At 40.8% G+C, this 135,232-nt stretch overlaps 4 protein-coding genes and 1 long non-coding RNA gene across 10 annotated transcripts; 3 read left to right on the top strand and 2 right to left on the bottom strand.

The window, feature by feature from the left end:
* The first annotated feature begins 14,785 nt into the window (after positions 1 to 14,785).
* Positions 14,786 to 18,742, top strand: IAPP (islet amyloid polypeptide). Its single transcript, XM_078851492.1, has 5 exons — positions 14,786 to 14,995; positions 15,395 to 15,491; positions 15,627 to 15,761; positions 16,214 to 16,216; positions 18,491 to 18,742. Exons 2-5 carry the CDS (start codon positions 15,412 to 15,414, stop codon positions 18,666 to 18,668), a joined length of 396 nt encoding a protein of 131 aa, XP_078707618.1. The 5' UTR covers positions 14,786 to 14,995; positions 15,395 to 15,411; the 3' UTR covers positions 18,669 to 18,742.
* Positions 18,743 to 46,685: 27,943 nt separating this feature from the next.
* LOC140900747 (uncharacterized) lies at positions 46,686 to 52,417 on the bottom strand. The gene is made up of 3 exons (XR_012155714.1): positions 52,209 to 52,417; positions 50,767 to 50,899; positions 46,686 to 47,240 (listed from the first exon to the last, which is right to left on the bottom strand). It is a non-coding gene; the product is annotated as an uncharacterized LOC140900747 (long non-coding RNA).
* On the top strand, positions 52,140 to 89,272 carry PYROXD1 (pyridine nucleotide-disulphide oxidoreductase domain 1). Of its 5 annotated transcripts, XM_073318446.2 has the most exons (13): positions 52,228 to 52,312; positions 55,863 to 59,463; positions 61,679 to 61,759; positions 63,805 to 63,924; positions 66,512 to 66,640; positions 67,838 to 67,911; positions 69,618 to 69,778; positions 70,724 to 70,824; positions 75,354 to 75,492; positions 79,043 to 79,155; positions 83,064 to 83,186; positions 83,454 to 83,591; positions 84,567 to 89,272. In XM_073318446.2, the coding sequence occupies exons 2-13, from the start codon at positions 59,392 to 59,394 to the stop codon at positions 84,813 to 84,815; spliced, it is 1,500 nt and encodes a 499-aa protein (XP_073174547.1). In that variant the 5' UTR covers positions 52,228 to 52,312; positions 55,863 to 59,391; the 3' UTR covers positions 84,816 to 89,272. The 5 variants fall into 5 exon arrangements, with proteins under 5 accessions (XP_073174538.1, XP_073174561.1, XP_073174556.1 ...); XM_073318437.2 differs by lacking the exon at positions 55,863 to 59,463 and having other exon boundaries at positions 52,140 to 52,312; XM_073318470.2 differs by lacking the exon at positions 55,863 to 59,463 and having other exon boundaries at positions 52,144 to 52,312; positions 61,689 to 61,759.
* Positions 83,988 to 120,684, bottom strand: RECQL (RecQ like helicase). 2 transcript variants are annotated; one of them, XM_073318422.2, is made up of 15 exons: positions 120,522 to 120,684; positions 116,074 to 116,152; positions 114,426 to 114,623; positions 113,164 to 113,343; positions 112,280 to 112,386; positions 111,110 to 111,308; positions 109,937 to 110,103; positions 108,485 to 108,566; positions 105,312 to 105,460; positions 105,101 to 105,218; positions 100,146 to 100,284; positions 99,274 to 99,368; positions 95,370 to 95,589; positions 93,763 to 93,892; positions 83,988 to 92,384 (listed from the first exon to the last, which is right to left on the bottom strand). In XM_073318422.2, the coding sequence occupies exons 2-15, from the start codon at positions 116,090 to 116,092 to the stop codon at positions 92,214 to 92,216; spliced, it is 1,974 nt and encodes a 657-aa protein (XP_073174523.1). In that variant the 5' UTR covers positions 116,093 to 116,152; positions 120,522 to 120,684; the 3' UTR covers positions 83,988 to 92,213. The 2 variants fall into 2 exon arrangements, with proteins under 2 accessions (XP_073174523.1, XP_073174513.1); XM_073318412.2 differs by lacking the exon at positions 120,522 to 120,684 and adding an exon at positions 119,756 to 119,823.
* GOLT1B (golgi transport 1B) lies at positions 120,029 to 134,932 on the top strand. The gene is made up of 5 exons (XM_073318483.2): positions 120,029 to 120,211; positions 124,621 to 124,712; positions 127,174 to 127,352; positions 130,438 to 130,519; positions 132,205 to 134,932. Exons 1-5 carry the CDS (start codon positions 120,187 to 120,189, stop codon positions 132,241 to 132,243), a joined length of 417 nt encoding a protein of 138 aa, XP_073174584.1. The 5' UTR covers positions 120,029 to 120,186; the 3' UTR covers positions 132,244 to 134,932.
* Positions 134,933 to 135,232: the final 300 nt, after the last annotated feature.

Below are 135,232 nucleotides of genomic sequence, written 5' to 3'. Positions count from 1 at the left end.
ATTGGAAGTCAAATCCTACTGAGGAAAATAGAAAGGAACATAACCTCTGGCACGTCAAGTGTCAAACTGTAGTAAGTCAGGCCAAGAAAGAATCTGAAGAACAACTAGCTAATGACATAAAAACTAATAGCAAAAAAAAAAAGTTATGCACATCAGAAGCAGGAAGCCTGCCAAACAGTCAGTGGGGCCACTGGATGATCAAGGTATTAAAGGTGCACTCAAGAAAGAAGATGCCATGGTGGAGAAGCTAAATGAATTCTTTCCACCATTCTTCACTACAGAGCATATGGGGAGATCCCCACACCTAAGCCATTATTTTAGGTGACAAATCTGAGGAACTGTCCCAGATTGAAGTGTCAATAGAGGAAGCTTTTGGAACAAATTGATATATTAAACAGTAATAAGTCACGAGGACTAGATGGCATTCACCCAAGAGTTCTGAAGAAATTCAGATTTGAAATTGCAGAACTACTAACTGTGGTATGTAACCTATGCTTAAATCAGCCTCCACACCAGATGACTGGAGGGTAGCTAATGTAATGCGAATTTTTTTAAAAGGCTCCAGAGGTGAGCCTGACAATTTCAGACCAGTAAGCCTAACTTCAGAACCAGGCAAATTGTTTGAAACGATAGTAAAGAACAGAATTATCAGACACATCGATAAACACAATATGTTGGGGAAGAGTCAACATGGCTTTTGTAAAGGGAAATCATGCCTCACCAGCCTATTAGAATTCTTAGAGAGAGTCAACAAGCATGTGGACAAGGTTGATGCAGTGGATATAGTGTAGTTGGACTTTCAGAATGCATTTGACAAGGTCCCACACCAAAGACTGTTAAGCAAACTAAGCAGTCCTGGGATAAGAGGGAAGGGTCTTCTCCTGGATCAGCAACTGACTAATAGATAAGAAACAAAGGGTAGGAATAAATGGTCAGTTTTCACAATGGAGAGAAGTAAATAGCGGGGTTCCCTCAGGAATCTGTACTGAGACCTGTGCAATTCAACATATTCATACATGATCTGGAAAAGGCGGTGAACAGTGAGATGGCAAAGTTTGCAGACAATATAAAATTAGTCAAGAAAGTTAAGTCCAAAGCTGACTGTGAAGAGTTGCAGTACAATCTCACAAAACTGGATGACTGGACAACAAAATGGCAGATGAAATTCAATGTTAGTAAGTGCAAAGTAATGCACATTCAGAAAACTAATCCCATCTATGCATACAAAATGATGGGTTTTAAATTAGCTATTGCCACTCAAGAAAGAGCTCTTGCAGTCATCATGGATAACTCTCTGAAAACATCCACTTAATGTGTAGCAACAGTCAAAAAAAGAGGAACCATTAGGAAAGGGATAGATAGTTTCTGTCTTATTACCATAATGTCACTAAATAAATCCATGGAAGCCCAGACCCTGAATACTGCATAAGCTCTGGTCACCCCATCTAAAAAAAAAGCTATTAGAATTGGAAAAGGTGCAGAGAAGTGCAACAAAAATGATTGGGGTATGGAACCACATACATATGAGAAGAGAATAAACAGACTGGGACTCTTCATCTTAAATAAGAGACAGCTAAGGGGGGATATGATAGTTTATAAAATCACGAACAATATGGAGAAAGTGAATAAGGATGTGTTATTTACCTCTTCACGTAACACAAGGATTAGGTGTTGTCACAACCCAAGGGCCCCCTCCCTTAGGGGGTCCCCTGGGGAGGCAAATCAGTATTGTATGTTGCTAACACTGTTGCAAGCATTACAAGGCATGTTGGGGAAGGGTTAAAGGTGTGCGTGTGGAGTGGAAGATTCTTTTGCAGGTTGCAAGAGGCCTAAAGGGGGGGCAGCGGGAGGAGAAAGGAATGGGCAAACTTGACGGTCCAGGTCCGAAGATAAGACGCTGGTTCCCGCCCAAGGCCACAGCACACAACTGACACTGGGCTGCCTGCCCAGAAAGACGGGGGCCTGGATTTCCACCCCCCCCCCCCGACCAACCATGAGAAAGGAAGATTCAGCTGCACAAACCTGCAGGGGCTGCAAAACCCAGCATGACAGTGAAGGCTGGCAAGGGGGTAAACAACCGCTGTAGCGTCCCTGAAGCTGATGTGTTTTAGGAAAGCTGAAAAAGCCAGTAAGGCCAGTTTGGACTGGTACAATCAGCACTGGGAACAAAGGGCCCTGAAGGCAATGCCCCCAAGAGACCCCAGAACTTAAAAATCCTCCCGGGAGCTGAGGCAAATCAGAGATCAACAGCGGACCCTGGACGACCTGTGCACAGGGCAGAACTCCCATCCACCCTTCCCCCTCTTCTTTTTACATTACACCCAGGCTTGGCCAGCCTCAGGTAGTGCAGGTGTGAGTATGAAAGTGGGTTAGGGCTTGGGCTTGGGGCACTAACGCTTTCTTCCTTCCTTTGAGTGATGTGGGGAAACTCCCCCCCCCCCCAGCACTCTCTGCTGTTATTTTATTATTTTATCAATAAAGCTTTAAAACTCAGTTACTTGGTGTGCTCTGTCATCTCCTCCCCCAATGACCCTGCGGCCTTAGCCTGATCACCTGATGCCTCACGCAGATTGGTAACAGAAATCTGTCACAGTGTCACCCAATGAAATTAATAAACAGCAATTTTAAAAACAAATAAAAGGAAGTACTTCTTCACACAATGCACAGTCAACCTGTGGAACTTATTGCCAAGGGATGTTGTGAAGGCCAAGAGTATAAATGTGTTTAAAAAAAGAAATAGATGAATTCATGGAGGATAGGTGCATCAATGGCTATTAGTCAAGATGGTCAGGAATGCAACCTCATGATCCGGGCATCCCTAAACTGCAGCTGCCAGAAGCTGAGCCTGGATGACAAGGGATGATCACTCAAAAGTGACTTGTTCTGTTCATTCCTTCTGAAGCATCTGGCACTGGCCACTATTGGAAGATATGATACTGCACTAGGTGGACCATTGGTCTGACCCAGTATGGCCATTCTTATGTTCTTATGACTATTCCACATTAGTATGGGACTGTGAGATCTGACAAGATTGCAGCCTGAGGTGGTATGGCTGCTAATCATATGCAAAATAACAGCATTTGTTGTAAATTGCACTGCCATAGCTGTTAGCAGAGATCTGCTGAAATTTTCCAGTAAATTATGCCAATCTTCTAATGAATTTTTAATGACTTGTTAAATTAGAAGGATAATTTCCTGTACTGATTCATGTAACTAGTGCTTTTTGAACTCCTTTCTCATCATCAGGTAGAACAAAAAGGTCAGGTTCTCTCCTCTCACATGCAATAACTTAAAGAACTTTTAAGGCAGCACCACTTCACTTCTCTTTAAAACACAATAAGGTAACCTACTCTGCACATGCCAACATACCATAGATAAATTCATTTATGTTTCACGCCATTTGGCAACGTAAATCCACCTACGTAAGCTAGTGCACTGCACTTGCTCCAAGTGGAAAACTATTACCAACATGACTGATTCTAACTTCAGCACAACTCTCCTTTTTAAACCGAAGGGAAAATGCCACTATTAATAGCAGAGCTGTCAAGACAGCATCATCTGTAAGACTAAGAGTGTTTTAAGACAAAGCTAGATTGTCACTCTCTCTGTAACTGGTAGGGTGGAGGGAACCTGATTGTTGAAAGTGAAACAGTTTAAAAGGAAACTTAGCTAAAACTTAGTTGTATAAAGTAGGAGTTAATATGGGTCAGTGGAGACTTATTTTAAAAAACCAAGCCTGTTCTGTTATGTTCTGAATGTTGGAGTGCTCCCTGTTTGCTCCCTTTTTATTTGTGTTTCACCTGCCTTGAAATAGACATAGATAGAAATTGGGAGGTTTTCTGGTTTCACTGTAGTATCCTCAAAACAGAGGTATCTCTGCATAAAGCTGGGTGAAATTTTTTAGACAAAAAAATTTTTCTTGCTGAAAAATGCACATTTGGGTTAACTGAAATATTTCATGAATTCAGGTCAAACTTGCCAAATCGTTTTGGTAGGAATAAAAAAACAAAAAACTAACAATTCTTTCAGAATTTTAACATTTTGTTTTGACATTTTTTAAAATTACAAATGTTTTGAGTTTTTTCAATTCAAAACGATTTTTTGTTTCAAAATTTACTTCAATTTTATTTTTTAAAAGGTTAAACACTCAAAAATGAAATATTTTGTTTCAGGTCAAACTAAATAATTGGTTTCACCCAAACTGATATTTTTCCTCCAGTTTCAATGATATTGCTACACCTGTCACAGCAGTAGTCACTCCTCTCTTACTACCTTTCCTCCCCCTACACGCGCATCACAAAAAGCTACAACAAGACTCTAAGCCTCTTGATACTAACAGATGTAAGCAGTGTCAGGATGAGTTCCACCCTGACATCTGGTGGTGAGGTGTGGCAAGTTGTGGAAAAGAACTTCAGGGGCCGATCTCATTTGCATAGGCACACCCACCCCGCCTAGAATGAGACCATAGCTGCCCAAATGGTCACTTTGGCTGCTGTGGGATCCCCAGTGTCTCTGTTATTGGGGCAGGAAGAATAAATTGTTATTACCCTGATTATGGGAACTGTGCTTGGAACTGTATGTGGCCTTTTGTTATGATGGAGGGATTCACCATCAACTAAGTAGCACTCGCTAGGCAAGGGTCATGGGTTCCAAAACTGTGTGAATGGAGAGAGGCTGGGGACAAGTATTAATACTTGGTGGCATGGGCCCCTTGGTGAGGGCCTTACATGCTGATTGCACTTCCTCCTCTCTCCACTGTGGAATATCAGAGCTAATTTTTATTTCATTAGAAGTCTAGTTATAGGCTGCTGAGCTCACTTTGGGCTGACAGTGCACCAGCACTGGGGCTCCCCTACTATAAGCTGAATTCACCTAAGAGCTGAAATCACTGAGTGTTGTGTTAAGTAGTGGGGGAGCCTGAAGATATATTGTGGAGCAGTTCGACGCGGAGCAGTGTGTGGATGGCAGGAGCTGCTTGTGGGCCGTGGAGCTGAGTGAAGGAGTTCGTGGGGCGGCTGGCGGAGCGGAGCGGAGCGCAGCTGAGCGAAGGAGTTCGTGGGGCGGCTGGCGGAGCGGAGCGGAGCGCAGCTGAGCGAAGGAGTTTGTGGGGCGGCTGGCGGAGTGGAGCGCCGCTATGGAGCTATGGGGCGGTCAGCTTCAGATCACGTAAGGTGCCTCTTACCCCCGTCCCATTTCCACCCAGGTTGGGAGGTAAAGCTCCGCAGATAAGCTTTCGAACTCTGGGGCTGCCCTGACCAGGGACAGGGCATTGGACTTTTGGGACTTTGGGTGATTTGGGGTTGCTGGACTCAAGAACCAAAGGGAAAAGGGCATGCCCCAATTTGTCTGGGGTGGGTTTTTTTTTTTTTTTGCTCATGGGTTGTGTTATGAATCCTGTTGGTGGTGTTTCCCCAACATAATGCCACATTGTTTCTCTCTGTTATTAAAAGACTTTTGCAACACTCAGACTATGTGCTTGCGAGAGGGGAAGTATTGCCTCTTGGAGGCGCCCAGCGGGGGTGGTATATATTTGTCCCAGGTCACTGGGTGGGGGCTCGAGCCGGTTTGCATTGTGTTATTGGAATGGATCCCCTAGATATTGAACCCGGCCCTTGTTGCTGCCAACTCTGACGGGCAGAAGGGTTACATATATAGCACACTTAGAAGCCCATCCTGTCACCTCCTGAGTGGATACTGAGGGCTGCTGGTAGTGGAACTGATATGATTCCACTGCCCAAGGCTGAGCAGGATTTGGAGGGATGTAGAAGGGGTGCACTCAAGCTGGGCAGGGAACACTAAGCTCATTTCACAGAGGATTTCAAAATTTGGTCCATTACAATTTAGAACAAACCCCAAACATTTCAAAATGTTCCATATAACAGAATTACAGTTCTCTGCCCAGCTCCACTGAAGCTCCAGCACCAGGGCAGTCTGCAGGGTAGACTACCCCACAGCCTGGGAGACCCAGACTGCTAAGGACCTGGGAGCCAGGTCTTCTAGGCTCCTAACTCCCTACCAGCCTGCCAGTTGCGCTGCTGAGGACCCAGGTTGCCAACCTGGCAGGAACCACGTAGGTTTCTGACAGAAACGTCTGTCTAAATTGAACTGTAGGGAGCCATGGTGGCTCCCCTCCGAACCAGAGGGTAAAGAGCCACCCTCTCGGCCTGAGTGGGCGGGGCCAGACCAAGCTTACGCCAATCCCCGGAAGGGGGGGGTGGGACAGGAAGTACAAAGGGCCCTTTGTCCAGTGAGGGCAGCACCAGAGAGGGAGACAGACACAGGCTGCTCCCTCCAGACCCTGCTGCCAACCCAGGGGAGGCCCTGGGCCAGGAGGAACCTGACCGGGAGGAAGGACTGAGGCGACCAGGACTGCCGACCGCCGAGTACCCAGAGGGCCTGGAGGGGCCAGGCTGTAGCCCGGGCCAGCGTGAGTCCGACACAGAGGGGGAGCTGGAGCTGCCAGCAGCGGCATACCCGGACGAGCTGGAGGGACCGGAGAGGCCCGCTTGAGAGACCGGGTAGGAAGTAGCCCGGGGCAGAACTGCACCGTGGGGTGGGTGTGTTTGGTCAGTGGGTGCGGATGGCCCCCACTGACCGAGCGGCAGGACCTTCGCCTCCCACCACTGTCAGGGCCCTGGGCGGGAACGCAGTGGAGTTGGGTGGGCCTGAGTTCCTCTACCCCGGCCAGCCCGTCTCGGGTAGCAGAACTGTGTGCTAGAGACTCGGGCCGGCGCCCCCCTGCCTGAGGGGCGCGCTGCAGACTCTGGCCGGCACACCTTCCCCGCTAATTCCCCAGTGCCCGAAAGGTGTGACTGAGGCCTGCCAGTGGGACCATAGCTCTCCATCGCCCCCTAGGGGCACAGAGGACTGACTGAAACCTGTCACACGAACCATCTCAGAGAAACGTTTGATTTTGACAAATCAGCAAATTTTTATGAGAAAGCGTTTTGTCACAATGTATCTGAACAGCTCAATTGTGCATGGAGCTCAGCCCTACAACAGCTCACTGCACACCAGCATGTTGTGGGCAAGTGAGGATCTAGTTTGGGGTAAGAAGTGCCTATTCCAGAGCCTTCTCTCTGCTATCCTGCACATCTGCCCTAGTGCCTGACCAGTTATTCTGGCTGGATGCTAGACTCACAGTTTGGGCTAAAATTTTGAAAAGTTTCTAAGTGATTTAGGATCCTGTTTTCAAAAGTGACTTAGGAACTTAAATCTCATCGAAAGAAAATGGGACTTGGGCTACTAAGGGTCAGATTTTCAAAGGTATTTACGTGCTGAAAGATGCAAGTAGACTTCTAGTGGGATTTTCAAAAGCACACAACCAGGTTAGACACCTAATTTGCATAGGTACTTTTGTAAATTCCACGTAGTACCTATCTGCATCTTTAGCCACCTAAATACCTTTAAAAATCTGGCCCTAAGTGCCTAAATCATTTTTGAAAATGGGTCATAGGTTGCTAAGCATTTAGGCGCTTTTGGAAATTTTACCTGAAGCCTATAACTTGCATCAGATATTTTTTGAGTAAAAGCAATAGTTCTGTCCCTGAGTTCTAAGTTTTTTTTCTCTTAAATGATTGGCAAAGTTTTAAACTGCTTGCATAGAGACACTTATGGCAACATTGTTGAAAGCTGAATATCTTGTTATTGATTAATTCTTATAGGCAATGTTATAGGTAGCAAACATAGTAGAAAGCAATAGGGTAATGTGTGGTAGCAAAGGTGGTAATTAGCATGGTATTGCTGATTTATTGTATGTCAGTATTATTGTCCCCATCTTCACTAGAACTTTTCTCACTGCCAGAGGTTTATCGTTAATGAACACTTCTAAGTGACATTGAAGGGATAACAGTCTTAGACACAGACACTCTTGTGAGATTGGTTACAAAAGAGACTGGAAAGATCATTTTTTCCTGATCAAGAAAATGCAACACCTAGATGTGCTTTTCCTTCTGGTATGTATTCATAATGAGTAGGCACATACTGTAACAAGTATCATTGGCAGTATAATGATGTGGGCAGGACTTATGTCAGTTCCTACACTTAACTATTACAAAAAAATCCAGATCCAAAAGAGAGTAGTGTTGAATTTGGTATCCCAATAAACTTGAAGACCACTCAGGTTTAAATGCAAACAAGAACAAACTTTATTCCAGGGGTCTTATTGGCACCCCCTCTAGGTTTCTCTTCCTCTTGACCCCCACTGGGGCCCCTCCTCTTCCTCCTCCTAGCCCCACTTCCTGGTTTCTTAAAGGAGCCATGCCTCTAAGCAGCCATTCCCAAATACCACACTGGATGCTAGCCTTTTGGAGAATAAGCCAAGGAATCATTATTTTATGAACTACAGGTAGCAGTGGCATTCAGACCTAGCATTTATCAGTCATTGTACTGTTAATTTTGACTTTAACAGGTGCAACTGCAGATTTGATTTCCCTTGTTTGGGCTTTTCCAGATTAAGAAACCGATACAGCACCAATGCTGCTGATCTCATCCTCCATAAGAATAATCAGCATGAGTACCTTCTTGAACATTATTATGTTTCTCATTTCTAGAATTTCCTTCTGTGGCAGCAACAACCATTCTTCCTTCTATAACATGAGTGAAGAAGCTTAGTGTATCATACCATCTTGTACCCAGTTTTCCTAACTATTCAAACTACCTTTTTCTTTTCATTTGCCAGTGGGTTCCTTGGAGTTTTTTCTTTCCCCCTCTTCAATCAAGTTACAGGCTTTTTCACAGGGGAAAAATGATTGTCTTTTCTCCCAATCCCGGTATCGCTCCTGCTGCTACTATCACCAACCGCCACTTTTTAAACTGATTTGGCCTCATTGAGGGGTCAACAGGAGGTGCTGCTCAATTTGTATTACCACTGAAGTGATCCATGCGAAGTGAGGACAACATACCAAAGTGCTGATAGCAAAAGCATGTTTGAGAGAAGATACCCATAAAATCATTTATGATGCGAATGCAGTTGGTGGCCTTTGCAAATTAGCACCTCTATAACTTGACCTTAGCTGTGTAACCCACCACAGTTACTATTAACAGAACATAACAGGTGGCCCAGCACATACATTGTTTGTGTTAGAGGCACAGAAAAAAAAACATTCAGACATACATACACCCCCACAAATAATGGGGGCACAAATTTTGGTGCCCTTGTAATAGAGCAAATGCATAAGATGAGAGCATCAGTGTGTAGTACAGAATGTTCGGTAGGTGCAACTGCAGTTGGTCTTAGGAACCAGTTGGTCTTAGGAACACAGAGGAACTTTCCCCAAGGCAGTGATGGTCCACGAGTAACTGAGCAAAAGTGTAATTTGCTGGAAGGAGCGAGATTATGAATCATAACAGTACCTGGCAGGGTATGTGCAACAGGTGGTACATCTAAGTTATGATTTCCCCCACAATTGGACACAGATGTCAATTTCCAAAGGCTAGCAGAATCACAGACATCTGTGGGAGCCATTAGCATTGTTTAGGCAAATGTGTCACTTAGCAGCTGTTAAAATACAGTCAGGAGAGTGGGAAACTACCACCAGTCACATGCTGAGACTGGCATAAGGAAAGCGCTGGTTGGACAAAAGTAGGGAACCAATCTCAAACTGGAGAGAAACTGAGGCTATAGAACTAGGTGACAGGGATGGAGAGATGGAGGCAGCCACAGTCTAAGGACAACAGCATGTTTGAGAAAGGACTGAACACCTTTAATCCTGTTGCCAACAAACTTGGGTATGATGCTTGCTCAGCATCTCTGCAACTCATGACACTTACTTAACACTGGGATTGGCACCTAATACTTTTAGGATTCTTTCAAAACCTCAGCCAAGGTGTCTAGATTTGAATTTAGGTGCACAATTATAAGCTCACAAGTTTGAAAATATTGGCTTAAGTGCTAATATAAGATCCTCTTATAATGTATTCAGCTGCTTGTGAATTTGCCATATATTTGTAAGCCTGGCTTCACATGAGTAATTTGACATAGGTGAGGCCTCATTTCTTGGGAGACAGGAATAGGGAGGTAAATGAAGCTGCAGGCTGGAAACAGAATGTCTATACCAGCTAAGATAAAGGGGAACACCCAGCAAACCATTGACAATGGACAAGATACTAATGGACAAAAGCCTGGAAAGTAAGATGAGGTGAAAAGTAGACCATACATGGACAGTGCATGCTGAATAGGGACTGGTTCCTACAAAGTAACTAAGCCTATTCCAAAACATGTGATGCAATGTATAGTAAATGCTATATAATGTGTAAATGTATGTAGCGAGGCGGTGTGGTTCCCCGCTGAGCCAGAGAGAGACGAGTCCCTCAGGACACCAGAGTGGGCGGAGCCAGGGAGCTCTGAGCCCACCCCCCCAGAACATCAGGCATGACACAGGAAGTATAAAGGCCCGACCCCAGAGCTCACTGGAAGAGCAGCCGCCATGGAGGCCAGACGCCTCTGGCCTAGCTCGCGATTGGGAAACCCCAGCAGCCAGCGGTACACCAAAGGACTGGCCCGATCTGCCCCGCGCCCGCTACCCAGAGGAGTTGGCAAGCCTGCCCTGCGCCAGCTATCCTGAGGAGTCCATGGTGCTGGACCCCCCCTGAGGACACCACCTAGACCCAAGTACCTCAAGAGGGGGAGTATGGAAGTAGCCCGGGGGCAGCCGACCCTAGCCTGGCTGCAGCACTGCCAGAGCCCATGTCAGTGTGTTGCGGCCAGGATCCCCCCAGACATAGCAGCAGTGGGTCCTCTGCTGCTGCTAGGACCCCGGGCTGGGACGCAGCGGAGTGGGAGGGCCTGAGTCCCCCTTGCCACCCAATGTGTGGGTGGCAGTCTCCTCCCTCTCCCAGGCCCTTTGGAGCCAAGGGCCTGGGCTTACTATTATATACTGTTACTGCTCAGCCCCTGCCTGAGGGCCTGAGCACCTGACTCACCATTGCCCCACCCTGACCTAGGGCCTAGGCTGATGACTAACTGTGTTGTTTCTGCCCTCACAAAGGGCGCGGAGGAAGACTCCTGTGGCCGGACTAATACACTGTTAGACCTATTCCCAAACTCAGTGATGCAGTGGGGTGGGGTCCCTGCTGCCCTGGAGAGAGCCAAGTCCCAGCTAATCTCTCTACATTGTACATAAAGGAAAAGGTTTGCTGTGTAACTTTGGACATGAGGTATGCCCCTGTGCCCTCCCCCTAAACTTGGATCTAATCAACTGAGCCTAGATTTGCTATACGCCAACCAAAGAAACCCGAGAAACAAGACTAAGGTCAAACTGAGTTCCTGGGAATCCAAGAGGAAGAGGTCTCAGAGGAACCCCAATAATATTTACTATTCAGTATGAAATTTTCCATGCTTGATCTCTGCTTTAGGCTAATTTAGGGGGAAGTTGGAGGGAGGAAGGAATTTCAGTATGAACAGTGCAATTATTTCTGGGACCAAAGCTGAGGAAAATGGCAGTGTTGTCAATGATAACAATATTTTCCAACTGTTCTTTGCTAGCACCACTCTGGTTTGTGGTAGATTCTTGAAACTTGGTTCAAGATTAGTCCTGGATTCAGAGAGGTGCCTTTTGCTGTCACTGTGAAAATCTATCTTGGTTTGGTCAAGTTATAAGATGTGAAAATTGGCACATACATGCTCAGAAGAATTTCTGTAAGCACCCATTCCTTAATTTTCTGAACATTGTGTCTGTACTGCAAATGCTCTGTAAATCTCATTGAGCAGCCCTGGCCTGCCTCGCCAAAATACTTGTTGGCCTAAAAGAATATACTCTGGGCTTGGGACACCATGAGATCCAGTTTCACCTCTTTCACTCACTGGTTTTTATATTTTTGTTTTATTTCACAATCCTTAACATTGTCCAAAACCTCATATTCCTGTGCTACAGGCAGGCAAGTATCATTCTTTCCTCCGTCCCTGCAAGGTAATAGAAATTGCACAAGGTCATTCCCAAAAGGGCTGGGAATAGAACATAGGGCAAACATTTTTGAAAACTATTGTGCTAACTCCACATTTTGGGCCCTAAATAAGTGTTCTGATTTTTCAAAAGTGCTGAGAACCCAGCAGCTACTATTTATTTCAGGATTTAGATGCCTAACTTAAAGCACACATTTTTGAATTTTGGTCCAGTTCTTGAAGTACGGAAGACCCATCTGCATCCACTTCACCTGCTGCTTTTTCAGGATACCAAATCTATCAATGCCAACTGTTATCACCATTCTAAGCACTAGACCACAATCCTCCTGCCTCAAAGCCAGAAATAGAACCCAGGACCACTAATTCCCAATATTCTACTGCTGTCTCGCAAATAATGTAGTTGTGTAACCCACTGGCAAAGTGTGTGCCCCACTCTAATGACTATTCTTCGTACAGGATAACAGTCTACTGATGCTAATTGTTACTCCTTTAGCTCATGTAGTGGTGCTCTGTGCTATAGATCTGACAATATCAGTTCAAACCTATGCTGACAACTGATGTGAAAGGGCTTTTTGGTTATACATTTCTAGGTTTCCAGTTTTCGTTTTTAAAAACTTAGTTTTTTGTCTTTGTATAAAATTTACTACATGAAAAGAATGTTATGGTTGCAAAGTCAAGCACTCAGAAGTTAGGAAAGGCTGCCAATTAGAAATAAGTGTGCCTAGGCAACCTTAACTCTGCCCCTTGTTCATATGCATTATGATAGTCTTCAATCACACGATCACATGCTACTTTTTCCACAGGATATCTGGCTCAGTGCTCACCATAGATGGAATATAAGCCAAGGTTATATAACTGATGCTGCTGTTGCCTCTAGCTACCTTGCCTTATCCACTAGAGAAACTGGAAAGCGTGTAATAATGAGGCAGGGGGCTGTAACAAGAGAGCATTGACTTGTGAGTAAGGCACTGGGCTTGGATACAGAGGGAAATGGGCAATATCTTTGATTCCACCACAGACTTCCTGTGTAATGTTAGACAAAACACTTAACCCAGAATTTTCAGATGTGGCCAATAACAGTGTGATTCTCATTTTCTGTGTGTAAAACTTGAGCTACCTGATTTTTCACAACTGCTGAGCACTCACAAGTCTATTGAATGACAGTGGGAGTTGTAGGTACCTGCCACCTCTGAAGGATCAGCCCCTAGGCATCTCAAGTTGGATGCCAATTATTGAGGCACTTCAGTTTGGACACTTACATAAATTTTGGCCTTAACATCTCTGTGCTACAGTTCCCCATCTGTAAAGTGGGGCTAATAATCCATTAACATTTGTAAGGCATTTACATGCAAGAGTGATGATCACAATAGAAAATTCCAAGAGGAAATAAAATAATTTGGAACACTTGCATTACATCAGGTACATAGCCGCATAATGAATGATAAGGATAAAAAGAAATATTAAATTGTTGCTTCATTCACTGAAAACTACCCAGTACCCTGAATGGGCAGAGAACCTGTAGGAAAAATGTGATTAAAGGCTGTGGGTAAAGTTTTCACAAGTGTTTAAGGGTATGTCTACACTGCAGTTAGACCCTCCCTCCTTGCAGGGTCCCAGAGCCCGGGCTGCAGCCTGAGCCCAAATATCTACACCACAGTTAAAAGTCCCCTAGCCCACACCCCACAAGCCCTAGTCAGCTAGCATGGGCCAGCTGTGCATTTTTAATTGCAGTATAGATGTATCCACAGTGATTTATTTCAGAGTAGCAGCCGTGTTAGTCTGTATTCGCAAAAAGAAAAGGAGTACTAGTGGCACCTTAAAGACTAACCAATTTATTTGAAATTGGTTAGTCTCTAAGGTGCCACTAGTACTCCTTTTCTTTCCACAGTGATTTAGGAGCTTAAGTTCCCCTTTCAAAACAGAAGTTCATAAGCTTAAGGATGCAGATTTACAGGGTCTTCTTTGGGGGAGGGGGTGCCTAAAGATGCACATAGGCACTTAGAAGGATTTTTTTAAGTAAACAGATTAGGCTACTAAATCCCATTGATTTAAATTGGGAGTTAGGTGCTTTACCTGTTTAGCCACTTTTGAAAATCCCGTAGGTGCCTATGTGCATTTTTTACACCTAAATACGGTTGTAAATCTGGTCACGTGTTACTTTTGAAAACAGGACTTTGTCTCCCACCCACTTAGGTGCTTCTGAAAATTTTACTCTGTAGCATAATGCATACTCACAAGGAGGCAGAAAGAAGATTGCGCGGGCAACCTCTATTCTGTAATTTCTTAACTTTTATATGCCTGACTTTACATCCTTAACAACATACATGAAAACTAAAATAAATTAATGAAATATTCTATATCTAGAGAGAGAATGTACTAGCAACAGGAAAACTTATACTCAACTGAAAGTGTTATCCAACTTATTCTCTGTGGATGTTCAAGCTATTCCTATTGGTCAGTTTTAATCGCATTCTCTTGCTTCTCATTCCTCATCTAGGTTTCACCCTTTCCTGTCATTTGCTCTGTTTTTGGTTTCTATATTTGTGTATCTATTACAAATCTCTATCATTTTTTCTCCTTTCCATGATTTCCAGTACTTTTGTCTATTTTGTGTTTCAGTTACTTTTGATCTGGTGTTTCATTTTGCTTCCTGTATAATTTTTTCTTACCTTATTTAGCCCTTGAAAACGCCCCCAGGAAATATGACCTCAGCATCTTATTAGAACTGTAAAATTGTGGCTTCAGTTCTCTGTGCAATATAATATCACAGTAGCTTCATGAGGGCATCCTGCATAGGCTAGGTTAATATTTACTGATGTGTTAATATAATAATGACCCATCTACCTCTTCTCATCTCTGGGGCACTTTCTATCTATAGGGATGGAAATGAATGACAGAGTCTCTCTGTGCTGCCTGATGTCAGAGCTGAGAAAGGTGTGAAGGGTATATAAGAGCTGTATTACTTGCCAGCAAGGAGGGGAGAAAAAAGGGATACTGCAGAGTCAGATGCAAGCGTGGAATTGTTGCATGTACCCTTCCTGCTAATACAGACGTGTGTTGAACTTCTTCAGTTAGTTCCTTGACCACTACAAGGTAAATGATTTGTCCTTTCTGTAATTTAAGATATAAAGCTACACACACTTTAAAGGGGGCACAATCTGCCTCATTATTAAGGAACAGAATTATTCAGAGAAAGACTAAAAGAAAGATCTCGATACAATCTGTAGCTGAAACCACAATCTGAAATTTAGAAAATGTTGGGGGGAAAAAGCAAGGAAGATGGGAACAGGATTTAATCCACTAGATGCCAAAATTTACTAGAGAGCCACCTGAATTTATCTTTGTTGTGTCACTAAAGTTTGATTGTGCTTTTGCTCTAATTTAATGGCAGAGATTAACTATTGCCTGTTTAGAACAGCACTAGGGTCAGATCTATTGTATGTTGAATAGTACTTAGGTTCTCTTTTAGTTTTGAATTGTTATTCTTTTCAGAAACTTAGGAAGGAAAGATGTGCAACCTAAAGCTGACAGTTGTCTTCATTGTGCTCTCTGTTACTTTAAGCTACTTGGACGCTACACCTATGGAAAGGTAAGTAATGAAAAATATTTATTTTTAATGAGAAATCAGATGTTTCAGACTGTTGCATTATTCACTTTTGCCATAAAACAATATGAGCAAAATAGGGCTATTCAATTTCACTATGTATTTTGTTATTGTTTAAAGGCTATTCTCTGTGGCTGACGATCTATCTGATGGGACTTCCAACAGACAAGGATGGCTATTACCAGTTCTGTCAAGGAATACACCCTGGGGACTTAACCGGGCATTGCCACAACTGGCTGCTGCAAAGCCAAAAAGGTATCCAATCTCATTTGCGTTCTTCTATTCAAACCAGACAGAATTAAATTAAGAAGCATAATTTATGCCAACAATTTTCTTTTCTTCTAGATCCCTTCAATTCTATTCAAATTCTCTCAAAGAGAGCTTAAAATATCCTTTTTGGTAGAAATCTAGCCATTCTGTAAAGCAAAGTATTTCGAGTTAAAAAGTGAAATATAGTTGGAAAGCCAATCGGTTTTACCAGATCTGTTATGGAAATCTGAAAAGCTTTCAAAATGTGTTCTCTGAATTTTCAGCACACAATTTTTAGGTTATGTTGTGAAAGGAGGTTTACTCTGAAAGGGATCTGCTATTTAAATGTTAATTTTTCATGCCTGAGTGAGGGGAGGGGACATATGACATTTCTTTCCATGTAAAACAGAATTCCTTTTGGAGTAAATTTAATTATTTTAAAATATTACTGTCTTCAGTAGGTGAATGCTCATTTTTGACATAAACAGCAATTTCAGCATAGCAAGAATCAACAGAAAGAATTTGTCATGCTAGACTTTCACTAGTTTGTAGTACATTTACAGATGCATAAGTGTAATTTTCAATAGACTCTTGATGTATACAAATAGCAGTTTTAAAAGAATTTGGAGTTTATACTAGGTGATAAACAGTATTGAATAACACTAGGAAAATTAGCTACATTATCTGGTCTGTCTGTTTACTGTGTCTTTACGTGATTTTCCTTCACCAGACATTAAACACACCTCTTTTTATAGTTACCTCTGATTACAGTATCTCTTCCAACCTAAAGAATGATTATTACAAACCAAAATGATTATCCTCTAATATAATATGGGTAATGAATACACAATCCCAGAATTCTTATAGCTAGTCCTCTTTATTTTAAACAGTTAAAATCAAACATTTCTCTACAAGATATTTTCTTCAAGTCTGGGGTCTGATACCCTGCTCGTCAATGGTCCCGTCCGACAGTCCTCTTCACAGTAAGCAGCCCCCACTGAAACCAATAGTACTTCTCACTTGAATAAAGGCTGCAGGATAAGGTCCCTTGCGAGTTAACAGCCATGATGAGTTTTTGTGTCATTTTGTTCAACTGTGTAATAATGTTAGGTATTGATAAAATATATAATAACTTGCTGCATCAGTTTCATAAAGTTAACTATTGTAAAAATAGTGGCCCAGAGTTTTAGGGCCTGGGCCTGTACCATTTAAGTGAATGGAAGCTTTGCCTTCATGAACAGATTAGCAATTTCATGAGAATGAGTGAGTGATTTGTCCTTCCAGGTGAAGGTACTTAGCAAATTTCCCATCCATGGTATATTGTTTGCTGGCTGTGTGATAGTATGTTATGTCTTTTCTATTAGGCTTTAAGAGCCTGATCAAGCTCCCCTTGGAGTCAATAGAAAGACTCCCACTGACTTCAAGGAAAGTTGGACTGGACCCTAAATTACCATTTAACTGAAATATGACATGTTTAAAACATGAATCACTTATAAACTATTACCCATTTGCTAACCAACAGCTGTTACAGCTCAGACATTTAGCACAGAGTTTCTATTTCACCTGGGCTCTTAGATTCAAAATCACACTGCTGAAACATAATGTGACATTTTAAATACTAGACCTAGTCAATTAATGGGAAAATATATTAATCAGGAATTAGTCAGAGTAACATTGCAAATAATGAGTTTTGGCAATGAATTATTTGATGTATTCATCTAAAAATGTAATTTACTTCATGTCACATAAGCACAGAGATTACTTTGAAGAAGTATAGGGAAATCCTTTGGAACAGATGGTCCTTATTTCAGGAACTATTGTCAACACCAGAGAGTGTCTGTTTAAGGGCATGGCTTAATGGTCTAAGAAGGAAGTTTTGAAATCCCTGAGCTCCCCAGAACCAAAGATTTGAACTCAACTCTTCCTCTTTCTGAAGTGAGTCCCCAGCAGCTTACTGTGTGGGGGTCAGTTGGATACAACCTTAAAACTGAGGTTTTCTTTGCACACGGATGTTTCAGTGAAACTTTTTGTAAGAAAGATAGGGTCCTGTCCAAAAATGGCTCTCCCCCACCACAGCAGTATTGCCATGCTGCTGTGCTCCAACAGAAGTGGCTGATTTTCAGTAGTGAAGAAATTACTGTTTGTACAGAGCCAAAGCTTGAGTGGTACAGAAGCCAATGGAAGATGCAGATGCTGAGCACCTCTCAGGATCTGGCCCATAGCCCTAGTCTCAATCCTGCTGCCTTTTTAAATTAACTGAAGGTTTGCCATTGACTTTAATGGGACCAGTATGGGGCCCTCTGAGATTAAGGGAACTGAATAAATGTAAGTGATTATTATCATGCTAATCAGTCTCATGATATCAGAAAATTCTCTAAATAGCCATAAAAGTTAATCTTGGAGCTAAATCATTGTTGTCACTTACTGACTTAACTATACTATTATTACAGTTATTCTAGGTGCCAGAAGCTACTGTGCTGAATATCAATAAAAATGACATATGAATCTTGAGGTTTTTGAATTTAACCTACACCTATCATTAAAATAGATAATAGCATACAATGTGATTTTTTTTTCAGGCACAAAGTAGGTGGCAGCAATATTGTACTGTTCACATATTTGTGCTCACATTAAAAGAACTCCTACATTATCAGTTAAAATGCCTTTTAGAGGTGGCATATTTGATTGCTCATCATGAGGACTTCACCATGGCTCTGTTTGTTTTATGTTACCAGTCACCGCTTGGAGAAACGGAAATGCAACACTGCTACATGTGTGACACAACGTTTGGCTGACTTTTTAGTTCGATCCGGCAACAACATCGGAGCAATTTATTCACCTACCAATGTGGGATCCAATACATATGGCAAGAGGGACCGAGTTGAGCTTTTAAACAGAGAACCCCTAAATTAGCTACAGCTTTAGCGTGTTGAAATGATTACTGCTGCACTCCTCATTAGGAGTTCCTCTCCAATTTTTATGTATAAATAACCTTTTAGTCATTTACTACCTATACATTCTTAACAGTGCCTTGTTTTCTTTGTGTGTGTGTCTGTGTATGTGACTTTCATGGTTCTCATTTCACTATGCATGTATGATGACATGCATAGGGTATGGTTTTGAATTCACTAAATGCTTCAGAAATCTGCTCATTACATTCCTTTGTGAAAAGAAAATAAATCACAAAAATAAACTGAAATGTAATTGCTATAGGGTTTTTTTTAATTAAAAAGATTAAAAAGACAACCATGATGTGTATGTCTTTATAGTCCCAGCTGGGTGAGGGGAAAACAATGAAACCTGTCCTAAACAACCACTCAGGGAGCTAACAAAAATCAGTTGGTTAATGGAGGTTGTGTCCTAATGTAAGTGAAGCAGAATTGTACTCAGTACTTTTGGAGTTACTTTAGAGGGGTTATAGTCCCTTACTGCACTCTAAGCAAGAACTATTGGGTGAAACTCTATGGCCTATGTTATACAACTCAGACTAGATGATCATAATGGTCCCTTCTCACTGACAAATATTTTAGTCTAATAAGGGTGATCTCTTGTACAGGTTTCATAGCATATTGCAATATGGTATTTTAAGGGTTTGGTATTTAAGGGTTTATATCAAAATTTTAGCTCACTTAACTCTAACCACTATGAGAACCAGTAAATTATAAAGCTGAGCACAAGGAAACCCAGCTAATTGGGTGACAAGAACTTTGTATTCTTCTTAAAAGCATGTCCTACAAAAGAACTGGCATCTTTCTTTGTGCGTTCCCTTCTCTGAACTGAATTAATAAACTGATTAAAAAGAAAGTGAGCAAAAGCATTAAGCTACCTATGATAGCTTTATATTTTTTTGAAAAAAAATCTTTTCACGACAAGGATTTTTTCAAACTGATATTTACTAGTACTAAGCAATTCATTAAAATCGAAGAGCAGTTTGACACAATAAGCTTTTCCTTGGTCTTATCCCAGCACAACATCAGTATACGTTTATGAAATGTACATTTTAATCTGTGTCGCGGGCTTTCAGAAAAACTGTCTCATCCAGTATGTTACAATAGGAATTTTTGTTTCTCTTCATCATATTCTTAATTAAAAGTTTAATGACATCAGGAAACCACATACAGGATGGTGGCTTCTTAATTCTGTCAAATTATGAAAACCTTTTAGCAGAAGTTCTGTAGGCCACTTATGCCTTCTCATTGAAAAGCACCATTAGTGGAAAAGTAAATTAAACCTGAATACTCTGCATGGGTTGATTCACTTTGTTGTGTTTGCTTGATAAAGTGTGCCTTAGATTACAAACTCTAAGTTTTAACTTTATTTTAATTTATGTTTTGCCTTCATTTTATGAACTCATCTGAAGTACACTGAAATAAAAACTAAAGCAATGTGCAAGCTATTGCTAATCATAATAGTTTGTTTAGAAAAGGGTAAACTTAATGATATTGCAAAGGATAGTTATTCATAAAGTCTTTGAAAAAGATGTCCAAATGGTATTCTGCTTGCTTAATACTTCTGGCAGCTTAAAAACAGATGTACTTTTACTTCATTCTTGCTCAAGTTCTACAGCCAGGGTGGCCAACCTGAGCCTGAGGAGGAGCCAGAATTTACCAATGTACATTGCCAAAGAGCCACAGTAACACGTCAGCAGCCTCCCATCAGCTCCTGCTCCCAGCACCTCCCGCCCACCAGCAGCCCCGCCAATCAGCGCCTCCCCCTCCCTCCCCACACCTGCCAATCAGCTGTTTTGTGGCATGCAGGAGGCTCTGGGGTGGGGGAGAGAGGAGCGAAGGCATGGCAGACTCAGGGGAGGGGACGGGAAGGGGTGGAGTGGGGGCAGGGCTTGTGGCAGAGCCAGGGGTTGAGCAGTGAGCATCCCCTGGTACATTAGAAAGTTGGCACCTGTAGCTTCAGTCCCGGAGTTGGTGCCTATACAAGGAGCCGCATATTAACTTCTGGAGAGCCACATGTGGCTCCGGAGCCACAGGTTGGCCACCCCTGTTCTACATCTGCTTTATGTTTCCAGCTTAGTTTAATTTTTTTTTCCAATTCAAGTATGACAATCACTCTCCAAAAAGCAAACAACCAGATATTGTTAGAGTAGTTGTGAGCTGTCACAGATAGAATGTAATAGTGCATTACAGTAATTGCATAGCACCTTGCAGGTGGTTGTTTCAAGGTTTATTGTACTGTGTTTACAAAGAATGTTGGTAATCCCAGAATTAAAAGCTTTATACATATTAACTATCAATGCATCAGGAGTCTCTAGATTGTCATTTGATCACACTAAAACTCTGCACAGACTGGCAACACTTCCTTAATTTCAGTGGTACCAAGTAAATTTTTTTTTCTGGACTGTCCAATGCACCAGTGATAGTGATGTTATCAGTAGTACCATTTCTTTAGTTGGGAGGATACCCAGAAAGGGGACTTTTCCTCAAAGTCAACAGATCAACTAATAGCAGGTCCCACCTTAATAAACTTAGGTCCCATTTCAGCAAAAACACTTAAGCATGTGCTTAAGTGTCACTGAATTCAATGGGACATAAGTATATGCTTTGCTAAATCAAGGCCTTGATGCCACCTACCAAAGCTATGTCACTTTAGATTCAGTCTTACGAGGTGCAAGTACCCCCCATTCCCATTAACTTCAACTGCCTGGAGGTAGCCAATCCCTTATAAGATTGGAGCCTGTCATAACATACATAGAACACTATACCCCAAGATTGGACATTTCTAGCGGCCCTAGTCAGTGCTCCTTTGATCACTTGGTCAATAGGAGTTTTGCCTGAATAAAGAGTTCGGAACAGAAGCTGTGGTTCTGGTTCTATCTGGACTTAGTTACTGGTGTGATTTCCTCAGCATGAGAACAGTCCATTTGGTGCCACGAAAAACAAGCCAGGCTATTAAACAATCAGAATGATTGGTCCACATTGTTGGAAACATGCAAAAAAGCCATAAAGAATTAGGTGTCTGAAGGGCAAAAAAGATAAATGAATAAAGCTGTCAGCTCAGGTGTCTTTGACTTGAGAAATGGCCTAAAGTGAGAGTTGTTTGAATTCACTATTTGCGGCCCAATTCTGATACCCTTACTCATTTAGAGTAGTTTCTTACTCTGCAAGTAGTCCTATTGATTGTATTGAGGCTACTTGCAGAGTTAGGTACTACTTATTTTCCGTATGGCCCTTATATAGGGAGGGCAGGATCATATGACTGTGGTCTCTATTTTTTAAATAAAAATAGAAAACAATAAAATATTGGTTCTTCAAAACCGCAAATGGCATAATATTAAACATTGCAGAATAGGGGCACCGTCGTGAGAAGTCCCATTGAAATCAGTGGGCATTAGGCACCTAACTTGCTTAGGTGCTTTTGAAACTCCCACTAGGTGCCTATCTGCACCTTTAGACCCATAAATACCTTCAAAAATCAGGACCCTCAATGCCCTTTGGATTCAACTGGAGTTAAAGTTGCTGTGTACCTATGAAGTGGTGCTTAGAAGCTTGCAGCATTGGGGGCCAAGGGAGAAAATTAAGAGGAAGAAAAAGAGGGGGAACAGTATAAAAACAAGGACATAAAAATGCAATAAACAATATACTGATAAGAAAGCTCTGCATTTTTTATTAACTGACATTAAATCATGTAATAAAGGAGGAAAATATAGAGAAGACTAAATAGTGTAAAAAGAATGGAGAAAAATATAAATCTAAAATGTCATCAAAGGAGCAAAGAGGAAGATAAACAGGAGAGTAAGAGTATGAAGAATGCATTAAAACAGTAGCAGGCCCTAGGGCTTAATGTTTCCTAAGGACTGCGACATTTTCATAAAAGGCAGAATTCACATCTTCTTGGATGAATATGGCTTAGCTAAGAAATTGGTTTCATTTTAAAAGGCTTGGACTAAAATTTTGAAAAGCACACATAATATTCATATGACATTAATACATTTTATTGAAAAATATTTTGAATGAATGTTTTCATTTTCCACAAGGAGATACAAATATTTCTGCTGCCCAGAAAGATTCTCAATTAGCACCCAATTTAGGCTGGCAATACTCCCATTGACGTCCAGAAGACAATGGTTAACGACAAGTTTGGATTTTGTTGAGTGGTTTTCTAAAACCATTTGCAAGTGACCCTACAAATAAAATCAGTTTCCAGAAACGCTTTAGTTCATGTCTTGGGTTGCTGCAGTCTTCACTTTTTGAAGGTGTGCTGTTTGAGTCTATTAGTTCATATATGAATAGAGCTTGACATTTATGGTAGACTGCTTCTGTTGACAGCAATACAGTTAAGTAATTTTGTTGTCTAACTTAGTTATCATGTCAGAAGGAGACTGTTTTGCATTGCTTCTGTTGTACGCCACTAGCAAAATGCTCTGGTTAGAATGACATCTCATTGCTGTGTACCAAAGCTAAAAATAAAGGTTGAAGAACCATAAAATAGAATCTTTCTAACTGAAAGACAACTTCTGCTTCAGTCATCTCATTATTAGCTCTTAATTCACTCTGCCCACACACACACACACTTAAAAAAAATCCAGGTAAGTATACTGAAAAGTTAAAACATAGATTAATTATATTTTTGGAGCAGGATATAGCTCAATACCCAGACTCAAAAGCTTAGGCAACCACTACCTTAGAGAGTCAGGGCAGTTTCTATAAGCACCCTAAAGTTTGGATGATTTTCAGAACATTATGACTGTAAAACTAATTTGAAAATCCTATGCAGACTGCTCGCCTGTTTCAGAACTGCCATGAAGAAAAAAATATATCCTGAATTATATTCCTCTAAGAAGGCGATGTTTCTTTAAATGCAATCTATTTCCTTACCAGAATGATAATTCTATTCTGATAAACCTGGAAATTCACATTATACTTAACATGCCATCAAAACCTGAAAGTAGTGATCTTCTGATAGTTATCACATGATGTTAGACTGAAAAACCAATGAAGGCTGAGACAATGGTAACACTCAGATAATAGTTTAAATTCTGTTCATTGTACAACAGTTATTCTTCTTAATACTAAAAATTCCTAACAAAAAGAATACATTTAAATGCATTTTGATCCTAACAATGAGACTGATTCGTGTAACGATTTTGCCATAAAGTCACTACTTATTTCTTCAGAGAATGCCATACAACTCCAGATTGTTTAATTATTCAAATTAGAGATCATTCTTCTACATTCTGGTAATATTTTTGCTTCTGTGTTAATGAGACTCTTTTAGGTTCAGCGCTAGAAGTATTTCTTAGGTATAGTTCAGATCCTAAGATCCTTACATTAAAAAGTATCTTACTGTGCAAGTAATCCCATTATCTTCAATGAATTTATTGCAAAGTACTAATTTGTCAGAGTAAAGGTATCAGAATTTGGGCATATGAATTTAGCCCCATATTTTGCTTAGCGAATCATTTCTGGTTACTGTTTGTTTTGTTTCCAAATAATTTCATTGGGGGCAGATTCTTATACCCTTACTCACATAGAATAGTACCTTATTGCATGAGTATATTGAAGTCACTGAGACCACTTGTGGAACAAGGGTGCTACTAGGTTGCCAACCCTCCAGGATTGACCTGGAGTCTCCCGGAATTGGCCTGCATCTCCCGGTGACTGTTGAAAGCAATCCAACAGCTTTTAATAGGATATTTTAAGAAAATGACATTATGTCATGTTGGAGAAAAAATCTCCCAGAAAAGCGTCAGTCAGAGTTGGCAACCCTAGATGCTATTCAGCATGAGCAAGGGTATCAGAGTCTACCCAGTGTTTAAAGTATTCAGTGAGGGGGGGTCACAAATCTGGCCCTGACCAGTTGGGCTAAATAATTTTTAGACTATGGGTTGTTTGTAAACTGTCTTTGTCCAGTGTTCATTATTTCTGTTGTATAGTTAGGGACCTAAGAGCACATAACTCACTTCTGGTGTGAATTTTCTTTTCAGGTCAATAATCACTCAGATGAGAGTTCCTGTAACTTTGGGGTGAAAAAAAATTGGCTAGAATAAGAACTAGAGATGACTCTAAATCAAAAAGTTTAGACTCAACTTTTGAACTTCCACAAAGTTTAAATGGTGTTTGAATCAGGTACCTCTCTCATAGGAACAGACCTGAATCATCATGTAAAATCTGAAGCAAATCAGAGGTGAACCTTGCAGCCTGAATAATTTCTGGGAAAAATTCAGCAGCTTTGGTTAATAGTTTTGAGTGATGTGGGTTAACACCCTTTATGTTTTGCTTTAAGTTTCCAGGATTCCATTTCATTTCAGTGGATTAATCCATTCATCATGTATTATTTATTAGTAGTAGTAGAATCATAGAATCATAGAATATCAGGGTTGGAAGGGACCCCAGAAGGTCATCTAGTCCAACCCCCTGCTCGAAGCAGGACCAATTCCCAGTTAAATCATCCCAGCCAGGGCTTTGTCAAGCCCGACCTTAAAAACCTCTAAGGAAGGAGATTCTACCACCTCCCTAGGTAACGCATTCCAGTGTTTCACCACCCTCTTAGTGAAAAAGTTTTTCCTAATATCCAATCTAAACCTCCCCCACTGCAACTTGAGACCATTACTCCTCGTTCTGTCATCTGCTACCATTGAGAACAGTCTAGAGCCATCCTCTTTGGAACCCCCTTTCAGGTAGTTGAAAGCAGCTATCAAATCCCCCCTCATTCTTCTCTTCTGCAGGCTAAACAATCCCAGCTCCCTCAGCCTCTCCTCATAAGTCATGTGTTCCAGTCCCCTAATCATTTTTGTTGCCCTTCGCTGGACTCTCTCCAATTTATCCACATCCTTCTTGTAGTGTGGGGCCCAAAACTGGACACAGTACTCCAGATGAGGCCTCACCAATGTCGAATAGTAGTAGTAAATTGATTGATATATTAAGTGGCAAAGAGACACATATACGGAGACAGCCCACACCCTAGAGAATTTGTAATCAACAAGCCAATTAAGGATGAGGGTATGTCTACACTCCAAAGCAGCAGCCCACAACAGTGAGTTTCAGATCCCGGGTCTACTGACTCAGGTTCACAATGAAAACAGCAGTGTAGACATTGCTGCTCAGTCTGGAGATCGGGCCCTGAAGCCCACCCCACTCCCTAAGCTTCAGAGCCCAAGCCTGAATCTACATAGCCATTTCAGCACTTTAGCATGAGCCCTGCAAGCTCAAGTCTGTAGACCCGAGCTCTGAGACTTGCTGCCATGTTAGGGTTGCCAACATTCTAGTTGCACAAAACTAAACACCCTTTCCCCACCCCCTTCCCCGCCCCTGTCCTTCCCCTTCTCTGAGGCCGCAGCCCCCACTCATTCCAGCCCCCCTCCCTCCATTGCTCACTCTCCCCACCCTCACTCATTTTCACTGGGCTGGGGTATGGGATTGGGATACAGGAGGGGGTGAGGGCTCCAGCTGAGGGTGTGGGCTCCAGGATGGGGCCAGAAATGAGGGGTTCAGGGGCAGGACGGGGCTCCGGGCTGGGACAGAGGGTTGGGGTGTGGGAGGAGGTGTGAGGTGCGTGCTCCAGGAGCGGGCTCAGGGCTCAGGCAGGGGGTTGGGGTGCCGGAGGGGGTGCAGGATGCAGGATGCAGGAGGGTGTTTGGGTGCAAGAGGAGGTTCCGACATGGGGCAGAGGGTTGGGGTGTGGGGGGGGTGTGGTGTGCAGGCTCTGGGAGGGAGTTAGGGTGCAAGGAGGGGTTTCCGACCTGGGGCAGGGGGGTTGGGGTGTGGGCTCTGGCTGAGCGACGCTTACCTCAGGCAGCTCCCAGTTCGCGGCTCAGCAGGGCTACGGCAGGCTCCCTGTTTGCCCTGGCTCTGCACTGCTCCCAGAAGCGTCCGGCATGTCCCTGCAGCCCCTAGGCAGAAGCACAGCCAGGCATCTCTGCGCGGTGCATGCTGCCCGTGCTTACATGTGCCACCCCCGCGGCTCCCATTGGCCAGGTGGCACTCAGGGTGGGGCAGTGCGCAGAGCTTCCCTAATCACACCTGCGCCTAGGGGCTGTAGAAACATGCCAATTGCTTCCGGGAGCTGCGTGGAGCCAGGGCAGGAAGGGAGCCTGCCTTAGCCCTGCTGCGCCGCCGACTGGACTTTTAATGGCCCTGTCAGCAATGCTTTTTGACCAGGCGTTTAGGTTGAAAACCGGACACCTGGCAACCCTATACCATGAGCTGCCACTTGCAATGTAGATATACCCTGAATGCACTGGCAGATTAAGGGCTTCTCTACACTGGCCCACAGTTCAGACTACGGAGGTGTGACTAGCAGTGCACACTAAACTGCTGCTCCATTACTCCCCTGTGGACACAGCAGGTATGGACTGAAAGGTTCTGAGTTCACATTAAAGCAATCCTCTTCAAACAGACTTACCTTACCACGCCCACAGCTTCTACACAGGGAACTTACAGTACAGCACTTTGGTGTGCACTGCTTTTCACCCCCCAGTCCCACCCCATAGTCTGAACTGTAGGGCAGTGTAGATGTAGCCTTAGAGGAAGCAGTTAATAAATAATACTAATGAAATTACTAATACTTCTATTTGTTGGCCTTCTGGGCAAAATGAGATTTAAATGAGAAAGAGGATGGTATGATGGGACAGACATGGTGTTCCACACTTAAGGGCAGCAGGGAGGAAGGCATGAGTAGAAGAAAAACAGAAGGGGTATTGCGGGTAGCATCAATAACAGAGATATTTGCACCTTTTTACATTGACTAATGGTGAAATTCATCCCTCCGAACTCACCAAGCACAAGACCTATTTACCACTTCAGTCCTCAACATAGGGTTTAAACTGAATATAAGCCTTTCATGGGTCCCCTGCACAAGGGTGAATTACATCCTTCAGAACCAAATTTTGCAGTCCTTACTAAATCCTTACTCCCAGTGGGAATTTTGGCTGAGTAAGGAGTGCAGGATTTGGCCCACTGATACTATACTTCATATTCACAGGGAAGAATGAGAATTTTATATTTTGGATGGAATCATTTTCTGTAACATATTCATAAACATAAGCAGGAGACTCCAGCTAGGTCAAACAATGCCCATCAGTTTTGATGCTCGCATGCTACATTCCATATATATATGTAGCACTTTCATTACAGTTATTTATATGGCATCAAAGGAACAGGAAGATTGGGTACATCTGACTAATGCTAAGGTTGTAAACTTCACACAGAAGAAATCAAAAACTAACTGTGAACCTCCCCCTCCTCATCCAAATGCATCCATCACTTTCTAATAATTTCAAGTGCAGTTCTAATCAAAAACCTACACCCGTCTCAGTCCACATATCTGCTCCCTGTATCTATTTATTGACAAGAATAACCTTGTAGTATTTTTAAACACACACACACACGCATACACACACCCCTTTGTTAACTCTGCAGAGCCAACACAGATCAGAGTGAGCAACCTGGACTCCCTTTTGGCTCATGCATCATACAAAAAAAATAAATAACCTATAAGGTTTCCACAGTTGCATCTTGTCTACACTTCACTTGACATCAAAAGTTGCACAGGTGGGCTGCATAGGGTTTTGTCCTGTTACTTTTGTATGATTAGTGCCAGCTTGAGCTCCAGAATCTCAGCTTTCATTTTATAACTATAATAGTAAATCTCTAATCTTTATGATTGTGAAAAGACCCCACTGAAGAAGTAAAATCTGCCTGAGTCTGGAAATTGACTGAAACCACAGTCCTGAGAGAAGTGTGAACGGCCCTCATTTATCGCTAAGGCTGTTAACCCTGACCCCTAATGATTGTAGCTCAAATGTGAACATTGTTAACTATTTCACTGCTTATACAAGCACGCAAGAACAAGGGAAAATCATATTATGATCTGCACAATCTGCAGTTTGGTGTCACAAACAGAAGAAGCTCAGATTGTTGGTAGAGCTTGAAAAAGTATTACTTTTTATTACAGGCAGCAGTTATGTTAGAAAAAAAATAAGACACCTCACTTGGTTAGGGTTACTGGCAAGGATGTGAGTGCCACAAAGAACAGTCTGACTTTTCAGTTATCGAGGGGAATTTGTAATGCTGGCAGGCAGAAGGAGAAAACTCCCTAACTTTGTAAATAGAGCATGTTAAGTCACTGAGAGCCAATAAACATGGAACCCCATTATGACATTTGTCCAGAGTCACTTTTCAGAGCAGATTTGCACTTTAGGGTCCCAGGTCGGGGGGGGGCGGGGGGAGGGATAGAAGCTGAATTTTAAGCATAGGCTTAAATCCAAATGAAGTCAAGTTCAGCATGCACTTAAGTGCTTTGCTGATTCATGGCCAGAAAAAGGTGAGGAGATTAAAAGTTAAAGTTCAGTTTTCTGTGTATTAAAAGTTGGTCCATGTAGAACAATGATAAATTTGGTTTCTCTCTTATCTTGTTTTTTAAGAAGCAAACTGTCCTATGCAAAATAAATAAATTAGGCCTCAACTGAGGAAACTACTTCAGCACATACTTAAGACTGTTTTTATTTAAAAAATTCACACATATGCACATGCTCTAACATACCCTTAAATATCACTGACATCAATGGAATTTAAGGACATGGTTAAGCATGAGGTTTAAGTATGTGTTTAAATTAAGCATGAGAATGATACAGACCTCCTTTGTAAAGTGCTTCATCACTGGGATGATTTAGTTTGTGTTGGTCCTGCTTTGAGCAGGGGGGTGGACTAGATGACCTCCTGAGGTCTCTTCCAACCTTAATCTTCTATGATTCTATGATTACCAAAAGCTTTACTGAATTGGGACCTAAATGAATAAATAAATCATAGTTCAGAAAAAATTCACAATGGGATGATTATCAATAAACAAATAAGAGAGTCTGAGTATGAGAGTCTTCCTGGAATACAAAACTATTGTTCATAGGCCACTCTTTTGCTAACATTCCCTATTTCTGAGTACCAAGCAGCCTGTCCTTTATATTAATATCGCTTGCAAATAGCCTCTGCCAGGAATGTCTTGAATTCAAATGACTTTTTTCTTCATATAAATATTATATAAAGCTCAATCTTTCTGAACATATATATGGTTCCATTTGACAGAACAAGTTCCCATTACTGTCTGAACTTACTTTGTTCAGAGACTGAGGGTCACAAATATGCAGTTCAGTAGAATGAATCTATAGGGCCACATCTACCTTTAAAAGAAAGCACAATGTTACTACACATTACTTCTTCCAACTGTTTAATCCTGACATTAAAAAAAACCTTCTCCCACAGTGAACTGAAGTTTGAAAAGTGGCTAAACTCCCCCCACCCCAATGCAGACATGCACTTCAATTTGAATAAAAGTAATAACTTCTTCAGTTAAATCCTTCTTATGATATCAAAATATAAGTAGATGAATATGTCCTGTGGGCCAAAGTCTATTGTCTTCAGTGAACTTAGTGAGCATTCAGGATAAATTACATCCACTAATTTCAACTATTTCTATAAAGTCTGATTAAAGTCTAAGATGACAATTTATTTAGGAATGAATTTATTTAAACTAAATGGCATAATAAGTATGTTAACATAGAGTTAAGGTTGCTTGGTGGTGTGTTGTCCCCTGCCAGAACAATGAACTGGCAAAACTCAAACTTCTGAAAACCAGGAAATGCAGTTAAGTTTGCCAATGTAACCTTAACTCTGCCCTCTTTCAGCAATGTCCCAATATGCCCTCTTAACACACAAACGTGTACTCTGCCAGCCCCACTTAATACTTCCTAAATACTAAAATGCACAATCTCTTCAAATCCTTTCACAATCCATTTATTCTCACCCATCGGATTCCATGCAACACTAAAGAGAAAAATTAAAAAGTTGCCCACACCACCTTCCCTCTGTTCCCCTGGAGTTGGCAGTAGCCAATAGGAATTATTTGGATACACTCCCAGTGCAGCCAGTGTTTTAGGTGTACCTACAATAAATGGGAGAAGAAGAAGTTGGGCCGACATACCACCAAGCAACCTTAACTGTGTTGTCATTTTTTACCATTGAATTTCCTAGTTTTTTTGAACAGAAGAAGAAAGATACGTTTGTTGTAGGAGTTAGTTGTTATTTAGGTAGTTGTACATATTATGTCCTCATTTTGCATACCAAGCCAGGCAGTCCTGTCCCACCCACTCCACACCAGATAGGACCCTCCAGCCCTGCTTCAGCACATCTCCCCAACCACGCCTCTGAGCCATTCACTGTGTTCCCCCTTTCAGCCTGGGCCCCTCCTCACTACTGTACCTAGGCCCCCCAGACACAAGCAGAGAACACTTCTCCACTAAGTCCTCACCCCCTGGAGTACAAAAGTTTCTTTTGCATTACTACGGTCCCACCCCACAACCCAACTCACGTGCAATGCCTTGAGTGAATGACAGCTATGTTACAATGGAATGGTGTTCCCGGTCATGTTTCGGAATGGTTCGAGTGTGCAGTATGTGTCAGGGCAGGTGAGAGAAATCAGACAGGGTTTCTGTTCCAAAATACTGACAACTTTATGTTGAGAAAGACCTTCTGGCCCTGTCCAACAAAGGTACCTCATCTCCAAGAAACAATGAGGTGTTAGAGCATGTAATGTTTCTATGCTTCACAGTACACATTTTCTGGTCAGCCAGGAACCCTCCAACACTTAATAGCTTGATTATTGTCAGTAAACCAATTATTCGGACAGTCAGCCAAATCAGAGAAAGCTATCACTGACACAAATCTGAGGCAGTCCAAATCTGCTTTCATACACCAGGACTAAGGGCCAGATCATTGCCACCCAAATGAATTACCATAATATCTGGTAGACTGCAACTTCTTCAGTCACAGGTTAGACACTGCAGAGGGGAAAACCATGATGCCAGTGCAGGCCACCTCCCTCCATCCAAATCAGCCTGTAGTCGGCAGCCTTCATGTCATGGTGCACTCCTTGCTCTCTCACCATCAAATTAGGCCTGAATAAAGACTGGGAGTGGATGGGTCATTACAAAACTTAATTTTCCCATACTAATTTCCCCTTACTGTTACTCACACCTTCTTGTCAACTGTTTGAAATGGGCCACCCTCATTACCACTACAAAAGTGATTTTTCCTCCCTTGGTATTCTACTGTTGAGAATAGCCTATTTCCACTTTAATTGAATTGTCTCGTTAGCACTGACCCCCTCACTTGGCAAGGCAACTCCCATCTTTTCATGTACTGTGTATATATACCTGCTACTGTATTTTCCACTCCATGCATCTGATGAAGTCGGTTTTAGCCCACGAAAGTTTATGTCCAAATAAATTTGTTAGTCTCTAAGGTGCCACAAGGACTCCTCGTTGTTTTCGTTGATACAGACTAACACGACTACCACTTTGAAACCTGTCACCAGGGAGATTAGAGAGGTTATTAAAATAAAAAACTCAATAATAATGGGGGATTTCAACTATCCCCATACTGACTAGTAGGGCTGGCCTCACCATGAGGCGAACTGAGGCGGCCGCCTCAGGTGCCAGACTGTGGGGGGGAGGGGCGCCACTAGGACCCAGAGTGTAGAAAATTGTGTCTGCTGCTGGTGCATATGGATTCTCTCTGTTCTTAGATGCACAGAGATGGTGGAGTGCTGAGCTGGAGGAAGGGGTGCTCGAGAGATGTAAACAACACACAGTCCACCTGTGAAACTCCTTGCCAGAGGATGTTGTGAAGGCCAAGACTATAACAGGGTTCAAAAAAGAACTAGATAAGTTCCTGGAGAATAGGTCCATGGCCATTAGCCAGGATGGACAGGGATGGTGTCCCTAGCCTCTGGTTTGCCAGAAGCTGGGAATGGATGACAGGCGATGGATCACTTGTTGATTACCTGTTCTGTTCATTCCCTCTGGGCCACCTGGCATTGGCCACTGTCAAAAGACAGCCTACTGAGCTAGATGGACCTTTGGTCTGACCCAGTATGGCCGTTCTTATGTACTAACTAATGAATCTTTTTGAGACTGTTTATTTCAAGACTTAATGCATTTTAGGTTCTTCATCTGCGTATATACTTCACACATCCCTAGTACATGTTGGTCTTTTATTCCATTCAGCTACTGAGGCTGATTCCTTTTAAATGGACAACATACTAGGTCTTGTCACTGATAATAATGGGACTATGGTCACTGTGACCAATAATCACAGGTGACACTCCCCCTTTTCCTCCTCCTATAGATACTGGGACACTGTAGTTTAATTACCTGACACAAGTGTTAACTATATGACCTTAGAACGTGAGTGTTCACAGCATTTTTACTAGGGTAAACAATAAGAATGAGCAAGCAATGAAGAAGTCTAACTGATGTTACTTCCTGCTGCAAGGACAAACTGATCTCTAAAAGTTTGGGTACCTCTGAAGATGTAGGTTGCTGCAAGCATTTGGAGCAGGTGCTGTGGGTGCCACTGGCCTTAGGCACCTAAATAAGCAAAGCATTTAAGCACATGAGTAATCCCACCCTATTCAGCAAAGGACTTGACTAATTTATCTTTAACCATGTTCTTAAATATCATTGAAGTCAAAGTCATACTAAAGTGCTTTGCTGACTAAGAATGACTAACGCATATGCTTAAATTAAACGTGCTTAAATGCCTTGCTGAATAAATCTAAATATGGATTTCGATACGTAACTTCAGGCACTTGAAAGCATTAGCCAGTGACTTGCCCTAGATTACATAGCAAGTCTTTGGCAAAGCTGGGTAAAGAGCCTTGATATCTTGTGTAAATATGGGTAAACTATTAATAACAAGTGATTTATTCAACAAATTTAGCCTTTTTATCCTTTGTGAATTATTTTCACAGAACCAAATTCAATTTGTTGTTTTAATTTTTTCATGAACATTTTGTACAAATATATTTCTGCCTATCAGATATTTACAAGTGATTAACTTGGAATAGATCCTCAGCTATTCACCATTTGAATAACGGTCATCTATATCTCATGGCATTGCTTCCGCTCCCTATTCAGGAGACAAACTTTTAAAAGCAGGAGGAGGGAAAACAGACTTCGAGAGGACAGAATGAATGCGTACTTATGCGACTATTGCCAAGCATTTGACTTTCCACGAACATATTTGCAAACAAAGAGTCACTTAACATGACTATTATCAGAAAATAAATAAAAAGATTCATGTTGAAGGTGTGGTTTGCATACAGATAAGAACATAAGAATGGCCACACTGGGTCAGACCAAAGGTATAGCCCAGTATCCTGTCTTCCAACGGTGGCCAATGCCAGGTGCCGCAGAGGGAATGAACAGAACAGGTAATCATTAAGTGATCCATCCCCCGTCGACCATTCCCAATGATCAATGTCAAAGCACAATTTTTTGCAGTGACCACACGCTTCTCAACTCCCATGCTTCCTTCTGTTAAGTAACATTGCTGCAAGCTATCTAAAGGTTACTTTTCTCCCAGAAGTGGCTACTTTTAGGTGATGGAGGAAGTGATTCCTGGACACAGAGAGAAAGAGAGAGCTCACCCACACCTACAATCACTTTGTAGAGTTGGTTGAGTGCACAGGGATTTTTGGATTAAAAAAATGCTAGACAAAGGCTTGTTGAGACATCAGAGCAGCTCCACCCAAGGAATTGCAACTCAGAGTCTGCTAGCCAATCCGTTACTAGGAATATATTAGGCACTTGGGCTCTTCTAAGTTTCATTTTTACCATTCCTCTACCTTCAAAATGCAAGCCTCACAGCAGGAAGCCTCCCTGTGGCCACACTGCATTACACACACCCTAAATGTTTGACCCTAACTGTCATTATTACAGTATTGCCAACTTCAAGCATTCAAAATCATGACCTATGGTTCCCAAAACAGGAGATTTTTTTTAAAAAATGGGTCAGAGGGGGTTCTTTTCTTTGCTTTCTGGTTTGAGTGTTTAGGAGAAAACTCACTTTACATAAGTGAGCTTTTCTCTACAACCACAGGGTCTAGGAACTTAGATTTATTTATTCTTTAAGTAAAGCTAAGATTCATAAAGTCTCTTTGTTGCAGCAGGTAGGGCTTTAAGAAAAACACCAAATATCATGAGACTCCTGATAAAATTTCACAATAACAGAGTTGCTAACAATTGCAAAGTACCGTAAGGAACAGACCGGTACAGAGGCCAAGTTGGGCACCACTCTGCGTGGCGTTTCATGCAAGTTATTCAGTGAGCTAGCTGGTATATTTAAATATGATTTGCATATAACTATAAACTTACTCTTATGGTCAAACACACCCTGCCCCAAGCACAGGTGGAGGTAGGACAGAGCTAAACAGAATGGTGACTGGGTAGATGGGAGCTTGTGGGGGTAATCTGGGGGCAGGTGGGTAAGTGGCTGCTGGGTGCTGGAACAGGAAGCTCCTGGGAGGGGTGAGGTTGCTGGAGCTCATAGGATGCAGGGGGTAAGAGGCTCCTGGGACATCTGGGGTACCAAGTCTACTAATACGAAGGTGTTTTGGGATAAAGGGTGCTAGGGTGGGGCATGGGGTCACTGAACATCTACAGCTGGATGTTGGTAAGTGCTGGGGCGGCTGGAGGTGTAGTGTCTGGGGGGAGCCTAGTGTACTTGAGGGAGGGGAACCTGAGGCTACCGTTAGAATCTCACCTTGTGCTGTTGCTGCTATCACCAACACCTGAGTGCTCCTTCTGAGCTGGGAATGGAGGGATCCAGCAGCTGCAGCAGCAAAAGAAGAGGCACCTTCCTGCCTGCTCAACAGTGCCACAGCAGCTCTGGTGACCAAACGGTAGAACTGCAGACAAAAGCCTGTGGCCTTCCCACAGCTCAGGAAAACCAGGAGATTGTGGCTGAGGTGCAGGAATGCAGATATGGCTCCCACATGAGTGACTGCCAAGTGTGAAACAGATGATACTGGGCAACCCTGAATCTGATGGAAATGGGGCATGACCCTTGAGCACACCTCCTTGTGGCTCTGCAGGTACACAGCCCTCAGCTCCCTCCAGTCTTTAAAAATAGTATTCCCCCTCTCTTGGAATCCAATTTACTTAGTCCAATCAGTTCAGAGCTCCACCTTTAGGTTCAGGGGACTTCCTAGCCCTCCTTCTTAGGGCTGAAGGAATTTCCTATCAGGGTGTTTTTAAATCAGGAGTTCTCAGCGCTCCTCCTGGAGCTGAGTTATCTCATGCTTACCAGATGAGGAGTCCAAAACTCTCTTTCTGGAGCTGGTTTACATTTCAGGATTACATTACAATCCATCCTCCCGCCTCCCCACTCCACCCCCAAATTGATAAAGTCACGGTGATTTGATATGTACTGAAAATATTCTGTCAACTTCTCTCCCAGCTGGTCCCCAGTGCTGTAACTAAACATTTTAGTGCCTGGGGTGAGCAATCATATTTGCGCCCTCTGCTAGAGCCCTGAATGGGACTATTTTTTTAATCCCACTCCCATCCTGCCCCGCAATTCCCACTCCCATCTGCTCCTGCATTGCTTGTTGGGTTTTTTTCCATCTACCTGGAACACCTGGTCAGAAAGGGACCCTGGTGGCTCCAGTCAGCACTGCTGACAGGGCTGTTAAAAGTCCAGTCAGCAGTGCAGTGGGGCTAAGGCAGGCCCCCTGCCTACCCTGGCTCTGCACAGCTCCCCAGAAGAGGCCGGCATGTCCCTGTGGCCCATAGGCGCAGGGGCGATAAGGGAAGCTCCACATGCTTTCCCGCCCCCAGCACTGGCTCCACAGCTCCCATTGGCCGGGAACCATGGCCAATGGGAGCTGAAGGGGCGATGCCCGCGGGCACGGACAGCACACACCACTCAGAGCCACCTGGCTGTGCCTCTGCCTAGGCTGCTTCCAGGAGCAGCATGGAGCCAGGGCAGGCAGGAAGCCTACCTTCGCCCCGCTGTACTGCCGACCGGGAGCCGCCTGAGGTAAGCGCCGCGCAGCCGGAGCACGCATCCCGAACCTCCTCCTGCACCCAACCCTCCCATTCCAGGTCAGAACCCGTTCCCGCACCCTAACTCCCTCCCGACCCCACACTCCAACCTGCACCCCAAACTCCTGCCCCAGGTCAGAACCCCCTCCCGTATCCAAACTCCCTCCCAGAGCCCACACACTGCAACCCCTACTGCACCCCAACCCCCTGCCCCAGTCCACAGCCCACTCCTGGAATCCACACCTCTTCCCACACTCCAACCCCCTACCCCAGCCCTGAGCCCCCTCCTACACCCCAAATCCCTCATGCCCAGCCCCTTCTGCAATATTTAACCACATCACCCACCCTCCTGCTACCCACCCTGAGACTTCCATTTATAAAATGATTTCTATATTTATTTTACGAATTTGATTTCTATAGTACCCAGCATATGTCTGTGGGATATTATACAGTATAAATATATAAAAACAATTTTAAAAAAATGGAACAGACAGCTAGACTGATGAAAACAAATGGAATGGGCAGAAGGAAAGATAAAACTTAAGGTATAACTGTTGAAAAAAAGGGAGCAGCATGCTCAGCTATCAGATGCTTCCCGGAGCTTTGAAAGGGGAGGGACGCATGCCTGCAGGGCAGCAGAGATCAAAACAATGAGCAGAGCGGTCACGACAGGCATTGTGGGATACTGGCAGAAGCCAGTTCTGTGGACAAAACAAACACCAGTGTCTACACTGACACTGTGTCTCTTTAACTTTCTGGCAAGAGGCTTGATGCCTCTCATTGAGGTGGTTTTATTTTGTCGGCAAAACAGCAGAGTTTTGCTACCAAAAGTAGCTTTGCAGTGTGGACACCTCCCCTATTTTGCTGGCAAAAGGTAGCCTTTGCCGACAAAACTTTGTAGTGTAGACAAGGCCTTAGCCTTTCCTTGCCGTTTTAAGCTCTCACTTGACCCAAGCACACCCCAGTATGGGGGACTGTGAAGATAAGGCTGCACTCCTGTAATTCCTGATGGTCGGACCTCCAGTCTCCCACTGCATGTCTCCCTCAGGTCACAGCCTGTGTTTTACCCTTGCCTACAGACAGCCCTCCAACCTGAAGCAAATACTCACCAGCAACTACATACCACACAACAGAACCACTAACCCAGGAACCTATCCTTGCAACAAAGCCTGTTGCCAACTGTGCCCACATATCTATTCAGGGGACACCATCACAGGGCCTAATCACATCAGCCACACTATCAGAGGCTCGTTCACCTGCACATCTACCAATGTGATATATGCCATCATGTGCCAGCAATGCCCCTCTGCCATGTTCATTGGTCAGACTGGACAGTCTCTACGTAAAAGAATAAATAGACACAAATCAGATGTCAAGAATTATAACATTCATAAACCAGTCGGAGAACACTTCAATCTCTCTGGTCACGTGATTACAGACATGAAAGTTGCGATATTACAACAAAAAAACTTCAAAACCAGACTCTAGGGAGAGACTGTTGAATTGGAATTCATTTGCAAATTGGATACAATTAATTTAGGCTTGAATAGAGACTGGAGTAGCTAAGTCATTGTGCAAGGTAACCTATTTCCCCTTGTTTATTCCTTCCTCTCCCCGCCCCCCAGACATTCTTGTTAAACCCTGGATTTGTGCTGGAAATGGCCCGCCTTGATTATCATACACAGTGTAAGGAGAGTGATCACTTTAGATAAGCTATTACCAGCAGGAGAGTGGGGTGGGGGGAGAGAAAACCTTTTGTAGTGGTAAACACCCATTTTTTCATGCTTTGTATGTATAAAAAGATCTTCTATACTTTCCACAGTATGCATCCGATGAAGTGAGCTATAGCTCACAAAAACTTATGCTCAAATAAATTGATTAGTCTCTAACCAAGACTCTAACCAAGTGCCACAAGTACTCCTTTTCTTTTTGCGAATACAGACTAACTCGGCTGTTACTCTGAAACTTGTTAAACCCTGGATTTATGCTGGAAATGACCCACCTTGATTATCATACACATTGTAAGGAGAGTGATCACTTTAGATAAGCTATTACCAGCAGGAGAGTGAGGTGGGGGGAGAGAAAACCTTTTGAAGTGGTAAACACCCATTTTTTCATGCTTTGTGTGTATAAAAAGATCTTCTATACTTTCCACAGTATGCATCTGATGAAGTGAGCTGTAGCTCACGAAAGCTTATGCTCAAATAAATTGGTTAGTCTCTAAGGTGCCACAAGTACTCCTTTTCTTTTTTTAACAAACACAAACACACTTATCTTAGCCAGTGATATTTGTAAGTCAGTTATTCTTGTTCTCCCAGCATGAAAATGTTTGGATAACCTGGGATATCACTATCCAAAGTTTGATTATTTCCTCCTCAAAAGGATTTGTCTCTGTAATATATGCCTTAGTGCAGTCAACTTTAGTCTTCCTGTTGACTTAGTGGGCTTTGCACAAGGCTGTAGATTCACCTTTCCTTCTCCACACTCCCATGGACATAGAGATGCACATTGGGAGAATGTATTGTTTGTTGAATGTATCAGTGGAGCGTTAATGTCAGATAGTAAAGTCTTGCCTTTTATCTCAAATGTTAAACTTATTTACCAAAAAATTCCTTGGCGGGAAAGGATTATTCATCATTGTGTATGAGCAAGAAAAAGGTCAAGGGCCAGATTCTGATAGCCTTACTCAATCTGAATAACCTCATGGTTAAATGGAACTACTTGTAAAGTAAACTCTTACTCAGGGTGAGTAATGCTTTCAGAATCTGTCCCCAGATGAGGACTGATTTAGTTCTTAAATAGAATCCAGAAGGACAATAAAGAAAATTTACAGAATATTAATGGACCAGATCTTCAGATGATTTAAGCTGATGTATTGCCATTGAAGTCAATGGATCAATGCTGATTTACACAAGCTAAGGGTCTGGCCCAATCCTCCCTCCCGCCTCTCCACTCCACCCCCAAATTGTTAAAGTCACCGGGATGTGATATGTACTGAACATATTCTTCAAAAAATGTTAAAAACAAACACACTAAGATAGGCATTACTTGAAGCATGGTGATTTAAATCAAGAACTTGGAAGATAATGTCCTTTTTATCTTTCATAAGGCTGCATTTTTCAGATCGCAGTAAAAAGGTATTGCTAAGGACACTGTCATCCTGCCAAAGCAAATTTTGATTTTATACTTCGATTAACATATTTGTAGAATTTTACATATTCTGCCCAGAAGGTAGAGTCATGCTGACCTTTTCAGAAGAATTACACTGTGGAGGAGAAACCACTTCTGATAGCTTGATGCTATTGAAAAAGTTTTAACAAATGTCCCAAAAGCTTGAGATCAAGTTGAGACCATGCACCACTATAGAATTCAACTGACGGAGCCTATATTCAGATGAACCTTGCAAAGGGACTAATGACAAACCATTGCAGCTCAGTCAATCTCTCTACAAATGATTCATAACTCTAATCTTAGAGCAGAAATTAAAAAGTGGGTGAAGGTGGGTGGTAGTGCAGTTAGTGGTTGGGTCCCAGGGATCACAGCAGCTTTCTTTGAGTACCCCTTGCTGGCTTTTCACTGATGTGGATGCAGAGGAAACAACTACATCATATTCTCACAAACTAAAATGTAGTACACTATGATGATTGTTACGGAACCATGTGATAAATTGCATTTTACAATCACCTTTGTCTCCTTCGCCTGCACCTTGCCTAATGATCAGTCTCCACTGGAGCACATTCTGATGTTCCAAACCTCAGCGATTGGCGTCCAACAGTTACTTAAACCAAATTGTTTATGCAATTTGTTCTTGGTTACTTCTAAAGCTTTTTGTTTTGCTGTTCTAATGTCAGCTGGCCTGCCAAGCAATGGTGTAATATTGTACTTTTCCAATACATGTGTAAAAATAAAGGTTTTTATTTTATAAAGAAATTTTATTGCCATCCCTGCTATAGATCATATAATGTGTATTTCAAATAATAAAGGTAAACTCATGATCAGGGACAACTGAGAGGTTGTACACAAAACCATTGTCTCAGTACAGCTATATACATCAATCCGTACATCAGTTATTTACATCAATCCATACTGTTGTCCCCTCTCCCCATTTCATAAGTGGTCACGTCATTCAAATTATTATGCAGGTAATCAACCTCCTCCAAGCAATCAATGCTCTCCCTTTGGCTTCACAAAGATTGTGAAGAGGACAGCAAGACACAGTAATGAACACAGCACTGAGGACGCAAACTGGTCTGTAGACACCTCCAATGGGATTTAAATCTGCCAAATGTACATTCAGTCACCATGCTACACCTGCGGAGAGTACAGTTAAACCTTCCTTTGTCAGGACCTCTGAGATCAGGGTGCATTTTCATAAGCAAAGGCACAAGGGGCTACATGGTGTTGCCCAGAAAAACATTGGGGACAGTAACTCTGTATGACAATGTCATGTAGTGTGAATAGAGTCCCAGCCTGTCCATGAATGTAGACCCCCCAATTGTTGCAAAATCCGGCATCATGAACTTTTCCAATACTGCCAACTCTGACATTCATAAATCAGCCTTTGTGGTCCAAGAGGGCCTCCAAAATTATGGAATATTACTCTTTGTGGTTTATGTACCCATGTGCTCCTTCAGGAGGGCAAACTATGGGCACAAGTCCCATCAGTGGCCCCAGTGCAGTCTTCAAGAATATATTTTATGCCGGCCATTTTGGGATAAACCACACACCTGATTGCCTCAGAAAGGTCAGCCACCACTTTATCCACAGTTGACTTTCCAACACAAAACTGGCTGGCAGTGAACCTGTAACAGTTTGGGATAATCAGTTTCCAGATGGTTATGGCAACCTGCTTCTGGACTGGCATTACCACCCTCTTGCATATGTCTTTATGCTGGAGGGTAGGGGCAAATTGCTCACAAAGCTCCAGAGACCTAGCTTTCTTGGTGTGAAAGGTCTGGATCCTCTGTGGGTCATCCCATGTCTGCATGATGATGTGGTCCCACCAGTCCATGCTTGTTGCCCTCCTCCAGCAGTGCCTGTCTATATAGGGCATCAGCAGCTATATGGAGTGTCACGAACAGCATCAGCCAGTTTCATTCTGCTATATCTGTGTCCTCCTACTACTACTACGCTGTCATTAGCTCTGTCAGGTGCTTTGGTGGGTCAGACAATGCTGCTGAACTGTTCATCAGCATCTCATGGAAGCTCTGCCCATGTCCTGAAGCAGGAGTGAAACCCAAGCAAAAGAAGGTCTTGAAATGGTGACTTCCGCACATTGCTGGCTCCAGCTGCTGGGAACACGCAGACCAAAATGACAGCGTGGCAGGATGTGTTGGCAGGCTGTTCAAACGTCCCGTAATATGCAGGGTAGACAGTCAAGGTTTTCCACACCATGAATAAAGGGCTAGAGTGGCCACATTTTGGGAGGGTGCCAGGAAGTCTGGGATATGAGTGGTTGGACTCAGGTCTGTGTACTACAGTGTGGCCACCAGAATCACAGGGCTCACACCTGAGTTAAAAAATTCTTAACCAAGAGTTGACAACCAGCGTAGATACTCACTCTCTGGGATCTCAAACTCAAGTTCTACTAACCCTGGGCTTACATTGCCGTGCAGACATACCCTAAGTGTTGTCTCTTTACCAGGCCCTGGCCTAAAGCCTAACCGAGGAGGAGCTGGTTCTAGTCCCATGTCTACAACAGCAAATCATGGAACCATTCTGTGCCACAGTTTACCCATCTGTAAAATGGGAATAAAATATTTCCCTATTTTACTGGGGTGCTGTGGGGAAAATCAACTAATGTTTATAAAGCATTTTGAATTCCTCATATGGAAGCTGCTACAATATACAAGTGTGAAATATTATTTTTATTTTCACTGCATTAATTAAAAATGTACTTAATTCACATAAAAAGTACAGTTGAATATCTAGCTAGCTAGCTACAGCATATGTCAAATAGCATTGAGTTATATGTATATTGAGTCATGTAATTTAATATAACAGATTTAAGAACATACGATATTTAAAAATAGATAGCCTGTACATACTGTAATGGCAACAGCAAGTCATCTGTGAAAACCAGAAAAGGAAACAAATCCATACTGACAAACATCAATATCTGTGTTGGACATTACAGTTGTTCATCATGAGGCTTTGGGAAAATGATAGTAAAATGGAGGAGGTTACAAAGGAAGTTTCTGTCTCTACTCTGATGGTTTCATTTGTCAACAGATGAATTTAGCTCCATGACAAAACTATTAAGCGATAGATGTGACCAAACGTTATTTGTTTAAAAAAATCAAAACTTATTATTGTCAGAGCCACTGGCAACATGACAGGCTTGGAGAGAGAGAATCAAAAGGCTGGTTGCTTTTTAAACTATAACTTGTAAAAAATGCAGTTAACAGACATAAAAGTCTGAGAAAACTTTTTCTTACCATATCTGCCTTGATGAGATACTTCTAGAAGAAAACCAAACCAACAAATGCAAAGGTAAATCTTGATTTTATATATAATGGGGGGGAGGGATAATTATACTTGTAGGTTCAAATCTCTGATGAACAGTTTACAGCCTGTCCATTTTATGGATGTGATCATGCCCCAAAGCTGGCTGACCATACCCACATGAGGTCATAGAGTGTCATTAGGAAAGTTAGCTGTGACTGAATTATAGAAATCTGATGTTTGCAGCTCCTCCCAATTTAGCATCATCTGCAAAATTAAACAATATGGCATTTATTTCCTCCTCCAGATCATTAGTGAGTCTGTCATTATAAAATTAATTAAGAGTCTCAGTCCAAAGGTAGGTGGACAACTGGTATCTTTGTTCATGATCTCAACAGAGAAGCCAAGAACTGAATGGTAGAGCTAGTTGGGAATTTTCTGTCAATATGACTTCTTTATGGAAAATGCAGTTTCTGAAAAACTGACATTTTCTGCATCACAGTTTTGATTTTACTGATTTTTGAAATAAAATATTTATTTACTTAGATTTTCCATTAGGAAAATCTAATCAAAACATTTCACTTTGGTGTGTTGAACCAAATATTTTTTTTTTTAATTTCCAGTCAGTCTGACGTTAAGCTGTATCTGCCTAAAGTGATGCAGTGCCTCATGGGAAGTTGTAGTTCAGGTGCCTTCATGCCTGTATTCCTTCCTATGAACCAGGCTCTTTGGCCTGCCTACATCTCCCATGATGCATTACAGCCTCCCCTCTGACCAAGCCACATGGTGCATCCTGGAAGTAAAACACTCTGCAGTGCAACATTCAAAATGTAATTCTGCCAGGAAGCCTGGCTTATAGGGAAGAATGAGGGAATGAAGCACTTGAACAACAACTCCCATGTGGCACTGAGGAACATACAGCTTAATATCTAACTGCCTGGAAATTAAAAAATTTTATTTGGTTCAACACACCCAAATGAAATGTTTTAATTTAGTGAATGTTGGAATGTTTCATTTCAATGGAAAATGTTGAAACAAATCATTTTGACACCTCCAAATTGAAAATTTTCAGAACTTTTTGCTACATGAACATTTTTTGATATTTCAACTTTTCTTCACAATTTGGGGCAAAAACAAATGTTGAACTATTGGAATTTCCTGTGGGATGGAAATTCTGATTTTTGCATAGCTCTACTAAATGATTATGAAGACTAAAGAGGCGGTTATTCTAGGTCGGAGGTAAGGCACATTGGCAGGTTATTGTGATGAAGCATATGCTGCTGCTACCCATGCCTTACCTGTTCTGTGAATAGACATTTTTATTTTCCATGACATTCAATTTAGCACCTCTCAGGAGCAATACAATTAAACAAAACATTTTCTTAAAAAATCAACTTCATCTCCAAAGGTGAAATGCGGCATGCTCTCCACTTCCAATGAGCAGGATTGGGCCCACAAGAAGGGCTTGTTCAATTGTTTATAATTTATCCATCTTCAAACTAAAGTATTTCTACATGCTTTAAAGAGAACAGAATTTTAGGAAACTAGTTCAGACAGACTATTTGTTCTGAAAGCATGACTTCTAAGTGCCCAGTTCAATAGGAAGGCATCAGGAGGGATGCCACTTACAATCTAGATGATGATGAGGGGAGGAAATTCACATAGAAACCAAAGCTATATAAAATGAAAAGAAATAAAAATGTTGTTTCCTGAAAGCAAATCACTTTCCCTGGCTGAATTACAAGCCAGTCAATTTGCTTAGATGGCCCCTTGCTTGACGTGGTTCAGGCCTTGCTGCTGCACAGCAATCACACTCCATCCACGTATAGAAAGAGTGTCAAATAGAAGACAATGGCTGGCAAACAGAACAATGTCAGAACCCCCGATACTGTAAATTTTACCAGCAGGACTAATTTGGACTGTCATGGACAGGCACAATTAACATGAAGTGACACCACTGTGGTCTGATGATGAGGTAACAAAATAGAACTGTCAGGGTGCTTCTCTGTGCAATGATAAATGATGTCATCTCCACTTCAGAACGTTTCAGATGAAAGGAAAGCTTAACCACACAAATCATGGAGTGAGAATGACAGGAGAGTATTACATCCAACTCCAAGAATGGAAAAATAGCTTAGATTGCCCGATTCAACTTGATGTAGACACAGCGGCAAAATGAGGACAGACACATGCATGGAATTAAGCCACAGGCCACAACTTTAATTAAACTTTAACACAGGGGAGGGGTGCTACTCACCCATCACCCACACTCTCCTATGCCAGGCATTTAATTGGTTCCAGTGCGGGAGTTGCCATATAACCCATAACTAGCACCAGAGTTACAAGGCTCCTTTCCAGATAACCCATACCATGGGGTAAACTCTCCTTAGCCTGCCCCCCAGGACTCAGTTCTCTTTGACTCCTACCACTCTTCCCCCTATGAGAGGGACAGAGGGTGCTGCAGGGTGGGGAATGGAGCCAAAAGAGGAGCCTTTTAGCCCCCAGGTTAAATCTGGGGAGCTGGGGAATGCTGGCCAATCAGTACCTCTCTACACCACCTGGCCAATGGGTGCCCGAGACTCCGAGGGGGAAAAGCTACCTATTGTCCCTTTGCAAGTGTCTCCCTCCATTGATGCTGGGACTGTCCCCCTTTCACCACCAGCCCCATCAAGTTCCCCCACCTGTTGATACAAGAACTCTGCATTTGGTTCTGGGTAGATGTTGACAACTTGGTGAGCAGCAAAAATACCTAAGGATCCAGAAGGATTGGCTTGTGAGGCATGATTAAAATACTAATGGCCAGATTCTGCCTGACCTTTACACAGGTGAACATTATAGGGTGTAAGGAGTTTCTCCTGTTCTCACAACTGCTCCAGAGGTGTATGACAATGGGATATTGAGTAGGCAAAGTCATGACTCCACCCTCAGATGCAAGCCAACAGAGCTACCAGCCACCCAGATGAGGGGAGCATGTTGCACCTCACAAAGGGGTAGTAGTAATGTGCATGTCTAAACTACTAGTGAGTGTGTGTTACTTATAGGTCCCCCTCTGTGCCCAAGCTGCAGAAGATATGGCTCTGTTACAGCTCCACTTAGAGAGCCTTGGCTTTTTAATTCAAGCTAAAGTGGCTCACAGTTTTAGCCCTGGGATGTCCCTGTTTCAATCCCCAGTGTATCTCCAAGATGATTGCTGTCACACAGGCTTCTCCTGCTCAACGGGGAAGCTGCAGGAGGAATGATAGCTCCCTATGGCAAAAAGTCTCCTGGGTGCTTCCTCTAAGGCAGTGAAGCTCTGTACCACCCCCAAAGCAGAGTTGTGCCTAAAGAGCACAAACAATCCCTTACTGACTGATGAATACATTTTGCCTCTTTCAATGAATGTACTCATGGAGAAAGATTCTGTTTAACAGAATTGAGGCTTACATTTTTCAGTCTTCTTACTTAAAATAAAATAAAATTGAGGTTAAAGGACGAATTACAGCGTCACTAGGGCAAACCAAGGGTAACTCCATTGTCTTCTCTGAAAGAAATCTATATTTACACCTATGTAAATGAGATCAGAATGCTGGCAAGTTGTTTTCACCCATCAATCATGGAATCTTGTTTGCTAACTGCTTTACTTGTAACTAATGAAATTATTATGACAAGATGAAACATTTGTTTGGCTGGTGTTTAATGATCTATCTGTTAATTTCTTTGCAAGTCTAATGTGTCAAGCAAAATTATAATATCCATCAGACAGATATTTCCTAGCAAAAAAACTCAGAGGGGTAATCTTCTTGAAAACAAAGAATCAAACAATCACTGGTTATTATGTTTCAGGACATATCAAAACAAGCTAAAACAATTAAAGTGTTTAACAGAGCATTGAAATTACAGTACAGCAAACTAGTCTATTTTAAATTCCAGGCAGACTAATAAATAGCCAGAAGCAAGATCATATTTTTAAAAGTCATTCATGTTAGCCAGCTTGAAAATATTACATCCTCTGTCCTTTAAGTGATCCAAGTGTTAACTGACAAGGAATTTCTTCTTGGAATCTCAGCATATGTAACATTTTATGCTGTTTTAATGCCATTATCACTTCTCTGGCCCTCTTCCAAAGGGTCCTCAAATACAAAATAATTTTCAGTTCCTCTTCATCACGCCGCAATGGGTGGAAGATCCTTTTTTACCACTGCTTTTTCTCTCTGAACAATCTTTCTACCTGCCTGAGGAAGGGAAGAGAGAGAAATTTATGATAATGTATGGTGCTATAGCAGTTTTATTGTCATGAGCTGGAGATTAATTCATTATTAGCTGAAAGCATGTGATGTTACACAGGGCTAATTTGCAAAGTGTAAAAAAGCTGAAAATGGCTGAGAACTTAAAAATTGGATCGTAACAGACCATAAATCACAATGATGATTGAACCTAGTGATATTCTAGACAAAAAGAGCTCTCAACCATGCTTGTAGGTGTGTCCATCACTTCACACTGACTCAACAGACATTCTAGGCTTCAGAGTGACACACAGACAGAGTGACAATCCTGGAACCTTACTTTATAGATTCATGAGTGGTGCATTACTCATATTCCTGGATGAATGTTGCTGTCTCCTCTTCAGCCATGGAGGGCCCTGACTCAGATGAAGTGCCTTGCTACCACTACAGCAAGTATGGGGAAGGGATCCAAGATTGCAGAACCCCATGCAAGGGATATGGACTACCTTGTATCATGTAGCTGTGTTCTCCAGAGGTTCACTGTAGAGGCGTTTTAGTAGATGGTACAGAATTGGAGCAGGGCTAGTGGATCATCTGTGTCTATATGTATCTGCTAGTCATTCCTTCCCACAAACTAAGGGCACAAAACCTGTAGGGGCTTTGCAGCCACTCTGTGGTGTGTTGAGGTGGATTTCTTCCCATTTCCCTTGTAGATCTTCCCAGTTCACCTCCCAATTAACCTGTTCACTAGAGCCAGGATTTGGCCCTCTCTGAATAGGGCTATTACATTTCACTCTTATGGTTAGATCATGACTATTAGGCAAAGCCCTTCACTGAAGATGGTGCACTGACACACTACCCCAGGGAGTACTGTAAGGCAGAGTGCCTTCCAGAGCTCCCCAGGGCATGTGGAGAATTCATCTGCTGCTGCACCTCTTTACTGGATGCTGTTTACTCTTCTGGCACCACACCCTCTCCATCCCATGTGCCTGGGTGGGGTGGTACAGTGAATTTCTGTTTGTTTACAATCAATGCTGAGACTGACGCGAAACTCATGAAATTGTTTAAAGAATTGTTTTTAAATACTTTTATAAAAACATTATTAATATGGAAATATGCTCATCGAGCTACATTAATCTTTCATGGTTGCTGTCGATTAGGGGCCAGATTCAGTTATTGTGTGAGTGTGTGCAATTCCATTGATGCCCATGGTGTTGAACCCATTTTCACCAGGTCTGATTTTGGTCCAGATAGTTTAGTAAAGTCTTTATTCAACCAATTTTGTAAATGGTGACAGTAATGAAACAGTTAACATGCATGAGCAAATACACCAAGTTAAAAGAGAAAAGAAAATTTCTTTTCATCTTGCTGTCATATGCCAGTGATAAAAATGTGGGAAGTGTATTTATATCTGATGACACAAGCCTATCCAATTTATTGCATTATTTAGGTTAGGTCATTTATTCAGGTAATTACTGTAGGACAGACTGTGTATGGAAGACAGCATTTAGTTTATGACCAAAATGGCCAGCAATTGTCTGGATTGCGAAATTACCTACAGCACTGGAAAAAAATGTTACTTCTTAAAAACGACAAAGTCAAAACAAAAAAATATTTATTACTAACAATCAGCAGGTAGTCACTGCTTCCAAGACCAAGACTAATTTCCTGACGTCTGAAAATGCATCAGTCGCTAGATAGTTTCAGTATCTGGGTGATGAAATGCATGTCACTGGTATCTCTCACAGGTAGGGTGACCAGATGTCCCGATTTTATAGGGACAGTCCCAATTTTTGGGTCTTTTTCTTATATCGGCTCCTATTACCCTCTACCCCCGTCCCGATTTTTCACACTTGCTGTCTGGTCACCCTACTCACAGGAAATCTGTTTGGGAAGGAGCCTAGTATAGACTAGCATTTAAAGGTAGATGCTAGAACATGTTAGTTATTAAATGAACTCAGAGGTGCTGACTTTCTAATGTGCCGGGGGGTGCTCAACTCCACCGGATCTGCTCAGGGCCCCGCCCCCATTCCAACTCTTCCCCTATGCCCCCACCCCTGCCCCCCCTCTTCCCATCCTCGTTCTGCCCCCTCCCCCGAGTGTGACCGGTCCTTGCTGCTCCCCCTGACTCCCCAGTGCCTCCTGCATGCCGTGGAACAGCTGATCCTTGGCAGGTGGGAGGCGCTGGGAGGGAGGGGGAGGCGCTGTTTGGAGGGGTGCCGGTGGCTGGGAGGTGCTGGGAGAGGGGAGATGGCTGCCAGTGGGTGCTCAGCACACACCATTTTTTCCCCAGGGGTGCTTCAGCCCTGGAGCACCCACCGAGTCGTTGCCTATGCATGAACTAACATTTGAAAAGTCTAGTGTAGACAAGGCCGTGCATATTTCAATACATGTTGAGCTGGTCGAATTAAAAATAAGGCTTCCCTCCAGGCTTTAATTCAACCATTTAATCACATGTTAAAGTTAATGTGCCTTGTCTATACTAGACTTTTCAAACACGTTAAAACACATTCACGTTCTAATAATATACTTTTTATTCTAGTCTAGGAAAGACCAAGTAACTGTCAGAGCCAGCTGGTCTAATCACTAAAGAGTAGTAATAAGTATTTTATATCAAACATTTATATAGTACATTGTATCTGCTAAGATCCCAAAGCACTTTACAAATGTAAATTCCAATCCTGCAGTGTGATGCAGTGAACAGACACTTATACCTATGTGGAACCACTTGCATGACATGTAATTTCAGATGTGTACAACAGCTAACATGATTTTAAAGGTGTTAAACTGTATTTACAGTAGGTGCTAAGTGGAGTGTCAAATAATATTAGTTAACTTGTATTAGCTAACTTGATTTTTAAAAAAACAAACCAACACCATTTTTCCTAGTCTAGACAGATCCTAAGGAAGGGCTGGTGTTAGAACATGACAAATCTTAAAGAGTCACAGCAACTAACGTGATGTTAAACAAAACTTGCTGTCAGTGTAGACAGGGACAAACTGTATCCTATCAGCTGTTTGTAATTAAACCTCTGGTTCCAGTAGGACAAGTCATGAGCAGCTGGCATAGTGTCATGTCTTGCCCCATCTACATTGAATACAAAGTCATATTTAATGTCATGTTCATTAACATGACATTTCAAAGTCATGGTCCAACACAAGCTAATTTTCTAGTGAAGACAAACCCCACTGCATATCTACACTACAAGCACTACAGCAGCCCAGCTAATGTGCTGCATATTCGCCACTGTAGGGCAGACACTTCCTATATCGATGGAAGAGGTTTTTTTTGTCAATGTAGTTAATCCCCCCTTCTGAGAAGCAGTAGCTAGATTGATGAAATTATTCTTCTATCAACCTATCTGCATCGAAAGTGGGGGTTAAGTTGACCTATGAATCATGCTCAGAGCACAACATTTTTCACAGCCCTGAGCACTGTATCTAATTTTTAAGTAAAAAAACCAAGGAGTATTTGTGGTACCTTTAGAGACTAACAAATTTATTTGGGCATAAGCTTTCGTGGGCTAAAACTCACTTCATCGGATGTATGCAGTGGAATCCAGGCCTGAGAGGGATGTAAACAGAATGTCTTCCTCCAGTTTTAAATAATCAAACAAGAGTTTCCTTAGAACAAAGACCTCCTCTATTACCATTTGGAAGGTGCTTGCCTAATGTAGATAAAGACAAAATATGTTCTCTTGAAAACACAAGATCACTCTCTGGCTATTTATGGCCATTTCTTCTTAGAAGTACATAAAGAACTAAATTGTATATTTAGTAGCACTAGGTGAGGCAAACCCACAGTCAGACCAGGGTTGCTCACTCAGGTGCTCTGATTTATCCCTCCAGCAGAGCCTATAGACATACTGGCCTCAGGCATATTGCAGCAGCCTTATTCCTGGGCTGGGCCCAGATCAGATGATTAATTTTTTGATGAGCTATTAAGATGTAATCAACTTCAGCCTTATTTATTACAGGGCCTTTTAAGGCTCTCTTGACAAAATGGGGCAAACATGATTAATTCAGTATCTCTTCTACACATAGCACAATTGGTATATAGCTTGGCTGGATTTTGCTGACTGACAAGGAAGCTGAGTCATAGAATATCAGGGTTGGAAGGGACCTCAGGGGGTCATCTAGTCCAACCCCCTGCTCAAAGCAGGACCAATCCCCAACTAAATCATCCCAGCCAGGGCTTTGTCAAGCCTATCCAGTAGTATCAAGTTGATAAACACAATTAGGAGGGTATCAGTTAGTTTCCTGTAGAGACCAAAAATGTCAATAACAGAGGCCTGGTTTTCCCCAGTATGGGGCAGCAGTGATGCTTTTTAAGCAGTGCTTTTGTATCACATCAACATTTTCACTCAATCTGGAGATACAAGAGGGGCCTGCTACTTTGTCAGGCGTGTTACAGGCAACCCAGCCGGAGTGGTGCGGGGTTGCTGTTTCTTGTGGTTTGATCACTAGTCTCATGACAGTTGATATTTTCCTGAGCAGCCCCACTTTTCTTTCTTGAATACCCCTGGGGTCCTGTGGGTGCATACCTCTCTCCCTCCGCTTTTCTTTCTTTCTGGTGCTCAAGGCTGTGGAGGTGGACAAGGGAGCTTCAATGGGTTGAAAACCAGAAGGCAAAAGCCCCACATTAGATACATGGGGTGACTGGGGGTTTTTTACCTCTCAGGATTATTTTGGGAGTGGGGTGACTCATGGGCATTTTTTAACTCCCGGGGTTGAAACTACTGTGACCCTGCCCGCGCTGCAAACAACGGGGGAGCGTTGCCTCTGACGCCGTTCCGGGGCAGGATTCAGCAGACTCCAGCCTCGAACCCCGGTCCTCGCTCACGCCTGACCCTGCCCCCCGCAGCGGGCTCCGCCTCCAAACTGCCGTCAACGTCACGTGGGCGGGCGGCACCGTAAACGCGAAGGGACAAAGTTTGAGCTCCGCCGCGCACTGTACCTAGAGCTTCCCCTTCCTACCGTTATTGTTAGATCCAGGCGTCGAGATGGCGGCTCCCGTCCCCGTGCGGGGCCGGTTTGTGGTGGTGGGAGGGGGGATTGCAGGAGTCACCTGCGCCGAGCGGGTAGGTACCGCTCCGCGAGCGACACCCAACCCTTTCCCCGGGCCCCCAACCGGCCAGTCAGTGCGGCGCGCGCGACACCCTTCCACCCCCCTCAGCCGTGCACGCGGCCCCTCTCAATTCTACACCCCCCTCCCCCTGGCACCCGCCTCAGCCGCGCACGCGGCCCCTCTCAATTCTACACCCCCCTCCCCCTGGCACCCGCCTCAGCCGCGCACGCGGCCCCTCTCAATTCTACACCCCCCTCCCCCTGGCACCCGCCTCAGCCGCGCACGCGGCCCCTCTCACCTCTACACCCCCCTTCCCCTGGGAACCCCTCAGCCGTGCACACAGCTCCTCTCACTTGTACACGCCCCTTCCTCTGGGCACCCCTCTCGGCCGTGCACGCAACCCCTCTCCCCACTGCACCCGCCTTCCTTTGTGCAACCCCCTCGGCTGTGCACGCAGCCCCTCTCACCTCTACGCCCCCTTCCCCTGGGAACCTCCCTCAGCCGTGCACACGGTCTCCCTCACCTCTACACCCCCTTCTTCCGGGCACCCCCTCAGCCGCACACACAGCTCCTCTCACTTGTGCACGCCCCTTCCTCTGGGCACCCCTCTCGGCCGTGCACGCAACCCCTCTCACCTTTACACCCCCCTTCCCCTGGGCACCCCCCTCGGCCGTGCACCCAGCACCTCTCACCTTTACACCCCCCTTCACCTGGGCACCCCCCTCGGCCGTGCACACAGCCCCTCTCACCTCTACACCCCCCCTTCCTCTGGGCACCTGCCTCGGCTGCGCACACAGTCCCTCTCACCTGTACAGGCCCCTCTCTCCTCTGGGCACCCGCCTCGGCCGTGCACGCAGCCCCTCTCTCCTCTGGGCACCCGCCTCGGCCGTGCACGCAGCCCCTCTCTCCTCTGGGCACCCGCCTCGGCCGTGCACACATCCTCCGTCACTAGTGTACAGACCCCATCTGAGCAAACCCACAGATGTGCATACAGCCCTCCTGCATCTGTGCAACCCCCACTGTTATCCATACCCTCCCACCCATCTGTGCACCCTCTACACAGCTGTGCACACGGTCTCCCTCGCCTGTGCACTCCCACAGCTGTTCATACTGCCCCCACACTTGTGTCCCAAAATGATTTTGCTTTTTTTGCTACAGTGTTTTTTATTGTTGACTCATATTAATTTTATGATCTACTGTAGCCCCCAGATCCTTTTCTGCAGTACTCTTACCAGTCATTTCCTATTTTGTACTTGTGCAGTTGATTATTCCTGTCTAAGTGTAGTACTTTGAATTTGACCTTCCTAAATTTCATCCTGTTTATTTCAGATAATTTTTTCCAGTTTGTCAAAATGATTTTAAATTCTAATCCTGTCCTCAAAAGCACTTGCAGCTCCTCCCAGCTTGGTATCGTACACAAACTTTATAAGTGTACCCTCTTATGCCGTTATCCAAATCATTTTATGAATATATTGAATAGTGTGGGATCTAGGACAGGGCCCTACAGGACCCCACTCTATATGCCCCTCCAGCTTGACTCTGAACCATTGACTATTACTTTCCGAGTATGGTTTTCCAACCAGTTCTGCACCCACCTTATTATAAGTTTATCTAGGCTATATTTCCCTACTTTGTTTATCAGAACATCACGTGAGACAGTATCAAAAGCCTTACTAAAGTTCAGATATAAACATCTACAGCTTTCTCCCATATGCAAGGCTTGTTACCTTCTCAAAAAAGGATAGTAGGTTGGTTTGATATGATTTGTTATTGACAAATCCAGGTTGACTGTTACTTATCACCTCTCTGAAAACATCTGCTCATTGTGCAGCAGCAGTTTAAAAAAAAAAAAAAAGTTATCCTGAGGAAAGGGTTAGAAAATAAGACAGAAAATATCATAATGCCACCATATAAATCCATGGTACAGCCACACCTTGAATACTGTGTGCAGTTCTGATCTCCCCATCTCAGAAAGATATTAGAATTGGAAAAAGTTCAGAGAAAGACAATAAAAATGATCAGGGGTATGGAACAGCTTCCATATAGGGAGAGAGTAGAAAGGTTGGCACTGTTCAGCTTAGAAAAGAGATGACTAAGGGAGATAAGATAGATATGTAAAATCACAAATGGTGTGGAGAAAGTGAAAAAGGAAGTGTTATTTAACGCTTCATATAACGCAAGAACAAGGCATCACCCAATGAAATTAATAGGCAGCAGGTTTAAAACTAACACAAGGAAGTACTTTTGCATACAACACACAGTCAGTATGTGGAACTCGTTGCCAGGAGATGTGAAGGCCAAAAGTGTAGGTGGGTTCAAAAAAGAAATAGATGAGTTCATGGAGGATAGGTCCATCCATGGCTGTTAGGAAGATGATCAGGGATGCAGCCCCATTCTCTGGGTGACCCTAAGTCTCTGACTTCCAGAATCTGGGACAGGATGAGACTTGCCAATTGCCTTGTTCGCTTCATTCCCTCTGAAGCACCTGGCAGTGACCACTGTCAGAAGACAGGATACTGGTCTAGATAGTCCATTGGTCTGATCCAGAATGACCATTTTTATGTTTTTATTAGCTTCTAGTTGCTTTCAAACTGATTGTTTGTTTTGATTATTTGCTTCATTAACTTTCTGAGTACCAAAGTTAAACTGACTGGTCTGTAATTCTCTGGGTTGTCCTTATTCCTCTTTTTATAGGTAGGTACTATATTTGCCCTTTTCCAGTCCTCTAGGATCTCTCCTGTCCTGTTCTCAGACATAATCATTAACGGCTCAGAGATCTCTTCAGATAGTTTCTTAAGTATTCTAAGATGTATTTCGTCAGATTTGAAATCATCTGCTGATTTGAAATCATCTAACTTGTCTAAGTAATTCTTAACTTATTCTTTCTCTTTTAATGTAAGAGGCCATTTACATATAAAATATTTATATTAATGGGGAATTAATTAATTCCTGGCAATGTACATGCAAAATCTCATCCCGCTCAAGAAGACAAGAAAATCATTGCTCCAAAAATTGTCATGTAGAGTCAACATCTTTTAATTATTGAAGCAAAAGAATTTGTAAGAGTTATTTAATTGTAAAAGACTGTTTTAAGAACTAAAAACTTTTGTATAAAGAACAGGAGTGTTTGGACTTTTTGAAAACAGAATTTCATTTCCTGTGAAACTCTAATAAAATTGAAAGAATATCTCAGAAAATGGGCTGAATAAAAAGCAGGAGTTAGTTTTAACTTTAAAAGTTATCTGGATCTTTCCTGCCACAAGAAAAACAAAGGCAATTAAATAAAAAGAAAAGGAGTACTTGTGGCACCTTAGAGACTAACCTTAGTCTCTAAGGTGCCACAAGTACTCCTTTTCTTTTTGCGAATACAGACTAACGCGGCTGTTACTCTGAAACCTGTAATTAAATAAACGTCATGTATTTATTAAGCAGTGCATATTCAGGAGCTGAAAATGCCACTTAAGCCAGCTCTGAATTCACAAAGCTAATAAGAGTGATGGCAAGCAAGTTGAGTCTAAATGAGCCTGAAATAGATGTGTTTTCCTATAATTTCTTGAAAATAGGAAGGTGAATGGTATAAAAGACTCTGAAGTGAGCACCTCAGATGCTTCCATCCGCTAGTCTGGTTAGACAGCAATCATTCCACAGCTCATCCTGTCCATCTCCACAAGCAAGGTGCCACATGCAAACAAGAAAAATAGAGAAGACTCAAGAAGAAACCTACCAACCCAAGGAAAACCTTCCCAAAACTTCAGCATGAATTCACGAGACAAAGTTAACTACGACTTTGCCAAAGGATTAGATTCACAATTCTTGTAATGATTTTGTTGGAAGATTGAAATGCTGTTATTTATTTAAAATACTAACAGTTTCTCCTGATAAATACAAAATGGTTGGACCATGTATTAATGGAGAAAAGATGGGGCTAAACATTGGTAAACCAAGGCCATATCTACACTGCAGAGTTAAGTTGACTTAAGTTTTGTCTACAATCGTAAGATGCTTTAATAACATCGGTGGAGCATGTCCACACAACGCTCTCCTTGTGATGGCTCAGTCATTGCTCTTGCATCAACAGAGAAAGCTTTGCATTGTGGGTAGCTATCCCACTGTGCAACTCACCATCCTTTGTCACCCTCTGCTGCTGGGAGCTCTGGGAACGGATCACTGTGCATCATGGTGATGTGCTCGCCGTCCTGTGATGCATTTCTTTCCATCCCATCATTCCATGGACTTCCTACTTCATTTTGTGCCATTTTTCAACAGCCCTTGTAAACTGTGTGCTTGCCATCTGTGCCTGACAGCATGGATCCTGAGCTGCTGATCATTCTAGTGATGAGCGTTATGAACACAATGCGGCTAGTCCTGCAGTATTTCATGAGCTGCGAAACAGAGTGAGCTGGTGATGCTTGCCCTGCTGTCTGCCATGGAAATAAATAATTCAAGATTGCTGCTGGCATTCACAGACCAGCTTGCCACAGTGGACCATCGATATTCAGATTGGGAAACAAGCACCGAGAGGCAGGATCACATTGTGATGCACATATGGGATGACGAGCAGTGGCCGCAGAACTTTCGGATGCGCAAAGTCACCTTTCTGGAACTGTGTGCGGAGCTCGCCCCAGCACTACAGCTCAAGAACACCAGAATGAGAGTTGCTCTGACTGCAGAAAAGCAAGTGCGATTGCTGTTTGGAAGTTGGCAACTCCAGACTGCTACCAATCAGCTGCGAATCAGTTTGGAGTTGGAAAGTCCACCGTGGGGGCTGCACTGATGCAAGTGTGCAGGGCCATTAATCGCCTCCTGCTACGAAGGACTGTGACTTTTGATAATGTCCAGGAAATAATTGGTGGCTTTGAGGTAATGGGATTCCCTAACTGTGGCGAGGCGATAGAACACATATCTCCGATCATCTTGCAACAGAGTACATCCACCAAAAGGGCTACTTCTCCATGGTTTTGGTGGTGCTGGTGGATCACCGGAGCCATTTCACTGACATCAGTGCGGGGTGGTCAGGGAAAGTGCATGATGTATGCATCTTTCAGAACACTGGAGTATATAGAAAGCTGCATGCTGGGACTTTCTTTCCAGACCAGAAGGTTCCAGTGGGGAATATGCAAATGCCCATAGTGATCCTTGGACATCCTGCATACCCCTTGCTCCCGTGGCTCATGAAGCCTTACACCAAAAACCTAGACAGCAGCAAGGAGCAATTCAACAATAGGCTTAGCAGGTGCTGAATGACCATTGCATGTGCCTTTGGCCAATTAAAAGGTCACTGGTGCTGTCTTTTTTCCAGTTACACCTGAATAAGGAAAATATTCTGATGGTCATTGCGGCCTGCTGTACTCTCCATAATTGTGAATTGAAGGGAAAAAAGTTTCCCCGGGGTGGGCCACTGAGGCTGATCAACTGGCTGCTGATTTTGAACAGCCAGATAGAAGGGCAATCAGAAGGGTGCAACGGGAGGCTATTCAAATCAGGGAGGTATTAAAGGAGCTTTTGACAATGATTGTTAGTAATGTGTCTGTCTGTGATGCATGCAGCCAGGCAATGTTTACTTTTCCCGGTAGTGCTTGCTTCTGGAGCATTTACTGCAAGGAGCAAATATTCCTACCTACAGCCTCTGTGGTTTCAGTGTTAGCACTGAGTGATGTATATATGTCACAAAGACTCATCTTATTAAGACTCAAGTTTAATAACGGGATAAAACACAAACTTTTGGACAAACAGGGAACATAAAAATCAAAACAGTCTTGCGGTTAGGGCTCTCATAGCTGGGTGTAATTCCAGTTTTCATTGGAAAACCATTCCCCAAGCATGGCTTGCACAGGTTACTGTGAGAGACCGGAAACACGCAATAACTGTGGTAGGGGAGTTGCGGGAGGGCAAGGACCAGAGTTCTGTAGAGGCTGGATGGGGAGTCAGGCATGGATTTGCTCAGATTTTGCTCTGATTGCTCTGAGGGACTTCAACATCTCTGTCTGGTCCTCCAGGAGGTTTATCATCTGCTCCTGCCTGTGTCCCTTCCTGGCTATCCAGCCTCAGTCTTTCATTAATTGTTTCACTATGTGCTACATCTGTTGATTGCAGCACTTCTTGAAACATATCCTCCTTAATTCTCCTGGGTTGCCTTATCTGATGGAGGTGCTCTGCCAGTGTGGAGGAGTGTGTTCTTAAGGGCACATGTGCAGAAGGCAAAGAAACAATGAACAGAGACAGCATTGTGAGTGCGCTCACAGACGTGAATCACAAAAGTTACACACACCTCTTTCTCACTGTCCTTTGTATAGCACGCAGGTGGCCGCGAGTCCCAATTATGGTGAGTTCGCGGTGGGAGGGGAGGAAAGGACAAGAAAATACAAAGGATGCTTTTCGAAGGGGTTACTATTAGCGGCTAGTGAGCCTATTCCGAATACTGGTACCCTTTTGCACAGGCAAGGGTAATTGAACCCGATATCTAACTCCTCGTGGTAATTCAGGATGCAAGGGAGCATCTCCTGCATGCATGTGGTTTCAGACCGGCTCTGTATGCTGCTTGCCTGTGTGCCACTCTGGTTCCTGCAGAAATAGTTGTCGGGTGGCGCTGCAAAGTTTCCTAGAGTGGGGGTAGAAACGAAGGAGCACTGGCAAGGAACCTTGCAGAGTACTTGCAGGAAAGTTTTCTAGAGATCGCTATGGAGGATTCCAGAGACATCCCCATGTACATGAAAAAACTTTTCTGCTGTGGCCCCACTATGTAGATGGACAGGCTCTGTTGTTAATTTCTGTTCCTTATCCCACCTCTACCATATAACAAACTACATGAGAGATCAATCTCCTGTCACCATGCAGTATGAAAGCAAAATGAGTACTTAACAGAGCTCCCCTCTCCTGCATCCTCGCCAAAGCCAGAGTGCTCGGATTAGCTAAACCCTTCCAGAGTGGAAAAGAGGTGCTGACTCACTGTGCCACTTGATGACCCTGCCTTGTGCTCCACATCGTCCTCCACCACTTCCTCCCTGAAGTTGAGTCTGCTGGCCGCTGCCTCTGTGCCCCCGAAGTATCCATGGGGCTCTTGGCGGTGGAGATGGGGTCGCCGCTGAGGATGGCATGCAGCTCCTTACAGAAGCAGCATATCTTTGGCCCTCCACCAGAGCGACGGTTGGCCTCCCTTGCCTTCTGGTACGACTGTCTCAGCTCCTTGATTTTAGCATGACGCTGCTGCGTGTCCCTTGTGTGCCCCTTCTCCTGCATGCCAATAGCAATCAGCCTGTAGGTATTGAAATTCCTACAGTTGGTGCAAAGCTGTGACTGCACAGCTTCCTCTCCCCATATATTCAGCAGATCCAACAGCTCCAGTGTGTTCCACATGGGTGCGCATCTGTTGCGTAAAGCTGGCATGGTCAGCTGTTTGAACTGTGCATGCCGAGCAAACAGGAAGAGGAATTTCAAAATTTCCTGGGCCTTTAAATGGGGAAGGGGTGCATATCTATGTATCTTCAGGGCAGCAGAGTTCAAACTGCTGACCAGAGCAGTCATGATGGGTATTGTGGGACACTTTCTGGAGGCCGATTAGGGTGACATAACAAAGTAAGTTGTCTACACTGCCGCTGTGTTGCTCTAACTACATCGCAAAAAAGCTCTATGTTGCTTGTTGAGATGGTTTTATTAGGTCAGCATAGCAGGGGAGTTGCATCCACGGGAGGAGCATTTCAGTATGTATACCGCCAGTGTTTTGTCTATGAAATCTGACTTTTGTCAACAAAACTGTGTAGTGTAGACAAGGCCCAAGAAATAGTGTGATTTAATATTCTTAATGTTGGTTAATTGGCCTGTCTCAAGACAGCTCCTTAACTGGCTTTTTCTGATTGATTTAATTTTTCTTATTTCATAGGATGTGGTTAGGATTGCCTGCTTTGCGAACTATAAACTGGTTGTTTGTTTATTAATACCCAGCAAGTCCACCTTCCATGAGACTAAATTATAAAACGTTCGTAGGTATCTAAACAGTGGATGCACAATAATTTTGGGAAACCAAATACTTGAGTCGTATCTTACCAAGACAAAAGTATCCACCAGAGGCTGTTTACTCTTAAAAGTGTGATTCCTGTCAAAAGCTCTCTACAAAGAGACATACAGAAGAAGTTGTAATGGAAGTAACCGGTTTATCATTTGTGTTTGGTCATTTGTGGTGTTTAATATTTCCTTTTTTTTAATATTAAAATATCGCTGGTTAATAACCGTGATTATTTTGCTTAGTCTTGCTCATGGAGCCCTTAACGTACCTGTGACTAAATAGTGGGAGCCACACCGCTAAGTTGACAGTAAGAGAAACAAATAATAAGAGTTGGCCCACCATTTTTTATTTCTTGAAACTAAATAATTGTAGTAATCTTTAAAATAAAATTACTTAGCGTCCAACAATTTAAAATTATCCCTTTCAACCCTACCTGCCCTTAGTCAATAATAAATGTAGTGAATTGCATGAGAATTTATACTGCACTTAGAAGAGGTGAGATCTGAACATCGGGGTTCCTTGCTAAGGGAACTGTCCCCAACGTAAGCAAGCCCATGTGCCTCTCCCTCTCTTTGTAACAGGCCACATTCTTGCTGCGGCACAGGCTTTGTCATCAAATTAAAAATCTGTGTTTCAGATGAACGCACAAACTTGCTGTTACCACTTTAAAGTACTTTAATTTAAAAACTTGCCATTTCACTTACCCAAAGATCATATTCTTGGACCCTGTGTTACGGAAACAATGATGTATGGAAATTTAAACCAGATCTGTGATTGTATCTTTCTGCTAGAGGGACTACAGAAGGCAGTGAGGCTCTCCCTGGCAAAAATAACCAAAACATGAATTTTTAAACAGCTTAATTATATAACCAGTACATCAAAAAATCCATAATTAGCCAAAGATTAATCCATTTTTCATAAAACTCACTCAGATTCCAGATATTCACCGTTCTTTCTACTGTCAAAAGTGTTTAACTGAGTTACCACTGCCCACTAATAATTGGACTCCATGCATACGGGCTCTTCAGATCTCAGTTTGTGTGACACCTCCCAATTTTACACCTCCCAATTTGGCTAGTGTGATGGTATGAAGGATCGCCTTGTGGTTAGGCATTCATGCCATGATGTGAGTCTTATGGAAATGTCTGTAAATAAATAAAACCCTGGACCTGGGAGTCAGGTTCACTTCCATTATATCACCCAAGCTAAGTTTACCCTTCTGTAAAATGGAGGTAATATTTGCCTACGTCTCTGGGTTTTACAAGACTAAAATCCTTAATATGATAACTTTTGGGTTTTTTTGTACTGTTATTGTCTTATTTAAAGTCAGATTCCACTGACAGCTGTGTTCACTCATCATGCTCTCTCTTTCTTTCCAAGCTGGCTACAGAATTTCCATCAGAAGATATTGTCTTAGTAACTGCTTCTCCAGTTATAAAAGCAGTAACAAATTTCAGACAGGTAAGAGAGTCGTAATTTTTGTTGTGTGTAGGCGTCTATAAAAGTTACTAAAGCATTTACTCAGTGGAGATAATTTAGGGCCTGACTCTGCAAATGCTTATGCATATGGTTTCAGTCTCTTGCCCTTTTTCCCCCTCTCTCCCTGGCTCCCAGTCCCAGTCTGCTTGTCCGACCTATTCCAGCTTCCTTCTCAAGCTCTCGAGCTCCCAATCTCAGACTCCATTCCCCCATCCTGGCTCCGTGTCACCATCTCTGTGCCCAGCCAGTCTCAGTTTCTCTCCCCTGTGCTCTTCTAGGCACAGTCTCACCAGACTCCTTTCCCAATCTACTACTTTCCCACCCCCTGGTCTGGCTTTTGCCTCCTCTGCATTTGAATCAGATGGCACCAGGGCAGCGTGGAGGAAGAAGCTAACAGAGGAGACCGCGCACCCCAGCTCGGAGCAGTCATTACAGGGAAAGTCTGACTTCCCCCCCTAGCCCTGGGCTGGAGCATACTCAGTTGCTTTGTGGGAATAGATTATGCAGAGTTTGGTCACAGGTAGGAGCTATGAGAGAATGGATTATGCTCAGTTGCTGTGTGGAGATGGCATGAATGTTAGACCAGTCTGCGCTAGGAGCTGTGAAAGACTCAAGCATGCTCAGTGAAGATGGAATCTTCAGAGATTTTAGCTGTGGATCTCTAAGAAGTCTCTCCTGAATACATGTATGAACTGGGATTTTTCATTCACTTTTATCACTTGGCCAAATTTGGGCATGTTTTCACAGCAAAATGCATATCCCTGACACAAAGGCCACCCCCTGCCGAATTTCAAGTCCCTGCTCACAGCATAGGGGTCATAGATCTGTTCAAAAAGAAGGTCACCAGAATTTTTTAATGTGGGCAGAACAGCATATTTTTTTTCTAGCCTTGTTCTTAAAAACAACTGAACTGTCTAAAAATTTTCCAAATAAATTTAGGCTAAGGCCCTGCATGGATTGTTGCAGCCCAAATGAATTTAGTTTTGCAAAGTTATAAGTAACTGGAAACAGTCTTAAAATGACAGGTTTCATAGTAGCGGCCGTGTTAGTCTGTATTAGCAAAAAGAACAGGAGTACTTGTGGCACCTTAGAGACTAACAGATTTATTTGAGCATAAGCTTTCGTGAGCTCACTTCATCGGATGCATTCAGTGGAAAATACAGTGGGGAGATTTATATACACAGAGAACATGAAACAATGGGTGTTACCATACACACTATTACGAGAGTGATCACTTAAGATGAGCTATTACCAGCAGGAGAGGGGGGGAGGGGGAAACCTCTTAAATGGAAAGCGTAAGGCTACCTTAATAATAGACGGTTCTACCAGCCCCACTTATAATAATAGAACTTAGATATGGGAAAGACCTGTTTGATTGTCTAGTCCAATGGTTCCCCAGCCTTTCTTGTGGGAATAGCGTATTGCTATTCCCAGAAGACTGTGGCGGGCGCCGCACACTCTGCTGCCGAAATGCCGCCGAGAAGCAGCAGCGGCAAGAAGCGTTGCTGCTGAAATGCCACCGAGAAACAGCAATGCTTCTCAGTGGCATTTTGGTGGGCGGTTCTCCGGTGGGCGCGCTTGGCAGCAGCATTTCGGCAACAGGGTGTTCTGCAGGCACACAAAAAGGCCCCGGCAGGCGCCATGGTTCCCACAGGTACTGTGCTGAGAACCACTGGTCTAGTTAATCCTCCAAGGGGCAAATATAGTCTCAGGTGCTTCATCTAGTGTAAATTTAAATTTCTCAAGATAGGGATTTAGAAGTCCAAGTTCCATTTTGAGTAGTAACGTACTACTGAGAGCCTTTCTCAGGAATATTTATTAACAGATTATGTACCTAATTGCTTAATTTTAACAGCAACTTTCTAACTTGGTTGAAAGAATTTGCTGTGGGTTTGATGCTTTAAGTTTACAAACTGGGAATGAACATCATCTATTTTCCAATCTAAATTGAAAACTTAATAAAAGAAGAAAAACAATTAAAACATAAATGATTTCTCTCTCTCTCTCTCTCACTCTTTAAACTATAGGTCTCCAAAACACTAGAGGAGTTTGATGTTGAAGAACAACCAAGCACTATGTTAGAAAAACGGTATCCCAACATTAAAGTTATAGAGTCTGGAGTGAAAGAGTTGAAAAGTCAGGAGCATGTAAGAGAATTTTTGTTTTGCCTAATTTTCTAGGGATCCTGAAATTGAATGGGTTTAAGAGGGGATCCATTTTTCACATGAAATATGTTATTAAAATGGAATTTCTAATGATTTAAATTAATTTACCAAGATTTAGAACAGAAAAGAAATGTCACAGTTCACTTATAGTGCACTTTTAGAAGAAATGTAGGCAATGGGGTAAAAAGCAATCATAGGTCATAATTCATTAGAAAAATTCAGTTGTTAGGATGGTTAGATCAAGACTCCTGATTCCTCTAATATATTGCATGGATCTTTAGAGCAGCGTAACAAAGAGATTGATCATGAAGCCAGATATAGTAGAACTAAGATTCCTGAAAAATTCTTAAATCATTAATCGGCACTCTCTGTGAACTGTAACTTGGTTTGTTGCCAAAGAGAAACCAAAAATAGTATTGACTTTATAAATTTATAATAAATACCTACTTTTAATTCTCAGGAGAACAAAATAAATAAACCCCTACACTTTTTTCTCCGTTCTACAGCAAAAATATAGTACACACAGTCTCTCTAATTCTTGTTCAGTGTCTTATTTACAGAGTAAAGTTGGAAGGCTTTGTTTTTCACCTCAGTATTATTTGTTTACCCACACTGGCGTCAAGTCTGTGTTTTTGCTTCTATTATATGTAACTGGTATACCAGTAATTAATTCACTGTACTTAGGGTAAGGTGTATACTCGTATTCTATATCTGTTAGGCTGATGTATGTTCTCAGGTATAATACATTATTAAGACTGTTGTGTGTGCGGTTTATTAAGATGTTGTGGGTTTTGTTTTAGGGATGTCCCCTGGGATGGCCATTGTGACATTTTGGGGGACCATTCAGGCCAGTAATGGGTTCGGTAACCCCTGCCCTGTAACCTTGGTTGGCCTTTGTGATTTGCTGCTATAGCTCAGAGCCCTGACACCAGTAGCCAGACCACAGGCATAAAGGTCTCACCGTCGCTTTCACCAGCCTAGTTACTCCTTATAGGGTGACCCCAACAGCCCTTCTGGTCCTGAGTCTCCCCAAATCCATCCTTCCTGAGTTCTTAACTATCAGATCGTTTGACTTTGCACAGTGTCAAAGACAGGGATCTATCTGTGAATGCTGGATCCTCCTGCTTGGGTTAGGGAGCACTGTGAGAAACTGTTTAAAAGCAATAGGTAATTTTTATTAGAAAAAGGAGTTTGTCTAATATGGAAGTGCAAAGCCAGAAGTTGTATTTTTGTTTATTTTCTGTGTAACTTGTATGTGTTTGCTTTTCCTTACTATTTCATCTTTGAATCTATGATTTTTCTATTATATACACTTTTTGTTTATTTTTACAAGAACCAGTTCTCTGGTATGCAAATTGTTTGGAGTGTATATGCTAAAATGAACTGATAATGGGGGGATGGGGGCTGTTTTTGCACCTTCAGGGGTGATGAACTAGAGGGAAAATATCTGAGTGTCTGGTAGTTAAGAACTTGGGGTGGGCGGATTTGTGGAAACTGAGAATTGGAAGGGCTGATAGTCACCCTTCAAGGAGTAATAAGGCAGATGGAAGCCAGGGTGAGACTTTTATGCTTGTGGGCTGGCTATTAGTGTCAGGGCTCTGAGCCCATATATTTTAGCATTTAGGCACTCAAGATTACAAGGCAGGTGGTGACGGATCCTTTTAAGGTCTGGGTAATCCCCCAAAAGTCTCAGCCATATTGCATGTGTACATCATCTTTCATCTCAAAGGACCCCAACGCTTTCTACAAGATGTACAGAACCATTGTAATATAGCAGTCTCTGAGGTGGAGAACAGCAAATAAGCTCAGAAAATGTTGCATTTTAAATGTTCTATGCTGCAGCTTGTCGTGGCTTCTTCCAGAACCTAACAATGTTGCTCTTTTAGAATTTGATCCAGTGTCTGTTGAAGTCAGTGGTACCCTTTCCATTGACTTTAATGAACTTTGTGTCAGACATTTGGTTGACCAGATGTGGCAATATGTAGAGTTGCATCCATGGCACTTATATTCTTTGAAAGACCTGGGGAAAAAAACATTATTTTGAACACAGACCCGCAAAAGCAACTATTTATACCTCAGGCTCCCCCAACAGAATTCTGTGTACATACAAGTAAATTAGTCACAGACTTCCATTCTATAAAATACAGAAGAAATCTCCAATATAAAAAATAGCTCTTGGACAAGGAAAGCAGTGTAGGTTTTGCCATGATATACAAGCTAGTAAAAAACAGTCCACTGTGCAAAACAAACTCTTCCCTCAACAGCATAAGAAAATACAGCATGCCACCAAGAGGCAAGCTTTATATTTTGTCTTGTAATCTTATTGAGTTTACTATATGCAGTTTCCATTTTACTGATTTAAGAACTCACATAGCACTGTCGTGAGCGTAGTATAAACTGCTAGATATTTAATCAGTTAGAGAGAGAGAGGACTTGCTTAGTTTTTTTTTACTTTTTCCCATAGCCGGTTACAGATTTTGATACCAGCAAAATACTCTGATTTTAAGGTGTACCCTGGGTTTTCTTAGTTGACCTATATAGATGGTTTTCCTTTTTAATCTTTTAACAGAAAATTTTCACAGAAGATGGCAAACAGTGTATATATGAAAAACTTTGCCTATGTGCAGGAGCAAAACCTAAGTTAATTTTTGAAGAAAACCCATATGTATTAGGAATCCGGGATACTGACAGTGCTCAGGTAACATATTTTCATGGTTCATAAACATGTTAACATTTTGCATCCTAACCACGCACATGTGGTTAGTCACAGTATAGCGTAAAAATTATTGTGGAATGAAATGGATAAACAAGATGTTATTCTAAGATCAGAAATAAATAATAGAAACCATTGTTATACATTTTTAGAAGCAAAGTAGCAGCTCTGAAATGCCATTTAAAAATTTATTTATCTTATTTAAAAAATAAGATCTTTATTTTCAAAAACAGCTCATGAATGGATAGAGAGGGTTCCCATCATGAGAACCTTCAGAATAAGCAAAATAGTAGTTTATTTTGTGCTGGTGACAGGTGCCAGATTGAAAATAGGGAGCAAGCTTCCCCATATTTTCTTGCTTACTACAGTATAGATATGGCTACACCATACATTTTTTAGCCAGATTGTCATGACTCTTGGTCACCGCTGATCTGGACCAGATTCAAATAAACAGTTTAAAATGTAATGGCTTTCTGTGCAATGAGCTATTCAGTCCCAGTGGATGCAGATTTTTGTTTAAAATATAGTGTCCCAAGTGGGGATGATATGTTACAAAATACTGTCTTGTATTTTTTGTTTTCTGAATAGCAGCATCTCTTGTTCATTATAAGTTATGTAATTCAAGGACTTAATTAAATTTTCTTTTTCAAAATCTTTTCCAGGCAAACAAAACTGTCTGTGGCAAATCTAAGAACCTTACTGTTAAATCAATGTTATAAATGCAAAACAGTCTCCTTATCCTGGTCCATTTTGACTTTTTACAAGATATTGAGAGAAATAAAATTGGTCTCAAACAGAACATGATTTCAATGTTGGCTTTTAAATACATTTTAAAATATGGGAAGAAATGTGCTTTAGTGGTTAGGACAAGGGAGAGACTCCTGGATTCCATTACAAGCTCTGCCATTTAGTCTTAACTAAATCATTTACCTTTCCCCTCCTCAGTTTATTTATCTATTAAAGCAATATAGTAAAGGCACACTGTGACATCCCAACAGAGCTATAGTGTCTTAATTAACTTCAATAAAATGCCTTAACATAATTAGATGTATATCATTCATAATCATTAATATAATAATTATTAAAATTATACATTTGAGAATTTGAGAAATATTAAATTATGTAAATTGATCAAGTTTGAGTGACTAAAAGACTGTAAGCTGTCCTTTTTTCTCAATATAGGTCTTTCAGAATCATTTGGCTAAAGCTAAAAGAATAGCAGTTGTGGGAAATGGTGGCATTGCACTCGAATTAGTGTAAGTAAATTATTTTCTTAAGTTATTGAGAAATGTGTGCAAATAAAGACTAGAACAACTGGGCTATCCAAGTGTGTGTTATCTTAAGATTTTTTTTAAAAAGCTTTATAATAAAGTTATAATTAGTGTTTGTTTATATTTAGTAAGGGTATTGATAAAAGGAAATACTTTCACACAACATATAATTGGACTGTGGAACTCATTATCACAGAAAATCATTGAGGCCAAAAATTCAGCAAGATTCAAAAAGGGATTGGACATTTATATGGATAACATCCGGAGTTAAACTAATGTAAAAATAATTGAAAGGGATGTTAAAGCTTGTGCTTTAGGGTTTAAGCTATTCTCTAACTACTAGAGATTAGAATGAGACCTAATGTGGGAGTATGGAGCAGATCTGCCAACTGTGTGGTTCTTACACCTTCCTCTGAAGTCCTTTTAATACCAGGATTGGTGTTGGAATGAGGATAATGTGCTGGAGGGATTCTTGCCCCCTACTCTGAATTGAGGCTGAAGTGGTTGGGGATGCTGCAGGGATCACCAAATTGGAGGATCCAGGATAGTCTTGCTTATGGTTTTTCTCTCATCAGGCAAAGACTTTCTTTAGGTACTGTAGTGGATTGACCGGGTTGTGGGAGAGGGGGGGGTCTTGTCATGATGCTCTAGGTTCTTGGATCCATTAGTGACGTTTAGTACTGTATACGTATATGTAGATTTGCCTCATAAAAAGGGGGATAACATGTAATCTCCATAACCAGTACTAAAGGACATGAAAATAGGATGCACAGAACTTCTTCTTTCACCGGGGAGGCATTAACTTTGTTTCCATGTTTAGGAATGAAAGCCCCTGCCCTTCTTTAATCTAGATCAGCGTTTCTCAAACTGGGGTCTGCAGACTCCAACCCAGGGGATCCGCGGGTCCCGCTGCTCAACTCCTCCCCTTCCCTCCCTCCCTCCCTCCCTCCCTCATAGTCAGGCTCCCTACCTGCCCTTGTTCTGTGCAGCTCCCGGAAGTGGCCGCCAGTTCCCTGTTGACCCGAGGCACAGGGGCAGCCAGAGAGGCTCTGTGCACTGCCCCCGTCTGAGTGCCGGCTCCACAGCTTCCATTGGCCAGGAACTGTGACCAATGGCAGCTGTGGGGGTGGCGTCTGCAGGTCTGAGGGCAACGCACAGAGCCTTACTGGCCACGCATCCGCCTAGGGGCCATAGGAACCTGGTGGCTGCTTCCTGGGAGCCACAGTAAACGCTACCGGGACCCCGCACCCCTCCCCCCCCCCCCCCGCCACCTCTGCCCCAGCCCAGAGTCCCCTCCTGGACCCAAACTCCCTCTCGGAGCCCTCAGCCCGGAGTCTTCTCCCGCACTCCAAACCCCTTATCCCCAGCCCCACCCCAAGGCCTGCACCCCCAGCCAGAGCTCTCACCACCTTTCCGCATCCCAACTCCCTGCCATGGCCTGGTGAAAGCGAGTGAGGGTGGGGGAGAGCAAGCAACAGAGGAAGGGGGGATGGAGCGAGTGGAGGGCAGGGGCTTGGAGAAGAGGTGGGGCCTCGGTGAAGGGGCAGGGCAAAGGGGGTCCCCAAAAATTTTTAAATCGAAATGGGGGGCCTCCGGTTGCTAAAGTTTGAGAACCGCTGATCTAGATCACTCATAAAGATTTCCTCTGTGGCAACCCATAATTTTATCCATTGTTGAAATGTGCTTTCCAGGTATGAAATTGAAGGATGTGAAGTAATTTGGGCCATCAAAGACAAAGCCATTGGGAATACTTTCTTTGATGCGGGAGCAGCTGAATTCCTTATTCCAAAGCTAACTGCTGAGAAATTAGAGACTGCAATTGCATGTAAAAGAACCAAATATACGACAGACGGTATTGTGCAAACAGTAAAATACACTCCTTGCTTTAGTGTACTAGCATATTAGTTGGCATTTGAATTTAAAGCAACATCCAAAATCATACGTAAACCTGAGATCAGCTGAATTAGCAATGTTCAGAAAAGCTTCACTGTTCAAAATAGCATTCCCTCTTTACAAAAACAAACATAAGAAGGATTTTAATTATTATACTGCTAAAATGTTTGTGTAATATTGTTCTCTAAAGATTATTTAATTTATATACTGGTATGTAGGCATGTATCTCTGTCTCTATCTGATGATGTTGCATATTATATAATTGGCCAAGTGCTGCAGGAAGTAATACTGGTAATTGGAAGCACTCTACCCTCTTAGTCAGTACTGAACTAATGCCCCTGCAGAGTGCTAGGAGATGCTACTGCTCGATACAATTTCTTTTGGATAAGGCACAAAACTAAGATTTCCAGCTGATTGTGGTCATTAAAGATCTCATTACGCTAGATGCTTTTTAAAATTCCCCCATCTGTTTTAATTTAGATATTAATATTTTTTCTGTGTTACAGTGAGGGGCTGCAGTTCTCTGTTCACATGAGTAGCCCCATTGATTCATGTGAGTAAGGGTCTGCTGGAACAGCTCCTTTAATCTGTTGTACTGTAGCTGTGTGCTTTCACACCACAGTTACTTTTTACTCTATATCTGGTTGCATGTGAGTGGTGGCTAAGGGGTGAAAGGTGTTCTTAAGAATATCAAATAATAAGATTACAATCCTGAAGTATGATGTGTTCTAGAAGTAGTGAAGTGTTTTGACTCCAGCACATTGTTATCCTCCTTTCCCACCACAAGGTCGCACTACTCTCTTAGTTCAGAATCCTTTGGAGTTGTGAGGATTGTATAATAGTGTATAAGGTCTTTACATTGTGTACATGTTGAGTCTGACATTCTCCACATCCTTGACTTCAGGAAACGAGAAGGAAGAGGGAAGTGTGGCAGCAGCTGACAAACTTGGCAGTGCCTTAGGCCCTGATTGGCATGAGGGCCTACATCTTAAAGGAACTAAAGAGGTAAGGCTGACCTCATCCTAACTATATTTGTTTAGATGCTAGTTTAAGTATGTGGGAATGCACTGGCAGTACAGTGCCACACAGTGTTTCTAGGAATAAAACCAGAATGCACATGAACTGATTCTCCTCCTACACCAAATTTACATTTGTAAATCCAGTAACTTCAGTAGAGTTCCTTCTGACTTTCACTGATGTGAGGAGAATTGGATCTACTGCTGTGCTTTTGCTCCTTCATCTTCAGATATAAGCTCAAATGTTTGTTTCCACATTTCTGTGGGATTGGGCCTGATTGTAGTTTTAATAAAGGGCAACAAAAGCTATTTGCATACTCTCTAACTTCAGCTGCTTCAAATAAAGTTTTTAATCTCAGAGAGAGAGGATAATGAAACTCACCCAAAGGTACAGTGCACAACAGTCACTTATCACTACAGGTATTGATGTTTCTTTTTCTAATGAAATAATATGAATAAATTTTTAAAGCCCCTGGAAGCAGGGTTGTGAGGACCTTTTTTATTTGTTTTTTTCAAACAAAAATCAGCTGAGTGGACATTTCTATGTTTTTATCAGATTTTCATTTTTTGAACTTTTTGGTCACTCTGAAGTATTTATTTGAATATAACATATATTTGAAAGATTTTTATATGAGAAATATTAGCCTCAAATTTCAATTTTGAGTTACATTTTTAACTATTCTAAAACATTAGAAAGAAAGGAATGGGCATATCAAAGTTGTTGTGGTACCTCTCAAAATAATCATAGAATCGTAGGACTGGAAGGGACCTCAAGAGGTCTTCTAGTCCACTCTCCTGCACCCAAGGCAGGACTAAGTATTATCTAGACTATCCCTGACAGGTGTTTGTCTAACCTGCTCTTAAAAATCTCCAATGATGGAGATTCCACAACCTCCCTAGGCAATTTATTCCAGTGTTTAACCACCCTGACAGTTAGGAAGTTTTTCCTAATGTCCAACCTGAACTGCCGTTGCTGCAATTTAAGGCCATTAGTTCTTGTCCTGTCCTCAGAGGTTAATGAGAACACATTTCCTTATAACAAGTTTTTATGTACTTGACAACTGTTACCATGTCCCCCCTCAGTCATCTTTTCTCCAGACTAAACAGACCTAGTTTTTTCAATCTTCCTTCATAAGTCATGTTTTCTAGACCTTTAGTCATTTTTTGTTGCTTTTCTCTGGACTTTTTCCAGTTTGTGCACGTTTCCTGAAATGTGGTGCCTAGAACTGGACATGATAGTCCAGATGAGGCCTAATCAGTATGGAGAAGAGCGGAAGAATTACTTCTTGTGTCTTGCTTACAACACTCCTGCTAATACATCCCAGAATTATGTTTGCTATTTTCTCAATAAGTGTTTCACTGTTGACTCATATTTAGCTTGTGATCCACTATGATCCCCAGATCCCTTCCCACAGTACTCCTTCTTAGACAGTCATTTTCCATTTTGTATGCGTGCAACTGATTGTTCCTTCCTAAGTGGAATACTTTGCATTTGTCTTTATTGAATTTCATCCTGTTTACTTCAGACTTCTAGTTTGTCCAGATCATTTTGAATTTTAATCCTACCCTCCAAAACAGTTGAAACCCCTCCCAGCTTGGTATCGGCCGCAAACGTCATAAATTTACTCTCTCTGCCATTATCTAAATCACTGATGAAGCTATTGAACAGAACAGGACTCAGAACAGATCCCTGTGGGACTCCATTTGATATGCCCATCCAGCTTGATGATGAACCACTGATAATTACTCTCTCTCTGGGAACAGTTTTCCAACCAGTTATGCACCCACCTTATAGTAGCTCCATGTAGGTTGTATTTCCCTAGTTTGTTTATGAGAGGGTCGTGCAAGACAGTATCAAAAGCCTTACTAAAGTCAAGAATGCCACATCTACTGCTTCTCCTCATCCACAAGGCTTGTACCTTGTCAAAGAAAGCTATTAGCTTGGTTTGACATGATTTGTTCTTGACAAATTCATGCTGACTGTAAATTACCACCTTATTATCATCTAGATATTTGCAAATTGATTGCTTAATATTTGCACCGCTGTCTTTTCGGGTACTGAAGTTTAGCTGTCTGGTCTAGAATTCCCCAGGTTGTTCTTATTCCCTTTTTTTATAAATTGGCACATTATTTGCCCTTTTCCAGTCCTCTGGAATCTCATTCGCCTTCCATGACTTTTCAAAGATAATCGCTAATGGCTCAGATATCTCCTCAGTCAGCTCCTTGAGTATTCTAGGATGTATTTCATCAGACCCTGGTGACTTGAAGACATCTAATGTGTCTAAGTAATTTTTAACTTGTTCTTTCCCTATTTAGTCTCTGATCCTATCTCATTTTCACTGGCGTTCAATGTTAGATGTCCAGTTGCTACTAAACTTTTTGGTGAAAACTGAAACAAAAAATCATTTAGTACTTCTGCCATTTCCACAATTTTTGTTATTGTTTTTCCCCCCTCATTGAGTAAACGGCCTTTCCTGTCCTTGGTCTTCCTCTTGCTTGTAATGCAGGGATTCTCAACCTTTTTCCTTCTGAGTGCTCCCACCCAATATGCTATGTTGTGCCACTGAAACGGTTTTTCAGTAGATTAATAGCCAGGGCTAGTGTTAGGGGTAACAAGCAGATCAGTTCCCAGGACCTCATGCCATAGGGTGCCCCTCGAAGCTAAGTTGCTCAGGCTTTGGCTTCAGTCCAGAGCAGCGGGGCTCAGGATTCGGCTTTCTGCCCTGGGCCCCAGGGAGTCTAACGCTGGCCCTGCTCTCTGGTTTATTTTGGCGGACCCCGTCAAACCTGCTCGTGGCCCCCTAGGGGCCCGCGGAGCCCTGGTTGAGAACTGCTGTTCTAATATATTTGTAAAATGTTTTCTTGTTATCATTTATGTCTCTAGGTAGTTTAATCTCGTTTTGTGCCTTGGTCTTTCTTAATATTGTCCTACATGCTAGTGTTTGTTTATATTCATCCTTTGTAATTTACCTAGTTTCCACTTTTTATAGGATTCTTTTTTTGAGTTTCAGATTATTGAAGATCTCCTAGTTAAGCCAGGGTGGTCTCTTGTCATACTTCCTGTCTTTCCTGCGCAGTGGGATAGTTTGCTCTTGTGCCCTAATAACGTCTTTTTGAAAAACTGCCAACTAACTTGAACTGTTTTTCCCCTTAGACTTGCTTCGCATGGGATCTTACCTACCAACGCCCTGAGTTTGCTAACGTCTGCCTTCTTGAAATCCATTATCTATAATGTGCCGTTTTCCCTCTTACCATTCCTTAGAATCATGAATTCTATCATTTCATGATCACTTTCATCCAAGCTCCCTTCCACTTTCAAATTCTCAACCAGTTCCTCCCTATTTGTCAAAATCAAATCTAGAGCAGCCTCTTCCCTAGTAACTTTCTCCATCTTCTGAATTAAAAAATTGTCTCCAATACATTCGAATAACCTGTTGGCTAATCCATACCCTGCTGTCTTATTTTCCCAACAGATGTCTCGGTAGTTGAAGGCCCCCGTGACCACCAAGTCCTGTGCCTTGGATGATTTTGTTAGTTGTTTATAAAAAGCCTCATCCACCTCTTCTTCCTGGTTAGGTGGTCTGTAGTAGACCCCTACCATGACATCACCCTTGGTTTTTTAGCCCTTTTATCCTTATCTAGATATTTTCAACAAGTCTGTCTCCTATTTCCATCTCAATCTCAGTCCAAATGTATACACTTTTGATATATAAGGCAACACTTCCTCCACTTTGATACCACTGTTGTCAACAAAATGTAGCTGTGATTTGTTGAAATTTGTACTGAGCATGAGGAAGAGTATGATCAAAACATAACATGCAGGGAGGCACTAAACTTACAAAAGCAATTGAAGGAAGTTTCAGAGACTTGACAAATTGGAGAGTGGTGATAGTACTGTGCAGTCTGTGGACATTTGGTTTGCTGTAATCAATATCAAAGAATGAGAATTGTGCAAGGATTGAATCATAAAATGATTCAGAAAAACTATGGCACATCTGCATGACTAACATGACTGATCCCAAATGTTAGTCATAGATTGAGCTCAGAACTGGAATAAGTTGAAATGTGGCGGATGAAACATAAGAGAGAAGGAAGGAACTCAACAAATCCAAATCTATGTATGTTGTCATAAGAGGTAGTCACAGTTCATTTAATCAAAATGGTGAAAAATCGTGGAATTGAAATCCTGAAAGAGAGGATAGTTGAATTCAGATTTATCAATTTTTTAAAAATCTGCACTCTTCTCTAGACAACTCAGTGTCAGTTGAGAATGTCTTTAGCACATTAAGATTGTTTTAGTTAAAACTCTGTGACAGAGGAGGTGATGAGAAAGCAGGTAAGTACTGATAATGAAGGGCAGTAACAAAAGGGACTCAACTAATGTGTCAGATTTCAACATTTGGGACACTCGTTTTCATCTTACTAATATTTAATTCAGGGGAAAGTTTTCTATCCTGTATAATAGTATTGTTATTGCTAATTGTTGTATATCTTGTAACTGTCAGTTTTCTTACTTAGTTTTCTCACAAAGTTCACATTGAAACCCTGTGTGAAATAAAGAAAATATACCTTCAGCAAGAATTCAAGCAGCTGCAGAAGACCTCTTTGTCTTTTCCTAAAGATAATTCAGATAACCAGAATGCACACCTGGAGGAAGGTCAGTATCATAGAAGAAACAATATACAGATACTGATTTGAAACCCTCCTTGAGGGTGCAAGCATAGCAGAAGTACAATATATTTGTATTATTTGTTTCAAAGCAAATAAAATAGGTGGGGGCAGATCATCTGTTTCCGTAAGTTACCATAGCTCCGTTAAGTCAGTGAAGCTATGAAAACTTATACCAGCTGAGGATCTAACCTATGGGCTCCAAACCAACAAATAAAGTTGCCCAGATTTAAGCCCGCTGGAATCACCAGGACACTGTGCTAATAATGGGGATAGTCCGATAAAGGCACATACCTCTTACCACAGTAAAAATAGGGGGGGGAAAGTTCTTTATTTGAATGCCTGTGAGAATATGAAAGGGATAATCCTGAGATGGTAGGGGAATTGACTAAGACCACCTTGTTTCCAGCTTCAACTTTTGATCCTATACAGACGATTCCTATTAGAATTTCATAAGAATGTAAGAATAGTCATACTAAATTAAATCAATGGTCCATCTAGCCCAGCATCCTATCTTCTGACAGTGGTTAGATGCTTCAGAGGGAGTGAACAGAACAGGGCAATTAGGGAGTGATCCATCCTGACATCCAGTACCAGCTTCTGGTAATCAGTGGTTTAGGGACACCCAGAGCATGGGGTTGCGTCCCTGACCATTTTGGCTAATAGCTATTGATGGACCTATCCTCCATGAATTTACCTAATTATTTTTTAATCCAATTATACTTTTGGCCTTCACAACATCCCTGGCAATGGGTACCACAGATTGAGGGGGTCTGATGTGTGAAGAAGTACTTGCTTACGTTTCTTTTAAAATTGCTGCCTATTAATTTCATTGGGAGACCCCTGGTTCTTGTGTTATGCAAAGGAGTAAATAACACTTCCTTTTTCACTTTCTCCACACCAGTCATGATTTCATAGACCTCTATCATATCCCCCCTTAGCCTTCTCTTTTCTGAGCTGAACAGTCCCAGTCTTTTTAATATATCCTTATGTGGAAGCTGTTTCATACATTTTCAGTCATTTTTGTTGCCCTTCTCTGTACCTTTTCTAATTGTTCTATATCTTTTTTGAGATGGAGTGACCAGAAGTGTATGCAGTATTCAGTATGTGGGCATACCATAGATTTATATAGTGGCATTATGATATTTGCTGCCTTACTATCTGCCCCTTTCCTAATGGTTCTTAACATTCTGTTAACCTTTTTTGACTGTTGTGGCACATTAAGTGGATGTTTTCAGAGAGATATCCATGATGACTGCAAGAGCTCTTTCTTGAGAGTAATAGCTAAGTTAAAACCCACCATTTTGTATATATAATTGGGATTGTGTTTTCCAATGTGCATTACTTTGCACTTATCGACTTTGAATTACATCTGCCATTTTGTTTCCCAGTCACCCAGTTTTGTGAGATTGCTTCGTAACTCTTCACAGTCAGCTTTGGACTTAATTATCTTGAGTAATTTTGTATCATCAGCAAACCTTGCTACCACACTGTTTACCCCGCTTTCTATATCATTTATGAATATGTAGAACAGCACAGGTTTCAATACAGATCCCTTTGGAAAGTGGTAAATAGCAGGGTCCCAATATGAAAAATGATCAGTTGTTCCTACCCTTTGTTTCCTATCTTTCAACCAGTTACTGATCCACGAGAGCACCTTCTCTTTTTATCCCATGAATGCTTAGTTTGCTTAACAGGCTTTGGTGTCAGATTTGGTCAAAAGCTTTCTGAAGGTCCAAGAACACCATATCAGTTGGATTACCCTTGTCCACATTTCTTGACATCTTCAAAGAATTCTCATAGATTGATGAGGCATGATTTTCCTTTAGCCATATTGACTCTTCCCCAACATATGTTAATCTATGTGTCTGATAATTCTGTTCTTTGCTATAGTTTCAAACAATTTGTCTGGCATTCCATTAACTATCCTCCACTTATCTGGTACAGAGGCTGATTTAAGCTGTAGGTGACAGTTAGTAGTTCTGGAATTTCACGTTTGAGTTCCTTCAGAACTCTTGGGTGAATACCATCTACTCCTGACTTGTTACTGTTTAATTTATTAATTTGTTCCAAAATCTCCTCTGTTGAAACCTCTCAGTCTGGGACAGTTCCTCAGATTTGTCACCTAAAAAGAATGGCTCAGATGTGAGACTCTCCCTCATATCCTCTGCAGTGAAGACCAATGCAAAGAATTAATTTAGCTTCTCTGCAATTGCCTTGTCTTCCTTAATCGTCTATAGAGCCCACTGATTGTTTTGATATACTTTTAAAAAATTGCTGTTAATTTTTGTGTCCTTTGCAAGTTGCTCTTCAAATTATTTTTGGGCGCCTAATTATAATTGTACACTTTACTTGCCAGAGTTTATGCTCCTTTCTGTTTTCCTCAGTAGGATTTGACTTCAGTTTATAAAGGATGCCTTTTTGCCTCTAACCATCTCTTTTACTCTGTTGTTTAGCCATGGTAGCATTTTTTTTCCCTCTTTTTTTTTTTTTTTAAATTTGACATTTATTTTGAGCCTCTATTACGGTATTTTTAAATTGTTTCAGTTCAGTTTGCAGGTCTTTCGCTCTTGTGACTGTTCCTTCTAATTTCCATTCAGCTAACTTCCTCATTTTTGGGTAGTTCCCCTCTGTGAAGTTAAATGCTATTGTGGTGGATTTCTTTGGATATTTTCCCCTCTGAGAGGATGTTAAATTTAATTACATTAAGGTTGTTAACAACAAGTGGTTCAGCTATATTCACCTTTTGGACCAGTGCTCCTCTTAGGACCGAGTCAAGTATTGCCTCTTCCCTTGTGGGTTCTAGCTGCTCCAAGAAACAATCATTAATGGTGTCTAAAAATGTTATCTCTGTACCCTGTCCTGAGGTGACATGTTCCCAGTCAATCTGGGGAGAGTTGAAATCCTCCATCATTGGGTTTTCTGTTCTTGTAGCCCATCTAATCTCCCTGAGCATTTCACAGTGACTTTCACCATACTGGTCAGGTGGTCAGTCGTATATTCCTAGTGCAAAACTCTTACTATTCAAGCATGGAATTTCTCCCTAAGGGATATCTCTGTCCGAATCTTGTGCTCCTCTACACCTGCTGGTCTCTTAAAATGTAGTAATCTTAAAATGTTAGTGCATTAATTCAGTAAAGCATTTTCTGGGTATTACATGTATAGATTTAATAATACTTAGCATTTATATAAGACTTTATATCTTCATAGTACATTACAAACATAATATAATCCACAGAATACCCCAGTGAGGTGGGAGCAGTGGCAAGTAGTAGTATTTCTATTTTACAAATGGGGAAACTGAGGCAGGGTAAATCCAAAAAGGAGTTAATGTCAGAACAAGGATTTGATCTTTGGTGTCTAGGCTCCTAGGCCTATGATTAAAATAAGAAAAGTGGTGGGCAAATTGTGAGAATTATTTTTGCCTCAAATAATAATAAGGTAGGTTGTTTGCAACTAATTCCGTGTGTATTTCATGTCTTATTAAAATAATAACATGCATTGGTTGTGTTCTCAGGTTAGAATTTTCACTTTTTCAGAGCTGTGGCCTGTATATATGGAATTAACCAATGGGAAGATATATGGCTGTGATTTCATTGTCAGTGCAACTGGAGTTGTGCCAAATGTTAAGCCATTTCTTGATGGTAATAATGTAAGGGTCATTATTAAATATAACTACTGACTTTCTTCTTTTTAAATTAAAGTTGGTTTTAACTTCAAAACAAAAGAAAATATACTTTGGTAGCTATTTTATGTTACATTTCCTAAGATAAAATGTTGAAAGGTAAGGATTTTGCGTGTTGCAAACAAATTTAAAATGAGGTAAATGCTGACTACACTAGAAATTCCTAATATAGTAAAAGATGAATTTCTGTAGAGTTATGGGCTCTTATAATTAGACCAAATCAATATCAAAGCTGGTATTAAAATTTGAGAATTTCTAGGTCACAGTCGCATGTTGAGACCATGAGATCATCATGCTGCTTCCCATACTTATATCTATGTTAAGAGTGTTTTTTGTTTTTTCGTACTTTACGGTATTGGTAAAACACCAGTCCCTGAGGAAAACATACAGCTGATATTACAAAAACATCTTTGTTTCTTACCTAGTGTTCGGTATTGAGGTATGAAATGTAAATTGTGAATTATTGCTACATGTTGACTCGCTTGTGAAGTCACTCATACTCCTTTGTTACATCCCTACGGGATATCAATAAATTAAAAAAAAAAAAAAGAAAACCCTTGCACAGATACGCCATGTACTAAAAACAACACTTCATGCTTCCTTGGGGTTCTATGCTATCTGTAACACCAAGGAATTAATATATGCTGATGTGTTACAATGGAGTGTAATCTGGCTGACTTCCACTTCAGGCAATCTTAAGTTAAAATAAGTTTAGAATCACAGAAGTCCCAGTGACCGTCTTATCAATGCTACATATGGATTTTGGAGTTAGCTCACTTTAAAAGAAAAATATGTGCAGATCACTTGTAAATCACAGCACTGATCTCCATTTTAAACTGTGTTCTAATAGTTTTTATGTGAATATGAACAGCACATATTAATGTGCTCTCTGTGGGACTACAATTTAAAACTACTGTGAAAATTCAGTTTATATTGAATATGCCCAGCTGCTTATTAAACAGATATTCCAACAGAGCACATTACATCTGTAGTCTATACTGATTGCCTGTTTTGGATTGAATTTGAGGTGTTGGATTTTGTCCTATAGGTATAAATCCCTAAATAATATGGAGCCTTTCTCTGTGAGAAACTGCCATTGGGTGATTTTGGGAAAAGGGACAAGATGTCTGCTGATGATCAAGCAAAAGGAGGTAGCAGGGAAGTGGAAAGAAAAGAGCATGAGGAAGGCTGGAACAAGACTACATAAGGCTTTTAAAAAGCATAGTCAACAATTTGAACTGGATTCTGAAATGAATGCAGAGCCACAGAAGTAGTTTGAGGATGGGGGTGGTGTGATAGCCCTTCTTTGTATGTGTAGAAAAGTGGGAAGCAGCATGCTGAACATGTTTGATCTTGGTGAAGCCACAGAAAAGGGAGCTGCCATAGCCAATAGCATCAGGTTTTGATATTGGGCCAGATTAAATTAATTTAGTTGGTAAATTTACAGAAGGGATTAATTTAGTCCATTATATCCAAATGGGATGCTGCTGTACATAAACTAAATAAAATAAATGAGATTGCAGCAGAATAGTGTGGACTTATTCAGGAATGAAGGCTGACTTACAGTACAGGGTAGGGAAAGAATAAGCAGCCTCTAAAAGAAGTCACACCACATGTTTTAACTAATTTATTTTTGCCGTTTTGAGTGTCTCTTTATGTTTGAATGATAAAATTGAGTGGTATTGAGAAATTACATTTAGCTCTTGAATATAATATGGAGAAGTGTTTTATTAGCTCAGCCAAAGATGTTTAACCAGGACATACATTGTTGGAAAAGCTGCTTTAATGTGGCCTGCCTCCGGGAACCTATTTTATTCAACTAAAATGAATGTGTTTTCTGTTTTAACAAGACCGTTTCAATTTACAAGCTGCTTTGTGATGATGGTTTCTTCTCCTGACAATTATAAGGAGTCCTATTAGAAGCAGGGCTAAAGGTCACAAATCTGACTAGTTGGCTGTCAATTAATTGCATTAACACGTGATTAACTCAGAAAAATTAATCACGATTAAAAAATTTAATCACAATTAATCGCACTTATAACAGAATACCAATTGAAATATATTAAATATTTGTGGATGTTTTTCTATATTTTCAATATTGATTTCAATTACAACACAGAATACAAAGTGCACAGTGCTCACTTTATATTATTATTTTTGGTTACAAGTATTTGCACTGTAAAAATGATAAAAGAAATAGTATTTTTAAATGACCTCATACAGGTACTGAAGTGCAATCTCTTTATCGTGAAAGTTTAACTTACAAATGCAGATTTTTTTGGTTACATAACTGCACTCAAAAACAAAACAGTGTAAAACTTTAGAGCCTACAAGTCCATTCAGTCCTACTTCTTATTCTGCCAATCGCGGACAAACCAGTTTGTTTACATTGATGGGAGATATTGCTGCCTGGTTCTTATTTCCAATGTCACCTGAAAGTGAGAACAGGCATTTGCATGGCACTTTTGTAGCCGGCGTTGCAAGGTATTTACCTGCCATATATGCTAAACATTCATATGGATCTTCATGCTTCGACCACCATTCCAGAAGACATGCTTCCATGCTGATGATGCTCGTTAAAAAAATAATACATCAATTAAATTTGTGACTGTACTCCGTGGGGGTGTGGGGGGGAGAGAATTGTATGTCTCCTGCTCTGTTTTACCCGCATTCTGCATATATTTCATGTTATAGCAGTCTCAGATGATGACCCAGCACAAGTTCATTTTAAGAACACTTTCACAGCAGATTGGTACCTTCTTTGCATTTTGTTAAATGTGAGATTTCTAAAAATAGCTACAGCACTCCACCCAAAATTTAAGACTATGAAGTGCTATCCAAAATTTGAGAGGGACGAGGTGTGGAGCATGCTTTTAGAAGTCTTAAAAGAGCAACACTCGGATGCGGAAACTACAGAACCCAAACCACCAAAAAAGAAAATCAGCGTTCTGCTGGTGACATCTGACTCAGATGATGAAAATGAACATGCGTCAGTCCACACTGCTTTGGATCGTTATCAAGCAGAACCCGTCATCAGCATGGAAGCATGTCCTCTGGAATGGTGCATGAAGGGACATATGAATCTTTAGCACATCTGGCACGTAAATATCTTGCAACGCCAGCTACAACTGTGCAATGCGAACGCCTGTTCTCATTTTCAGGTGACATTGTAAGCAAGAAGCGGGCAGCATTATCTCCTGCAAATTGTAACCAATCTTGTTTGTGTGAGTAATTGGCTGATCAAGAAGTAGGACTGAGTGGACTTGTAGGTGCTAAAGTTTTACATTTGTTTTATTTTTGAGTGCAGTTTTTTTACATAATTCTACATTTGTAAGTTCAACTTTCATGATAGAGATTGCATTACAGTACTTATATGAGGTGAATTGAAAAATACATTTTTTTGTTTTTTACAATGCAAATATTTGTAATCAAAAATAAATATAACGTGAGCACTGTACACTTTGTATTCTGTGTTGTAATTGAAATTAATATATTTGAAAATGTAAACATCCAAAAATATTTCAAATGGTATTCTATTGTTTAACAGCGCTATTAATTGTACGATTAATCGTGATTAATTTTTTTTTAATCGCTTGACAGCCCTACTAATAACGTTAGCCTATATTGCCCAATAGTAGCCAGGGAACTGCCCTGTTGGATAAGAGATGCCAATGTGGTTTTAAAATTGCACGTTTTGGTTGAATGGAGTTGCTTAATGTGGCAGAGACGTGTGAAATGATGGACAGCTTTAAGACAAATACTATGTAAATAAGATGGGCACTTAACCAGGATGAATTTAAATCTCCTGGGGCATTCCAATTAAATGGCTTTTGATAGGTAGTTTTTCTTCAGTACTGATCCATACAAATACTTAGTTTGCTCTAGGTGAAGATGGCGGTCTGAAAGTGGATAAACATATGCACTCTTCAGTAGCAGATATCTATGCAGCAGGGGATATCTGCACTGCATCGTGGGAACCTAGTCCAGTGTGGCAGCAGGTGAATAAATTTATATGCGCTCTAATCCAAAGGCTAAATAGCACAGTACTTTTTGTACATCTAATGTATGTACCTATGAGGCTAATTCAAGTAGTAAATCTCAATAGAGTGTGATGATTCTACCTGGTATCAACGCACCTATAGTTTATTTCTGAACACCAAGTCACTCCTCATCTCTAGATGGGTGGGGCTACTGAGTATATACAATATGTGAACTGATATGTTCATTACACATAGCATGTCTATTAACCTTGTGGTTTTTTTTAGATGAGGCTTTGGACCCAAGCTAGGCAGATGGGATGGTATGCAGCAAAGTGCATGGTAGCAGATTCTTTGGGGGAATCTATTGACATGGACTTCAGTTTTGAACTCTTTGCTCATGTTACAAAATTTTTCAATTATAAGGTAAGTAAACTAATTCTGACACAGTTTAAAAGCACTGATTAGTTGGTATTGGCATCTGTTGACTTGATCAAACCATCTTGCCACTCAAACGATTTCTTAGTTGGCTAATATTCACAGACACTGATTGTATACTGCATAAAACATTCTGTTAATGTTTCATTCATTGTTTTTGTATTGATGCTAACCTTGAAGGCTAAACACTAGAACTGAATAGAGGGCCTACAAACACAACTCAGCTTATGTCAGTGAACTTATCCTCCATCTTTGACACACATTTCTAGCTATATCCTTATAGTGCATTCTGTGGTTATATTCACTGCCCACTCAACATGGTGGTTGGTTCATTAAATGCTTTGCATCTCAATGGATGATTACGCCTAACCCCAACTCTTGAAATCAGTTGTGTTCCAATGGCAACTTTTTAAAGTAGATTGTCGCTATGTGTCAAAACGATAGTCTGTGTGTTGTGGAAAAATATCCACGGAGATGAGATTTAGATCACCAAACTTGTTTAATCTGAGATCGAAAAGAGATGCAAATTCAGTTTTCCAAAGATGATTAAATATATCTTATTTTGTCATCTGGTTCATAATCCCCCATTTTGTAACTTCTGTGAAATCATTCTACTATAAAATATACACACTGCAGTTCCCACTGTGGTCAAATCTTAAAGTGCTTTTTAAAGTTAAGTAATTTATTGCTCTTACGGAGAAGGAAATTAAATCACAGGGCGATAGCAGACTGCCCCAAGGTGATATAGTGATGTGGTGTCAGAGTGAGGAATAGAACCCAGGTCTCTTGACACCCATTTCTCTGCTCCAGATCTTGCTGTCTGTAAGCCAGTGAGAGGAGTTTGCACACATCTGAGAGTAGAATTTCCCATTAACATAAACTCTTTTGAAGTTTGCAGCAAAGAGAAGATTCTGAATCATTGTGTTCCTCTTGTAATATCTTAATTTTTCTCCCCATCTCTAGGTGGTGCTTTTGGGAAAGTACAATGCTCAGGGTTTGGATTTAGATTGTGAACTAATGTTGAGGTGTACCAAAGGGCAAGAATACATCAAAGTGGTGATGCAGAATGGACGAATGATGGGAGCTGTATTGATTGGTGAAACTGATTTAGAAGAAACCTTTGAAAACTTGATTTTAAATCAGATGGATCTTTCAGCATATGGGGAAGATCTCCTAAATCCAAATGTTGACATAGAGGATTATTTTGACTGAAACAAAAACATTGCTTTCCATGATTTTATTTAGAGTTTGAACTTTCAGTGCTGTGGTTTATATAACAGTTTACTCAGAGTTTACAGAAATCAAGTAACCAGCTGTAATTACAATTCTGGAGTGAAGATATAGTGCTGGTGCTGCCAGGCAGTTGGGTGATGGGAGATACATGCTGAAATGGAGCAGCACAAAAAAAAAATTCTTCAGCATATCAGGATGAAGTGTACATAAGTCTACGATAAATCAGATTGGGAGTTATTGTTCCTTTTTTAAAACAGGAATTTTTCACATTTTAGTAATATAGTACTTGAAAACCTTGAACTGTGGCAACCAGATTAGAATTCTATATTGTTTGACAACTGGCTTGTCTTTCCTTGTCATTCTTAACCGAGCATGTTGGGAGTACTGCACTGGCTTGTCCTAGAAGTGCTGCCTAGCAATTTGGGGCTGGTAGAGCACAAAGGCACTTAAAGAAAGGGGTAGCAGTCACACTGCATTTTCAGTATCACCTGCAGGAAGACTTGCATTAACAGGATCCCCTGGAGGAGCCTTACTCTTGGAAACTGCCACATCATGTCAGTTTGGGCATTATACAGATTTTCATCAGCCCATTCCCAAAGGGGAAGTCCAGGGCATGCACTAAGTTCTTTGTGGCCCCTTGTGTCCAAATGCATACACTTTAAAAGACACTTTTAAAACGGGCTTGTTTTTGCTAAGACTTTTTTGCTCCCTCAGACTTATTTGAACTCTGTTTCCAGGGAGGAGTTTGTGGAGGTATTAAAGCCTAAAACTTGTATTGTGGCAAGTGCCCATTGAATATTTAATTTTGAGCTGCAAAATAATTACGCTTTTATTTCTGCCACTAAAATAAATTTACAATAATAATCTAAGCACCTAGTATAGTGGAAGTTATACAAGTGGCATGTTATAAATGGTGACAGTACAAACCAATTCAAATCTCAAGCATTTCCTGCAGCTAGCTTTCAGGATCTGTTAACCCTTGAAAATAAGTGCTCAAAGGAGCCAAGAACTTTAAAGCCATTCCTAAATATCTTCTCTGTATTCTACAGTGCAAGCTACAGCAATGGGATATTTTAACATAAAAGAGCCCAGTATTAATTTCCAAAGCAATATTTTTTCTTTTTAAAATTACACTAACAGTAATCAGGCTGGCCATTTTCATTGAAACTTCTTCCAGAAAATCCTTTTAGCCTAATTATGTAGTATTCATTGCTGTTCATAAATAAGCAGGAGTGAATTAATTCCACTTAAAGGGAAGCTTTCAGTAAATGGTGGTTAATCCTGTATGAAATTTTAAGCTTTAGTCTTAACACACATTGAAATTACTACAAGAAACAATAAAGATGAATCAAAACAAGTAGTTTTTATGCACTACAAAACTATTTTGGTAGCTGTGGATATTGCTGAAAAAAAGTGTCTTACATGTAACAGTCTAATTTTCCATTTATTGTCAAAACTATACTAGGGCGCAGAGCCAAAAATATTGAAACAAGGAAGTTCAGCATTTTTACAGATGCTCCATCACTGACACCTGCTGTTCAGAGAAGGGGGGCAGGGAAGTATGACTGTAAGAGATAAGGATGAAACTTTACCTTTTCTGTGAGGAACTTGGTTTATTTATCATGAAGCACTAGCCTACAAACATATCAGGTGTGACCACCTGCCCTGGCCCCAGCCAAATCAGCAGCAGATAAATGTTTTAGCCACCTGGAAAAGCTGTTAGATAAACACAGCATGTAAGAATTTTGAAAACTTGAGAACTAACTTAACAGGTGCCTAAATATAGCTTTATTGTAGGTACCTGGGTTTTTTGAAAATCTTGACAAATGCATATTTATGTAGGTGATTTACCAGAGCATCATGTCTGCACCTATTACATCTACATTTAAGGATGTGCAGGCACTTGCTTATTAAATTCAGCTATAAAAAAAATTTCTTTGGTGAAGGGGAGGGGAGGTTGTACTGCAGAAGAAAAGAGAAGATTTTCTTTGTTGGTATGGACTGTTAATATAGATCTATATGAAGGTTTGGTAAGGGAGCAAAGGAGAGTTAAGGTGATCAAAGCCACACTTTGGAAAGCAGCCTTTTTTCATAGTCATCATGTAATGCCCCAAACCCTGCTCCAGCATTCTGGTATGATGTGTTACATGCCTGCTGTTTCGGTGCAGCAATTATTTTAAAAAATGTGAACGCCACACTTCAAAGAAGTCCATGACCAAAAAGCAGTGACTTCAGTGTTTGAAGGATGAGGCCCAGGGGTAAAAGTATGTATGGCAGGAGAAGGTAGTGATATTCTAAGCTCTGCCTACACAAGTACCATTAACAGCAGTTCAGAATATAGTTAAGTCCTTTTGTGGGGGTTGAATATACCAAGTCCATCAGTTCTCTTGGGCTTCGCAGGGTTCGCTTCCCCTGGTTGAGGTTTGTGGGACCTGCTAGGTTCTTTGGGAGTTCAGACCTGCTAGAGCTCTTCACCTTTGGGGAAGAAAGTGGTGGTACTCTCTCCCACCCACTCATTTAGTATGGCTAAAGCTGCTGTTCCCAATCGATTGATCATTCAGTGGTAAGAGGAAAAACTATATTATAAAGATCTTCACAGTTAAATGTAAACATTTAAAGTATTATCATTAAGCATGTGATTAGCATCCATTAAAATGAGGCAGGTCACACCTCTGAGCTATCATTTCAGGTTCTACGAACAGACATCACTGCAACAGCTAGCTTTGAAAAAGTGACCAAAATGTACTTCTCACTAACCGTACCACAGAATCTTACAAGTGGAAGCGTGTGGAGAACAATGCTGTAGCATGAAAGAGGGTCTGATATTCCAGCACAGGCCCAATCCTACCAACCTCACCTGGCAAAATGCATTAATGTCCAGAATTTTCCCCTAGTAAAACTTGCAGAATTTAGCCAAACACTAACAATATTAGCTGTTTTTTTTTCCCTAGGATAAAAAATGGCTAAACGATTTCTTTGAGATTTTGCTGATGAAATTAATTTTCATGAAGTTGGCCAAAAGACTTTGCTAAATACTAATTTTATAAATTTTACAAAATGTACCAAAATTTCTCAACAGCTCAATATCCATTTTTAAAGCCATCCAGGCCAAACTAACAGTTGGTGTGTTTAAAAAGTAGCTGCACGCCAGGATATCTGACATAGCATCTGAAATAGCATAACTATGACAGCTGCTCATGCTGTGGTACACCAAACTTCTAAGGTACCTAGTAGCACACCATGTGTACCACACCTGTGGCAAGCACTGAAGGCACTTCAAATTCTAGGCACTTAGACCAAATGGGTCCCAGCTACTCTTCATACACATGGCTAAAGGAAGGGACATTTTACTAGGGCTGGCCAAAAGGGGAAATACTCTAGCAACAGTGGCTTAGACAGTTGCATTTTAAGGTGGAACAATAGTGGTTCCTAGTTGGGCTTGGTGAGGGGAGGGCTGTGGGTGCTAGGGTTCCTCAAGTCTGGTATCTGGGTGCCTCTCCAATCCAATCTCAGCTAGAGGCAAATAGGAGCCTTCAGGTTTTAAGGCCAGGATAGGTTAGTATTCTTGAGGCTCCTCTGCAGTTGCTTCCTGCCCAGTCTCTGGTGCTTGCCCACAGGTTGCAACATCTACTACTCACAACCTGTTCATGCACAGTATGAGCTCTACCTATGACTCCCCTGCATTCAACTTGCCTGCTACTCCAAATTTACCATGCAGCCACCACTCCTCCAAAGCAAGATTTGCTGGGTCAGGTTCTTCCATAGAGTTGCTGCTTCCTCCCACTATGGACCAGGGGAATGGGATGACATTCATCATAGATGGTCAGGGGGAAGGGAACTGATGGGAATGGTAGTTTCCTGCTTAGCCAATTTAAAGAAAGCATTTTGTGAGACTCCTACATGTTAAACAGAATGAGGCAGATGCCGGGGAGAGGGGAAGGGAACAAGACTCATCTAAAATTGAAGAAGGTCTAGAGCTTTCTGTTGCCAGAACTCAGATTTACTCTCGTTTTCCACTATCATAGCCGTGGTTTTTCTATATCAAGCACATATAGTTAAAATACACTATCCAGAAACACAAAATAAAACAAAGTACAGCAATTGTTTCAAGATACAACATTTTGAAGCAAAATAGTGAGCTTCCATAGAAATACAATGCCCAGTTCTGTAACACAGTGCAAAAAGTCAGTACAATCACTTCTATGAAAATATTTCCGGTGTAAGTGCACATGTGCAGGTAAGAATGTCAGTGTGCAACCAGGTGCCTACAGGCCACTTACATACATTTGTCTACATTTAATAAAAACCATAACATTTGTATTCGTATCTTTGAAATTAAAAATTGTTTGACATTTGAGCTTGCCAGCATAAAAGCCTGGCAGTTGTCATCCTGCAGTTATAACAAAAGAAAGGTGGACGAGTACTGCTATTAGGTCTTAAGCCATATGCGATGTAGAATTGGGCACCTACTCCATAGTTACTTGAATTCTGATCCACTGTGATTTGTTAATGTACAATACTAAAAAAATTCAACACTAGACTTTCTGCAAGCTTATATGTGGGAAAAAAACACCAGGATGGATTTATAGCAAAAAGCAAGAGTAATGGTAAATGGGTCTCTCTCAAACTCAGTTTTCTACTCATATTCCCTTCTACGATGAAATCTCCCACCCCTTCAGCCTCAGGCCCTGTCAATGCTTAACTGGGAACAGAATTTGGAAACTGTTTTTGAATGCATTTCCAGCAAAACAGGCCAAAGACTATTCAAAATTAGTTTTGTTTGGAACAATATTTAAACTCACATTCCAAATTCTATTCCAGGGCCAGTGTACATGGCATCATAGTCAAAAGCTAATACCAAAGCTACAAACTTTAGCTGTATGTGCTAAATTCTCTGCGCTTTCAGAATATTTATCAAGACCAGTTGTCCTACCACCAACATTCCCTATGATCTAACAGATCATTTTTCAGCATCATTTCTTTGTCTCAGTAATTATTACAGTTTTGATTAACTAGTTCGGCGCCACAAAGAACAATTAGCACATTAAGATGAACCTGCTATGGACAACCAATCCCAGAAACGTAAGCCAGCACAACAATGCAGTCCTGAGGTTTCCTTACACCACCCCATTAAAGGGATTAATCTATTTGTGCAAGTTTTGTCTACTAAATTTCAGTGATCTGCATTTTTTCATGTCAACAGCATCATTTTAAGTAGCTGATATGCAGATTGCCCACCAGGACAAAATTCAGCTAGTAAAATGTAAATTTGTTTATATGGGATAAGAAAAATTTTAGGCATGGGCTTGTGTCAAATTTCAGATCCAGATCAGAACTTCACCGAAGTTCTAGGGGCTTGGGTCTACCTCTAATATACATATGTAAAAGATATATACACTTTAAAGCACATGCATGCATTTTGCCTTAGGGAGTATGGGCAAGGATGAACCCCAACAAGCCACTTTACAAAACCTGCAGTGGCCACATGGCATCCTGCCATCAAACAACATGCTTTTACTTGCACAGTGCTACTGAATATAAACAAGGCCACTGTATATTCAGGATTTAGGAATGACAGATAGAATGGTCTTAATGTGTAACAATCCTTTCTCAGATTGACTAATGCACACAGCTTGCCTGATAATCCCGATTGTTATTGTAGGGTTGTTGGTAACCTTACATCATCAACCCTTTGGATGCATATTTAAAGATAAAATAAAGTTAGTCAAAGGAACATGTCAGTTTCAAGCTCCCAGGGTGTCACTGCAAACAAAAATGATAACGTTCAGCTACAGTGTGCCATCTCAAACTTCTCCTAAAATAACGTTTCCAATCAGTTCAAAAGTGATTTTATGTTCTCCTGTAGAAACTTGAATTTGAGGGACCAGATCCTCAGCTAGTGTAAATCCGCACTGATTATTCCCTTGACATGTGGGACTATGCCAACTTGCCCCACCTGAGGATCTTATCCAAGGTCTTTGTTAGTAAATTTTGTTCTTTTCTGTCTGCTAAAAACATTGATTTACTTCCTAATTTCTGACACATGAGCCAACAAAAGCTGCCTTGTTTGCTATCATTATCTAAGCTGTTGTAAGTAAGTAGCAGCAGCATTTTACAATAGGGATTGTTCCGTGGCTTGTGCTCTCTTTGCCATCTACAAAAATAACAGGTGTGCATAAATGAATATATATGTATGTTTCTCAGAGACAAAGTGGTTAAGCTAAAAAATTAGGGTTGAGAGGCGATACTGCAGTAGATAAATTTAAGGTAGGCCATATTCTAGGCCTAAAACACTTTAACAGTGTGAGTACCGGAAAACACATTTCCATATCTACTCCATGAAGTACTGATGCGTCAACAGATCATCAGAGAATACTGCCCACATCCTAACACCGCACAGATTGGAGCAGAAGTATGTGTGTTCCTGTGAGACTTTAGGCCTAATTATTCATCAGTGAATGGCAAGTTTCCCATTGACTTCAATGGGAGCAGGATGAGGTCCAAGCTGAGGTATGTTGAACTAGTTCTATAATTTGTGTTTAAAGGTAATGACTTGTTATTTTCTTGGTCAAATGCATTAGTGAAATTGTTGTTTGTACATTCACCGAATAATACAACATGAACTAAACGAAAGAAACCTGCTCAAGGGCAAGGAAGTGGGGTTTTAATTTTGTTTTAAATAAGGTGCTTTTGAAAAGCCCACAAGGGAATTAGGTGCCCAACTCCCATTGACTTTCAGTAGGAGTTGGGCACCTAATTTTTTCACATGCTTTAGAAAATACAACTGTTAAGCCAACATACCCTTTTCTAACATTTAAACAGATCTTGAAAGGGTAATTTTTCCATCTGAACAACAAGCAGGAGAAATTTAAGAGATAATGTGATAAATATATTTGTTGTTTTGCATATGTGAATATATACGGTTTAATTTGCTTTTCCTATCATTAGGAGCAGTGTAGCTAGAGGGTATAATGAGGATGCTTTACGTTTATATGAGTTTAAGTGCATTACTACAGTATATTTTACTATGACATTGTATGCTTTGTAAAATAAAGAGGGTTTGAAAAAAGCAATATATATTGAAATGATCTGCATGAGACATCAGACCCATATCATCAGATATGGGCTGATTATTTTGATAACCCTTTGTTTATCCATGGTCTACTTAACGCCAGATTTTTGCCTGCTTGTATGTTCAGAAATTGCATATATTTGTTTTTTGCCCAACCTTTCTGAGGAACACACAAATCCTTTGCATTTAAAAGAAGCAATTAATAAAATACAAATTATACTTCTGCACCGAGTTCTCACAGAGAAGCGGAAATGGTAGGATCCTAGATATACTTTTCATTGTAAAATTCAGTCCAGGACTACCAGCTAGTCATCATCATCCTCAAGCTTAAGCTTCTTTGTTTTAGGGTTGTTCTCACAATGGCGCCGTTTCTGTGCTTTTGTCTTCTTTGCAGCAGAGTTCTGGATAGTCTCAGAAATGTCTTCTCGTACGTTTCCACCAGTCCCTCCAGAATTAGAAGACTGAGGAGATTTGACCTGTGGATCATAAACACAGCTCAATTAAGACAGACTCTCTTTCTCCTTCCTCAGTACATACTGAGGACGTACTATAACGATCAAGCTTTATTAAGGGTGATGCAGAGAGGAGTTCTTTTTGTGGCCATTGTTCTACTCTTTTACAACAGCATCTGTGAGATGTTCCTGTGGCATGTCCAAATTTCTTCAAAAGATAACGTGCACAGGGCAGCATTAACAGTGTATTATGCCCACAGTACCTGCTACATTCAGAAGAATGATTCAGCTGAACCTGAAATACCCCTTTAAAGGCAGTAAATACATAGAATATGTTGTTGCTACATCATATTAAGCTGCTGTATGTAAGATACTTGAGATTTTCAGTCTAGTCAGAGTTATTTCATCCATTCAAATGATCAGTTCCTGCTAACGATAAAGCCAACATGGCTGTTGAGCAACCAATTGCACCCTCATTAGAGCTGATCAAGGGTCTGATTCTGTAAACTCTTGCTCACGTGGCACAGTTCTTACATGAGCAAAATGTGGCAGGATCTGTACCTATTTTAACTTTATGTCCAAATAGCTATAGAATGTAAGTGGTCCCTAATTCTATGTAAGTGCCATTCTTGTTAATCTATATTTTAATTGGGGATAGAGAGGCAAGTTGAAATAACATTTACAGACTGATTCAGTCATATTTAATAGTGACTACAGCAACAATTATTTTAAATAAGTCTAAACACTGGTCCACATTCTTGTTACATAACAAGATGTTAATTCCTATTACCTCAACTAAAATTGATAGCATTGCTAATGATTTGCATAGGTATAACTGGAAAGAATATGTTGCTATAGCTACACAGCTTTCAACTTATTGTCAAAAGGGTTTCAAATATAAATCAACATCGCTATAATGCCTAAATGTGGAATCTGTAAACTTATGAGAGCTGTAAGACGGTTCACAATGACAATTGTAAGTCTTGTGGTTTAATATTTATATTACCTGGAATTCTATTCTTGCTGAAATATGATTCTAAATGCATTCATCACTCATGTTAATTCCATTGTATTACACACAGTGAGAATGAGCAAATCCGTTCAGGTGAAATGTAAAGAGAACACAACACTTCTGAACTTTTTTTTTTAAATCAGTACTGAACTTTCCCCCCTCCTCCTCACCCTCCTACATTTTGCATCTTAAAATGTAGAATTGGAAAGACACTATTGCAAAAAGGATCAAAAGAAACATATTTAATGAGGTAGGGGGGAAATACACTGAGGAAAAAACATTCTTAATTTTACACATAGTAAACAGGCACTAACCAGCTGTGGTAAATACTAATGGAAAAATAATCATATAAGTAGTCAGTATATATATTACACGCACACACACAAATACCTTGTCAACGCTTTTTTTGTTTGATCTCCCGGGCATGGTGATAACATATGCCTCATTTTTTAGCAGATCAGCTTTGGGTCCAATTTTCAAGTAGGATATTGTAGCAAATGCTGTGAAACTGAAGTCTTCCCTGCAAAAGTTAAGCCACAGTCAGAGGAAAAAACTGGGAACAGGAGTAGTGTGAGCAGAATAGATATGAGGGGGAAATGTGGAGACATTTAGGAACTGTTATGAATAGATGCCCCACTAATTCCTTGATCCTGTTGCACCTATGCAAGCAAATAATCACTGAATTAAAATGGCAGTTGGCAGGATTGTCTCTTGAATTAAGGTATAAAGTGCCAACTTTATTTTGCTGACTTTTTGGCACTTCTCATTGGTCTAGTGGAGTACAAATAATATGACATCTGGACACTAAGCGAGGGAAAAAAAAAAAACAACATTTTGACTCAGTCAACCTTCCTGTCCTATCAGGCTCATAAAAGGTCAAGTGTGTAAATCCTTTGTCATTTTTTGTTCATGATGGAAAGTTAGGATCACGGGATGTCAGAGTCCCATATATTCAGAGGTCCTGATGTTGAAAAGAAAGCAGCACACATCCATGGAATCACAGGTTACAAAATGAAATCGGTGTCATTTTCGTTGTGTTTTCTTAAGTCTCACATGCCACAGTAAACCCCTAATGGTGCAATAGGTTCTACACAAGCAATCTTCTTTGCCCATCTCATCTCAATGCAGTCAATGTGGTGCTGCACAAGTGCAACAGTTAGTTTGCCTCAGTGGCACTTGTTCCAGGATTGGGGACTATCATTAACAAATTTAGCATTTACCCCCCACCCCCACCCCCCAAAAAAGCAGCAGCAGCAGCTTTTTCAAACTACAAAAGCAAAAGTATTACTTTAAGCCACAAATGTCTTTTTTTAAGTTTTCAACTTTTCTGTCTTAAACAGAAAACAGAGTAAACAGAAAAATAATATTCTGTGCAAACTTTTTATAGTCAGGTTAGAAGCTTCTGAAATGAAGGAATTGCTAAAACATCCACTTTTGTGATATTATACCAAAACAGCACTGTTGCAGAGAAAACAGGTCAGTAAAAGCTTTGGTATCCAGCATGCTGGAGGCATGGGGGAGCTGGTTAGTCAAAAATTCAAGTTAACTAAGAGTTATACTTACCAATGGAGGGAGAGAGTTTGGGTGTGGGACGGGGTGGTCAGGCAGGGGGTTCGGGTGCAGGAGGGATTTCAGGGTGCCAGATCTGGGCAGTGCTCACCTTGGGTAGCTCCCCACAAATAGCAACATGTCCCTCAGATCTTAGGTGGGGGTGCAGCCAGGCAGCTCTGCACACTGCCTCTGCCCGCAGGCACCTCCCCCAGAGCTCCCATTGGCCGCGGTTCCCAGCCAATGGGAGCTGCAGAGCCAGCACTTGGGGAGGGGGCAGCGCATGAAGCAGCGGGACAACTGGACACCTGGCAACCCTACTGAGGATTTGTATTGGGAGATATCAAAAATGCTGGTTTCTAGAGCTTTCTGGTTGGTAAAGTGCCGGATAACACAACTTTTACTGTAATTAGAAGATTTCAAAGGAAAGAATGAATGGTCACACATACTTCAGATACTGCTGCAGAATGAAATGGGCAATAATCCTCTCCAGTTCATCACGAGGGAGCGTTGGAGGAACAACATCAGCCACTCTTAACTTTGACACACCTTTGCCCAGCCAGGCATCAATTAATTTCAGTGGAGTGAGTTTTTCACTCATGTTATCCGCTTGCTCTAGTATTTTGATTAGATCCCTGCAGTATCCCGTTACATCCATTCTCTCAAATGCTACAAGGGAAAGAAGAGGTTTATTACTTCAGAACAAAGCCTACTGTGCCAGAGATGTTTCTTTTCAATAAAATATAAATCAATTCTATACGGCTGGAATATTGTGAACTCGGATGTTTGTGATTATCAGGTATTGTTCAAGTCACATTATGCTTGTACTTAATAATTTAATCTCCAATCCTGCAAAGACTTTCATACATGCTGAACTTTACACACTGAATAGTCCATTTCAGTGGCACTACTCCCAGCATAAAGTTACGCATGTGTTCAAGTCTTTGCAGGCTCAGGCTGGTTATTTTGTCAGTCATCTGAAATGCTGATCTACTACTGCAGCTTTTAGAATTCAAATTCTACCTAGAATTCTAGACCTTTCCCAGCTACCTTCTAATGGGAATAGGAACAACGCTGACATTTCAAATAATAAAGCTGATGCATCCAGCTAGTTTTTTTAAAATGGATTTCATAGTAGCTTGTCATGAATAAGTCTCCTAATTTAGGTAGGAAGCAATTTAAATCTCATTTGGACATGTGATGTGACTTCAGTGTTTTTGTTAATTGTGGCGTTTTGCTGACTCACAAACTAGGTAATATATTATTTGCAACTGGGTTCTCTCTCTCCCCGGTGGTATTTTTTCTGAAACATTTACAGAGCAGAGCAAAGTAAAGTTACACAGAGCTTTACTGCATATAAATTGAGGCAAGAAATGTCTTAGGAGTTTACAGACTAGAGACAGAATACGCATTTTTTTTAAAAAACAGACAAGCCTCAAACTAATTTATTCCAATGGAAAAAAGGATAGAAATGGCTATGAGACAGACTGTAACAGCATCCAGTGTGGGTCACTGAAAGGAGTGTCTTTCACAGAAAGTTGCCTAGACCCCGACCTAATGCTACTAAGGTAAGGTTCCCCACAGACATGACTATGACAGGAGATTGAGAATAAAATAGCAATCAGACAGGTCATCCTTCAAATATTTTTCACTGACCAGTTCTTATTAGATACAGGTCCAAACAAAAACCCAGGATCTGAATATCCAAACTAGGCTTACGTTCAGTTCCAGATCTGAACTTCACTGTTCAAGCCTCATCTCTAATTATTATCAAATACTTCCTTACAAAAATAAAAAGTATTGTATACAAGCAAATTCCAAAAATTTTATGCCAAAAAAGTCATTCAAACATCTTCATACGTGTCTCTCCCAGCCTATCATTTGAAGAAAAATAAAAGAGAGCGGCGCACACGAGCGCACAGGGAAGGAATGTAATCTAGTGATCAGAGCTGGGGACTGGAGAATCAGGATTTACTCCAAGCTGACACTACACAGGGCTATTGAGATGTTTGGATCGCTCTGAAATCTTTGGACGACAGGTGCTATGTAAATGGTAGGACTGCTGTGTTTACATTCCCTCCTTCTTGAGTACTTTTTCTATTCTTAATATAATATTTCTTTGAGTGCAAAGAAAAAGCACTCAAAAGTTACAAAATGCCAGAATTAAGGTTGCCTGTAACCTTTGTTCTGCCCCCTTGTGTACATGTATGATGGATTAGGGCTGCAGATTTGTCCTGGCACTTTTTAAAAAATCACAGATCAGAGTTGTCACAGTTACTTTCATAAAAGTCACAGATTTAGTGACTGCTCCGTGATTTTTGATTAAAAAAATGCCCTGACAAATTAAACTCAACTATCCCGCTTCAAAATTATAGCATCCCAGTGTCCTCCTCCTCCATTGCCCCCTCACCCCACCAAAGGGGCACCAACTGCTTGCAGCAGCACCCTCTATTCTGGCACTGCAATGCTAATCCTGGGCTCGTCAGAGGGGGATCCTAGGAAGTGGGTCTTGAGCCTGCCCCACACTCACCTCCAGCACAGGTAGCAGCAGCTCCTGTGTCTTGCAGGGCTCGGTTCAGCTCACTACCCCGGGTGTCGTGACCTGGCACTTGAGATCACAGCACTGCTCAGGTTTGGCCGGCCCTCTGTCGTGACTGGGTCAAATTCGAGTGAATGGTGCTGCAACCCTGTGCACCTGGTTGTAACACCACTCACTCAGATTTGGCTCGGCCATCCCACCCCCACTCATGACAGAGGGGCGACAGAACCAAACATGAGTGGCGCTGCAATCCTGTGTGCCAGGCAACAACGCCCAGCCCCATAGGATAAGAACTGCCACTGCAGGGTGAGTGCAAGGTGGGCTTGCTCTCCAACCCCTCTCCTCTCCCAAGACCAGGCCAGTGAGATGACCCACCAAGAACCTTTCCACAGGTTAGTCAGAGAAACCACAGTATCCATTAGTTTTTACATCACCATGACAAGCCTGTAGCCCTTATGTGATCAGTCTTTAAAAACATGATCACACACTACTTTTCCCACAGGACCCCTGCCTCATTCAGTGCAAAAGTAACAGAGCAATTGTAGGCTGTCATCCTCTGTGTGGACCAGCACTAGAGGGGGGAATAACACACACACTTTGCCAGTGTTTAATTGTTGACAGCAGAGGAATGGTGAGATACTGGAATGTTTGGTTCCATTTCAGGCTCTGAAAAATAGTGTGCTCTAGTGGGCACAGGCCCTTCTGCCTATTCCTCTTTCTTGTCCTGTCCCCTCCAAACCATCCCTATCCCAGTCCTGTTTCTTTCCCATCCCTGGCTCTTCATTCTAATCCCATTCTCCTTGCCCACCACAGTCCCAGGCTGCACTCCTTAGACTTGCCTCCCCACCATCCCAGCTCTGTCTCCTTTCCCAGTCAGTCCCAAACATCTCAACTCCCAGTTTCTCTCTTCCCCCATCCCCACCAGGCTCCATGTCCCAATCAACACCTCCTCCTCACCCCCAATCTCCATCTAGTCCCCTCTGCATTTAAATCAGGCACATTTCTCCTCCATACAGCCTGGGCACCAGCAGAGAATCATTAAGAGCACAGCTCACAGCCTCCCTGCTCTCTGTTCCAGAGCCTGCCCTAACCCCAGTCCAGAGCAGCAATTACAGGGAAAGTTTTTCTGATCATCCACAACCCAGGCTTAACCCCAGTCCAGAGCATGTTCGCTGCTCTCTGGTGATGGCACATGTGCAGTTTGATCACACATGGGGGCTGGAGCATGCCTAGTGTGAATGGAATCTTCTTTAGAGATTTTAGCTGCTGAATTCTAAATAGTCTCTACTGAGCATGTGTGAACATAATTTTTTTCCAAAGAGATAGGCAAATTTGGGCAGATTTGCACAGGGACAGCAAAAAGGCACATCTGACACAAAAGCCACCCTGGCCAAATTTCAAGTGCCTGTTGCAAAGCATTAGGGCACTAGAGCTTCTCAAAGAAAAGGACATCAGAATATATTTTTAACCTGGGCAAAACAACATGTTTTCCCTTAGTCTAGTTCTTGAAAACAGCTGGACTGTTTTGGCTGAAATTTAAGAATTCAGCCCAAGGAAGATACCCAGCAGCATAGAAAATTTCAGCCCAATGGTTAAAGTTATGCAAATTTATAAGCAAATGAAAACAGGGTCTTGCAACGGGAAATGTTGAGCAACCTTAAAAAATAGGCACGGCTACTACCCTGCCTACATGATTGACCGATTAGTTGAATTCCCTTTTAGAAGGCTTTAAACATCTTGTCTAGACTGGACATTTCTTTGAAGCATATAGTAACCCTACTGTCTGCTTTCAAATTAAACATCAGTTTACTTACAAAGCTTCTCTCTACAGCAGTTATCACACATTTTGTTGCAGTTTGCAGAATCCCACACTTCATCAAAATGCTGAGCAATCAATACGCGGCGACACCTGAGAGTATAGAGATATACATATATATATTTATTTTAGAGATGAGGCAAAAGTAAGATTGTAAAATACAGGTGCATATATATATTACATCAAATGAATGGTGCAGAGAAAGCCACTTAAGTGATCCTATCTTGTCTCAAAAAAAGAAAAAGCGGTCACTCAAGAAGGAAATACTGTTTTACTGTGGCATTCACTGCTACGACTATTGTTGAGTGAACAGCTTATTTAAATAGAAAAGATTAGTTACATGATAATCAACAGCATCTGCAATTCCAGTAAGTAGGATGAAAATGACAAGGACTATTGATACTAATGCTTCAGAATATCAATTGGATTGTGAGATTAGGCCAAGATTTTCCCCTACCCCTGTTGTACAGTATTCACTAAACTGGCAAGAACATTGTCAAGGGCAGGAGTTCCACCTTCTTCTGAAGCATATCAGATTAAACAGGACTCTGATCCAATCCGACTATTATGTACTGATATCTCAAAGCAAAATATTCCAGCACATACACTGAAAGGGGCTTGAAACCTACATGCTTTTGGCTGATTTCTTTTACAGCTGTAATACAAACTACTTCTACCATGCACATTTTTAAAACAGCGAGAGAGAGTGAGTGGTAAGTTAAACACTCTTATTTCATATGCTATATCAAATGTGATGAGCTTCAGATACACAAATCCTGGCATATGTGACTGTTCCCTATTAATATCTATAAACATGGAAGAAAAGTTATTTAAAAAATAAAAAAACATCAGAAAGCCAGAATAACTTACTTGTTCATGTTGTGGCAATAGGATACCATATCATATAGTTTCTGTTGCCCCACAGTCTCCATCACTACCATGCTGCTGATTCTGAATATATCTCCAAAACCATAATATAAAATGCAGTCAGCTTTCTGGTCATCTCGACCTACAATGCATTTGAAACAACACCATTTAGACTTTTCACAAGTTTAGGAACAAAGAAGAAATGTTTTATGAATATGCAAAATGTGACCCAAGAACCACTTCATGCCAACTGGCAAGGGAGTGCAGAGGATTTACAGGAATCTCTGGATTCTGTATGTATATTCTGGTTCAAAGGATGTACAGTGAGATCTCAAAATGAAAGCCAGTGTCACACTGGTCATCATCATCATTGTGAAATGTACGCAGATACTATGTAAGGAGTTATGTATATATACACACCCTGAAAAGTATGCTCTCAAAGTCTGTAACAAGGAATTAGTCTCCAGTACAGTCTTAATGTATACATCAGAAGTCAATGGAAGCAGAGATAGGCAAGCACTGGTGCTTATGAAAAATCCCTCCTGAAAAACATGCATTGACATTAATCCAATTCAAATGAATTTTTATATCAAATATTTGTTGGCTACACAATTTCAGCCATTTTAATAGGCCTCCAAGAGGGCCAACAAAAAATAATTTAGTACAAAGGCAGCTTTTTAACGGCCACTACACCTCCTGATCTATCGAGGATCAAACCCTCAAGTGCTGCTATCACATTGTGGAAATACTCTAACGAAGCATTCTATTTAACAACAATACTGCTTTATCTAGCTAGGATGAGTGACAATTTTTCCTTTTGATTTTGGTAGGACTACGTACTGTTGGGTGTTCGCATGCACTGGTCTCCCATTCCCATAACCTTGGCAAAGCCTGAACACTTATGAAATTTTATCACAGTTAGGCATAAAGAATCATTTCATTTGGATGCAGGGAAAAAGAGGAAGGTTTCATGTTCAAAGACTATAGGCCAAAACCTCAGCCATATGCAGATGGAGTAAATACACCCCACATGGAAGAGCGAGTCAAATCAGTAGTGTGGAAGTATAACATTGTATAAGTATAGCGTTGTATAAGGGGACATGCTGGATACATTGTATATGAGAGGGCATGCCAAAACATGTTACAAAGTATCTGAGGGAGCACATGTAGGGACAGTTAGCTTTTGAATGGAGAAGCAATTAAGATAGAGCCAGCATGTCTAAGAAGCAGGCATCAGAATGGAAGGTGTGAAGGGCAATTAGTCAAGTTAACTGGAAGCTGTTAAAGGAGATTGTTAAGGGTGGCAGGTAATTGAAGATACGTGACTGGTCTCAGGGATCTCGAAGGGTGGTGACTAAAATCTTTTTTCTTCTTTTGTCTGTAACTTCTCTGTAACTTGTTCTCCAAAAACCTTATAAATTAAGAGACACAAGCCCCACTCGGTGGGCTCACTTCTGAATGTATTAGCAGAGCAGCTTTGCTAATAAAACAGAGTGGTCTGATAAATTGTGAGTCTGAGTCAAACTTTGACAGTAGTTACATAAGCAATGGCATAAACTTTCATAAAACAAAGTTTAAGTAGGTGTAAGCAGCACCAGTGTAATGGGAGTTTACACTAAACATCCAGGGGCAGCAGTTAGAGCCATTAACTGGTGGTCCCTACCTCATCAGCTTTAATTCATTCACGCCATCATCCCTGACATGACCTGCGAACAGTTCGGTACTAGTATAAGCAGATGCAAACTCCCATTGATTTCAGTAGAAGTTGTGCCTTTTTTATGCCAGTACTGAAGCTGATACCTAACATACATATGAAGAAAAGGCAGTGTTCAAATCTCAGTCAATTGCTTCATGAGGTCTTCAGAAGCCTTCCACGTAACTTCAAATCCTGTCCCTGAGTTTGTGTGTTACTACCGAGCCAAAGGAAAATCAGCAACTGTCCAGCCTTCCAATTATTGAGTATCACTGAGTTTTTCCTCAGTTTATGCTGTTGCATTCTCCCTCTTCTATGTCACTATTCCCTCTGAATCAATATCTAACCAACACTACAGCAGGTGCTAAGGGGTATTTCTGTGGAAGATGTCATTTTTCAGATGAAACAAAACAGAGGTCTTCATTATTTATGGTCGTGTAAACATTCTTTTAACTCTAGTGTACTGACCAAATTTGAACCAATCAAAATTCTCCCTCTAATTTCAATTAGCTAGGATGGTATTACTCCCTTTTAGCCCTCAGATGTGTAGTGTTGGTGTGCACTGGTCAATAGCTGATGCTCTATACCCAATAGGTGGCTGCATTTTCATGGTGAAAGAAATGAATCTCGTATAGAGCTCAGAGATCACTTGAGAGAGAGTTTGGGATGAAAAGCACGATACAGTCATGTGTCAAACATCCCAAGTAGTTATACAAATAGCACACATCTGATCAGCCAACAATTTGCATGTCATGAAGTAATTTTGGTAACAATGGGTGTCACAAAACAAGAATCTGCTAAAAAACAAAAGGCAGAAGGCCAGATTTTCATTTATATTAAGGCTCTTTTACACCACTCTGGCAGTGTAAATAGCCCTTACAGTGAGTGTAAATGTAATTTATGCCCACTTTAAGACCTCTTTAATTGCCAGAATGGTGTAAAGGGGCCTTAAGTGTAAATGAGAGCCAGGCCTAAAGCACAACATATATTAGCATACGAATGGTCATACTGGGTGAGGCCAATGCTCCACCTAGCCCAATATCCTGTCTTCCAAGGCCAAGCGCTTCAAATGGAATGAGCAGAACAAGGCAATCAAGTGATTCATCCACTGTCCACCAGTCCCAGCAACTGGCGCTCAGCGGCTTAGGGACACCTGGAGCATGGGGTTGCATCCCTGACCATCTTGACTAATAGTCACGGATAGACCCACCCTCCATGAATTTATCTAATTCTTTTTTTAACTCAGTTATAATTTTTGCCTTCATGACATCTCCTGGAAATGAGTTCCACACAGTGTGTGAAGTAGTACTTCCTTTTGTTTGTTTTAAACCTGCTGCATATTAATTTCATTGGGTGACTCCTGGTTCTTGTATTATATAAAGGGGTAAATAACACTGCCCTATTCACTTTCTCCCCACCATTCATGATTTTATAGACCTCTATCATACCCCCACCCCTTAGTCACCTCTTTCCAAGATGAATAGTTCCAGTCTTTTTAATCTCTCCTCATAGGGAAGCTGTTCCATACCCCTCATCATTTTTGTTGCCCTTCTCTGTACTTTTTCCATTTCTATTATATATCTTTTTTTTTCCAGATAGGGTGACCAGAACTGTGGGCATCCCATGGATTTAAATAGTGGCATTATGATATTTTCTCTTTTATTATTTATTCTTTTCCTAATGGTTCCTAACATTGTTACCTTTTTTGACTGCTGCTGCACACTGACCAGGTGTCTTCAGAGAACTAGCCATGATAACTTTACGATCTCTTTCTTGAGTGGTAACAACTAATTTGGACCCGATCATTTTGTACATTTAGTTGGGATTGTTTTCTCCAATGAGCATTTATCAACAATGAATTTCATCGGCCATTTTGTTGCCCATTCACGCAGTTTTGTGAGATCCCTTTGTAACTCTTTGCAGTCAGCTTTGGACTTAACTACCTTGTGTAATTTTGCATCTTCTGCAAACTTTGCCACCCCACTGTTTATCCCCTTTCCCAGATAATTTATGAATATGCTGAACAGCACTGGTCGCAGTACAGGTCCTGGTAGGACCCCATATTTAGCTCTCTCCATTCTGAAAACTGAACATTTATTCCTTGTTTCCTGTCTTTTAACCAGTTACTGAACCAGGAGGGGACCTTCTCTCTTGCCCCAGGGCTGTTTACTCTGCTTAATAGCTTTTGGTGAGAGACTTGTCAAAGGCTTTCTGAAAGTCCAAGTATACTATATCCACTGGATCACCCTTTTGTTGACCCCCCCCCAAAAGAATTCTAGTAGATTGGTGAAGCATGATTTTCTTTTACAAAAGCCATGTTGACTCGTTCCCAATAATCACGTTCATTTATATGTCTGATAATTCTGTGCTCCACTACAGTTTCAACCAATTTACCTGGTACTGAAATTAGGCTTACTGGGACGGCCTCTGGAGCCTTTTTTTTTTTTTAAATTGTTGTCACATTAGCTATCCCCCAGTCATCTAGTACATCAGCTAATTTAAGTAGTAGGTTACATACCACAGCTGTTAGTTCTGCAATTTTATATTTGAGTTCCTTCAGAACTCTTGGGTAAATACCATCTGGTCCTGGTGACTTATTACTGTTTAATGCTCTGTGTCAACATACTGCAATGACAAATCTGTGATGGGATGTACAAACCCCACGCTGAGCCTGAAGGGGTGAAGGGACAATACTGCACTCAGGTAGCCCCACCTCTCCAGACCTACAAAGCACACTTTAACTGGAAAGGAAGCTTAAAAGGGAGCAACTCAGCTCAGAATGGGGAGGAAGACAGACTTACTCTGCAGGCTCCTGAATAAGGATGCCGAAGAAGCCTCCATGTGAGGAAGAAGACTGCCTGCTGAGACCCGTTGGGGCTGAAGGTTTAGTTGTCTTTTCTTTTACTTATATTAGACTTGGAGATGCTGGGGGAGGACCTGGCCTCCCCTAACAACTGCCCTTGTTGCAGGAGGGGCATAAGCTTCATTTCCACCCCAGCCCTTTCCAGTGTACAAGGAGGGTCTATTCCCTAAACACTCTAGAAAGGAGAGCGTAAGGATGTTAAGATAAGCTACATACAAGGGTTAGGAACCGGATTGAATGCCTTTCCCACTGGGAACCACGGGACTAGAAACCGGGTGCATTAACCACTGGGCCACCTGGCCCTCTGTGAACTCTATTACAATAGGAAAACAACAAACACAATATTACTGGTTTATGGAAGTCTATTCCCTTTATCAGTAGGAGCCAACTTGTTCACAATACCTGCACGTCCACTCTCTTGATAGTAGTTCTCCATGGATTTGCTCATTGAATGATGAATTACAAACCTCACATCTGGCTTATCAATTCCCATGCCAAATGCAACTGTTGCCACTACCACCTGAAACAGGAGTACAACCATTAAACCATCAGGATACAGATTTATATAGTTATTTAAGTCTGATAATTCTATAGAAGTAATTGTATACCTAACCTGGATTTCATTGGCTGCCCATCCCTTGTGAACTTTGGTCTTATCTTTGGGCTCCAGATTTGCATGGTAAGCATCTGCCTTAATTCCCAGTTTCCGCAAACTAATGGTAACTTGCTCTGAGTCCTTCTGTGAAAAACAGTAGATAATTCCTGTACCAAAGAAAAAACAAAAACCCCACTTTTTTTATGGCAATGAACTGTTTAAAAAAAATGTAAGTGGAATATGTGCTTCATGTTCGTGCAAGGTGCAGGATTAATAGGCTTGAAGATAACATCCCCTGTCTGTCCAAATGACTGATAAGACATGAGGAAAGAGTGCAAAATTTCCCAACCACTGACTCACTAATATGCTTGGTCATGCAAAAGCAGAAAAAGCAGTTCAGTCTCCGCATCAATTCCAATTTTGGACTCTCTGCTTAAATAGTAATGGTATTTATAATAACAAACAACATTACAATACCACCATGGTCTTATATAGCACTTTATCAGTAGACCGCAAGGTGTTTTACAAACAAGGACAGTGTCATTAGCCCATTTTACAAATAGAGAAACTAAGGCACAGAGAGGGGAATTAACTGCCCAGCATTACTTAGCAATCCAGGGAAGAGCATCACAGCTAAATACAAGATCGAACAGATTGTCTAGCAAAAGTATTTAGCACATACTCTAAGGGGCCATTCAAGGTGAAGTGACTGTTAACTCCTCTGTAGTCACAGGACAAAAAGGGGGGTTAGTGGCTTACAGATTGTTGTAATAAGCCATAAATCCAGTGTCTGTCTTTATGGTTTTTAGTGGCTAGCGAAGTTATGAATTTAAGCTCCCCTGCTCATCTTTTGAAAGCCTTGTGCAGGTTTCTTTTGAGGCTGAGGACTGATGGCCAGATGTACAGTGATCACTTTGTGAAAAGTATCCACCCACAGGTGATAAAAACATCCTATCATTTTACTGTGCAAGTTCATTCGAGTGTGTAACAATTGTCTGGTTTCGCCCACATAGTTGTTATTGGGGCATTTAGTGCCCTGCATGAGCTACACCACATGTTGTAAGGCCCTTGGATCTTGAAAGGTGTGTTGATCATTGTAGCAGTGAAGATAGGTCTACAGGTTTGCATCTGTTGTTCTGGCAGAGTCTGGTGCCACTTTGAGACTGTGTATCCTGGTCTGTGGGGAGCTTGCCTCTGAGTAGCTTGGAGAGGCTGGTGTGTCATATGAAGGCAAAGAAGGGGTTCAGGATCCCCATCCTGAAAGAAATCTTTCCTGAAGCCCCTCCTCTGGCCTTCATGCTCTATCTAAAGACACTGGATTTATTACAATAATCTGTAATCCCCAAACCCTTTTTTTGTCCTATGACTACGGATGTGTTAACGGGCCATTTCACCTTGAATGGTCTCTTGGAATATGTGCTTACGCTAAACTATTTATTCAATCTTGTATTTAGCTGTGACATTCTTAGTACCTTTCCCAGACCTGAAGAAGAGCTCTGTGTAAACTCGAAAGCTTGCCTCTCTCACCAACCATAAGAAGTTGATCCAGTAAGAAATATTACTGCACCCACCTTGTCTCTCCATTTTCCAAAGCGTTTTAGTTCTAACAGGGTATTTCGCAGCACCTTTAAATTGCTTTCATAATACAGCTCAATGTATTTTAAGCTACCACTCAAGGGAACTTCAAAAGTTTTATTATTATATGTATTGGAGCAGTGCCCAAAGACCTAATCAGGATCAAGGCCCCACTGTGTTAGGCACTGAACACACACAGGAAGGCACAGGCCCTATTCCAAAGAGATTACAATCTAAATAGACAAGACAAATAGTAAGGGACAATACAATGTTGGAAGTACATATCTTGTTACTTTTGTTTTGCTTTTAAAATTGGATGCTTAATGGAACGGGGTCTTCTGATTGTGATGAGTTCTCAATACATTTCAGGGATACTTTGGAGCAGTTCCATAAAATAGAAGGTTGCCTAAAAAGATCTCTTGTACAGGTTTCATTGGACTGTATACTAATTGTTGGACTAAAGAGAAATTCAGGTTACCATAAATGGAAAGTCATCCATTTATCCAGACCATTTTAGCAGCTTTGGACAAATTTTCTAAATTCCTATTGCCGGGGCCCTCTCTCCTAGCTACACTTTTTTTTTTTTTTTTTTTTAATATAATCAGGAATTTATCCCTAGGAAATATCAGAGTGATTATTAGTTGTGGGTAAGAGCTGAAATTACTCAATTTAGACAGCTGCTCCTGGGTCCTGATTTGAAATTATACCGAGAGAGGTATTTAATACATTAAATATAAAAATCCCATATTTTCAAAATTTACAAGTCAAACATTTTATTGTGAAATCTGAATACAAGGTGGCTTTATCGAGACCTTTAACCAAATTTGAGAAGTTGACCGAGGAATGAAATGTTTAATTTCTAAAATATATACATTTTTGATTCAAAAGATGTTGATTAAAAAAATACAGCCAATGAAAAGATGGGAGAGGGATTTGGACAAAGAAATTGATCTGTAGGAGTGGGTTTCTATATGGGGAAGGGGATATACATCTTCAATTTATAAAAATTACTGTATAGATGGCATTTCACTCCAATTAACATCCATCATATTTTTTGAGGTGCTCTGTTGGAGAGGTTGAAGGGAAAATCGGAACATACTTGCACACATGGTGGATGTGTCCAGGAATTAGATTGTTTTCACAGGAAATTCTTAAAGAGAATCATCTTATGAAAAAATGCCAGCTTCCAAGAGATCCCGACCTAACTTATTTAATGCTCCAGTAAAGGATCTACGTTTTACACAGAATGACAGATTAATTCATTTTTGACTGTTAGCAGCTAGACTATGTATTGCACATTATTGAAAATGTGTAGGATTCTCCCTCCCGCCCCCAAGAACTGTGGCTTAGTGAAATATGCCTTGTCTTTGTACTGGGAAAGCTTTCTCACCAAATACGTACACAAGAAATGCACCAAGAGGAGGACAGCGATTTAGAAATTTGGTCACCGTGTTTAGCCTATTCAGAGGAGGAGGGTTCCCAGGCAGCAACCTTTAGCCAGGTTCTTTGAATATTAACCTGATCCTGAACAAGTGATATACCATTTATTAGGTTAGTTTTATTGTAACTTTGCCTTAAATAAAAAGTTTAAAAGCATTAGTTTTTATATTGTTTACCTGAGAGCCCTTTGTATCTTCCATTGATGATCTTAACAATGTCCTCAATGAAGTCCTCACTGTTTGAAGGTTTTTGACGAACCTGGAAAAAAAAAAAAAACATAACACACCCCCACCACATTGCATATATTACCAAAGAACTCTTAAATGGCCACTCAGCCAATTTGTTATACTCCTATTATTGTACTCCTCCTAATACAGTAAACTCATCTATTCCTCCCTTTGACTAATTTAAATTTATTCTACAGTTTAAAGATCCATTACAACTAAAAAGCTCACTCAGAAGCTTCCCAGTGAAGAATGTGAAAAGAACCACAGAAGTTCCCAACTTTTCCAGACAATTGCACCAGTTTTCTAAACTAAGATACTGGCTGTAGCAGCCAGTGCTTGCCACCTGCCATTCAACTATGAACATTCTAGTCTGCCAAACCCCACTCTCACAATGTATGGAGCAGCCCAAATTCTACTAAAGGCAGGAAGATACAAATTTTGTTAACAAGATGTCATGGTGAAGCACCAAGGCCAGCTCAGAAGCTAGCTCATTAAAATAGGAAAGGATAGCCTCCAATATTATTAATCACAAAAGCCTTGAGTTCAGTACCAGTACACAGCTCCTGGTTCCCAGCTACTGTTTAGAACCAAGTTGGCAAAAATTAGTTTGAAGTAAACTTTAAAAAAAAAAAAAAAAAAAAAAAGACCATCTAAGTCATAAGCAAAACAGACCAAGAACACAAATACTTGGATAACAGGGGGAAAACAAACAAACAAAAAACAATCTAATCTCATTGTTTAAATAATCTCTTAGTCTGTATTCGCAAAAAGAAAAGGAGTACTTGTGGCACCTTAGAGACTAACAAATTTGTTAGTCTCTAAGGTGCCACAAGTACTCCTTTTCTTTTTGCGAATACAGACTAACACGGCTGCTACTCTGAAACTTAGTATTTAGGGTTATTTTTGTCATACTCCTGAATTCTCTCCTGTTTTGTTGGGTTTTCACCCGCCCCACCTCCACCTCCACTTCTTTGCCTTTCATTTCTTTGTCCTCATTTCCTCAGACAGAAAAATATTCAAGAGAAATGAATCGGCCAAAGATTTAGTTTGGAAGAATCCTGTGGGAATTAAACATTTCCAAAAGACCCAGAACAAAATTAGCTATTATTTTTCCTCAAGATAAACTAACTATTAGAACACTATCTTCCGGCAAATAAACCACCACCTCAGAGAGCAAAATATTCTCAAAGGCACCCAGGGCAGTTAGGGGCCAGACTCTGACTGAAAGTCATATAACTGTCTCTGATGCCCTCACTCTGCCCTAGAATTATAGAATGAAATTTGGTCTTCCAGAAGGCGTAACATACTGATTGTTCTGTGTTTGTCCAGCACCTAGCACAACGGTGTCGTGGTCCATAACAGGGGCTCATAGGCACTACTACAAATCAAATCAATAAATACCTCATAGTAAAGATTGGGCCGGTTGAAAGATGCCGTAAAGGTAATGCATTTCTGAACACACAAAATTTTCTGAGCATCCTTCAGAACATGACTTGTTGCAGTTGCAGTCAACCCAATCAATGGAGCATTGGGAAATTGTCGTTTTAAGATACCAAGTGACTTGTAGTCTAAATAAGAATAACGGAAAAAAGATTTTGTTTCTTACACCACCCGTGATATATTAATACATCAAATCTGCAGCAAGTTAACAAGTAATGACAGAACTAATTTACAAATCCAAATGAAGTGATCAGCAGGCAATGCCATATTGACCTAGTGGAATGATTCGCCTTGTAACAGATTTTTACCTAAATTCAGAATGTACTGTTAATTCAAATGTATCTAAGTTAAGAGAATTAGAAAACAAAACTAACATTAAAAAACCCTAACACATACATAATTTATATTTTGATTTGTGTCAATTCTAACAAACAATTGCGGTCATTAGCAAAAAGAGATAACAAGGCCATTATGTCTCATTTGTAAGCAATACTTTCTTTAGTAAGAAATTTAAAAGAAAAATCAGGAAGAAGTTTAGTAGATGATACTGTAGTCATCTGTACCCTGAATCACAAGTTCTTTCATACGTGGAGAAACAGCACCTGATAAATACTAGTTTTATGCAGCTGACCAGACAGGAGACCAAAATGCTGCCCAATTTTTCTTCTTGTAAATTACACTAGAGGTGACTAAAGTGCATTCCACGGAATTCCACCATGTAGCAATGGTATTTTCACCTTCAATATGGAGGTATTAAGCACCATGAAGAGAGTTGCACAGACTTGTATTTTCCACAGGCAGCACATCCATATTAGAGATGACAGACACAATCCGTTCCACTTTATACAAATGAGGTGCAACTCTCAGTCCCTTGGAAAATTGCCAATGTAACCCACAGTTAGATTTCCCTGACTTAAATGAACTTGGGCCTTTAGACAAGGTCATAAATTATTTATGAATGGTACCGAACGAATGAGGTTAAAAATCTTTGAGCCAACGTACAAGTATTTTCTGTGTTGTGTATTGTGCATACACTTCACTATCAAAAGGAAAACATTTCCCCTCATTTCAGGCCTAACTCATCATTTATTTATGCTTGAATAACTTTGAATATATATTTCTGGATGGGCATACCAGGCCTGAAGTCATGTCCCCATTGACTACAACAATGAACCTCGTCCACAGCAATATGAGCGAGTCTCCCTGCTTGATAAGCTTTCTCCAGTTTTGACATAAACATTTTGCTTTTTGCAATCTTCTCTGGAGTAACATAAATGAGTTTTAGCTGCGAATTCTTATCCAGCATTTCGGTGTGAACCCACTTTACATGTTCCTGTTAAAAAAACAAAGAAGGAAGTTGGAAATGGACAAATCAGATCATCATGCTCCTGTTCCTTAGTTCTAGAATAAACGGTGATTCAATGCACTAAACACACTGCTACACCTAGCATAAAAGACCGTGCAGGTGATCTATCTATATCTATGTAGTTACATACAAAGTGATTATATTTTAAAAACAAATAAATATTAGCATTATTTTAGAAAAAGGAAGCAAATATACTCTGAATATTTGTACTGTATTATTTAGGGGTTTTATTTTCTTTGTAAAATATCAGGTGTCAACCACATCTCTGCTGCTATGTTTTGAGAAAAAATTCCTTAAGAAAAACAAATATCCCAGACTGTAAACTTTATTACTGGATTTTTGGAGACATCCATTTTTGAAATGTGTTAGGCCACATCAAGGTATTAATCCATTAGGTCCAGTACCCTGCCTCTAAAAGTGGCTACTATCTAATGGTAGTTAGCAAAAACTACACACCCACACACAAAATGCAGCTTGTCAAAGGAATCCTTTCTGCTCTTTGTGGCAGTCAGCTCAAACCCAGAAACAAGAGATTTGATTCCATGTATATGAGTCTGCATTACTAAACATATTACTAAGTAACATAGTAATGGCCATCTTCTTTTAAAAAAATCGAGAAATTTGAGAGGTATGGCCAAAGAAAATCACTTTAGCATAAAAAAATGTGCATAACTGCAAAATATTTTTGTGTCACTAATGCAGTCCCACAAAATTCTATTCACTTCACGCAAGGTTTTTGCTTGTTTTATTGGTTTTAAACAGGAATGCAATATATTCGATTTAGATTAATATCATGGTAAGGATTGACAGGAAGATGTCCCTTGGCTTATAAATTTTCATTACAATCATGCAAAGCTGAGCTAGTCAATAAGAATATCCATACATGTTCATAAATAATGTGAATAAAGGTAACTATGTCACATGACAGTTAAACATACCTTACTGCTTGAAGCATTTAATAAAGTTGCAGAAATTCTCAGCTGTTCTAAAACCATTAGCTGATCTTCCATAAGTGAGATCAAAGGACAGATCACAAGTGTGAAACCTGAAACAAATCATCATTCATCTTACTTATCTCATATGATTTCTCATTGGGGACTGAATTGAAACAAATAACTCAATTGCAACAAACAAAAGCACCACATAAGAACTAATATATCTAACCAAAGCAGGTCGGGTATACAGTAGCCACGTAAAGGGGACTAAATGCTAAGCAACAAGTTGGCTCCTTTTGTAAAAATTAGCTTTTTTTAAAATCCAAGGCCAATAAAAATGGTTTCACAATTAAAAAAAATAAATAAATATCCCAATAAAGCAGTTGTTAAAACACAATCCTCTGCAACATCTGAAATCAAAGCACTTTAGCACTAAGAAAGTGAAACTGACTTAAAAACAAAAGCTAAACTGGCTTCAATGATTTACATTGTACAAATTGAAATTCAAGAAGTAAAAGATCAATTTTAATGAGAAAAAAATTGGATTTTTAAAATCTCACTTTTAATTAGCTAAAGATGTTGTTAGGAACCTAGACAAAGAAATTTTTTTAGAACAAGTGTTTGCAAGATCTGTGCCTATGTTTTTAAGCCAACAGCGTCCCTTTAAAGTGAAATACAGAAAACAAACAGAAATGTATTTTTAAGATAAGTTTTTGTCTCAAAATTGTTGCTCTTTCTTCCCATTATTGGGAGTTATGTTCCTTATTCCAAAGGATACTTAGCATTAGACAATTTTATTTACAGTAAATATAGCATTACATCTCTACAATCAACCATACAAAAAAGATAAATCCATTTACTGGTACATGACATTTATTCTCATATACCTTCAGAACATACTGCAGGTAACTGATAGCACAAACTCTTTCCACCTCCAGTAGGCATGACAAGAAATATATCCTTTCCTGCCATTGTAGCATTTATTGTTTCAAGCTGCAGAGACCTAAACTTCTGCAGTTTAAAGCTATTACGAAATGTAGTTTTGATCTTCTCATACCACGGGAAGTCTGTAAAAGGGAGCAAGCAGTAAAAATATGTTTTATAAGCTAGAACATCTAAAACATAAAAAGGAGAGCCAATTAAAATATAGAAGCAATTTTTACTGAAAGTAATGTGGTGTCACATCAGGCCAAATTTTCACAAGACGAAAAACAGTACCCATAAGTTCTGCACATATAAACTGAGGAATAGCGTGCATAAGTCTATGACTTGCATGAAAACATGTTGCAGATCCTTTGAAAATATAAACACAATATGTCACCAAGGGATTTAGTCACCCTGTAATGTGTATTAATGCTCAAAGAAAGCAGGTACACCACAAAGTACTCTAAAATGCTAATCCTTAATTCATAATATTAGTCCAATGAACATAAATGGAAAAAAGCATTATGCCTGGTACTCAGTGTTTACAGGATTAGACCCTACAACTGTACCTGATCCTTTAGTTATTTTTCAGGGTGCTCTTAAACCAGTGTTCCTCAAAGTAGAAGGCAGAGAAACAAGCAAATCCAGGGAAAATATACAATGAGGAATATTTTTTTTCCTTTTACGGCCAACAGAGCCAGAGTCTATTTACCTGACCAAAATTGCCCCAATTATACCATACAAACTCAAACATTACAGTGGATTATGTGGTAAACCTAGGGGCAGAATTTGTCCCAGTATACTTAACAGATACCCCTGCCCCACAAAAAAATTTCTAACTTTCGATTCTATTTAGTAACTTCAAGTTCCCAAATTATGATTCATAATAAGCAAAAGAGAAAACTGATGATAATCAGTTATTAGAAGAATCTGCCCAGCAGAGCCCACTTCAATATGCAGGAATATCTGAGCAAGCAAATATAAGCTTCACTCTATTTAATTAAAATGTAAGGCAAACCAACCAACCAAGACAACAACAAAAACTTCTTGGCAAAAGGAAATAATAAAATTATCCACATGGAAATCAAAAAAGCAACTCCGTGAAACACAGAAGGGCCAAAATACCAAATTCTAACTTTCATTATCTCATCGACATTGATAAGTCTTGGTACTTTCTTCACATTAAATGGTAAAGACGATAAGAATTGAATTTGATTTTGTAAACCTTGTTTGTTCCATGCCTCAGCTGAGGTTTCTGTTTCTTCACTTTCGCCAGCCTCTGAATCTTCTGAAAATTGTTTTATTTTATTCTTTAACACCGTCTTCTTATGAATAAGCTCCTGTTGTCTTTCCAGAAGTTCCTGAATCTGGATCTCTACTGCCTGCAGCTCACTATCAGTGGAAACCAGCTCCTCCTTTAGCACTGAAGTGAGAGAGGTAGAAAAATATAACATTCTAACTTGTATATTTTGCTAATTACAACTTCAAATCACATTAGATATTTTGCATCCAGTGGTTGACAGCAATCCAATCTACAATCAAGAGTGTCTGGAAAAATGGACAGAGTACTCTCTTAGCTACCTGACAGGCCTGTTGCTGAGCTTAAAATATTTAATATTCATAAGGCACTCTGAAGATGTAAAATGCCATATAAATATATTAATAAACCACAACTGTACTCTTCTTTTCTGCAGCTTAGGAGAAGTCTGCCACACTGTCATGATGGATGATTACCTTGTTTGTTGCAGAAAAATCATGCCATAGTGTAACTTCTGAGAGATTATATTCACCCTGGCACAGGAATGGACTCTGATTCATATATTCCAAGGACTGACGGGACCAGTGTGATATAATAAGATCTTTTTCATCTTGTGATCCTATAGTCAAATTTGGCCTTGACCACTTTTAGTACACAGGGATGAATGGTACCACAAATATTCCAGCTGGCTCTAAATTGGGTGCACAAGCTCTGTCCAGCTGCACAGTGAAAAGTCTTCATATCAGAAACAACATTAATTCCAACAGAGGAGGGTGAACTGAGGATGGAAGCGGGGAAGATAGGGGACATGCTAAAAGGTATAAACCGCGCTCCCAACCCTACCCTGTGTCCTGATATGTCCCTCCTTAGATCTAGAAGCAGAAGATCTGCAGAGCATGAATTCTATGTAGGTTTGCGAACACAGCACAGAAGTTATAGCTTTTCAGGAGTACAGCCTAATATATAAATTTGCTTCTCTGTGTCTAAGCACACTAGAGTGAATTGAAGTCAAGTGTTTCAGTATGTGGCTTCATTGCATTTGCCATTTAATGGAGTAAAATTAGATCATGCATTATTTAGATGAATGTAGCAATGTTTCTGAGACAGTTTACAGTCCCATCAGATAAAACTAGACAAACATATTTTTCCAAAAACGTTATGCTTTGATCCAAAAACAGCAACCACAATAGTTCTCATGCACTGCAGCTACAGCAAGTCTGTGTGCCAAAAATCCTTGTTGCAGATTTTCTGCAAACAGAACAAAACATGGAAGTTTTCCTTTCAAAATACCCAAAGGAACGAGTCCATGTTACAGACTAGTGGCCTGTGAAAGATGCCTTTAAAAAAAAAAAAAATTAAAACCACTTTGAAATTGTTAGAAACCAGGAAAGTTTTTACAAACTTGTGTGTATAGCTACAGAAATGAAAAAATGTCCAAAATGAAATATGAAGGAAAACGTGATTTAAAAAATTATAGCAATTAAAATAATTTTCAACCTGAAGAAAACACATACAGTTGAAGTAACAAGCAATGAAAACAGAGTTTTCTAACAACTCTGATGAAACTAGTTAAACAGTGGTGGAATGAATAGTTACCATCCTAATTTTGGTTTACCTGAAACAGTTGTCGTCATCTTCAAAGTTGAAAGGACCCGTCCTTTATTAATAAATGTTGCTTAAGCAAGCACTTCTCTCTAGAAAAAAATTAAAATATTTTATTTAAAAATCTCTATAAATCCATTAGACAGTAGTAAAGAAATGGGGGAAATTCCATCAGCTGATATATCTTCAAGCTACACAGGACAAAGCATTATACAAATACATCATATAGAGCAATCCTCCTCTGGCAGGGAAACGACCAAGAGACCGTCCATAATCTCCATGGTATTATGAACAAAACAGTCAAGCTCATTAACTGGACATAATATATTACATCAAATTATTTGCCTGTAATTCCACTCTGTTTGCTAAATATCAATTCAGTTTTGTAGTAATTCCTCAGATCTTGTCAATATTCACAATCCCCGCTAGAGGGCATCACACATTTCCTTCAACAAAAACACACTGATGTTAACTGAATAAATTAATTCACAGGGAGAAGTCAATGACAATGATCGCTAGCACACTGCCAGACTTTCAAGGTAAGTATTCTGCCAATCTGGGTCCTGAAACAAGTCCTACAGAAGTCAGTGGAAGTCTGTTATCCCCATTAATAGGAATTGGAGCATGCTATAAAAACAGTCCACATGCTTTAGTGCAACAAAACAGAGAGATGACTTTTCATAAATGCAACTATAAAAATATCAGAATTAATTACAGTGACCTGCTAAACAGCACTGAACCACCATAATGGGACTTATAGAATAACAAACAAAATCCCATAAGAGTTAGAACAGCAGCAAAAAAACTCTTCAATATATTAAGTTAATAAATATTTGCAAATGATATTCTTTCTATTACAGTATGATCTTCACTGTATTACAGTAAGAAAGTAATACAAAATTAAACAAAACATAAAAATAAGACATCCCCTGTTACCTCAGCAGGAACACTTATTTGGGAAGAGAAAAAGGAAAAATCCCCCAGCCAACTTCTATTGTCGCTTCCTAAAAACTGATCATAAGATAAAAACATGACCAATGCATGGAACAAATAATAGATTCAGCTAAAATACTTTGTTTTGTCAGAAGATGGAGTCAGAATAACTGAAAGGAGCTCTGCCTTGGACAGAATCAGATTATTGCGTAGATTACTCATTTCAGAAAGTATTTGGCAAGATTCAGCTATCTACTACATAGGACAGTGGCACTGTTCAGAATCCACTATATCTGATCCTGAATCTGAAATTGACATCATCAATGGGATAACCTCCCTTAATTTTTTATGCAAGTGAATTTAGCCAGATTGGCAGCAATGTAGACTGTAGTACCCAATTTATCCAAAGTACAGGAATAGAATGAGCAGTGGCAATGCAAGCATCCCTACAAATGCTCTGCCAATGTTAAACTGAGAATCCCCTCTATGAGAGAAAGTTCAGTGCTTATAATGATTCAGTCCTTGGCCTCTCTCTGCTGACACTGCCAAAATGTGCACCGATTAGTAGTTGCTTTTTCTCTAATGCAGACACTAAGGAACTGAACAAAGGCTACTGACTCATTTCACATCAGTCACTTTCTGAAGATTGGTCGGTGGCCTGTTTCACTTACCAACCATGCATGGATTCAAGCTAGCAGCCTACAGGTGACAAGCTCTGCATCTCACTTGTCAATCAGTTTCCAAAATAAAACCTCAGAAGAGTCAAACTTTAAAAAGAACCATGATGTTAGTAAAACACTGCAAAAAGCTTAAAATTAGATAAACTAAAGCAGTGTTAGCTTCACAAGCAAGCTCTGGCTTATCAAACTGTGTTAGATAATTCAACAACAAAAAAGGGAGATGAGATGTTCAGGATCTCATTAAAACACACAACAAAAAAATCTCAAGCTTGCCAAAGTTAAAAAGCATACAGAAGAACATCAGAGTTACAAACACCAGAGTTATGAACTGACCAGTCAACCATACACCTCATTTGGAACTGGAAGTACATAATCAGGCGGCAGCAGAGACAAAAAGAGAAGCCAATACAGTACAGTGTTAAAAGTAAACTACTAAAATAAAAGGAAAGTAGCATTTTTTTTCTAATAAAGTTTCAAAGCTGTATTAAGTCACTGTTCAGTTGTAAACTTTTAAAAGAACAGCTATGACATTTTGCTTAGAGCTGTGAACATTTCAGAGTTACGAACAACCTCCATTCCTGACAGGTTTCAGAGTAACAGCCGTGTTAGCCTGTATTCGGAAAAAGAAAAGGAGTACTTGTGGCACCTTAGAGGCTAACCAATTTATTTGAGCATAAACTTTCGTGAGCTACAGATCACTTCATCGGAAGCATACTGTGGAAAGTGTAGAAGCCTAACCAATTTATTGAGCTTACGCTCAAATAAATTGGTTAGTCTCTAAGGTGCCACAAGTACTCCTTTTCTTTCTCCATTCCTGAGGTATTCATAACTCTGAGGTTCTACTGTACTTACAAGTAACCCAATATAAGTATCAGTCAACAGCAAATAAGAGGAATACGGCAAGTGCAGGAATATCATCATGTCAAGAGATTTAATTACCATGTCCAAGCATAAAGATTTTTTTTTTAAAAGAGAAGGAAAGTGCTCAAGCACATGCTCCATCCCATAGAGAGAGGCAGCTGAACATCTCAAACAGGCTAAGTACAGGCAGAAGATGATTCAGCTGAGTACAAGATGTTTATATGGAAAAAAGTGCATCTGGCAAACTGTACCAGAATGATCATGTAGTGATTCATTGGTGAATTTCCTTAGGAGAGGGACGGCTAAAGCCAACAGCAGACAGAGCATACGCCAAGCCACAAAAAGGGGAAGGTGAGGACGAGGTGGACAATGCCTATCCAACCCAGCAGAGAATTTACTGAAGCTGGAGGTAGTGAATTGTTATTTAGCAATGAAGTGGTGGGGGTGTTTTTGCATATGGGACATTCACACCACTTTAAAGAACACCACAGAAAACAGGTATTAATCCAGGGAAGTCCTATGGTCCTGTGTTACACAGTAGAGGCACCGAAAGGCTGGAGCACCCACAGTGAAAAAAAAAATAGTAGCACCCACCCACCAATTAGCTGTTTCGCAGGCCCCACGGATCAGCTCCTCTTCTCCACTCCCCCCCCCCCCCTCGCCCCGCCAGCACCTCCCACGATCAGCTGTCTGCCAATGGTCAGGAGGCACTGACGGGGGGGGGGGGAGAGCGGGGGGGGGCCTCGGGGGTGGGGTGGAGGCAGGAAGAAGCAGGGTGGGGTGGAGCCTTGGGGAAGTGGGGGCAGGGCCTCTGGGCGGAGCAGGGTTGGAAAACCCCTGGGGAAAGCTGAAAGTCAGGGCCTGTGTTAATCAGGTCAGACTAGAGGAGCACAATGATTCCTCCTAGCCCTACACCTCTGCGCTTGGGGAGGGGGCGCGGAGAGGGAATTTCCTCAGCTTCTGTTTTAGTCAGTCACTGAAGAGCTCTTGCCCCACACTGGATACCTCGCCCTGCCCCTTCTCTCCCCCTACACCGCGGCCCCTCTCCACGTGGGCTCCCCCTGTCCCTTCCCCTCGGGATACCCCTCCATCTCTACCCCTCCCTTTACCCTGCTCCCTCCCGGCGGGATGCACGTGGGAAGGGACAGGAAGGGGGGGAAGGGTGATGGTGATGCCCCTGCCCCTCCCAGCCCAGCCCAGCCCAGCCCGACGTGAACTCACCTCTTCCCACGCGCCAGGCTCAGCCCGCCCGTCCTAAGCCCCCACCCCGCTCCTGCCGCCGCCGCCGCCGCCGCACTCGCCTCTCGCTCTCACCAGCGGCGCCTCCGTTTCCCGCGCGCGCGCTCTTTCCCTCCCTTTCCCAGCCCGCCGCAACTTCCGCAGCCGGCTCCGGCCCCTCCCGACCAATCACAGAGCGCGCTCCGCTAGGATTGGTCCGGCTGAGCCGCCGTACTTGCGACGGGTGGTGGGCGGGAAGCGAATAAAGCGGGCGTGGATTGGCCCGCCTTCCGCCAATGGGCGGTGCCGGGTAAGAGCGGTGCGGGGGGCTGCGTGTTTCCGGAAGACGTGGCGGCCGCTTCTGCCGCTGCTTCCAGCCACCTCCCCCCGCTCCGTTCCCTGCTGCTGCCGCCGCCGCCGGCCTCGCCGCCACCATGATCTCCCTCACCGACACCCAGAGTAAGCGTCGGCCCGGCCCGGCGGCTGCGGGGCTCCGCGCGGGGGCTCCTGAGGGGCGGTTGGTTGCTGGGGGGTGCTGGCGTCGGGGGGGGGGGAGGGGGACTCTGGCAGGGAGCTCCCGGGGGGGGGCGGCTGTTGAGCGGCACGATCTGGACGCCGCTTGCCCGGGCGGTGGCGTCGCGTTCGGGGGCGAGACCGAGCGCGCTTGGCCGCTGCTCCTTTGTTCCTGGGGCCGGGGTCTGTGCCGCGCTCCCGTGCCGCTTCCTGCGCGCAGTTGAAGAGATGATGGGGGAGGGGGGAAGGGCCTTACCGGCTCCAGGGTCGTTTCCGTTCGTCTTCGTCTGGTCACCCTCCCCTCCCGCTGGACACGTGCGCCGGGAGGCCTCTCCAAAACCCGGGATCCCTTGGGCGAGCTTCATGCGCCAAACACGGACTGAAGTCCGAGCAGCCCTGGGAGCGAGGGGTCCAGGGAGCTCTGTGTGTCACTGTTTACAGTGTGTTTTCAAACGTCTCCTTTCGACGAGCCAGCCCTGCCTTAGTTCCCCTCCCGTTCGAAAAGGAAAAGTTGCCTCAGCCATACTCCCCCACCCTGCATGTGATGAAACGTGGGAGCCATTCCCAGTTAATTTGGAGGACTGAATTTTGAGGCAGTGTATCTAATTGCTGGTACATCCTTTAATAAAACTGGTAGGTTTATAAGCAATGAAATAAAAATTGCACGGGGTTCCGACTTCTGAAGTGAGCTGCAAACATCCCAAGTAAAATTATACAAGTAGCACACATCTGATCAGCCAACAAACTGCATGTCATGAAGCAATCTTGGTAACAAAACCAGAATCTATTAAGACCAGAAGTCAGAGGGCCAGATTTTCTTTACATTAAGGCTCTTTACACTGCTTTGGCAACGTAAAAAGCCTTTAAAGTGAGTGTAAAGCACAACGTACATTTGCATAAGAACATAAAAACGGCCATAGTGGGTCAGATCAATGGCCCATCTAGCCCAGTATCCTGTAATCTAACTGTGGCCGATGACAGATGCTTCAATGGGAATGAACAGAACAAGGCAGTCATCAAGTGATCCATCCTCTGTCCAGTCCCAACATCTGGCACTCAGAGGCTTGGGGTACCCAGAGCATGAGATTGCATCCCTGACCATTGCTGCTAATAACTGCTGATTACTAAATTACTGCTAATTAAATTTTCCATGAATTTCTTATTCTTTTTTTAGCCCAGTTAGTTTTTTCCTTCACGATATCCTCTCGCAACGAGTTCCACATGTTGACTAAGCATTGTGTGAAGAAGTACATCCTTAAGTTTGTTTAAATCTGCTGCCTATTAATTTCATTGAGTGACCCCTGGTTCTTGTGTTATGCGAAGGGGTAAATAACACTTCTTTATTCACACTCTCTACATCATTCATGATTTTATAGACCTCTGACATATCCACCATAGTCATTTTTTTTCAAAGCTGAACAGTCCCAATCTTTTCAATCTCTTCTCATATGGAAGCTCTTTCATACCCCTAATCATTTCTGTTGCCCTCTGTACTTTTTCCAGTTCTAATATATCTTTTTAGAGATGGGGCAACCAGAACTGCACTCAGTATTCAAGTTGTGGGCGTACTATGGATTTATATAGGCACATTATGATATTTTCAATTTTATTATCTATCCCTTTCCTAATGGTTCCTAGCATTATCTTTTTTGACTGCTGCTACACACTGAGCAGATGTTTTCACAGAACTATTCACAATGATTCCAAGATCTACTATGACTCAAGGAAGCTAATGCAGACCCCATCATTTTGTATGTATCGTTGGGATTACCTTTTCCAATGTGCATTACTTTTCACTTATCAACACTGAATTTCTTCTGCCATTTTGTTACCCAGTCACCCAGTTTTGTGAGATCCCTTTGTAACTCTTTGCTTTGGACTTAACTATCATAACTAATTTTGTCTCATCTGTAAACTTTGCCACCTCAATGCTTATTCCTTTTTCCAGATCATTTATGAATATGTTGAATAGCACTGGTCCCAGTACAGATCCTTGGGGAACCTGCCATTTACTGATCTCCACTGTGAAAATTTACCATTTATTCCTACCCTTTATTTCCTATCTTTTAACCAGTTATTGATCCATGACAAGGCTTCCCCTCTTATCCCATGACTGTCTACTTTGGTTAAGAGCCTTTGGTGAGGGACCTTGGACTTGGACTTTCAGAAAGCCTTTGACACTATATCTTCTCGATCACCCTTGTTCACATGATTTTTAACATCTTCAAAAATTGCTGAGGCCTCATTTTCCTTTACAAAAACTGTGTTGACTCTTCCCGAACATATCACGTTCACCTATGTATCTGATAATTCTGTTCTTTGCTGTAGTTTCAAACAATTTGCCCGATATTAAAATAACAGTCTTACTGGCCTGTAATTGCCTGGATTGCCTCTGGAGACTTTTTTTAAATTGGCCTTCCACCGGCTGTCCTCTAGTCATTTGGCACAGAGGTTGATTTAAGCCATAGGTTACATAGTAGTTCTAACTACTAACTACATAGTACTAACTATGTAGTTAGTAGTTCTGAAGGCGCTCAGATATGAAATTGCACAACTCTTGGGTGAATATCATCTCATCCTGGCAAATTATTACGGTTTAATTTATCAATTTGTTCAAAAACCAACTTTGTTGATAACCTCAATTTGGGACAGTTCCTCAGATTTGTCACCTAAAAAGAATAGCTCAGGTGTGAGAATACTTCCTCACATCCTTTGCAGTGAAAACGGATGCAAAGAATTCATTTAACTTCACCACAAGGGCCTTGTCTTCCTTGACTGCTCCTTTAGCACCGAGATCGTCCAGTAGTCCCACTGATTGTTAGGAAGACTTCCTGCTTCTGATCTACTTAAAAAACAAAAAATGATAGTAATTGCAATGGCCGTTGCGGGTTGGTCTGGTCCTCTCACCAAGGTATTGTCACTGCATCTTGTGCAGTATGTTCAGGAATTCATCTCTCATCGGCCTGTGACTAGTATATTTAGACCTATGTCTAGCAGGTGTCTGGTACATCTTTCAAGACCTGCTTCCTGGTAGCGGTTCATGCTTCATCTCTTTTACAGAATTCAAATTGATAAGGACATCCATGATGTTTCTCTTTGCTAGTGTGACTGGAGTTGGGGAAGAGGGCAGATTCCAATTACAGTCCTCAGTCATTAATTGATTTTGATATGTTTAAGTTTATAGTGAAATATGGGTGTATATATTTTGAACATCAGATTAGGGTGTAGATTTTTACAGTATCTTTTAACAGAACATCTAAAGTAATAATTTTGTCCTTGTAATAGTAGTGCAAATTTAATTACTGGTAGATCTGAAATCTGTTTGTAATCAAAATGAAAATTGAAGCAAATTTTAAAAATATGTGCTGTTACAAGTCAGTCCACAGAATATAATTTGGATATCAAATGGTGTTAAACAATATTGAGAGACGAGCTCACAAAAGAAAGGAAGTTAAAAGCTATCAGAGTAGATATAGCTACACAGAGGCATTGTGAAATCTTCTACTATTGCTAGTAAGTGGAAGTGCTAGAATATATAAGCTGCAATTAAACAGCCCCTTAGCCCAAATGAGTCAGCTGGCACAGGCCAGCTGCAGGTGTCTAATTGTGATTAAAACATTGTCACCCAGTTTACACTAGTGCTCGGACTGTTGAGCTTTGCTGCTATTCAAGCAGCTGTAGGAGAACTTCACAGAAACCTCAATCTAAATGAGGCCAAAGGCCTAAACTTGCAGCCATTTGTGTTTTGATCTTGATCACTGATGCAGAGAAGAATCTTGTAGGTTTGATCTTCAGGCATCCCTACTGAAACTTACCTTGCAGTGTAATCTAACATATGTCTAAAGAACTATAATTTTAAAAACTTTGATTTACTAACAGGTCACTCAAAATCAATGATAAAGCTGTGTTTGTTTTCATCTACAGAATTCCGATATACACATGCACAATTGTGTGTATATGCTGAACTTTATTTCAATATGTAACTTCAAATTTAGTGACGTATTGCACAATATACAGTACACTTCATACACTTCTTATAAATCACATCATCAAAGAAGTCTTAGTTAAAATCACAATATTTATGACAAATTGGAAGCTTTAAAATGAATTGTTATCTGAAAACTTCTTGAAGCAGGACCTACTTTATTTTCCATGCTTGTAACAATTTAAATATGGCCATAACGAATTCTACCTAACTTCCCCCCACATCAAGAGGAACTAAATATTTCCACATTTTACATTAATTTTTGCAACCTATTCATGTCAACTCTTAATTTGTGAAATAAATTTTCTTATTTGTATGCATCGGTGATATTCTTTTACTAACCTTTTTTAAATATTTTTTTGTATTGCAGAGATTGGAATGGGATTAACGGGCTTTGGTGTGTTTTTCCTTTTCTTTGGAATGATTCTCTTTTTTGACAAAGCACTTTTGGCTATTGGAAATGTAAGTGTTTGCTGTTCACATTTTAGTTTATACACATAGTTTCGACATGGAAGGATAGAGTATTTTAAGTACATGATGCATTTGTATTAAATGTTCCCCTTTGAGATTTTTTTTTAATCAAATGGAAACTGAGCCTTGGAAAATAGACTCATAGAACCCTAGGTTTAGAAGGGGCAAGGGTCATCTCGTCTAATCCCTGCCAAGATGCAGAATTTGTTGTGTCTAAATCATCCAAGACAAATGGCTATCCAGCCTCCTTTTGAAAACCTCCCTTTGAAAACCTTTGAAGGAGCTTCCATGACCTCCCAAGGGAGTCTGTTCTATTGTCCTACTGTTCTTACAGTTAAAATTTTTTTCCCTGAGATATAATCTAAATCTGCTATACTAAAGCAGAATCTGGTATAAGAGAGAGATTATGTTCAATGCCTTAAGTGCTCAACTTCCACTGACACTGAAAGTTAAACCAATCCCCCCATCACTCTAAAGATGGTACCACTGAGTCAGACTTAAGTTTCTTCACTGTGACTGACTCATGCTGCCGCTTGTTTCACAGATTCTATAGATTAGATTACTCGGATTGACTGTCATGTGTAGGTCTACACAGCAAAGAAAACCCGTGGCTGGCCTGTGGGGCCGTTTCATTGCTGTGTAGGTTTCCAGGCTGGGACTGGAGCATATATAGGACCTTGTGAGGTGGGAGGGTCCCGGAGCTCAGGCTGCAGCCCGAGCCAGGAAGTCTACACAGCAATGAAACAGCCCTGCATCCTGAGCCCTGTGAGCCTGAGTCTGCTGACACAGGTCAGCCACAGGATTTTCTATGCTGTGTAGATGTACCCTCTGACACCTTTTTTACGGTCCTGTATGTAAGATAACTTAATAGAATTTGCATATTTATTTCCATCTAAGAACCCTAATATTCTGTAAACACTAACAAATTTAGCCTCTTAACACTTTTTGGAGATAGAGAAGTATAATTAAGTGAAAATTGCTAATAATAAATTGAAAAACTCACCTCTTGTCTGTGGTGAGTAGGAACTTTTACTAGTCAGTGCCTTCATATTCTGCAGTTTTTATTTTTCACTTAAAAAATTAAATGTCTTGCTTCTGCAGTAGATAACTTTCCCACATTAACTGAATATAAACTGATGTGATGTTGCCTTTCTAAATATGACACTTCCAGTGCTTCTGCTGTTCACAGCTTTGTCCATCTGCAGGAGATGAAAACTAACTAGAGAATTGTCGTTTTTCAATTGTTGCTATTCAGAACAATTCTTCACTCTGTTGCTACTGCTTGTGGAAGCTAGCAACAGCAGGGCAAATGTGGAAGCTGTTCACTGAATGAAAGTCCCAAAATATATACTTGGAGGTGGGTATAATCGCAGAAGCCCCTACCCCTACGGTATCAAGAAAGAGAATTTGTATATTGCAAAACATACATAAAATAAATATTTGGAATACAAAAGGAAAAACCAAAAATATAGGGTAGGAGGTAAATAACTCAGTGTAGGGAAAGTGATATAAAGTGGGAGAGAGAGAGAGAAAGTAAAGAGCAAACAGTACTGAAGACAACACAAGAAAAGATCAATTTTTTCCTTTCCTGTAAGGATATTATGAGTGATACCGGGAAGAGAAAAAGATGCAACAAGAGAGCAATATGAGAAGAGTAAAAGTGCCATAGTACATGTGTGTTATTCCTTTAAAATGTAGCTGGTGTGGCTTTGAGAGTTTTGCAGCACAAGTAGGTTTCACTCTAGCTAGTAGGGTTAGTTCTCAGACTGGCAGGTGGCAGTTGTGATTAGAGAAAGATAATTAGACACTGATAGCTGAGTGTCAACTATTGTCAATGGAACTGCTTGGTCAAACAAGGTGAGTAGCATTTATTCTATAATAGTGATAGATTGATAAACTAATATCAAAGCTGAGATTGTAGTGAAAAACAACGAGCATCAAGGCTGATACTTTATCTTCAGTTCTTCCCATTATGTTATAATGAATGTGCTTAAATATCTATAAACATCATGCATATGCATTATGTTGACCCACAACAGCTAAATACAAGTTATGGAAGGTGAGTCAGTGACTTAAAGAAACACTGCCAAGGTTAGTAGAGCAAAATATGATCTGCCACTTACTAAGGCTTGTGTACACTAAAAGTGCTAGACAGTCCAAGGCTTCAGCATTGGTCAGGGACATGATTAGGGTCACGTCTACATTACAAAATACATGCCTTAATTTTTGGAGATAACTGTTGTCATAGAGACTCCTGACATGGTTGTATTTGTAATGTAGATGCTTTGTGTATCAAATTTACAAACGGTGAAGGAAATGGGATTGAAGTAAATACTTCCACATCATAACATTTCCTGCTTTGTAGAATGGTTCTGAAATATTTATAAAACCCTAAATCCATTTGGAATATATTCTCTCATTCATTGTTGGATTTGTCTCTTGTCTCTTTCAGGTTTTATTTGTGGCTGGCTTGGCTTTTGTTATTGGTTTAGAAAGAACATTTAGATTCTTCTTCCAAAAACATAAAATGAAAGCAACAGGCTTTTTCCTGGGTGGCGTGCTTATAGTTCTCATTGGTTGGCCCTTGATAGGAATGATCCTTGAAATTTATGGATTTTTCCTTTTATTCAGGTAAGACTTTTTTAAAATGGGGTTCTTCATTGGTATCTTTTTGTTATTAGGAGGAAATGTTTTTCCTAATTTGGCGGCATTCGCTGATTCCACAACAGTTGCTAAACTGCAATTTCATCTTTAAAGACACTTTTTATAATTTGTACAAATTCTTAATTTGTATTTGTAACAACCTGGAACTGGATGTGTACTAGTTTGATACCTTTAAAATCAACATTGCCTAAATCTGTTTGATATTTGTTACACTGTTTCTTTTGTGTGAAAAATTGCGCATGGCAATTTCACACTCTTCTCTCTCCCTCTCTTCTTCCCCCCGCCCCCTCCACCAAGCAAGGATTTTTTTTTTTAAAGGAGTATCCTTTGGGCCTACAATGTGGACTTTGTCTAATTTAAACATCACCCCCAGTAAAAACTGAGTTTAAATCCAAAGAAACCACAATATTCTTTTTTTTGAGGGGGGGCACTTATTTTATTTAAACGTTTCCTTCTAGTGTTTGCAACCTTGGTATTGTGCTAGTGTATGAGAAACAGAAACTAAAACAGACTTGTTTTCATTATCCAGTCACCTTATGTCTCATACTGCTTATGCCTAGCATAATCACTAAAATGGAGCAGCATTTTGTTATATGGTTAACAAAAGTGAGTTATATAAATCTGAAAAATCATTATGTAATTATAGTAAGTTTCGTACTTGTGCCTAGCGTTCCCATAAGAAGCCATTCATCATTTTTCTTCATATCACTTCTGACTTGCTGAAATCCCCATCTTTTGGAGGGAAAGAGGAAAATGTCATATAGATGACACTATAGACCTTTTGAATTTAACCCTGAACTTCTGATTAAATCAAAACTATTTAACTGAAATTGTCATGTGTCTCATGATTGCAGTATAGTAGTCACTAAAGCTTTTACTATGGTGCTGCAGTGGCAGGTGAAAATTAATGCAGTTGCTGTGGAAGTCAAAGGAAATGTGACTTGGCTCATAATATCTTTAACTCACTAAAGTTGGATTTATAGTCCTATATTTAAACACTTAGGTTGGGAATTTCAAAAGCGCTCAACATTGACCTGCCTTTGCTCCTCCTAAAATCAATAGAATTTTTATTGTTGACTTCAGTGGGAGGAGAGCTATGCCAAAAGCAGAATGCTTTTAAAAAGTCCCATCCTTAGATCTTCCCCATTTTTGTTGGCCCAAGTTATTTCATCCTTAACTTGCGAAGTATTACATGTTTTGCAAATGGTTATGCATTGGTCTAAGACTTCCTTCAGTAATTAGTACGTTAACAAAGAGGCAGTTTTGCTTTAGTCACTTGTAAATTGACTCTTAAATTTTGTTTTAAAGTTGTAAAAGCATATGTACCTCATCGCATCTTTAGGGAATCATAATTAGGGTACCGTGTCTGTCACAGATTCTGTGGCCCTGGCAGTGGTCCCTGGCTGGCCGGTGCAGCCATGGTCTGCTGGCCCCAGCAGCGCTTCCCAACCAGCCGGCCGGAGTGGCAGCAGTCCCCGGCTGGAGCAGCCACAGCCCTCGGCAGTTTATTGCCCATGACCTGTCCTTGAGTTTTACTAAAAATACCATGACTAAATCGTAGCCTTAATCATAATATGAATTATTTCACTGAGTGTATTAAAATGGTTTATTTTAATGTGCTATTTGCATCTCTGATCAGCCACTTTGAAGCTAGAAAAATTGCTTTGGTAACATTTGAAAGCTTTAAAAGCAGCAAAGGACATTGTAAAAAAAAAAATCTGAAATGTTGTCTGTGGTGGTACATCATGTCTCAACAGTGCTTGCTGTGCGACAGTAGTTTAATATATATGAAAGAACAATCTCCAAAATAATGAAGTGGCTAAAATTAATGCTACACAGAGTCCTACCACAATCTTTTAAAGGAGAACAATTAGATTATTTATTAACTAGGGGACATTAAATAGCTCTCATAGTCTTACTTTCAAACCTAAAAGACTTTGGAGCGTAAAGGCACTAAACTTTAATTTAACTCTTTTTTTGACACTTGGTAAATCTAAAATTTGTTCTAAAACAAATGGTGCTATTTCTTACCCCATCTCCACTATGGTGCTGCATTTGTTATATCACTCTGACTTCCGTAACAGGGTACCGTATCAAAAAATAGGTGTGTCTGCTGCAGAATCAAATAGGAAGAATAAGCTCTCTCCCACGCATCAGTCTGAAATGGCAAAAGAAACACAGGAAATAACTGGTCAAATGCATAGCTTTTTACGTAAACTTTCTTTTTCAAATTTGCTTTAGTAGTCCCCCTTGGAATTACAGTAGAATCTCACAAGTTCTCACATAGCTAATCTGTATATCGCATAATTTATTCAAACAGCTGTACTCCTACTTCTCAGAAAATGTCTAATAAATAGCTGCTGTACTGAGGCCTTCATTACTTTATAAAATGCATTTGCACTACATTAATGATATACTATAAACTATCAAACAGGTTAAACACGTTTGTCAAAATAAGTGAACAGATGGTATTTTAATGGTACAGCCTTTGTTTTTGTAATTATTTGCTTGTTAAATTTGGTAATCTGCAATGAGTCCCAGGTTAGTCGGTAAGTTTCTCAAAACTTTAAACATTGTGAGAGAATTTCTTTTCCATTAAAACATCGAATCAGCCCATGCATCTGTCATAATGTACCATAGTGTCAGCTTCTGAAATAATTTAATCCTATATTTGGGCATAAAAGTAACTGGTGAAATGTACTAAATATTGGTGGGATTTTCAAAAGTACTCCCATTGTTAGGATTGCAGGCCCTAGTGACCTCAACATGCTCCTAACTCACTTAGGTACTTTATAAAATCCTACCTCTATTGGGTGAGATTTTCAAAACGTTTAAGGGGGAGGGGCTTTTGAATATTGTATTTTTTCCTGCCACTACTTTCTCTCCCTCCCCTCCTGAATTAGGAGATCCCATATTTTCTACTAACAAGCTACAAGTAATTTTTTTAATGCAATCTCATTTCAAATAACTCATTTTTTCGTCCAATCTAATATGTGAGAATAATATCACATCATGTTGAACCTATGTAACTTCAGAATCTTTTTGTTTAAAGGGGTTTCTTTCCTGTGGTGGTTGGTTTTATTAGAAGAGTGCCAGTCCTTGGATATCTCTTGAATTTACCTGGTATAAGCTCGGTAAGTATTCATCTACTTAACATTAAGTTTGAATCTTTTTGTTCAATCCATGGTGGTTGAACATTTAGCAAATAATAATGCAGAAATACTATGCATGTAGTCATAGACCAATAAATGGTTACTGTGTATGCTTTTTGTACAGTTCTTGCACCATACAAGTCATATTCAATCCTAAAGAAGAGATTAAAATAAAATGAATTTCCACTGAAGCCTCAAAAGTAAAGAGACTTATAGCTGATTATCCCTGCATCATTATACTCAAGTTTTGAATTACATATGCATGTTACAAATGCCAATGATCTGAGACTCCGTTATTCGGGTACACCAGTGGGTCAAAAATAACGTTGGGGCGGTGTTAATTCTGACTTAGGTTTTTGTTTGATCTACTTTATTTTGCGTAAGTTAAACATAAAAAAGCCTCAGAGTAATTTCAAATTGCTCTCTTTCAGTCTAGCATAGACCTTCAAGATGGGTCACAAATATGCCTAGTTGCTGTCTCTAGGCACCAGCATCCTTTGTGTACGTCCTTTGGTACCATATTAGTAAATGAATTTTTTGAATGAGATCTGTGGGTATAATTCATTGGGTTAATTCATAATGCCAGAAGAACAATCGTGATGTAGCATGTTGATGGCTGGAAGTAGAGCCTTGTCTATGCTAATGCATGTATAATAAGGAAATAGACTAGATATATTATTTTTTTACTATATGGTAAAGTGAAAACGTTGTTGGATCCATAAACTTTCATGTGATACATAATCATTTAATTAATACTTATTCAGGTCCACTATGCTTGGGATAAGTTTTGCCATTTACTAAGATTGTTTTTTTTCAAATGTCATTTGTCATTCTTTTAACGAAATAGCCAGGGAATAGAAGAGAGGCAAATAGCACGCGAGAGAGGGTAACCTAGGATTTGTACTGTGCATACGTCTCTTTATATTTGGAAATTTGTAATTGTAAGTGTTTTAACCTTAGTCTTGAAAGCTACTGTTTAATACATACATTGTAAAATTCAGAAGCTGTACAACTAAGACATACAAAGTCCAGTTTGCAAAGATTGATTCATTTTAAAGTTCAAATTCATCTGTTTGAATGTTGTAGTCTAACAGTTCCAGGCCAAGGTCTGGCTTGTAATCCATGATCAATTGAATGTTCCACTCAGCAATTGATCTTACCTATATATATAAATTGATCTTAATTGGATTAAATCCTGTTTAAAAAGATAATTGTTAATGTTTTATTCAAAGCCTACGTAGGCTCAGAAGAGAATCCACAGTAATGGTCAGTTGAAATATCTTATTTGGTCTGTTAATGCATGAGTGGCTGATATTTCTTTCTTTTAGTTAATTGTTATTTTATTTTGGCCATTAAGCTAGCAGTGTTACCTGCATTTTTCTAATTTATGTTTTCATTCTGTTGCATCTTCATGTTGCACCGTTAATATCCATGAAAAACATATCATGCAGAAACACAAATTGCACTGTAAGATATTTTTAATGTCTACAAATTTATAAATCTCTCATGAGACCTTGGTGAGTACTATTTGACTATAATCATTTTCAGTCACCTACTAAATGCGCACAAGTACTAATTTATAGTTCTGAGAGAGCATTTTGAATGTACATGCATAAACATGTGCAGGTAACTTAAAGAATGATTTTTTTGTCTCTTCTCTCCCACAGCTTGTAGATAAAGCTGGAGAAAGCAACAACATGGTATAATGACAAGTGGGCAGAAGGCTGGTTCTAAATTTATTGTATTATTTATAAAGCTTTTGAAGAATATTCAGCACAAAGATTAAATTGTGTACAAAGGAAAAGCTTGTAATGTTCTTTACATAAAAGTTTAATTTAAAATGTATAGTCTACAAAATACATCATTAGACAAGAAGCTCAGCAAGCATGCTTCTGAGACAAGCTACTCCAAGAATTTGGGAAGTAAACCGAAGAGGTGAAAGTCATGGGATAACCCATGCCACAACTGTTCAAGACTGTTTTTGATGCTTTTGGAAAATATTCTAAACATAATGAACCCTCATGGAACTAATGGTGCCTGTACTTTACCTCCTTATTTTGAAGGTTTGGTAAAGTAAACAGGTCTTTATTTTTAAGGTGTTCTTCTTCTACCTACCCAACCCACCACCTGCCACATCCCAAAAAAAAAAAGGGTGGGGGAGCAGGCAAAAAATATTACCTGTTTAACAAAAGATGTCTTTCTTGCATAAAAGTTAAGATGGACAGTCATTTTTAAGTATCTGTAACAACAAAGGAAACCCCTCTACACTTCTACTGTAAACATTTTTGTAAATATGTGGCTAAAATAAAACTTCATTGTCCTCTTCGTGTTTCATAGCCAAATGTAAGTTGATTGGATTTGCCTTCAGTTTTGGAATATGCAAAAGGTCAATCTTTACTAACTTCGGTCTAAAATTGCAATTGGTTCAGAAGTTGTACAGTTTAGCTGGGAACTCTTGAAACTGACTTACACGCCTTTGGATTTTTTTTCCTCCTTGACTCATGTTATGTGTGCACATCAAGATGAGGATGTAGCTCTTTATTATTGAATAAACTTTTGCATATCCTGTTTAGTTCATGAAATAATGCATTTGGTTTCACACAAACCCTGTGAAATATACCCTATTTAAATATGAAACATGTTTTCAAATAGTTGGAAGCCCAGGCTTCTTTTTGCCATAGGACTACAAGTTACAAATCATATTTTTACAGTAATAAAATGAAAACTTTAAACTCTGTGTGTGAGAGTTTCTGGAAAATTGAATTTAACAAATTAACTGAAAAACAAATGCCAGTCCAAGTGTCTGTCTATATGACTTAGTTGCTGCTTGATTTCCATCATTTTTAAATTATTTATCCCATCAATCAGGAAAGCAATTAGGCAACTATAGAGCATGTATCTGATCTGGACTATAATTTTCTTTGGCTTGAATTGAGGTAAATGAAGATTGCATTTAAAGTGCGAGTAGTGATTTTTCTAATTTTGTTGGGATGTCTAACATGCATTCCAATAAATCTAGATTCATAGTATTTTTCACTGAAAGTCATCAGCAAGTAACTTGTATCTGTCCAAACATTGACTTTAGCAGTTTCTCAGAATTTTTTGACTCAAGTAGCTATAGTCTCATCAATCTAATAAGTGATTCTTTTGCAAAGTTAGAAAATACCAAACTAATTTTTTATAATGTTTTTAAGGTGGGACAAGCCATCACATACAAAGTATACATTTTTGGAAGTAGTTTAAAAACATCTTTGTATATGTGGTGGGTTTTCCAGTTGCAGACGTATAAATCACCATGGATTATTTTCTAAATTTCCCCATTTACTTTGTTTTCTTCTGGGGAACAAGATGGTGGAAGGTAAAATGCAAAACACTTTGGGAACAAAATGAATAGGGCGATAACCTGGTAGCCCAGTACATCTTTTAAGTTTAGTCAGTGCGTATTATGGCTTTTTAATTTTAATAATGAAAGAACCTGGTTGTGGGTTGGGTTTTTTGGTTTGTTATATTCCTGATGGCATGTGTGTTAATTTACAAACAGGACTAAATATGACTTGTGGCTCCTACCTCAAGAGAAGAATCAATTTTAATTGCCCCTGTTATCTGTTCTGTTTCAAGCAACAGCTTTCTAACACTAGTTAAATAATTTACTTTCTGAACAACCAAATGGGCTTGAAATACTAGTCTGCATCATGGGTATCAAAAACATTTTTTTTAAAATCAGACAATGTACTTCATTTACAATAGATGTGGGAAAATGCTGCGGTCTTTACTCTTGTTTTCTAATAGGTAATCTAAAGTGCAAACGCTGGATTGTACCACATGACTGTGTTTTGTAGCCCTTTTTGGAAGCAAATTGCTTGATAAATTTATGCCAAGTACCTTCTTCCACAAGAACTTTGGGACAGAATCTTTAAGATGTGACAATGTCTTGCTGTTCCATGATCTCTCAGCCCTTCGGTGAAATACAGAGGTCTGCAATTCACCTCACTTCTACTTGAATTCACTGTTTTACGTCAAGTGTCAGCATAAGTGGTGCTCATTTTTTGTCAGGAATGAGATTGACAAATGTACTACTCAACTGAGAGGGGACAACATTGTGTGTAGCATTTTGCAGTCTGTATCCCTCAAGGTAACATAGTCTCAAAGACAAACATCAGTTTTGCCAAGTACCTGTAAGTGGTGGGGAAGAAGTCAAAACTACTCCTTAGCCTTAAGTGTTTCTGTCATTGCAAAAATGTATCTTCTGTAACAGAAACATATTTGGAGCATTTCCTCTTTTAAATGTAATTTATAATTGCTGCGTTAAGGCTCACTAACAGATCTGTCCTGAGCAGATGAATACTGTAAATACACTTGTCATACCTTGAATAAATGAGTACTTTTTTCTATTAATTGTTCATGTAGTCTTATTTTTTAACCGCCACATCTTGGAAGAAAATATTCTATACCATTTTGCTTGCAGGAAGAGACACACTGCAGTTATTATCTGTGATGTTGGATTGCATAGTGGAGCATATGGAGTCTGGTATGAGTGGCTTGTATTGGATCTTTGGAACATTGTTGTAGCCCGTGTTGGTCCCAGGATATTGGAGAGACAATACGGGCGAGGCAATATCTTTTATTGGACCAACGTCTGTTGGTGAAAGAGACAAGCTTTTGAGCTACACAAAGCTCTGTGTGACTGGAAAGATA

This window comes from Lepidochelys kempii, chromosome 1 (assembly GCF_965140285.1).
Source record: "Lepidochelys kempii isolate rLepKem1 chromosome 1, rLepKem1.hap1, whole genome shotgun sequence".
In the NCBI taxonomy this organism is placed as follows: domain Eukaryota; kingdom Metazoa; phylum Chordata; order Testudines; family Cheloniidae; genus Lepidochelys; species Lepidochelys kempii.
Note: the sequence above shows the minus strand (reverse complement) of the source record. Positions and strands in the feature narration are given on the sequence as shown.

Coding starts and splice junctions, on each gene's coding strand:
- IAPP (XM_078851492.1), top strand. CDS start 15,412: ATGTGCAACCTAAAGCTGACAGTTGTCTTCATTGTGCTCTCTGTTACT. Junction 15,492..15,626: donor GACGCTACACCTATGGAAAG/GTAAGTAATGAA, acceptor TATTGTTTAAAG/GCTATTCTCTGTGGCTGACG.
- PYROXD1 (XM_073318437.2), top strand. CDS start 52,235: ATGGCGGCTCCCGTCCCCGTGCGGGGCCGGTTTGTGGTGGTGGGAGGG. Junction 75,493..79,042: donor GAATGCACACCTGGAGGAAG/GTCAGTATCATA, acceptor TCACTTTTTCAG/AGCTGTGGCCTGTATATATG. Junction 79,156..83,063: donor CATTTCTTGATGGTAATAAT/GTAAGGGTCATT, acceptor ACAAATACTTAG/TTTGCTCTAGGTGAAGATGG.
- RECQL (XM_073318422.2), bottom strand. Junction 113,344..114,425: donor TGAGGCATGGAACAAACAAG/GTTTACAAAATC, acceptor TCCCTTTTACAG/ACTTCCCGTGGTATGAGAAG. Junction 108,567..109,936: donor GGCCCAATCTTTACTATGAG/GTATTTATTGAT, acceptor TTTTTTTTCCAG/GTTCGTCAAAAACCTTCAAA.
- GOLT1B (XM_073318483.2), top strand. CDS start 120,187: ATGATCTCCCTCACCGACACCCAGA. Junction 127,353..130,437: donor GGATTTTTCCTTTTATTCAG/GTAAGACTTTTT, acceptor TTTTGTTTAAAG/GGGTTTCTTTCCTGTGGTGG. Junction 130,520..132,204: donor ATTTACCTGGTATAAGCTCG/GTAAGTATTCAT, acceptor TCTCTCCCACAG/CTTGTAGATAAAGCTGGAGA.